Consider the following 144,179-nt stretch of genomic DNA (forward strand, 5'->3'; position numbering starts at 1 on the left):
TTGGTTTCCTCTTGTCAGTGGTGCAGGACGGAGGGCCTGACAAAGATAGCTGTCTATTCGTTCGGATGGAACGAAAAACCGAGGCGCGATGTACACACTTGGTAGTTGGAATTTGATATAAGAGTAGGCCGTAGCGCCGCTTTCCGGGCAAAATTTTCCTCATAGCACACTGAATGGTGTATACTCGTATTCATTAGCTCAGTCGGTGCAGAACAGTAGGGTGTAAAACACCATTTCATTTCATTTATATCGGGACATCTACGTTTTACATTTTGACCTCTTCTTTTAAACCCCCTGGTGCGGGGGGGGGGGGGGTTGGATGGCTGAATGGTTAGCACGTGCGTGCTGTATCATAAGGCCTGTCATTGAGTCAAGTTGTACCCGGTTGTACGGGACAAGGAGTAGTTTGGCCTGTCCATCCTCGTGGGTTTTCTCCGGGTCTCCGGTTTCCTCCCATTGCTAAAGACCCCTACGCGCAAGCGAATTATTGAAATAAAATTAAACCATATGTTGGTCACGAAATGACCTAGTTTGTGTCGAGTGGACGTTAAACCCCATCTCTCTCTCTCTCTCTCTCTCCGTTTTCAAAGAAATGTTATAGGCCTACTTAAAGCGGTCAAAATTCATGCTGAAGCTATCACAATCTAAAAGGATCTGAAGTTATGTGTGACTAACGGAAATCTTGTCACATCTTGGTTTGTCATTTCCTTCAACTGCCCTGGATGGTCGTAATTACAAATCTTGTCATAAAGGGGAAGCCTGGGAGAATTCTGATAAGGACTGAAAAGTGAAATTTGAGATAAATATAATAATTTTGATCAGTACAACACTAATGATATAGAATGGATTATATCCCGAGTTGGCGGTGTTTGTGAGTATAAGATAAATATATTTTAATACAAAATGGAATGGGTCTTGATGTCCTACATTTTTGCACCGAACTGACTATTGAAGAAGGTGTGCCTGTCATAAGAGAAACTGTCGCATACTCTTATATCGAATTCCAACTGTCGAGGGTTCTTTTAAGTGCACGCCCATCTGAACTACTCGACACATGCAAATCCCGGGGAACTCTCTGAGGGGCGAGCCAGAGTCTTCCGGTGCTTTTACAGAGGAATAAATATGGAGGTGTGAAAAGGCAGTGTAAACTTATTGCCATACCTTTTAGACCACCGGGCTAATGACACAAGCCATGAAATGTTCCTCTTACTAGCCAATGTGTACACACACTGGGCATCGTTTCTTCGTCCCATCTGAACGATCAGACGCTGTTGCTTGCGACGACTGAAAAAAGGAAGCCAAATTGGAAAATCACGAGTAACATTTTCTGCCAACACCGGGTTCATAAAACATTCTAGGCCAACACCGGGTACATAAAGCACCAACACCGGGTTCATAAAGTATTCTTAGCCAACACCGGGTTCATAAAGCATTTTTAGACAACACCGGGTACATAAAGCATTCCCAGCCAACACCGGGTTCATAAAGCGTTTTTAGACAAGCATTCGCAGATTTAAGTTAAGCATTTACTCAATTTTCAATCACTGTTAGTGAGAAATATCTTCGATCCAGAAACACAAAACTATATCTTAATTAAAATAAGGCGAAAAGTTTTGAGTAAATTCTTAACCTATAAGTCTGAGAATGCTTTGTGAACTCAAGCCAGCGCCTAATCCTTATCCACCCAGCCACCGAGTTTCCATTATGTGTGAATGATGTTAATAAAGTATTATTTTATACCTATTTTTACCTATTCATATATTTTTCTTCGACGTCCTACTGGGCCAATGAAGACGGACATACGCCGTTTATTACGAGTGCTGGTATATCCAGTGTACGTGAGTGATATAATAATATTCAGTACATAATAATGAATAAAGGAAATACAAAATACATATTACTATGACGATAAGAAATATAAAATGTCGACTAATATAACGTTTGCCCTGGGGCGCCACATACGAGGGCGCTGGCTAGCTCCGAGGAGATTCTTCTATTGATAGCTGAACACAAAATTTTAAACATTTGTTAAAAGTCGCATTTTCAGGACGGGCGGGGAGGGGGTATAGGAAATTGCTTGGAAATTCATCTCATTTTCCCGCCGTCGTGATTTAAGACTGTCGGTCGTCATTTGTTGAGAGCGTTTGAGTCCACTGCAAACTATACTATTTGGAAAGTGGAATCGCACTATACAAAGAGAACTGAAAATTTTGCAACTCGGCATCATCTGGTACAGACGAAGTCTGCCAGCTGGCGCCATCTTGATAAAATCATTTGATGGGGTTTTCATTAAATCTGTGAAAAATACATTAGACTCGCTAACCTGGGGGTCCCGTGTTCAATCCCTAGTCAACAAAACTCATCGGGATTTTCCCCCTTGTCATTGGTACAGGACGGAGGGCCTGGTAAGGAACAACGTAGGCTATAGTTGTTCGGGTGGTACGAAACCCGACGTCCCGTGTATACATTGACGTGAACGTAAAAAAACCCTTGGCAGTTGGAATTCGGTATAAGAGTAGGCCATGGCGCCGCTGTCCGGGCAAAATTTCCCTCATGGCACGGGTATGCCCGTCTTCATTATTCGAGTCGGAGCAGAACAGTAGGACGTTAAACCCCATTTAATTTTCATTTCTTTGAAATCCGATTGAGTCCGGAGAATATCTCAATTGTACATATTGATTCAATCGGTTTAAATGTATCCTTTTTACATTTATTCAGGGCCTATTTTAACGTGCCTACAGGCACGGAGGTTTTTCGAAATAAAAGATCCGTGCTTCGAGAATCATAAATCCGTGCTTTGAAAAGATGGTATGTATCCTTGTGAATCTGAAAAAATTGTATGAGAAAATTTAGCAAGTTTGCCATTAGTAATAATTGTGATCATCAGTCACTGCTTATGATTTCGTTTAAATTTCGTATTTTGTCTGTAAATATCTGAAAAATAATTCTGTTGATGACGCAAGTAGTCAGCTGCAGGTTGCAGTAACGGTTCGTCTGCTTTTGGATATTTCTTTGGACTGCCAATGATACTGTTACGCAGCTATAAATACAAATCTGTAAATAATGTTAGTTTGCCCGTTTTAGATGTTGAGGATCAAATGATCTTGATTGAATTCGGTTTTGGTGCAACTGTTTGGGTTATGACCGTACATACACAAAGCTTAACAAAGTTTGTGAGCTATCTAATGTGATAAATTGGGAACATGGGAGCGCGAATCCTATCGATAATCAGCATTCCACGACCTTCAGTTCCGGAGTTAAGCCCCTTTGAAAACTTTGTAGAAGCGATAGAGGCTATCGTTTTAACCGTGGGTTTTTTTCCAATTTGATGTTAAGCATTGGGGTCGTGAGACGACACACCTCATCGATATTCAGCGTTTGTGACCTTCCGTTATCGAGTTACCAAACTTTTCCAAAAACCTTGTGAACGCGATATAGACTACAGGTTCATATTCGATGTGAGACATGGAGAATGTGAGCCCTATCGATTTTCCAAGTTCCTTGCCCATCTCTTACAAAATCCCAGCGTATCGTGTATTACACTTCTGGGGAGCCTTTGTTTTACGACCAATTGTTCACGACTTCAGAAAGTTTATTCTGACATAGTAGAGTCGATAAAGGTGATGGAAGAAGCTAAATTGAGCCTATCAAGTTCTGAGTGGGAAAACGTTTCGGAAATTTTGTCGGAACCCAAAGGGGGGGAAGGGATACCCATCAAAAAAACTTCCATCTCCGGAAACCGTGCTTCGTCAATAAAACCTTAAAATAGGCCCTGCATTTATTACACTTACACAGTCAGTGGTATGGGATGGGAGGGGACTGGAATAACAATGCCCAGTCGTGCGGATGGGAGGGGGAGGAAGATCAATAGTTTAAACATTATTTGATTCAACAAACTCAATCGGATTGAACAAAGGGCAAGGGGCTACATGGCTGTAGGAGGCTAATCTCAGTTGGGGGTTGCCTGAAAAAAATGTCACCCAAATTTTCTGAATGAATCAATCATTAACTAAAATGAATTTTCCACAAAGCTGTGATGGTTGTTTATTTTGAACTAATTACACAAATATACAATTATATTTCCATGAGATATAGTCGCATTCTCCATTCTCTGAAGCTTGTGCCCGAAAAAGTGAAATACATTGCCCGAAAAATGGACGGTTCAGCGAATCTGGGAGGGCGGGTGTGCATATAAGCTCTCCCAAAACAGTATTTCTACTAATATATATGTAAACCTTTAGTTCAGATTAGATTTGGGGCTAAATTCGTAACCAATATTTGAATTGAAACAAAGCATCTATATATAATTTTTTCACTAAAATAGATATATGTCAAAACCCAAATAATACTGTAAGTGAGTGGCAATTGTAATGCAGAGAAAAAAAATCAACCGTTATAATGAAGATGTACATACGCCCGCCATACATTACGGTCTACTCTTTATTTCGAATTTAAAGTTCTTTTACATGCACGTCAACGTGTGCACGGAACCTCAGTTTTATATTCCATCCGAATAACTGGACGCTGCCCATCACAGCCCCAACCCCCTGTTATCTGCACCACTGACAAGGGGAAACAACGCTAGAAAGTGGAAAGTTTGGGGAACTGTCTAGGTCAACACAGGCATCAAACCCCAGACCCCCTGTTTAGTGAGCCACGGACAAGGGGAAACAATGCCCCCCCCCCTCTAACAATAATGTATGACGTACGCCCATCTTCATTATACGGGTTGGTACAGAACAGTAAGACATTAATCTCCATTTGATATTTTTCTCTTCATTACAATATTGTCACTCCCATTATAGTATTATTTAGTTTTGGCCATATCTATTTTAGTGAGAAAACTAAATATCTGTAGATGCTATATATATGTTTCAGGTTAAATATTTGTTAGACCTTTAGCTTCAAATTCTATCTGAAAAAAAAAGGTTGAACTTATATAGGCCCTTGTCTGTAGTTAAATTCTTTTACTGTTATCAATAACTAGCAGGATACCCGGCTTCGCTCGGGGGTCATAACTCCGAAACCGGAAGTGGTAGACTAACGCAACCTGGCCTATGTTACTCCCCGGTCCGAGCTACCCCTATACCCCAAATTTCAGACTCGGGGCAGATGTAGCCGCCAACCCCGAACAGACAGACTTCGCTCGGGGGTCGTAACTCCGAAACCGGATGTGGTAGACTAACGCCACCTGGCCTATGTTACTCCCCGGTCCGAGCTACCCATATACCCCAAATTTCAGACTCGGGGCAGACCTAGTGTAGCCGCCAACCCCGAACAGACCGGCTTCGCTCGGGGGGGGGGGTCATAACGCCGAAACCGGAAGTGGTAGACTAACGCCACCTGGCCTATGTTACTCCCCGGTCGGAGCTACCCATCTACCCCAAATTTCAGACTCGGTGCAGATGTAGCCGCCAACCCCGAACAGACAGACTTCGATCGGGGGTCATAACTCGGAAACCGGAAGTGGTAGACTAACGTCACCTGGCCTATGTTACTCCCCGGTCCGAGCTACCCCTATACCCCAAATTTCAGACTCGGGGCAGACCTAGTGTAACCGCCAACCCCGAACAGACCGGCTTCGCTCGGGGTTCGTAACTCCGAAACCGGAAGTGGTAGACTAACGCCACCTGGCCTATGTTACTCCCCGGTCGGAGCTACCCCTATACCCCAAATTTCAGACTCGGGGCAGACCTAGTGCAGCCGCCAACCCCGAACAGACCGGCTTTGCTCGGGGGTCATAAGGACACAGATCACCAAATATTCCTACGCCGTCACCCAAGAAACAAGGGCCTAAGCTATTTTTAGTCTTCCTCTCCCTTTTCCTTTTTCCCCCCTTTTGCATGGCGATTTTTGTTGACTTTTTGGTGTAGAATTGAGGAAAAGGGTTTGAAAATTTTCTGCCAGGTTTTGGTGAATATTCATAACTTTGATACAAGAGTTGAGAGGTTGGTTAGGTTGAAATGTAGGGCCTGAAATTGCATGTTTATTTGTCTCTACTTCCAGCTTGTGTATCTCAAGTTTTTCATGAAGAACCTCATACGTGCTTTTGGGCAAGTGGTTGCCACATGTTGCTCCATGTAGAAAGCGTTCTACCCAACGTTAGAGCCGGTCTAAGATACGAGAATTAACATTGGAGTCAATAGTAGCTTGATCTGTGTCCATAACTCCGAAACAGGAACTGGTAGACTAACGCCACCTGGTCTATGTTACTCCCCGGTCCGAGCTACCCCTATACTCCAAATTTCAGACTCGGGGCAGACCTAGTGTAGCCGCCAACCCCGAACAGACAGACAGACAGACAAACGACAGTCACAAATATAGATTGATATTTTCCATAAAGGGAGATAACTCCTTTTATCATAAATGGATTTCCAAAATTCTGTATGTTTCCTTGTCCATTATGTTTTCTGCATTTTGCTTTAAATCAAAATTTAACCAACAGCATATTCTTTGCATAGGATCAAGGCATCGGATGTTTATCACTAACTGGCTAGGTCCACTTCTTTTAGTAAAAGGGTAGATCAAATTGTCGATTATTAAAATTTGTGGTTTTCAATTAAATTTCATGCCGATGATGGGGGGTTTGGATGGCCGAATGGTTAGCACGTGCGTGCTGTACGTATCATAAGGCCTAGCTGTCATTGAGTCAACTGGTGTGGTTTAAATTCGATTTTTCCTGTTGTATGTGACTTAAGGAGTTGTGTCGCCTGTCCAACCTCGTGGGTTTTCTCCAGGTCCTCCGGTTTCCTCCCACTGCTTAAAGACCCTAGCTACGCGCAAGCGAATTATTGAAATAAAATTATACCATATGTTCGTCCCGAAATGACCTAGTTAATTGTGTCGAGTGGACGTTAAACCCCTCTCTCTCTCTCTTTCATGCCGATATTTTTCGGTTTAATTCAGGGACAGTAATACCCTACTTCTTCACTCTAGTAAAATTTTAAGTACCGTAGTAAAAATGTTGGCCCAATCAAAACAGGAAACATGGTTTTTAAAAAGAGTAAATGGTATTTCTCCGGTTTATTAGGCTAATAAATCCGGAGAAATACCATTTACTCATTAGGCTAATAAATCTGGAGAAATGGGCTACCATTTACTCAGTTTAAAAACCATAAGATGTTTCCTATTTTGATTGGGCCAACATTTTTACTATGGTACTTACAATTTTATTTTACTAGCATAGTGAAGAAGCAGGCTATACTTAATTAGTATTAGGCCTAGCCTACATTTCTTGCATTTTTGTCTGTTGCTTTAAAGCCATGGGGAATAACATTTTAATTACATATGTAACTCTTGACATATTTAAAAAAAATATAATGGCATTACTTTAACATGGGAAGAGGGGCTGGGCGGTATTTGTAGATTTGACAAATTTAGGTCCTATCGGCCAGTAATGAGTAACTTTCTGGATGCAGTTAATATTGCGCATGCGCTTTGTTCTTATCTATCACGATGCTGTGTGAGCATTGTTTTAGAAAGGCAAGACCGGTGTCAGAAAATTTGACAAATACTTGGAAAATATAGAGGAGATCTGATGATTGCAGCAGTATTACTAGAGAATTTTCTTACAGGTAGGAATTAAGCCATAAATCAGAGCTGTTTGTGGTACACTGTGAGACATTTTTAAACAATATATTGACGAAGACGAGCCTGGCTGATACAGCACAACACACACACTGATATGACATAAAAATCAGTTCAAGCTCATGGGTTTGTCGGCCGAGTGACTGTAAAGAAAGCGATCAAGGAAGGGTGTGAATACAATGTTTCTTGAGTTTGGAGGGAATGAGGGGTATTCATTCCTCACTAGCCCACTATGTAGTCCATTATAATAAATGATTATACAGGGTTCCGTTCCGTTGTCTTTTTCTGACTTGGTTGGTGAAGGGGAAATCAGACTGAGGGAGTAATTAGTAAGAAATGAATCCGTACACAAGTAATGAAGTATACGAACGATCTGTCAGTTTGTACTATTACTACTAATAAACTAAAGTGACAATCCTTCTTATTAAATAATCATTTCACGTGGTAGACTCCCTGAATGATTTTTAATCGTGGTTTTACGATTTATTAGTAGCATGTACCAACCAAATTTTATTTTTTGAGCAATTGCTTTGAAACATGGCATAAATAATTGCCCAAACTCAAACATTAGAATTTTAAAACCGTTTAAATTTTTAGAATCAGACTTATACTTTTTTAATATTGATATTTTTATTGATTTTGTTTTTTTTTGTCCAAAATCGAAATCTGGTCCAAAAAGTGGTAATTTATTTTTCAATGAATTAACATGAAACTTGGTAGAATAACAGTTTGTTAACTCCTTATTAAATTCACAATCATTCATATAACAAATAAGAACCCCTTTTTGCAGGAAACATTGGTTATCAATGAACAGGGTTAGGCTTAAATTTGAGATTGTTTGCTATTTCCCCTTCTTATACGCCCACATTAAATGTGGTCGTATATTGTCGTCGCCCCCGTCCGGCAGTCGTTCCGGCGTCCACAATTGCTTGTGGACGCTCTAGGGGCCAAAGTTAATATCCGATTGACTTATATACAGTGTTTAAGGCCATGAGACGAAGAAGCCTATTGATTTTCAGGGATTTCCGATAATTACTGCCAGAATTATGGTCCTTGATCACTTCAAAAAATCTTGTGGACGCTCTGGAGGCCAAAGTTAATATCCGATTGACTTTAAATTTATACACAGTGTTTAAGGTCATGAGACGAAGAAGCCTATTGATTTTCAGCGATTTCCGATAATTACTGCCAGAGTTATGGTCCTTGATCACTTCAAAAAATCTTGTGGACGCTCTAGAGACCAAAATTAATATCCGATTGACAGTGTTTAAGGTCATGAGACGAAGAAGCCTATTGATTTTCAGCGATTTCCGATAATTACTGCCAGAGTAATAGCCCTTGATCACTTCAAAAAATCTTGTGGACGCTCTAGAGGCCAAAGTTAATATCCGATTGAATTTAAATTTATACACAGTGTTTAAGGTCATGAGACAAAGAAGCCTATTGATTTACAGCGATTTCCAATAATTACTGCCAGAGTTATGGCCCTTGATCACTTCAAAAAATCTTGTGGATGCTCTAGAGGAGAAAGTTAATATCAGATTGACTTTAAATTTATACATAGTGTTTAAGACCTTGAGATGAACAAGTATATTGATTTTCAATGAATTTTTATACGCCCACATTGAAATGGGGTCGTATATTGTCGTCGCCCCCGTCCGGCGTCCACAATTGCTTGTGGACGCTCTAGAGGCTAAAGTTAATATCCGATTGACTTTAAATTTATATACAGTGTTTAAGGCCATGAGACGAAGAAGCCTATTGATTTTCAGCAATTTACGATAATTACTGCCAGAGTTATGGCCCTTGATCATTTTGAAAAATCTTGTGGACGCTCTAGAGTCTAAAGTTAATATCCGATTGACTTTAAATTTTATACCCAGTGTTTAAGGTCATGAGACGAAGAAGTCTATTCATTTTCAGTGATTTTCGATAATTACTGCCAGAGTTATGGCCCTTGATCACTTCAAAAAACCTTGTGGATGCTCTAAAGGCTAAAGTTAATATCTGATTGACTTTAAATTTATACACAGTGTTTGAGGTCATGAGGCGAATAATCCTATTGATTTTCAAAGATTTCTGATAATTACTGCCAAAGTTATGGCCCTTGATCACTTTGAAAAATCTTGTGGACGCTCTAGAGGCCAAAGTTAATATCCGATTGACTTCAGATTGATACACAGAGTTTTAAGATCTTGAGACGAACAAGTATATTGATTTTCAATGAATTTTTATGACTTGGAACAGCTAAATCCATGATGCAGTATTAAAAGTTTTGTATACAAAACGTTAGCATGGGGCAGAACTTTATAAAAACCAAACAAATTCTAATGGTTTTCTGAGTTGTTGCTCTTAATCAGATTTTAGTGTATTATAAATGTTTCATTACCGAAAAAAGTAAAAATATGCGACAACTCTTGTTGACTGCCCGGACGATTTAGCTGCTGTGGGCGTATGTTTCGTTGCCTGGCAACCTATCTAAAAATGTACGTTTATGAAACATGAAATTGTAAGAATGTAAGATACTTTTAATATGATTTATTTAAGGTTAACAATTTTTTTTAATAGAAAAAAAAAAGAAAGAACAAAAATGTACGTTTATGAAACATGAAATTGTAAGAATGTAAAATTTATTTCTAATGCTACTGATTTGTTATACCAGTACCTGAAAATAGATATAAAATAGTAAAATTACAACAAGGCTTTTAAGATTTCATCCTACGAAATATTCAATTCAATTCAATTCAATTTAATTCTAAATAAATAAATAAATAAAATAAATAAATAAATAAATAAATAAATAAATAAATAAATAAATAAATAAATGAATGAATGAATGAATGAATGAATGAATGAATATAAATAAATAAATAAATGAATATAAATAAATAAATAAATGAATATAAATAAATATATGAATAAATAAATAAATAAATGAATATAAATAAATAAATGAATATAAATAAATAAATAAATAAATAAATGAATATAAATAAATAAATAAATAAAATAAATAGATATTGGTTATTATTTATATAAAATAATAACAATACATGCATGGTATTATATAATAATAAATAAATAGATATTTTTTTATAAAATAATAACAATATATGGTATTATATAAAAATATTTGGAAGGTTTCAAACAATAATTGTTTTTTGTTAGCTGTTTCTTTTTGTTTATCAACTACATGTAGTTGGGGTAACAATTTTTGATATGACATGTAGTCTGGTCAGTTCTCACTGAACGCATGAGGCCTCTGCATCAGAAATACACTAAACAAACCAGTGCAAAGCCAGGATTAGATTTCATACCCACCGAATCAGTCCATACTACTAGTTTTACAATTTAAAAAAGACAGCCTACTCGCAATATCGCATGACATTATGTCATATGTATTTTCAGTGATAATAAATTTGCCTAACATTTGAATTTCACTTTAGTTTCTATGTGAATTATTCTTTGTTGATACAATAATATAATTCTGCTTTTAAAAAACGTGCGTTCATACTGTTTTATTTATGTCTGTCAATAATGCTGTTTCTTCGGGTCAGTTTCGGTCCATTTTCTACTGATCGAATAATATTGGCTAAAATTTAATCATTAATATATTATAAACATCGGTAGTTTTATTTTCTAAGTCATGTTGTAACCGATCTATGTAAAAAAAAGACAGATTAAGCACATTTTTACGGAATGAAAACCGATAGCTACAGCTAGATATTCAACTTCCGGTTTATTGCCATGTACCGTTATTTGCTGTATTTTTACTTAATTCTCAATTAAACGCATGATTACGTCCATGACAATTCAGTTTTTAATTTTTTATGAATAGAATATTCTCTAAAATGTCATAAAATCGTAAAATTCTTTTGGAATATTCCTACGTAAAGAAATGGAAAATATTTGAATTTTTTAAAATTCTAGAAAAAATCGTTCCACTCGCCTGATACGGGTCAAATTGTCATATTCCACAGGCCCAACATTCTCCCGAACATCTTCCGCCAAGTTACACCATCCGTCAATAAAAATAAAGGTACCGTCAAAAGTAATTCGATACCTACTTTTCCGCTTAAAATCATAACCAGTTTTTGAGCCAAATATTAAGCTTGGTACACGCTATTATTAGTCACTCGCATAAAAATTCTGGTGAATTATATTAATAAATAATGATAGATACCGGTAGGTCAATCTCTGTGTACACTTAAATGTTTTATTGTTCAACACAACAAAGTAGGCCTACTAAACTATGGATAGCAATCACTATATTACAGGCTTCAATAACTTTTCTCACAAGCATACCAAATTACAACTATTGTGTAATTTAGTCTTCTTAGAAAAGAGTAACATAACTGTAACTAAGCAGAAATTGGCTTGTTTACTAAATTTCAGTAAAATTCGGCTTATTTCGAAATACAACACTGATTTTGTCTTTATCGATAGACATCAAAATTTCAACAGATTGTTATCTTTACAACACAAACCAAAAAAAGAGTCCAAAGAAATCGACAAATTTTTCTTTTCAACCTAAGTCAAACCAGATCTAGCGATCTACAGCACTGTAGTCATTTTATATTGATGATAGCTTACGGTGAGACAAGGGTAGTCTACGATATCACCCTTGGTGGAAGTGGATGTAAAACTCCAGAAACGAACTAACGAACGAGCCAAGGGAAGGGTGCACCTGACCGCGTACTATTTTATGGTTTAACATAAGGTCTGTCATTAAGTCCGGTGACATGATTTTGATATCCTGCTTGTAGGGTCGTCTGTCTAACCTCGTGGATATTCTCTGGGTTCACCGGTTTTCCCTCACTACTGAGGAACCCTACATGCAAGTGAATTATTGAAATAAGAGTAGAACCATATGTTAGTCCTGAAATGACATGGTTTGTGTCAAGTGGAGTTAAACCCACTTCTCTCTCTCTCTCTCTCTCTCTCTCTCTCTGATATGGCTCACTGACCAACAGATCTGGGGCTCCGTACCAGCATAGGCGTACGAGCTAGGGGGGCTGCCGCCCCCCCATTTTGGGCACCAAATGCTGGGAAAATTTGGGCGCACAGTTGTATAAAAAAATATTGTGTTCTTGAATGTGTCCAATTTAACAGCAAATCTTTATCATTATGTAACATACTAAGAACCTAACTACATTTTTTGGGCACCAACCACCACCGCCCCCCCCCCCCCCCAAGTCAAAAATTTCCCTGTACGCCTATGGGTACCAGTGTTGGCCGAGAAGGTTTCCCAGAATTTTCCAAAGTGGTTTCCTATCAGTAACTAGTGCAGGACGGAGAGTCTGCTAGAGAACAGTGTCTAGTTGTTTGTATGGAACAAAAAATTCTTAGGTCCAGTGTTCATATTGGCGTGCAAGTAAAAGAACCCTTGAAATCCTGAAAAATAAATTCCTGTTATTGCACACTGTGTATACCTGTCTTGATTCTTGATTATCCCAGTTGGTGCAGAAAAGTAGGATGTTAAACCTCATTCATTCAATTCATTCATTCACCCTATATTTGGCAGGTGAGCTGTAAAGAGCTCTATGTAATTTGCAAATATATCAAAAATCACTCTCCTAAAAAAGTCTCCCCCAAAGTGAGGAATTGGTAATAAGGAGAATTATAATTATTTAAGGAGTGTGATTTCATTCGTTGCTAGAAAAAAGTCGACTACGGTACAAAATTAGGAGTCTATATGGCCACATGTTCCTGAAGCAACGACTGTGAGTTTTACAACATTTGGACATTGCTAGATTACTTCACATTTCCCAAACTTATAGCTACCTTATCTACGGACACGTGAACAGAAGCGTCCAATAAGAGGTTGTGACAAAGCGACCTCCACAGAAACCTTGACATTAAACGAACTTTGATTTTTGCAACTTGATAATATCACAGGTAGACATTTTAGCTTGAAAGCGCGAGACTTGGTATTCGCGACGATCGAGGAATCTAATATAGGCTCACAAGCTGAGCTTGTTCCCAATCGAAATTAGTACCGAAATAATAATTTGCAGGGTATAAAACATGAAGGCCTCACGTACGTAGTTAAATCGAGATCAAGCCTTCTATTGAAGATGGTATGGCTAGGACTTCATTCAAAGTAGTATACGTAGCTTACACCAGTCACCATTTGTCTATGAATCGATAGATCAAATTTTAAACAAAGGCAGATTGTTATCCCTCAAAACAAACCAATGGAGTCCCAAGAAATCAACAATTTTATTTTAGACCCAAGTCAATGGTATCTATAGAATAAAATATGGAAGTTATGGGAAACGATTTTCAGCTGAAATAGGTGCTTGCCCCCCCCCCCCCAAAAAAAAACAACCCAACTCTCCTCGATCCAGGTACAATGTCTTCATTTTTATTCGTCTTATTAATATTGCCCATCCTCATTAGCCTAATTGGTGCAGAAACATACATATACCAGGTTGAACTCAATTTCTATAGATTCAATGTGTTTGTAGCTTGACGTTATACTGTTATAGTTAGGTCCAAATATTAAAGCCACCTGCAGTTTTCTTCAAGGTCACGTGATGAAAACAGGGCTAGCCCTAATCCACAATCTCACCTAACTCGTGACCTTGACAAAATCTGCAGGTAGCCTTAATATTTAGACCTGATAACAATATAGCATGTTTAAACTCCATGTAAAACCTGGGCATGGTCTGTTTTCTTCAATCAATATATGCAATTGCTACCATACTTTAAATTTAATTTTTTATCCCAGAAATATTTTCTGTCTCAAATATTTTCTGGGACAAATACATGTAGTTAATGCGTGCACATTTGATCATAAGATCTGTCATTGAGTCAAGTGGCAAACGTTTGTTTCCCTTCTTCTAAGTGAGAAGGAGTAGGGTTGACTGTCCAATGTCATGGGTTTTCTCCGGACGCATTATAGTGAATTATTGAAATAAAATTGAACCATGTTAGTCCCGAAATGACCTAGTTTGTGTCAAGTGGAGTCTAAACCCCATCTCTCTCTCTCTCTCTCTCTCTGGAATAATATATGTCTTTACTCTCTCCTTTAGAAACAACTCTCTATACAGGGTATGAAATAAGCCTCTTACATGTATATGGTAACCTCAAAATAGGTTACGCTAATCTGCATCAAATTTGAACTGGTAACCTATAGGTTACGATGCCATATTTGTTTAGAGCCGACCCTCGAATTAGCCTAGGGGGATTTGGGGCCAATTAAAAGATTAGCCAGCTACCCCTAAGCTTATTAAATCAGCAGGGCCCATATCCCTAAGCGAATTAGTGGATTATTGTTAATCCTAAAACTCTCTACAAAATTGCAAATAACCAAATAAAATTTTTTTTTATACAAAAATGTACAGATTGTCGTGTTCTTTCCAATGATATAAAATTCAATTGTACAAACTAACAATTTCCGGTATATTACTATAAATAATATTGAAAAGTCAGTTCCACTAAAATTATGACTTTTCTCTGTCATAATAAACGTGAACATGTATCTCCTAAGATTTTATTTAAAAAAAAAGAACAGTGTTCAAAGTAAATATAAATATATAACTTTTAGAAAGAAATATCGCCCCAAATGACCGTCACTTCATCGCTATGTGACATTTCTGCCTTTGTTGGATATATGGTGGGAATTGTCGTCTTCTTTGCTTCATAGCATCGAAAATAAAAATATATAGTTGCAATGTAATATTCCTCTATGTAGCTTGTATTAAATCCTAAAAGTTTTGATTCAATTTAGCTTTCCAAACTCTATAGAATTATTATCCGTAAGTTTTGTGGTATCGTCTGTCTGGAAACGTATCCAAGATATGGCGGCCGACACGCTTGATCTCGGCTGCTTCGCATCATTCATAACGTCCCCCAAAAATAACAAATAGTTGATTTCTTCGACATTATCATGTTCTACGATATGCCTGGCAGTAAATCATAAAAAAATCTGATTCCATTTCACTTTCCATGTCATAAAATTATTAGCCGTGAGTGACAACGTGAAAATATTGGAATAATGCCAAAGTCATTGACACGGTGTGAATTTTCACCTCTGACCTATTACGTAAATACCGGAAGATCCATTGTTGAAAAGTATGTTTTTTATTTGATAATTTGCGAATATAACATTCCTTTTCATTGGGTGTTTTATTTTTATTACTCAATCACCATTAATTTAAGAAATAAAAACAATAGAAATCAGTTGATTGATCTGGCTCTTTCGTTCGCTAAAGAGGCAAATGAGTATGTCGTTGCCAGGTATGATGGGTCCGCGAGTTGATTTGCTACCGCCAAAATGACAGGTGCGAACTTAACGATCTTTCAGGCATTTATTTATAATTGTAAAATGTTTTAATGTAGTAGTGGAGGGAATATTTTAACTGAAACCTTTAGTTTATAAATTATAGCTCGGTGGTCGAGAACGGAAGTCCGTTCGCGTGTTTCCAGGTCATGGTAACCGATGCGTAACCTGAACGAGCGTTCGCGTGTTATTTCGTACCCTGCTATATCTATGTCCCGGTACATAGAGTACAGCCTTGGTTTACATAACCGTATATGTAATCAAACTTGTATGTTCAGCTGTCCAGGTAAGAATGTACAGTGTACCAATTCTACCTGTTATTATAGAGAATCTGTTACATTAAATAGGTGTAATATGATCTTATAATGTACCTCTTAGGGAATAAAACTAAGTCTATGTGAAGAAGTTATAAATCTTTATCCTACTCAGGTCCACTTATAAATCTAAATAGGTTATATTATGGATGGTGTGTAAATTAGTTGAGTGGTCTATTGAGTCAAATGGGTGGGGTTGCGATCCCAACAAGTACATGTACGTGACGAGAAGTAAGTAGGTTTTTCACTTGGGTCGTAAAGCTGTCCCATCTAGACTACACCTGCGCTCTCGCCCAAACAACCTTGTTGGGTTTACTATGGGTCCTTTGGTTCCTCCCACTGCTTAAGATTAAGAGCCCTACGCGCAAGTGAATAATTGAAATAGAATTATTTTTTATGTTAGTCCCAAAATGACCTAGTTTGTACTGAGTGGTTGTTAAACCACACTTATCTCACCATCTTTACACAAAACAATAGCTAAAATTTAAAAAAAATATTACTCAGGGCCTGAGAGTACATGTAGCCAGCCCTATGGCTTACAAAGTTATGAAATTCCCCCCCCCCCCCAGCTGGGCTAATGAAGACGGGCATATGCCATACATGTGCTATGGGGGAACTTTTGCCCGACCAGCGCCACTATGGCCTATTCTGATATTGAATTCCAACTGCCAAGGTGTCTTTTACGTGCATGCCGATGTATTCACAGGACCTCAGGTTTTCATCCCATCTGAACGATTAGACAGCTGTCCTTGTCAGGCTATCCATCCTGGCATCCTGCACCATTGACAAGGGGAAACCACGTTGGAAAATCCTGATGAAGTTTCTTGGCCAATGCAGGGATCCTACAAATTCATAATCTGGCTCTGGTTCTGTGTACATAACATTTCATGAATAAAACTGTTTCCTTTGGTGGGAAAGGCACTTCGAAACCGTTGAGGAAACATTTTTGGACTAATAATCCTTTTAGACTTCAGAGATTCCACTTTCAATTCAAAATCCCTCAAATGCCAATCAGAGAATTGAAAGATTTGTTTCTTTGATTCTATAAAAACAGAAAAAATTATTTACATATTTATTTAGTCATAATGACATGGAAAAATCAATTTATAAACACAAACTGCTTTTAAAGCCTCGGACAAAAATGCTGGAAATTGAATAAAAGGAATGAATCAAACACAGAACCTGATGTTTATTGATTTTTAACAGTGAAATGATAACACAAAATTCATCATATATTGTACAAAGTTGTGCCTTTTTTTGTTAAAAATGTATTATTTTTCTGGATAAAGACTTCTAGTTCTAGTGAAAACAGTAATTGAATTCCATAGTTCGGTTACTTTACTACACTGTAAATGCCACTTATTTAAACAATTTTCATTGTCTAAAATTGCAGACATTAAAGATACATTAGTTAAGAGTTTTATAAAGTTTTGGCCATTCTTGCTATAATAATTCAAAAATAAATGATAAAAAATGAAAATGTTGAAAATTTCAGTCAAATTACTTTCTTCTGAACGGAATTGTCACTGTTGGAAGTTTGGACTAGAAATAGGCATCAACTGTGTCTGCACTATCCAGGGCTCACACTGTCAATTACAATTTGCGATAAAAATATGCACGTGGCGATTAAAATTTGATTTTGGCGATAATATTTTGCCGTTCTGGCGATTCGTTTTGAGAACTGGTGGAAAAAAATCTTAAAATTCTAATCATATTTATCCTGAATTAACCATTATTAAGTGTCAATCACGTGGTGGCAGATTCTATAAATTAAATGATAATACATGTAATCAAAATGGCCGACAATTCCTTGTGGAGAGAATTAAATATTTTGATAGCTGAATTCGTTTACAGTGGCTTATACGGCATGTAAAAAATACAAGCATGTCTATAAGATATCATTATAAAATTTATTTCCAATTATATTATCACCACTGGTCGAAAACGTAAGAACGAGTTGAATAGAGACGATTCTTGAGCAAGAAAACAGATCGCCATTTGTATCATTACCGTCGCAAAAATGCTCTAAAAGTCAACAACGGGTATATTGTAAGCATCTTTTAATTAAAGAGACATTATGGGAGATTTGATAATGAGTTGGCAGTTCTCACTATAATAGTTAAAAACTAGATAATGTAAAGGCAATTTGCTGAAAATTTCATTCAAATTGATCCACTATGAACCAAGCGTTTGAAATTTCCACCTAGCCTCTATCATCAATACTAAAGTCAGTACGATAAACAGCATAGTCTTGAACTCTCGATTATCCATTTAATCGTTAAATCATGAAGGAAAGTTGTGCAGTAAATCGGCTCATAATCTGCTTAAGATCACAGGCTAGCGATGCCATCGAGGGTTGATTATGATCTGGATAGGTTAATTAATGTCTAATTAATAATTTAGATAACATTTCAGGCCTAAAGAAAGACCTGCAATAGACAGATTTAGCTCTTGCATTTTATGTTTAACAAATATAATTGAAATTTATACCATTATATCAGATTTTGATACCTTTCCGGTACTTGAAAATAATAGGCCCATTGTGCACGCAACACATAAATTTATAGAAAATTGGCAATCCATGGATGAGATTTGAAGTGTAATAAATACTGACAATATATTGTGCAGTACGGTGCAGTAATCTATTATGTAAAGACAGACTTTTAAAGTTGTTGTATATTGCCTAGTTGAGACATAAAATTGTTAGGCAGATAAAATATTCCAGTTGGCAGAAAAAAATATAAACATTTTTTTTATATAAAAATTACCGTCCATTTTGGCGGAAAAAAACTGAAAGCCAGTGTGAGCCCTGGCACTGTCTATGAGAATTGGCAATCGTTTGATTGACAAACGATAACTTATCCACATATTCTCGATTATCAAGTAACACGCTCAATGGATATGTATCACCATAGGTCTTTTGTCTGACGTGGAGAGCGAGCGATCCTAAAAAAAGATCGCCACATCCTACATACGACCCATGCATCTTTCCTTACTACATATTTCTGTAGCCTTGTGATCGTCTAGAATTTGCCTCTAGCTGTCTTTACTTCTGCTTCATGTTGTGTATTTACTTCTTACTGTTTTCTTAAGACGTTTGTCTTACCAGGAATAACAATGCAACAGTTCGCTTCTACATTTTATATAGCATAGCCGAATACATGTATACAAGCACAGATTACAATACTAGCTAAAACCATTTCTCCACCATAGCCAGCCTTGTGGCTGTCTAGGAACTCAGATGGAACCTCTCTGGAATCTAATGGAAGTCTGCTTGAAAGTTTCAAATAGATATCTTATATAGCACTCATGTATATCACGCATAACAAAGCGTGTTCATGGCCCGGAACTTGTGCAATTTCTGATATGATTGGTTAAGTTAAGCAAAATGATGCAATTAGAATAATTCCACTTATGTGTAATCTGGTGGTATTTTATTGACACATGTTTTGGCTAAATAACTCTTTTTATGTGTCAACTGTCAATTACAGACTAAGTTGATCTACTACGAACTATATATAATATATATGTGAATATGTGTGAAACTATTAATTTGCCAAATATATTAATTAATGAAATATAAAGTCATCTTATTTCTCTATTCTTTGTCTATAAATTTAAAAACAATGTCGCCACGACTATATTGCTACATATGATAGCCTCGCTTGAATGGCCTTTCATCACCAGTTTCCGGTAGTGACATCAGCGACTAACGGTAAATGTTAGCTTGGTCCACCATTTATTGATTTAATTTTAATTGGACGACTGTTTAAATCCAAACTCTATCCAAGCCATCAGTGGGTCTACAGAGTTGTTGTGTAAATAAAGGTCTAATTAATAATTTCTATAACATCTGAAGCCTAAATAAAGACTTGCAATAGACAGATTTAGCTCTTGCATAATGTATGTTTAATTTAGATACTCCAAAATAGTGGGGAAATAACCTTTAAAAGACATTTGGCTCTATTTTTTGGAACCTTGAAATTGAAGAAAATGGCTCTAAAAGCACACATTAAACATACATTATGCAAGAGCTAAATCTGTCTATTGCAGGTCTTTCTTTAGGCCTGAAATGTTATCTTAATTATTAATTAGACATTACTTAACTTATCCAGACCATATTCAACTCTTGATGCCATCGCTAGCCTGCGATATTTACTGGATTTGAATACATTTTGTGATGGATGATTTAACGTCAAAATGGATAATCGAGACTATGTTTTTTATTGTACCGACTTTAGTAATGATGATCGAAGCTAGGCCTAAAATTCAATCGCTGATCTCTTGGGTCAGAGTGGAGCAATTTGAAATTTTCAGCATATTCCATTTACATTATCTAGTTTTTAACTATTATAGTGAGATCTGTCAGCTCTTTATCTACAGTAGAATCTGCATTAAGCAGCCACCCAAGGGAATTTTCACAACTGACCGCTTAACGGGAGTGGCCTCTTAATAAAATCTTGTTGCTTTTTGTGCCGACATAAATTAAACATTACGCTTGGATGCATTGGAAGCGGTAAATTTGGCCGTCGCTGAATCTTGCGCCGAACGAAAATTCTTTACTCAAATCTCGGACATAACTTAACGGGAGTGGCCTCTTAATAAAATCTCGTTGCTTTTTGTGTCGACATAAATTAAATATTACGCTTGGATGCATTGGAAGCGGTAAATTTGGCCGTCGCTGAATCTTGCGCCGGACGAAAATTCTTTACTCAAATCTCGGACATAACTTCTGTAAACTTGTCATTTTGTACCAACCTTCGATACTACTGTCTACCATTGTGATGCATTCGATAATATTTATCCATTTTTGTGAAGAAAATCGATGAATTCATTTTATTTTATCAAAAAAGCACATGAACAAAAAACATCGCTAATTTTATCTCCTTTTTACAGGGGGTGTAACTCTGTATGTAATATTATAGGAGGCGCTAAGAGAGATACTAGATGATCGTGACAAAACTCGGTACTTTTATTTTATTCAATCAGTATCAAATAATGTGTCGTTACGCGTGAAAACAATGATCAGGTTAGTCGTTTAATAAAACAAAAGATTAATTAACAGATAATCCCGGGTTGATTGTTATGTTTACATTTCTTTTTACCTGATCAGTGGGCGTCCAGTTAATTAACTACTACTCACAGGATTAGCGGGGGTGTTACAAAGAACGACAAGATGGTATCATTCAACAATGGCCGTTGAATGGGCGATGTTTTGTTGAATTTATTAGTAAAATAGTGACCGCTGGCCGCGTTAGAGGAGTGACCGTTGAATAAAGAGATGAAACAACAGAATTTCTACGGGGGGAATTTATCGTGACCGCTTACAAGGAGATGTCGCTGAATAGGAGTGGCTGCTCATACAGATTCTACTGTAATCTCCCATAATTCCCCTTTAACATAAAATTGGTATCACATTCTATTTCTCTAGTAAAGTCTGTTAGTGTATATTGGGTGTAATGTCTGATGATCATAGAGGTATGGAATCTAAACTATTCTATTTTAATCATAGAAATATCAGTAACATCAGATATCATTTAACTACTGATGCCATAAAAACACTTATAAACTCTCTTGTAACTTCAAGCTTAGATAATTTTAATTTCCTGCTTGCTGGCTACAGGCACTACAGAGCTTAATTCGGTAATGAAACTCGGCTATAAAACAAAATGAACACATGTCTTCTATTTAAATCCAACACAATTGGTTACATACATGTAAGTTTTAAGTTTTCATATTAATTTTAAGGTTTTTCATTTCATATTTTAGTGTAGCCTACAAATGTACATGTATGTACATATAATGTACCATGTTATTTAAGTATAGACCTACATGTATAAATGATAATGGTACCATGTTATTTAAGTATAGGCCTACTTGTATAAATGATAATGGTACCATGTTATTTAAGTATAGGCATACTTGTATAAATGATAATGGCACCATGTTATTTAAGTATAGGCCTACATGTATAAATGATAATGGTACCATGTTATTTTAAGATACATTATGGGAGATAAGATAAAGAGATGGCAGTTCTCGCTATAATAGTTAAAAACTAGATAGTGTAAAGGTAATTTGCTGAACATTTCAGTCAAATTGATCCACTATGAGCCGAGAAAGAAGCCGGTGAAATTTTTGCATAGTCTTGGTTATCATTACTAAAATCATTAATATAAACAGCATAGTCTCGATTATCCACTTTTTCTGATTTAATTATCTTTGGCCGTTAGCGGCATATAGGAATCTTATCCAGCCTACATCGAAGGCTAGCCTTGACATCAAGAGTTTATAGATTCGATCTTCCCTTGGAGACCCAAGGCTTTGGCGAAGGCTTTTCTTATGACGGTTGTACCGGCACCACTGTCTATTAATGCATTGCCATACAAAGTTCTTCCATTAGGCGCTTTAAACCGGATTCGGACGACTGGTAACATTGCACGTTTGTCTAACACACTGCTGACTGGAGTATCTGAGTGTAAGAGTTTGTGATGATATCGTTGACAACCATTTTCATTACATCGTTGTTTGCTTCGGCACTTAAAGATATTGTGTCCTCTAGAAAGACAAGAGAAACATAAGCGTTCTGACGTGACATGCGTGAATTTGGCTTTATTATCTAAATTTCTGAACCTTTCACACTGTGACAGATAATGTTCCTTTTGACAAAAAGAACAATTCTTGGATGACGATCTTTGAACATTTTGAGCATGACTGGGTGCTGCATTGACAGATCGCTTATAAGGTAAGTAGGCAGCTTGACGGCATTAGTTTTCTTGACATCACCAAAATCAGGATCGAATTCGGCTCTAACTTTGGATCTAAGAAATGTGTCTATGTGCGAGACTGACGGAGTTTCACCTGATGTTCTGATTAAAGCAACTTTAGTCTTCCACTGATCAATCATGTAGTTTGGCATTCGTTCAACAATTTTCCTGAGATTGTCACTGGCATTGATATCAGAAAAATAATTCAGCTGAGTTAGACTGGCGATAGCATTGATTACATCAATTGAAAGTTCTTTCAGGGCATTTTTCTCAGTTATTTTTGGACCATTGGTGAGCTTGGTTACGTATGCTCTGGCTATTCGACTAGGTGAACCATATTCAGCTTTCAAAGTCTTTAAAGCAGTCGCGTACATACTTCCAGATGATCCCAAACCTGACAAAGTTTTGTTGACTCCAGCTGACAGATGACTCTTAAGTTGTCCCATCCTGACTTCATCTGTAAGATGTGGCTTATCATGTATGTGTGCTCTGAACCGTTGTATGAACTCTACATACTCAAGAGGATTACCATCAAAGATCTTGATTTTGAGAGCTGGAATATCGCGATTCGATTCCAATCTAAGAAGAGCATCGGCTATTGAGATTTCTTCTTTTCTTTGACTATGGACAGTTTCTTCAAACTCTTTCAACTCATCTATCCAACTATCAAATGATTTTTTCACCATAGGTTTCGACTGACAAGATAACGTCGGTGTATTCTGTTGACTAGACTCTAATGTTGACGTGTGTTCATCTGGCTGCAAGTGCAATATTGACATATGTTCGGCTGGCTGTATCGTGTTGGTGCGCTGAAATGACTGTGTTGTAGGCGTATGTGGGACGGACTGCAATGTATGCGCAGGTTGCTCTGCCTTTGACGTTTGCTCTGACTTTGACTTGGGTGTGGACGTTACACTCTGAATTGACTGATCACTTCTGGACAAAGTTTTTATGTGTTCTGAGAGCAGATCTTCAATAGCATAAAAGTCATTTGTGAGGTCTTCCTCCCACTGTTCTAATATTCCTTTCTCGGATTCATCACAATATTCTAAAATTTCACCATTAGCAAAGGAACATTTTTCATAGTCTTTCCTAATTTCTTTGAGCTCCCTCTTTAATTTTCTGGCATCTCCTTCACCTTTTCTGATGTAGGTTTGAATCCGTGTGATTGAACGCGTAAACTTTCCACGTAACTGTTTTCTGTGTTGACGAGCAGCATTGAGCTTTGACGAGCTTTCTTCCTGTGAATCAGAGTCTGAGTTTGGAAATGGAGTGTCATTTGGCAATGGAGTATCCATTCCTGTAGTATTGACGTTATTAATGACTGGCTCTGTCATATTAACCACCACGCAGGTAACACAAAGAGTTTGAACTTCGCCGAGACGTCGACTGTATTCTGCAGAAGCTGTTGTGACTACTCGCGTTGTAGCCTTCAAGGGCTCAATGATCTTCCGTTAATGACAACATATATTTAGACTTTAAGACATGTAGACGTTTATTCATATGACGACATATATTTAGGCTTCAGACATGTAGACGTTTATTCATATGATGACACATATTTAGACTTCAGAGACATTTCAGACGTTTATTCATATAGTTATTCATATTGTATCATATACCATTTATCATTCATATATGTCATTCACATATATCGTTCGTTCATTATATATCGTTCATATCGATCATATATTCGTTCATTCTGAAAGGACAAAAGTTAAGGACAATAAGGACTAGAACTGATAATGACAATTTATGACATAAATGTCCCTTTAAAGGATAAGACTATGACGAAATATGACAGTTGTATGCAATGTCCCTTTAAAGGATAAGACTATGACAATTAATGTTCCTCTAAAGGCCTAGACTAGAACAGCCATCCACTGACAAGTGGCTACATGACAAGGCAAAAGCATGGATCTTATAATACATGACAAATGTAAACAAATAGCAAATGACAACTTTGGTAAATACACAGAAAAGTCATTATTTCAGAGGCATTGAATATTAATCCCTAAAAGTCATTTCTGTATTTTATAACAGTCTGAAATAACATCGAAATGTATGGTCACTCGTTGAAACTGACACATAATTCTAAGAACACTGAATAACACGCAATACAATTGATCTAGAATAGTACCTGGAGAGTGGATCTATCTCGCCCTTGCAATGACTAAAGCTAGTCAATTAATTTAATACATTTTGACAATTAAAGACAGACTGAAAAGTTTGTGGACAACAATGGCGACATGACAGCTAGAAGCACGGTGAAAACCGGCTGGACGCTGATTGGTTGATAATAAGAGGCTCGAAATACAAATCGGGACTCGTCGGCACTTAACTAAAAATAAGACACAAAATGAATGTAAACGAAATAAGATTTCCGATCTATTCAGAACAACCGGTACTTGACTTGTATATTATTTAATTGATTAGAATAGATCAGTTTTACTCATTGGTTGTTTATATTGTTTTATTTACCTAATAATCAACTAGCTTGGTTCGCCATCCCGAAAGCGATTAGTTCGAGTTCAAATTCTTTATTCCTTTCAGCCAAAGACTCATCAGGTATAACATATAGTACAAACAAATAAATAAATCGATATGTACAAAAACAATATAGTTCACCGATGTTTTTGTAATAATGAACAATAGTATTGTTTGTTGATTAGCGTTATGATTTTAAACAAAATGGTAAGTTCACCAATGTTTTTATACGCCCACATTTTCATGTGGACGTATATTGTCGTCGCCCCTGTCCGTCCGTCCACAATTTGTTTGTGGACTCTCTACAGGTCACAGTTCTTGTCCGATTTTGACGAAACTTGAAATATAGCTTTATCTCAAAAACATCTCGGCTGCTTTCGATATTGGCATGTATCGGATCGAAACTTCATGGATTATGGCCCCTGTTTGTACGAAAAATCACGTTTTTAGCTTGTGGACCCTATAGAGATCACAATTTTTACCCGATTTTGTTGAAACTTGAAATGTAAGTTTATAACCCAAAGATCTCAGTTCCTTTCGATATTCGCGCATATCGGACTGTAACTTCCTGAATTATGGCCCCTGTTTGTACGGAAAATTGCGTTTTTAGCTTGTGGACCCTATAGAAGTCATAATTTTTATCCGATTTAAAAAAACGTATTATTATATCACCATTACACCCTAAGGACGACTGAGATCGAATTTCGTGAAAATCGGCCCAAAATTGACAGACAAAATGGACGCCGTTCGTTCTCAAATAGCGTAAAAATATGGTATATCAAGGTTGTGGACCCTATAGAGGTCACAATTTTTATCCGATTTTGTTGAAACTTGAAATGTAAGTTTATAACCCAAAGATCTCAGTTCCTTTTGATATTCGCGCATATCGGACTGTAACTTCCTGAATTATGGCCCCTGTTTGTACGAAAAATCGCGTTTTTAGCTTGTGGACCCTATAGAAGTCATAATTTTTATCCGATTTAAAAAAACGTATTAGTATATCACCGTTACACCCTAAGGACGATTGAGTTCGAATTTCGTGAAAATCGGCCCAAAATTGACAGACAAAATGGCCGCCGTTCGTTCTCAAATAGCTTAAAAATATGGTATATCAAGGTTGTGGACCCTATAGAGGTCACAATTTTTATCCGATTTTGTTGAAACTTGAAATGTAAGTTTATAACCCAAAGATCTCGGTTCCTTTTGATATTCGCGCATATCGGACTGTAACTTCCTGATTTATGGCCCCTGATTGTACGAAAAATCGCGTTTTTAGCTTGTGGACCCTATAGCGGTCATAATTTTTACCCGATATAAAAAAACGTATTATTATATCACCGTTACACCCTAGGGTCGACTGAGTTCGAATTTTGTGAAAATTGGCCCAAAATTGACAGACAAAATGGCCGCCGTTCGTTCTCAAATAGCGTAAAAATATGGTATATCAAGGTTGTGGACCCTATAGAGGTCACAATTTTTGTCCAATTTTAATGAAACTTGAAATGTAAGTTTATAACCCAAAGATCTCGGTTCCTTTCGATATTCGCGCATATTGTACCGTAACTTCCTGAATTATGGCCCATGATTGTACGAAAAATCGCGTTTTTAGCTTGTGGACCCTATAGAGGTCATAATTTTTATCCGATTTAAAAAAACGTATTATTATATCACCATTACACCCTAAGGACGACTGAGTTCGGATTTCGTGAAAATCGGCCCAAAATTGACAGACAAAAATGTCCGCCGTTCGTTCTCAAATAGCGTAAAAATATGGTATATCAAGGTTGTGGACCCTATAGAGGTCACAATTTTTATCCGATTTTGTTGAAACTTGAAATGTAATTATATAACCCAAAGATCTCGGTTCCTGTCGATATTCGCGCATATCGGACCTTAACTTCCTGAATTATGGTCCCTGATTGTACGAAAAATCGCGTTTTTAGCTTGTGGACCCTATATAGGTCATAATTTTTATCAGATTTAAAAAAAACGTATTATTATGTCACCGTTACACCCTAAGGACGACGGAGTTCGAATTTTGTGAAAATCTCGGTTCCTTTCGATATTCGCGCATATCGGACTGTAACTTCCTGATTTATGGCCCCTGATAGAGGTCACAATTTTGATCCGATTTTGATGAAACTTGAAATACATATTTATAACCCAAAGATCTTGGTTCCTTTCAATATTCGCACATATTGGATCATAACTTCCTGAATTATGGCCCTTGATTGTACGAAAAAATCACTTCTTTTTTTGAGCTTGTTCTCTGTCCATCTCTTGCAAAATGTGGGCGTATCTTGCATGGCAACCGCTTGTTGTAATAAAGTAGACCTGTATTGTTTGTTAATTGACTTTATTGATTTAAAAAATTGGCGATGGTTAATATTGGGTCAAAAATAATTCCTTAAATAGCGCCGGAGCCCCTTTTAGATAAATTGAATTCGCATAAAAACAACAAAGAGTGGCTACGTGCGATTTTATTCTTCGATCTTTGATTCACGGGACATTTCAGTTATTCAAACAAATCTGCACGAGAATGACAACATACAAGTTGACAGTTACCATTGATTTGGGGTTCATGTAGAATAGGCTCTTCTATCGAGCCTACAGTTATTCTTTTCTAAAATAAAATGAGTGCCTTGGATTTTTGTGTGGATTTGATAGCGGTTATACTTTACTAATATTCTCTGACATCGGAGACTTGTGTCGCGTTCATTTCATTTTTGCGGTAAGTATGAGCTTCTTATGTCTGATTTGAAAGCGCTTTTGACTCCTGTTGCAAGTTCTATTTGTCTTATTTCTATTTGGAAGACCGGTAACCTAAATACAATTAACGAAAATATTCAACATTCATAACATCGTGGCAGTATATCGTTTTGACATCGATTGTTTATGACAAATATAACCGTTAATTTTGCATGTAAAATTACACCGAGGCCTATCGTGTCCCGCGACTATCGTTGCACACGATAGCGACTGCTACACTGTACGTACTCGAGATAAGATTTTGTTTACATTTTAAACAATAGTGAAATTAACACAATAAATTAAACGAGAATTCAACAGTCCGTGCACGAAGTGCCGTCAGTCAGTGCCAATACGGCGATGATTTAATACAACCAGCAGTCAGTAAACCGGGTCCAGAATCTTTCCGGACAACTGGGCCGGTATTCATGATGAAAATACCGGACCGAGAGCTATTTTATCGGTAATGACCGACGGTCCGACGGCTTTCGCATGGACTGGTTGGCCCGTCCGTCGGTCCATTGTGGATGTGGACGCTCTAGAGGCTAAAGTAAATATCCAATTGACTTTAAATTTTTACACATGCTGAAATTGAAAACAATATCGAACGTAATATGGTTGGCAAATATTATTCCAAATACAAGCTAAACAACATTTGCAGTTTAGCTTATATTTGAAATAGTATTTCAATTTGCAAACCATGTCACGTTCGATGCTGTTTTCAATTTCAACACTCCGCCAAACCATTCAACCTGGCGAAGAGCGAGTCGTTGGTATCAACATAATGGTCCCAATCACACGGTAGCGACACCAAACAACGTCATAATGATAGTTGCTAAGTAGAAGTATCAAAATTCTAAATTTGTTCGACTTTCATGCTTAACATGTAAAGCGACAAAAAAGTAGACATTTTTCGTCTTAATAATAGAAGCAAGATGAAAAAGAATTAAAATTTACACTGAACAAAAAAAGAAGTTGGATTATACATTGTCTTAATTTAGAAATTACATGAATAGAAGTTAGAAATTACATGAACAGAAGTCTGCCAGAGTTATGGTCCTTGATCACTTTGAAATATCTTGTGAATGCTCTAGAGGCTGAAGTTAATATCCGATTGACTTTAAATTGATACACAGTGTTTAAGGTCTTGAGACGAACAAGTACAATGATTTTCAATTAAGTTTGATAACTGGAACATCTAAATCCATGATATAAAATGTTTCTTATAATAAACATTAGCATGGGTCAGAACTAAAAGCCAAACCAATTCTAATGATTTTCTGATAATTACTTAATGAGTTGTTGCTCTTAATCAGATTTTAGTGTATTATAAATGTTTCATTACCGACAATAGAAAAAAATATGTGACAACTCTTGTTGAATGCGCTGATGACTTACATGTAGCTGGTTTGGGCGTTTGTTTCGTTGCCTGGCAACCTATCTTTGATTATGGTGTGATATATACAAGGACAATATCCTACATTATATATGAGCAAAATAACAAATTGACATCAAATATGAAGATAAATTTCAAATGAAAAGATGCATGACGAGATGTTTGTTTTAGATATTTAAAACCGTAGTCATGTGTGTATTAACAATGGTTCAATGACTCATAGAAAGATTGCTTTTTGATATTGTATTATGCTATAGAGTGCAGATTGAATGTAAGCCAAACAAATTTAATTTTCAGTTCTTCCTGGTCTTAATAAAATAAATAACCCCATGAATCCTGTGAAAGATGTGATGTTTAAAATTTCAAAACATTGGAACTTAACGCTTTTAAGACGTTGGCTCGCTAACGAGGTTTTGTGTTTGATCCCTGCGTTAGCCGTGAAAGTTCATAGGGATATTCCGGCATGATCCCCCCTTGTCAGTGGTGCAGGAAAGAGGCCCTGGTTTGGGATGGCGTATAGTAATTCAGATGGGACAAGAAACCGAGGTCCCATGTTTTCACATTTCCCTCACAGGACACTGTGTGGCATATGCCCGTCTTCATTAGCCCAGTTCGGAGTACAACAGTAGAACGTTGAACCCTGTTTCATTTCATTTCGGGCAAATGACACTGGACACACATCTCTCGATGTCAATGCTAGCTTGTGATATTTATTGGATTATGATCTGATCTGATCTGCTGCTAAACTTTCATTCATAATTTAATCATTTTTTATTGTACCGACTTTAGTAATGATGATCGAGGCTAGGCCGAAATTTCAATCGCTTAATTCTCGGTTTATAGTGGATAATGTAAATTGCCTTTACATTATCTAGTTTTTAACTGTTATAGTGAGAACTGCCAACTCTTTATCTAATCTCCCATAATGTATCTTTAATTCATGTGTAGAGATGCGCTACCGTACGTGAAAGCTAATTATTGATATAAAATTGAACCATATGTTAGTTCAAAAATGTCTTAGCTTGTGTGTGTGTGTCTCTCTCTCTCACTCTCTCCAAAGTAATAATAAATTGCTAGTACATGTATTATTGCTGTAGGGCTATTAGTGATAATATGGATATGAATCTATATATGGTGTTTAATAAAACATGGTTTATTAATACAGTAATATGGATATGAATCTATATATGATGTTTAATAAAACATGGTTTATTAATACAGTGATAACCATGCTATCATATTTCCCTGGTTAATAACATTTGCCTGCAGAAACCCTATTTCATTTTATTTCATTTTGTATCCAATTTAGACACCAGAGAGAGAGAGAAAGAGAGAGAAATGGGGTTTAACGTCCACTCAACACAAACTAAGTCATTTCGAGACTAACATATGGTTCAGTTTTATTTCAATAATTCGCTGGCGCGTAGGGGTCTTTAGCAGTGGGAGGAAACAGGAGGACTTTAGAAACCCACGAGGTTGGACAGGCGACCCTACTCCTTGCCACGTACAACTGGGGAATCAAAACCATGCCAGTTGATTCAATGACAGACGCGCACATGCTTACCATTTGGCATAGTGCACTATGAGATTTTTATCCCCTGACAGTGGTGTTACGGCCTACTTTTATTTGGAACCTGTCAGTGGCGTTATGGCCTAGTGTTATTACTATTTTCCACTGCCATCATTAGCCAATGATATACATGGCGCCATGTAGGTTTTTTATACGCCCACATTTTCATGTGGAAGTATTATGCCGTCGACCCTGTCCGTCCGGACGTCCGTCCGTCTGTCCACAATTGTTTGTGGACACTCTACAGGTCACAATTCTTATCCGATTTTGACGAAACTTGAAATATAGGTTTATCTCCAAAATATCTCGGCTGCTTTCGATTTTGACATGTATCGGATCGAAACTTCATGGTTATGGCCCCTGTTTGTACGAAAAATCACGTTTTTAGCTTGTGGACACTATAGAGGTCGCAATTTTTATCCGATTTTGTTGAAACTTGAAATGTAAGTTTATAACTCAAAGATCTCGGTTCCTTTCGATATTTGCGCATATCGGACCGTAACTTCCTGAATTATGGCCTGATTGTACGAAAAATCATGTTTTTAGCTTATGGACCCATTAGAGGTCATAATTTTTATCCGATTTAAAAAAACGTATTATTATATTACCGTTCCACCCTAAGGACAGTTGAGTTTGAATTTTGTGAAAATTGTCAGTCAAAATGGCCGCCGTTCGTTCTCAATTAGCGTAAAAATATGGTATATCAAGGTTGTGGACCCTATAGAGGTCACAATTTTTATCCGATTTTGTTGAAACTTGAAATGTAAGTTTATAATCCAAAGATCTCGGTTCCTTTCGATATTCGTGCATATCGGACCGTAACTTCCTGAATTATGGCCCCTGATTGTACGAAAAATCGCTTTCTTTTTAGCTTGTTCTCTATCCATCTCTCAAAAATGTGGGCGTATCCTGCCTGGCAGCCGCTGGTTGTACCATCATTATGACTAGACAAGTGCAGTATTGACAATGGACAATACCCATAGTGAAGGGATAAATATATTCTCTAACTCACAAAAGCTGTCACTGATCATAGCTGATTACTACATGCATATCAATTAGCCTGAAAAAGCCTCAGGAACCATTAAGTTAAGGCCTATATTTAATACTACATGTAAACGTAAAACGATGTAAAACTAGCATCAAAATTGAGATTTAGGATAAAAAGTATAGCCCTAGGGGACGAATAGTCCTGATACAAATTTTCTGGGGACGAATTATCCTCAGGGACGAGTTGTCTGGAGATGAATTGTCCAGGGACAACATGTTCAAGGACGAATTGTCCTAGAGCCTGCACCTGAGACAGTATGTTTATTATCTAAAACAAAGACGGTGGTTATTATAGCGTATTGATCTGTTCCTTCTGCTAATTGTGCACATAATACATCTATCCATACATCATTCTTTGTTTAATCACAGGCATATAGGACATATTAACAGATCTAGAGTAGAATAAGCACGTGAAAATCAAATTATGTATTTATTTACAAAGTGTTTCATTAGACGTTCTTAAATCAGTGGAAATATTATACTTTCCAAATTGGTTTAATTTTGAGCCTTAGTTACTTGTGATAAATATTACATTAGGTTATCTTATTCTTAATAAACTGTCCAAATTGGTTATATTTAAACCTCACCACTGTCTGGTACAAGAGGTTATAATTTAAACCTCACCACTGTCTGGTACAAGAGGTTATAATTTAAACCTCACCACTGTCTGGTACAAGAGAGTGTCCTGGTTGATTATAATTTAAACCTCACCACTGTTTTGTACAACAGGAGGTCTAAGAGAGAGAGGGGGAGGGGGGTGTCCACTTGACACAAACTAGGTCATTTTGGGACTAACACATGGTTCAATTTTATTTCAATAATTCGCTTGCAAGTAGGGGTCTTTGGCAGTGGGAGGGAACCAGAGGACCCGGAGAAAAGCCCCGAGGTTGGACAGACGACCCTACTCTTTGTCGTTTACAACCGGGGAATCAAAACCATGCCAGCTGACTCCATGACAGACCCTTAGTATGATACAGTGTGCACGTGCTAACCCTTTGGCCATCCCCCTCCCCCCCCCCCCACCAAAGAATTAGAGGTTTATCTCCTGTAATTCAAAGTTGTCTGGTTATCTGAGATTGTACAGTACCATAATTATAAAAATACTCATATAACACATGGAATTTGTTCTATAAATAAGAACAGTAGATTTGTTTAATTTAAATTCCATGATTAACTTCAGCTTTCAGATCCAAGTGATAAGTTACTATTTTCAGATTTAACTTCAGCTTTCAGATCCGAATGATAAGTTACTATTTTCAGATTTAAATGTCAGTCTAAAAGGGCAGTTTGATGCCTCAGAGTAGAATAAAGAATGAACGGTTTATCTTTTATATCTGATGTGGTTCAGATGCTTCAAATAACGTAGTTTATCTTGGTCGTCCGAATGCAAAGGTCTGAGCACATTTGTCATTTCGCTATGTGTCTTTGAGAAGCAGTTTCTTCTATGCTGGCTTGGCAGTCTGAACTGGTTCACTAAAAATTGACGGCTTCAGGTACTGTGTTTCATTATAGTTACAGTTTCTGGAAATTTTCAATTTCAAGAGAGGTATGTACATGTAGGACCATGCTGATCTCGCCCTAACTGGTTCACTTACAAGTGCTGGCTTCGGGTGGTGTATTTCTTTATAGTTTCTGAAAATTTTCAAGTGAGGTGTGTGTACTATAATATTTAAAAAATAGATAATGTAAAGGGAATTTGCTGAAAATCTCAGTCAAATTGCTCCACTCTGAACCAAGATATTAGCGGTCATCATTACTAAAATCTGTACGATAAAAAATATAGTCTTGAATATCCATTTTTTGATTTAATCATATGAGCGTTGAGTAGCAGATCGTATTCAAATCCAGTGACAATCTGACACATAAGACGCGATCAAGAGTTGATTAAGGTCTTTTCATGCTAATAAATGTCTAATTAACAGTTTTTAAAATACAGATGTGACGTCACCCTTTGATGATGGAGTATCATTATTTCAAATAATCGTTTGGGCAATGTGCCAAGCGTAACTTTGTAAAATATTGATCTCGAGTGACTTATTTCATTGCAAAGCACTTGCAAGCGTCTGTATTTTAAGTTGTTTAATGGTCTCGAGCTTAAGACATTGCGTAATATATTGTAAAAATATTCGAGCCTCACGGTCCTCTTGTTGTTACAATATATTACTTAATGTCTCGCTCTCGACCATTAAACAATACTCCGGCGTGGTTCTCCCTTGTCAGTGATGCAGGACGGAGGGGCTGACAAGGAAAGCTGTCTAGTCGTTCGGATGGGACGAAAAACCGAGGTCCCGTGTACACATTGGCGTGCACGTAAAAGATCTCTTGGCAGTTGGAATTAGCTATAAGAGTAGGCCGTAGTGCCGCTGTCCGGGCAAAATTTCCCTCATAGCACACTGTATGGCGTATGCCCGTCTTCATTAGCCCAGGTTAGGAGCAGAACAGTAGGACGTTAAACCCCATTTCATTTCATTTCATTTCCATTAAACAATACATATAACATTTCAGGCTTAAAGATAGACCTGCAATAGACAGATCTAGCTCTGTATGTTTAACTAGGATTACACTGACTATTTCAGTTATTTATAGTTTGTAGAGGCATAAGCCAATTTTGAGGTGATCCCCGTTTGTGAAAAATTGATTGATTTGACTTGCTATAAGCTTACAACTAGAAACTAAAAGATGTATCTGTTTTAACTTGAATGTTGTACATATTTTGGGGGTGTTGGATGGCCGAATGGTTAGCATGTGCGTGCTGTATCATAAGGCCTGTCATTGAGTGAACTGGCATGGTTTCGAATACCCTGTTGTACGTGACAAGGAGTAGGGTCGCCTGTCCAACATCGTGGGTTTTCTGCGGGTCCTCCGCTTTCCTCCCACTGCTAAAGACCCCTACGCGCAAGCGAATTATTGAAATAAAATTAATTTACTATATGTCGAGTGGATGTTAAACCCCATTCCTCTCTCACTCTCTCTCTGTACATATTTTTGTTAGTGGTTTTAGGACAGAGTTTATGTTGGCCAATTTTACATATGATAGAGCTGGTAAAAAACATTCCAAATATAAGAGCACTGAAAAAGGGTACTGATACCCAAAACGTTATGATGATTAAAAAATCTCTTCTCTAACCTAAGTCTGTTGTAATGCTGTTGCACAGGGATCAGGCTCTCCCGTCACGTCGGTATTATGACCAGGTAGTATTTAACACAGCCATTCCCCCAATATTAAGGTAGTAGACTTACACCATAAATGGGCACCCAAGATGGATTATCTAAAGTGAGTTAACAATAGTCAGCTATGACAGATATAATAGACAATTAGTAGTAATGAGATAATCCATCTATAAACATTACATAATCAAGGCCCAAATAGTCAACTTAGTAAATGAATGAATGGATGTCACTAAAAATACTACCCCTTGTCAACTATGAAATATTATTAAGTTTAAATATATTTCATTACTATTTATATTGTTTATTGTTACCAAGTAACATTGTTACCAAGTATATACATGTAAGAGGAAAGATTGTAGATCATAGGTAGTTAACCACAGGCAGGCAGAGGACATACTGAAGGGCCGGTCTATGATAAGTTACATGTATTTCTTAGATGTTGTTCCTTATTAAGTTACCTAGCCTGTGGGTCAGACTATTGTATATATATTATTATTGTTAAGTATTGTTACTACAGAATATATAGAGGATATTTGTCGTTTTAGAGTGAATAACATATTTTATTTCATCGAGAAGCTACGCATTCGTGAAAATATAAACGTTTTCTTGCTTATAGAGATGAAATAAAATATGTTATTCACGACAAAACGACAAATGTTCTATTTATTTTATGATTTTAGGTAAAAACAACTAGCCAGTGGAATAACACTTTTATTTCACTGATAAAACGCGGTATTCCACTACTGATCATAAAATAAAAGATTATAAATACCAAGAAGAAATGAGTTATTGAATTATTGTATGTTCAATCTCACACCCCAAACTAGATTGAACATATAACCCATCGTCGAAGGTTGGACCATAAGCAGGTCCAAAACCCTGGATGATAGTATCATCTTTTTCATCCGTCTGTTCAGCTTTAGTTACTATTTTAATAGAGTGTTGGCAGTCCTCTTCCCATATCCAAATATAATTTTAATATAGAGATCTTTGCTAGAAATCGGGAAGTGACGCCAAGAAATTCAAGTCATTGTCGTTACTGGCTGTAGTAGAGAGCGATAAACACAGTCGATATATTCATACCAAAGCTCAAAAAACAGAAAAATCTGTGAATATTTCTAACAAAGGTTACAGTGTACATGGTATTATTAGCTGTTGTCCTCAACAGAAATCTTTTAAATACCGGTAATGTTTTTATTCACAAAATCAGGGAGTTGGATGGCCAAATGGTTAGCGCGTGCGCGCTGCATCATAAGTTCTGTCATTGAGTCAACTGGTGTGGTTTCCTACAACTGCTAAAGACCTTTACGCTCAAGTGAATTATTGAAATAAAATTGAACCATACATGTATGTTAGCCCTGAAATGACCTAGTTTGTGTCGAGTGGACGTTAAACCCCATTTCTCTCTCTCTTTATTCACAAAATCTGAATAGGATTGGGGAACAGACTTAGCCAATGTAAAACCCCTCTCTCTATAAATCTACTGTAATGGACATTTGACAAATTGCGATTAATGGGGTTTATTGTTCTACAGTGTACTTACTATGAAGGAAATTTTGCTCGGACATCGGCGTTATGGCCCACTTTTATATTGAACTCCAATTGCCAAGTGTTCTTTTACGTGCACGCCAATGTGTACACGGGACCTCGGTTTTCTGTCTGTCCAGTACCACTGACAACCGGGTTACCACGCCAGAAAGTCCCGATGAACTTTCTCCATGGTGTTAATGTCAATTGTTAGTTCATTCGGAATGTGGGTTAGGGTTATCCCTTTGTAATGTCATTTCAGACTATTTTCTTTTCTAAATTATAGAGCAGTAAAAACATTGTTTGCATACGTACACATCAGTGCACATCAGTATGGTACACATTAGTTCTGTTGACTGATTGTTTGATTACATAGTATTATATTTCTGATGACAGAGATAAAACAATGAATAACATGAATTAGTCATTGATCTAATTAAGTTTGTTTGATGTTCAAGTTGTCTGGGTTTTAATTTATTGATTCTCATGGTGTATTGATTTCACTGTTCAGTTTAGTCTCTGACGAAAGATGTTATAAGGACAGTGCCAGAATTTTGTATGCGGCTCCAATCGGACTAATGAAGATTGACTTTTTGTCATGCGTGTATTTTGATGAAAAGTTTTCCAGTGGCATACTGGGGCCTCCGAAATAGGATTCAGCCCAAACTTAGGACACTTATTTTATCTCACATGTATAATTAGGATTATGGGTTAGGGTTATCTGTTTGTAGTTTCTAATTTGGTGTGTATTGTTTGCTGTTTGTTTGAATAGACATACAGACGTACTTTGTATTCATTTATTATTTAAATAGTATAGATTTACAAATTCTGTTAAGACAACTTAAGTGTGGAATGCCTCAACTAATGGCTGTTTGTTTTATTACCTATAAGTATAACCTACTATATCATGTATGGTTATTGTTTTCTTATATGATTATAAGTTCTGTTCAATCCCTACATTGGCCAAGAAAGTTCATCAGGATTTGCCGGTGCGGTTTCCCCTTGTAAGTGGTGCAGGATTCAGGACCTGACAATGACACTGTCTAGTCATTCGGATGGGTCGAAAAACCGAGGTTCCAGCCAGGTATACATTAGCGTACCCGTAAAAGATCCCTTGTTAGTTACAATTCAATATAGGAGTAGGCCAGTGGTTCTCAACCTTTCTTGCCAACGGCCCACCTTGGAACACATGAAAAAATAGTGACACACCTGGCTAAATATATAATATATGAAAAATATTTGAATTTAACAAAATAAAAACATACAACCATAGACAGAGACTAGTCATAGAATGATTCAAAGTAAATAAGGAAATACACAGCTATGAACTTATCAATAGACACCAGTGAATACTCAATTGGGATCACATGGTTTTTCGCATTTTCTTAGTGTGTCGTTCAAAATTTTCGCGGCACACTTAGGAAGATCTCGCGGCACACTGGTTGAGAATCACTGGAATAGGCCATAGTGCTGCTGCCAGGGCAAATATATACATGTAGATGGGACAAGTTAATCTCAAAAGTGGAGTAATCCCAAACAAAACTATAACCCGGGAATCATTTAATCTTGTGTATTAAGCATTACATGTAATTTCTTTCATATTCATTCAATATCAAAAATTTGTTTGAAAATTTGTAAAAATCATTTAAAATCACCCCAAATCATCTAATTTGTACTTGTGTCCAGTTTAAAGATGACCGATTAATTTTAATAATGAGTGTTCAATTTACAAGTACATGTATTTAATTTCTTGACTACTGTTAAAAAATTAATCATTATACATCAATAATCAATTGGGTTCTTTGATTTTGAACAGTGATCGAGAAACTAATTGCTTCCTAATTGGAAGCTCATTATCAAAATTGAATGGTCAGCTTTAATTGGACACAAGTACAAATTAGATGATTTTAAATGATTTGTACAAATTTTTAACAAGGATTAGATACTGAATGAATGTTAAAGAATTTAATGCTAAATACACAAGATTAAATGATAGCCCGGTTACAGTGCAAGTTGTTAAAGAAACCAATGCAGTTGGGTTTAATCATACTTACACTCTACAACATCATTCGCATGTGGGCTATTTAAAGTTGGAATTCAACTCCATAACCTCAAAACCTGACCAATTGATTTTTACTCCTACCGACACCTGCTACATATTTGGGGGATCAAACCTTTTGTACTTGATGACCATATTATTTTGTCATTAGCTCCTGGACTATTATAAGACAAATTATATCACAAATTTGTCACGTTCAAGCGGGGAATTAAAACCACGCCACTTGACTCAATGACATGATCCAACACGCACACATATTCGTCCCCCATCCCCCCACCTTTAAGAAAGATTAATATGTTTCTTTAATACTTCTAGGTAATTGCACTTTTCATCTAGTGAAAAACCTGTTTATATAGTGACCTTGATGTGAAAAACCTGTTTACGTAAGGGGTGGTGGTGGTGGAGAGGAAATTCAATCTCTGGTAGATTATTAAATCATCAAAGGATTATTTGGAGTGAAAATCGTCGTACAGGTCTGTACCACATTGTTGTTGTTACGTTATCTCTAGGAAAGTACATGTCTTCCTCTATAATCAGAGATAACATTGAATGTAGGTGTTGGGTAAATATTATATCCTGCTTTTTGATTGCATCCTGCTTTTTGGTGGATTATTGAAATGGGTTTGTGTACCTGTGTATATGTCACATCCTTAAGGTAGATTGTTCATACTTGATGTAAGTGTTTATTAGGTAAGTATCTTGTTTAAGTTCAATGATGAACATTTTCTGATAAGGCTAAGCAATTTGATTGATTGATGTTTTGGTTGTAATTAAGGGAGATTGATGAAAGCTGGTCAAGTGTATAGATTCATGATATCAATCCTCCAACTAAGTTTCATGATGAACATTTTCTGGCCAAATTAAAGATGCATTATGGCTTGATTTCCCCTGGAAAAAGTTTCGACCTAAACCCCCCTAAAATATGCTAATACAGCTTTTTTAGGATCAGTTTTTAGTTTTCAGTGTTTTGCAATACAAAGGAAAATGAAAACGTCCGTTCTCATATTTATAATACAGTTAAAATTGTCAGGTACTAATTCATGTTACATGGCTCATATTTATAATACATAGCTAGCATCAGTTAAAATTATCAGGTACTAATTCATGTTACATGGCTTATATTTATAATACAGTTAAAATTGTCAGGTACTAATTCATGTTACATGGCTCATATTTATAATACATAGCTGGCATCAGTTAAAATTGTCAGGTACTAATTCATGTTAGTGTCTGACATTTTGTCAGATCTGACTAATGTAAAATCATTATTTCCAGGACAGAATATTGGCCTTTGGACAAATTACATCAACCTAATCCAATATAATAGGTTGTATCTTTAGATGTATGTGATCAATCTGTTTCACCACAGAGGTACATGTATTACAAAAATCTTCTAATTACTCTGTAAAAGAATGCATTGTTTACATACATGTAAGACGATGCCGGTCCAGACAGAATGGTGCATTTTACTCATTTTTCATACTTATTTACACTAAATAGAGAATATTTTTTACCTACACATACTTCAAACACCTTTATTTATTTTTTCTAATGCTTAAAAAAAATGTTTTGGAATTTAATTCACAGATGAAAAAAAGTTAATATCGCAAGCTCATTAAGCCACACCAATGTCATCCTATCAGTGATTGTAGCGGCCTAGCAAATTTATACACCTACTTCCACAATTTTTGGGGGGTTGGATGGCTGAGTCGACTGGCGTGGTTTTGAATCCCCGGTTGTACATGGCAAGGAGTAGGGTCGCCTGTCCAACCTCGTGGGTTTTCTCCGGGTCCTCCGGTTTCCTCCCACTGCTAAAGACCCCTACGCGCAAGCGAATTATGTAAATAAAATTAATCCATATGTTAGTCCCGAAATGACCTAGTTTGTGTCGAGTGGACGTTAAACCCCATTTCTCTCTCTCTCTCTCCACAATTTTTAGTGAACATTTTTAATTACATTTATGGACCTTGCTTCACTTTGTAGACCTTTGTGAACCCTCTTAATGACAAAAGTTATCCTAAGATCCGTATGGAATTTATATGCATTATCAAAATATAGTCTTATTCATTTATTGTATAGAGCACATGACAAAGTATGCCTATTAAAGTAACGATGCTTGATTTGAATTTTTCAGAAAATATCAAATTTCTCGCGGCTTAATCCATGCTAATAATCAGATTAATTATTCAACATTTAATTAAGCAAACAAAAACCATAATACTAATCTCTTGGCATGGATTCAATCAGATTTGCGCACTGTCTCATAAGGTCTATCATTGAGTCGACTGGCATGGTTTTGATTTCCCGGTTGTATGTGACGAGTAGGGTCGCCTGTCCAGCCTCGTGGGTTTTCTCTGGGTCCTTCGGTTTCCTCCTACTGCTAAAGACCCCTACGTGCGAGCAAATTAATGAAATAAAATTGAACCATATGTTAGTCCCAAAATGATCTAGTTTGTATCGAGTGGACATTAAGCCTCATTTCTCTCTCTCTCTAATAACTAAACAGAATTTGATCCATATTGGACTGATATTGGTATTAGATTCAACTTGGTATTAGATATAATGCAAAATGTAACTGGATGTTACAATTATTTTCACCATGTAGAAATCTCAGATCACCCACGGCTAAAGGTCCCTACGCACAAGCAAATTATTGAAACAGATTTAAACTATATGTTAGTCCTGAAGTGACCTAGTTTGTGTTGATTGGATGTTACCCCCCCCCCCCTCTCTCTCTCTCTCTCTCTCTCTCTCTTCTGATCACCTTTTATTAAAACCCTGTAGAGTAAAACTTGTTTTAATCATGGCACAGATTAGATATTGACCCTAAAAAAAAAATGCTGTATTAAACATTGGTATTCAATATATTTTATACAATTTATTTTCTATATGGAACAGACAGCTTTATAATCAACATAAAATGAATAATCCACTTAAAATTGCTGTTTTCATTAGATTTAATACTTAATTGACCATCTGTCGATGTCAGTTATTTTACGACTATATAAATATAATTATAGATAACACCCCGAACTGATTTACACTAAATTTACGATCGGCAGGTAATGTACTTGGACAAGTTTCTGACTTATAGTATTACTACAAAGTTTGTTAATTTTCTGAATTCTGCACGTCGGAAGTGGTATTCGGTGTCCTAGAAATATTAAACATTATACAATTTAATAAGACTACACTTAAAGATACATTATGTAAGATTTAGATAAACAGCTGACAGTTTGCGTTATAATAGTTCAACAATAGATAATGATAAGGGAATATATTGAAAATTTCAGTCAAATTACTTTATTCTGATCAAAGTTATGAGCGTGTGGGTTTGGTGGGTTTTTTTCTGATTTATTAACTGTGAATCTTTCAAATAAGTATAAAATGAATTAATTAAATTAGTATTATTAAAGATACATTATGGGAGATTTTTATAAGGAGTTAGCCATTCTTGCTATAACAGTTCAAAAATAGATGATGAAAGAAGAATATATTGAAAATTTCAGTCAAATTACTTTATTCTGAACATAGTTATCACCAGTGTAATTTTTGACTAGAAATGGGATTGAATTTTATCTTCACCGATTCTTAGTATGGCCGATCGTTTGATTGACAGGCGTTAACTCCACCTACATAATCTCTGCTGTCTTTTGTCTGCTGTCATCATATCCGAATTTGTGTTTTACCTTTTTGGATTTTTATAACAATTGGACAAAATGAGTGAGAGGGTAAATTTTCATTCTTACTTGTATTTTGGGCATGCATTAAATCAATTGTATATAGGACATAATATTATAATACACAATTATGATAAATCTATAGGTATACACCAGTGGCGTCGTGCCTATTGGGGAAATAAAAAAAAATTTTTATTGATATTATTAAGACAGAAGATCTGTCCGTCTGTATTACTCATCACACGGTCTCCAGGAATTGTATAATTTGTCATAATCTGTGTTTAGTTTATTGCACTTTAAATAGTTTAGACGTCATTTGTTAAGGCATCGCTCAACAGCGGCCTCGCTTCATACACTCTATCATTTAGCCTCGATCCGGGAGTATGACGTCAACGTAACGGTTAATCTCTGCTCACGACGTCATTTAAAATTAAATCAGTCAACGAAATCCCGTTTATATCCAAGCTGAATGCAAGCCATCCGTGGATCTACAGAGTTGATTTTGTGCTTGTTGTGTAAATAAAGATCTGCAAAAATCAGATTTAGCTCTTGCATAATGTATGTTTAATATTTCATGAGACTAAGAGATTAAAAAATAAATTCATTCAGTTGTTATTGACATCAAATAACGAATATTGAACATTCAGTTCGAGAAGCTTTGACAAACTATGTGGATGTTTGTGTATTCATGCTAGCAATTCGGTATAAACAAAATGTTTTCAGACACTGGATAATGTTTCTATTGTATACTTTGACATTGAACAACTAATTCTGAAAATTCAGTAACAAAAGGTTTTCAGACACTGGATAATGTTTCTATTGTATGTTAAAATTGGTAGACTTTAACATCAAATAATGAAGAATACTGAAAATTTAGTTTGAATAGCTTAGTAATTCAGTACATATAAACAAAATATTTTTCTGACACTGAATAATGTCTCTATTGTGTATGTTGACTAGGGGGTCATGGTGGCTAAGTGGATAAGATGCTGGCTGGCTAGCCTGGAGGTCGGGTGTTCGTTCCCTGCATTGGCCGAGAAAGTTCTTCCAGATTTTGCGGCGTGGTTCTCCCTTGTCAGTGATGCAGGATGAAGGGCCTGACAAGGACAGTTGTCTAGTCGTTCGGATGGGACGAAAAACCAAGGTCCCGTGTAAACATTGGCGTGCACATAAAAGATCTCTTGACGGTTGGAATTCGATAAGAGCAGGTCGTAGTGCCGCTACCCGGGCAAAATTTCGCTCATAGCACACTGTCATAATTAGTCCAGTTCGGAGAACAGTAGGACCTTAAACACCATTTCATTTCATTACATCTCTCTCTCTCTATCTCTCTCTCTCTAATAGCTTAGCATATAAACACAATATTTTTCTGACACTTAATATTATTTCTATTGTGTATGTCGACTAGACTTTGTGTGTGGTAAGGTCGTGTTTTGAATGTGCCGTGTGTGTGATTTTGTGATGTTTAATCGTCAAATGTTGACGTTAATTTCGATGATTTGTGTGGAGATTAATCAACAAGTCGAAGTTACATAGAGAGAGAGTAATGAAGGCTGTAGCGCGATCGGTAATCAATAATCTTCTGTCAGTAAACCCTTTTATATCCTGGCTTTATTTTGGATCATGGAAAGTCTGACTGATGGGTCACGCTCGTTGTTTTATAGGCTATGTAATATTGAACTACTTGTAGGTCAGTTTTATCTTGAAGATGAATGATTGAATGATAAGTTAATAATAAATAAAATGAAAGTAGAAACCTTATCAATTCTTTAAATGACATCTTCAAGTATACCTATTAAGGTGAATTAAGAAATTAATTTGCAAACACAAAAATGATTAAATTTGTTGAATCCAAGAGATTTTTAATTAGTAAAAGCAACAAGCACCAATAGTTTGATATGTGTACCAAGTTAAATAAAACAGTATCATGAATGGTTTCCAACTGTCAAGGGTTCTTTTTTGTGCACGCCAATGTATACACAACGACTATATGATGTCCCTTACCGGCCCCTACATGGAAAATTGTGATGAACTTTCATGGCCAACATCGGGGTTAAACACAGGACAGATGCCTTATCTCCAGGTGGGAGGTCACGGTGGCAAAGTGGGTAAGACGCTGGCTCTGGCTGTTCGATCCCTGCATTGGCAGAGAACGTTCGTCCAGATTTTCCGGCAGGCTTCCTCCTTGTCAGTGACACAAGATGGAGGCCCTGACAAGGACAGCTGTCTAGTCATTCAGATGGGACGAAAAAGCGAGGTCCTGTGTACACATTGGTGTGCACGTAAAAGATCCCTTGACAGTTGGAGTTCGATATAAGAGTAGGCCTTAGTGTCGCTGTCCCGGCAAAATTTTCCTCATTGCACACTGTATGTTGTATGCCCATCTTCATTAGCCCAGTTCGGAGCAGAAAAGTAGGACGTTAAACCCCATTTCATTTATCTCCAGGCTTGTATAAATATATGTTGTGTGGTATTTTGTACCTGAAAAAAATCTGTGACCGGTGCCTTATGTTGTGTAATAATAAATAATTTGTACCTGAGATAATCTGTGACAGGTGCCTTGTGTCTAAGTTTTTGATATATACATGTATATATGTTCTGTGATAAATTGTACTTATGTCCAGGCTTATATGTGTATGTTGTTTGATAATTTGTACTTGTCAAAATCTTATGTACAGTCTTGGTAGTCAAAATGTTAATGTCCAGGCTTGGCAGTTAAATAGGATGTAAAAAAATAAAAAGAACTTTCCTGTTTACAGTGGCATACACATTAACAGGCTTTGACATAAGACACCTGTCGCAGACATATAAACAAGCCTTGACATAAGACACCTGTCGCAGATATTGTCAGGTACAAATTATCACATAACCTATAATATATATAACAGGGCATATGATAAGTGGTATCGTATAGCAGTTTGCTAACAATAACAACAGAATTTTTAGGATGAATTGGCACCACTAGGATCCAATAATTGCTAATCAATGTTATCATATGCCCTGATATATAATATATGTTATGTGATAATTTGATTGTGACAGGTACCTCATGTTCCAGGGGGTTGGATGGCCGAATGGTTTGTGCATGCGCGTTGTATCATATTCATAAGGTCTGTCATTGAGTCAACTGGTGTGGTTTCGATTCCCTGATTGTACATGTCCAACCTCGTGGGTTTTCTCCGGGTCCTCTGCTTTCATGCAAGTGAATTACTGAAATAAAATTGAACCACATGTTAGTCCAGAAATGACCTAGTTTGTGTCAGTGGAATGATAACAAGAAGATTACATACTGGTGCATGAACAAGAAGTTTGTTGATCTGTCTCACGAAAATACGTTTATACACGTATGATATGATATACATGTATGGTAACTGATATGGATCAATGACATTAGAGGACAGAGATCCTTACAGATATACTGACAGGATTAATCAAATTAATTCAATTGTATGCACTGTGTGTACGACTGTACGCCTCTGTGAATGGAGTATTAGCGCTATATAAATCTACATATTATTATTATTATTATGACATACACTGATACACCACTTACTACTAATAATAAGGGCCTCCCTAATCTGAAGCGGGTCACAGTGGCCAAGTGGGTGGGTAAGACGCTGGCTCCCTAACCTGGAAGTCTGGTGTTCGATCCCTGCATTGACCGAGAAAGTTCATCCAGATTTTCAGGCAGAACGAAGAGCCTGTCAAAGATAGCTGTTTAGTCCTTCGGATGGGACGAAAAACTAAGGTCCCGTGAACACATTGGCGTGCATGTAAAAGATACATTGACAGTTGGAATTCGATATAAGAGTAGGCAGTAGTACCGCTGTCCTGGCAAAATTTCCCTCATAGCACCCAGTATGACGTATGCCCGTCTTCACTAGCCCAGTTCGGAGCAGAACAGTAGGACGTTAAACCACATTTCATTTCGTCATTCTGATTAGGGAGGCCGTAATAATAACACTTTATAAATACAAGGGATACACCTTGTAAGATAAACCTTGATAATAAAATGTTATTTATGAAAACCCAGGTAGGTAAATTTAACATCTTATCTCATAATTCATGGCTGGTTAACCTTTTAACTGACATAGTTTTGACTCAAGATTATTCTGTGAGTATAACCTACCCTTATGACGTTTAGGTTACATGTATAAGTTCTAAATACATATTGATTGATATGATGGATTATTTGAGGAGATCATGGTCCAAATGTTTATTTTGTATACGATAAGGGTAGATCGACTGTAGAGACTGAAGTATGATGTAACATAGTTTTTGTCAATGATTGAAGTGTGAAATGTGATTAGGTTGGGAATAGTTGAAAGGAAATATTCCAAAATTTTGAAAGTAAATTTTAAAGATTCTAGTTTATGAGTTGAAATGGCGATATACAAAATAATTTAATAAATATGTATTAATCGTGTACCCTAGACGTCATCAATAAAAATATTTATGACTATCGTTTGTCTGTTCAGGGTTGGCGGCTACACTAGGTGTGTGTTCTTGGTGTTTAACGTCTGCTTCCACATAAGTGATATCGCAGACAAGACATAGGAGAACCGAAGCTGATTCCTGTTTTTTAGAATATGATTTTGCAATCTTTCCATTTGGCCTTAGGCCATGGATTTGGTTTAGTGGGAAGTTCTTCCCGCTACACTAGGGCTGTCCCGAGGCTGAAATTTGGTGTCTAGGGGCAGATTGGATCGGGGAGAAACAGGTTAGGTGGCTTCCGGTTTCTGAGTTACGGGCACAACCCGAGCAGCGCCGGATTATCCACTAGTTTTATGTACTGTTGTACTGTTGTCGATCATTTATTTACTCCATGAAGGCAAAACCCATTAGGCTGACCTTAAAAATATCTTTGTTTCACCAAACCCGACCCACAATCGAGGCGAAGGGTCGGGGTTTTTTTCAGATTTTTTTTAAGAGCTAATTTGACAGCTTGATAATTTTCCGGGTGCAAACATTCGTCTTCTTTTATTGGCAAACAAATCAATTCAATGACATCGGGATTTTTCGTGATGCACGACTGGCACACGAATTGCCACAAACTGACGTTTGAAACTCCCTCAACACGTTTTATAACGATCGTGCGGATTGTGCCTTCATTTTTCTCGAAAACGGATATTGAAAATATCCGTTTTCGAGAAAAATAGAGGCAGAATCATTTCGTGGGAATGGATGTGCTTTCGTCTGCAACCATTTTGTTGAGAAGCAACACCTATGATGCTTTCGTCTTGATCAACCAGTTTCAGTAATGAATCAAACCATAGCCATTGTAAAGGGAAATAACTCTCGTGATATATTTCAGGTTGACACACAAAATAAAATAAAAAGATCGCGGAAAAGTGCAATAAAATAATTCAAGTCGGGGGTGGTTTTAGTTAGTCGGTCGCGTTAGGCGAAACAAAGATATTTTTAAGGTCAGCCTTACCATACTAAATTCTCTTTTTGTTACACATATGGGGGGTTGGATGGCCGAATTGTTAGCAAATGCGCACTGTATCATAAAGCCTGTCATTGAGTCATCTAGTGTGGTTTCGAATCCCCGGTTGTACGTGACAAGGAGTAGGGTCACCTGTCCAACCTCGTGGGTTTTCTCCGGGCCCTCCGGTTTCCTCCCACTGCTAAAGACACCTACGCGCAAGTGAATTATTGAAATAAAAAATTAATATGTTAGTCCCGAAATGACCTAGTTTGTGTCAAGTGGATGTTAAACCCCATTCTCTCTCTCTCTCTCTCTCTCTCTCTCTCTCTCTCTCTCTCTCTCTCTCTCTCTGTTACACATCTGAATAAAAATGAAGGAGGCCTGCGTATTTTTTAAATTATTTGTGGGCGTTGCGACGTCTGACCTATGGTAACTTCACAATTAATTTTATATTATTTTTCAAACTCTGTTCCACGTACATTTGTGTATGATCTTTTAATCGACATCTGAAGCTAAAATTCAAGCTATAGTTTGGGCACATATCTCGCACGGTTTTCAAGATCCTATTAAATTTTGAAATCAGCTTAAAAATGGTAAATTTTCATCATAAATCTACAAAATTCTCAGTCTTGCCTGATCCGAATTAAATAATTTTGGGCATGCATGCAAATAGTTAAGCTAGTTCTCTGTAAAATGATAGGAGCATCTTTTCATGGGGCCAATAATAATGCCCAAATTCCTGAAAATCAAAATATTTTACAGATCATTATGTAATCTGGCCTGAAATAACATCTATTTCATATGCAGTGGACTCGGTGGGGATTAAGTGGGTAAGACGTGAGAAACTCAAATATGCTGCTCCCTGTGGGTGTTTGTATGCAATAAACTTACTTACTTACTTTACTTAATAACAAAATTATAGGTACATGTGAGTTTATAAAGGTGAAATTTATGATCATGTCACAGTGGACTGGGGCTATAAATCAGTCATAAAACCTCTCCTAGTCTATTTTTAAATACTCAAAGAATTTACACTAATATAGAAAAGATTATTTAAAGATGCTTTCCCAGAAAAGTATTTATCGGGTGGTTATTTCCAATAAAAATATGGCAATTTTGGTATATGGAAAGTAGAAATATCAAATCTTACTAGAAAAATACTGGATTCCCTTAAAAACAACCATGGAACGCATACAGGACAAAAATGTAAGGGTTTCCCTAATCGGCAGCCCGACGATTAGGAATGTCTGCTCCGGTCACGTCAAAGGTTGCACACGAAGATTGAGCGCTTCATGTTGATAAACTTTATGAAGAGTTAGACCTTCATCACTTTCTGAGATAAAAATCACGGAAAAAGACGTGGGCAGTGGATAATCCGAGAATTTAATTAGGCTTTGATATTTATGATAAATGGATGTGATTGGCCACAAGTAAAATGTCAGGAGATTTTTGTAAAAATGTCAGGAGAATTAAGGTCAAAAGAGGGAGACTTTAATCACGCGTTAAAATTACCCACCCACCATGAATAAAAGACAAATTAATTTACATATTTTATATATTTTAATATCATTTTAATATGCATGTAGGCCTACATTAATAAATTTAAAAACTTTTGATTAGCAGTTTTGGTCATTTGAGGTGCAGTTACATATATATACTCAATATTAATTAAATGTAACAGTTTACCTTTAATTTGCCTTGATAGCCCATTTATATTACGGTAGCTATGGTTATTAAATTTTGGTGGTTATTGTCATTTTGGAAAATATTATTCATATTTTGTGCATAACTTGCAAGTTACTGATATCGCACGGTATGAATTGTATTGTGGATGATATTTTCAACACCATTCATGTACGACCCTTTACGTGTGCTAAACAAATTCCACTGCAGACGACATAATGTTGATGTCACGTGGTCTGAATTACCTTGCTGTCCACATTGGTAACATAACCGTAATGAGTTTAAAATCACACATTACAAATTAAAAATGTATATAAAAAAAGCCCTATTAATTCATCCTGTTCTGAACATTCACAATACTATTTAATTATGTTTTATTGTGCAGAAATTGCCATGAATACGAGACTGATGTAAGCGAATAATACTATCATTGTGTCATCTGGAGAATATCTTCTCTAAGGGTTAGGGTTAGGGTTAGCGTTAGGTTTATAAATTACATGTCAAACGTACAAATTGAAGCTGTAACAGCGGTGGATTGTGGCTAAAACTATTCTGAAGGGTTAGGGTTAGAATTGTGGGTATAAACACTGACAGATATTCTACAGATCGGTCAAGATCCAGTAGCGTGCAATGTAGCGGTAGCTTCCAGGGCCCGTAGCTTCCGACTAATTACGTAATATATGTCAAACTTAGAGCATTGTGTTGGTCATTGTAGAATTTATTTAACATCGAAAATCATGAATATTACGACCAGGACTTTATTTATTTCGTATAAAAACAATAATTATCGTGTTATTTAAATGGTATTGTTCCAAATACGAAAACATTGAAAATGTATTCAGGCCGTGTTACTAATTATAGTAACGCCGTGTTACTAATTATAGTAACAACATTCAACACAACATTTAACAAAAAAAAGTCTGTCTCGTTTTATTTCGATGCTATTTGATTACAATTTTGACTCCCAAGAAATAAAATTACAAGAATTGAAAAAGCGGGAGTATTTGTCTCCTGATCGGGAGCTCGGGAGATCAGGGGTGAAATCGGGAGACTCCCGCGAATTGCGGGAGGTATCACATGTATGGCGATTAAAGATAACAGCGTCTTGTGTATCCACACCCGTTTCGTAAACAGTGTTTTGAGAAGGATTTGAAGCAAAATTTTGATACATTAATTAGTTTGAATATGTTTTTAGTCCAAATATATCATCAAATTACCCAGTTTGTACACCAGAACATATCTTTAATATCTCCAATGTTAATTAAGGCAAATCATCAGTGGTCTCACTAATCGTTTATAAGCAGCTTGCGTTTGATCATGTTGTTTTCATACTTTGATCTTGTTGTTGTCAGGCATGGTTACTGATTTGTTGTTATTGCCAGTCTATAAAATAATTGCCCTACAAATTTGTTATTGATTTTTTGATGGGGGGGTTGGATGGCCGAATGGTTAGCACGTGCGCGCTGTATCATATGGTCTGTCATTGAGTAAACCGGTGGGGTTTCGATTCCCCGGTTGTTCGTGACAAGGAGTAGGGTCGCCTGTCCAACCTCGTGGGTTTCCTCCAGTTTCCTCCCACTACTAACAACCCCGATGCATAAGCGAATTATTGAAATAAAATTGAACTATGTGTTAGTCCCGAAATTACCTAGTTTGTGTTAAGTGGATGTTAAACCCCATTTTTCTCTCTCTCTCTCTCTCTCTCTCTCTCTCTCTCTCTCTCTCTCCTTTTTGATATACAAGGACTTTTTATTTTATGTTTTTACGGATACTCAACCCATTAAGTGTAAATCAACCTGTCCATAATATCACTCAGTAACTAGCAGGATACCTGGCTTCGCTCGGGGGTCATAACTCCGAAACGGGAAGTGGTAGACTGATGCCACCTGGCCTATGTTACTCCCCGGTCCAAGCTACCCCTATACCCCAAATTTCAGACTCAGGGCAGACCTAGTGTAGCCGCCAACCCCGAACAGACAGACAGACAAACAGACAGACAAACGACAGTCACAAATATTAGTATAGATTGTTCTTGGCCAATATGTGTTATGTTATAGTTTAATACATTATCATATGAATGGCATGTATAAAATATAATGATGATTCATAAAGATTAGGTCTGCATAACATTTTGAATTGAATAGCTTGAAAAAAAAAATCTAGATACAAAAGACGCTGGGAAACATAGTGTGCTTATTTTCACTACGAGCTGTTTGGGTAAAAGTGATGGTGGCATTAAGGACCACAAGGAAGATAACGGATATCTTGTTTTACTAAAAGGCAACTGGAATCAGAGAACAAGGTGTGACCATCTTGTAAGTGTTACAGTTACAGACGCCAACATATTGGTGTAGGTGAGGATCTTCTTACCCTTACCATGGAGGTCACAATTTTTGTCCAATTTTGATGCAACTTTAGATTTATGTTTATATCACAAAGATATCGGTTCATTTCATTAATCACGCATGAGGATGAAATCAGGGCTCGACACTGCCGACGGCCTCGGTGGTGATGGCCCTCGAATTTTTAGAATTTGGCCGCAGCTTCGTGGCTCGATTTTTAACTATCTTCAGCCATGTATGGTCGCCGATTAGTGCTGGGTATCGAGAGTTATTTTTACTATCGATAATCGGTATCGAAACAATCTTATTTTCACGGTCGTAATGAAGACTGGATTACGTGTTTTAAAGTCAAACCATACGATGTTGTGATACTCCGATAGATGTTTTTGTTCGTCTAATTAATAATAAACTGTCTCATATTATGTATAAATTGTTCTTTATTTTTAAATAATGTAGGTTTGGTTATGAATGACGAAATACCATTGATAGGCCTATGTATGTGCAGGAACCAAAATAAAATGAGCATGAGTCGATTCAAAACATACATTGCGTACGTGAGCGCGACAAATACCAACATGGTGGACAAATCGTTGTCGATTCGTGTGCAAAAACTAAAGAAAATGTAATAGTCTAAAGAGCTTGTTATCACGAATGCGTAAATTGTTTATTATTATTAAAAAAATACAGCCTTGATTCCGAAAGAAGAAATACAAACGTTTTTGTCATCCATCTGAAACTGCCACACCGGTACTCGATAGTGCTTTTTGGCATATCTTATCGATACTATGGATATTTTACCCAGGTCTACCGATGATATAGTAATACTTTCAACTCTCAATATGGCTACATGCCAATTTTTTAAATATTTTTTAGAATAAAAAATCGTACTAAAAACGGTACGATAAGAATTTTCTCCCTTAAAAAAGGATGCATTATTTTTGTGAAAGTAATAAAAATATTGAACGTGATGTGATAGGCAGGCCTGTAACAACATTTTGACTGAGAAACAAGATCTACAATAAACAGATTTACATATGATCGACATATTAAAACCTTCTAAATAAGCTGATAATATCATAATTCATCACTTAAAAATTGGCCTTGGATTTTCAATTTTTGGCCCTGGATCAAGGTTGCACATTGGCCTATCGTAGGCCAAAGATGGCCTTCGATCGAAAAAACGAATTTCGAGCCCTGGATGAGATTGATTTAAGCCGCACTGGCGCACCAGGCATGATAATCTTCAAAATTCAACGAAGTCACACTCTAAGTCAATTCCAAACTTTTTGTTTTTGTTGGTATTTTGATTTTGTTTTCTTAACTTAAAAGGTTAGATAATCAATCTTAAAGATACATTATGGGAGATAAGATAAAGAGCTGGCAGTTCTCACTATAATAGTTAAAAACTAGATAATGTAAAGAATATGCTGAAAATTTCAGTCAAATTGATCCACTCTGAACCAAGATTTTAGCAATTGAATTTTGGGTCTAGCCTCTATCATCATTACTAAAGTTGGTACGATAAAAAACATAGTCTCGTTCGATTATCCATTTCATGATTAAATTATGAATGAAAGTTTAGCAGCAAATCAGATCATACATGTAGTCCAATAAATATCGCAAGCTAGCATTGACATCGAGAGTTGATTATGGTCTGGATAAGTTAATGTATAATTAATAATTTAGATAAAATTCCAGGTCAAAGAAAGACATGCAATTGGCAGATTTGGCTCTTGCATATTGGCGTACATTAAGCCGTGAGAAATTTTGTATTTTAGCGAAAAATGTCAATAATACATCATTACTTTAAGGGAACATGCATATTTTTTTTTCTAAAGTAAACCCCCAATTACACAAAGTGATATTGACGAATGACAAGCTCCATTAGTGACAAGTTGATTAGTCAAGTGATCATTAATCAATAACACCCCACTGCCCACTTAATCAATCAATTTCGTCTGTAGGTATGCAGGTTAGCCACGGTGGCTTGCTAGCCTGGAGGTCGGATGTTCGATCCCTGCATTGGCCGAGAAAGTTTATCAGGATTTTCCGACGTGGTTTCCCTTGTCAGTGGTGCAGAACGGAGGGCCTGACAAGGACAGCTGTCTAGTCCTTCGGATGATATGAAAAAACTGAGGTCCCGTGTATATATTGGAATGCACGTAAAAGATCCCTTGGCAGTTGGAATTCAATATAAGAGTAGGCGTATGCACGTCTTCATTAGCCCAGTATAGGAGCAGAACAGTAGGACGTTAAACCCATTTCATTTCATTTCATTTGTATGCAGGTTAACTGATGTTTTAGATAATCTCTCTGATCTTGTTGGACACAAACAAGCGATCTTAAACATATTTGAGAGAGAGAAACATATTTGAGAGAGAGAGAGAGAGAAACATATTTGAGAGAGAGAGAGAGAGAGAAATATATTTGAGAGAGAATTTAACCTCCAGTCCATGCAAACTAGGTCATTTCTCTCTCTCTACCTTTATACCCCCCCCCCCCCCATTCGATTTTGGATTCATTTCAAATGAATTTCTAGATGAATAAACACCCCAGGAGATTTGTTAAATCTGTCTAGACCTGGTGGTGTAGCCTCGCCATTAGTAAAATTAGATCTATAAGATCATTTTTGACCTTCTGGTGTGGACAAGCCCTCAGTACCATCATAATAGATAAATCTTGACCTTGTGGTGTAGACACGTCCTTAGTACCATCATATGTATTAGATCAATCTTGATCTGGTGTAGACACACCCTCAGTAACATTAGATCTATTAAAACAGACTTGACCCATGACACTGTGTAAAAGTATTAGATGGGCGGGTATTGAGGTCAATTGTCTGTTTGTTTTTAACAAGGGTATGTTAAATCTGATAGTTGGGGTTTAGTTTAACATGGATTAGACCAATTGTGTCTTATTGAATTATTATAGGGATTCAACTTTCATTTTAACATTTTTCTCAGATACTTTTTTCATGGAGTGGTCCCTGATGCACGAGTCCTTTAGATCTTACAGTCTGTCAAGGAGTTGGGTCTCCTGTCCAACCTTATTGGTTTTCTCCCGGTTCTCCAGTTTCCTCCCACTGTTAAAGACCCATGTATAAAGAGAAAGAGAGAAATGGGGTTTAACGCCCACTCGACACAAACTAGGCCATTTCGGGACTAACATGGTTTAATTTTATTTACATAATTCGCTTGCGCGTAGAGGTCTTTAGCAGTGGGAGGAAACCGGAGGCCCCGGAGAAAACCCACGAGGTTGGACAGGTGACCCTACTCCCTGCCACGTACAACCGGGGATTCAAAACCACGCCAGTCGACTCAATGACAGGCTTTATGATACAGCGCGCACACTCTAACCATTCAGCCATCCACCCCCCCACCCCCATGTATAAAAGGGAATTATTGAAATACAATTGAACCACATGTTAGTCTAGAAATGACAGGGTTTGATTCGAGTGATCATTAACCCCGGTTTCTTTCTCACAAGGAGCCACGGTGGCTAAGTGAGTAAGACAGTGGCTCGCTCCCAGCATTGGTTGACAAAGTTCATCAGGATTTTATGACATGGTTCCCCTTGTCAGTGGTGCAAGACAGAGGGCCCCTGTATACATTGGCATGCACGTCAAAGATCCCTTGGCAGTTAGAATTTGATATAAGAGTAGGCCATAGTGCCGCTCCCCAGGCAAAACTTTCCTCATAGCACACTGTATGTTGTATGCCCGTCTTCATTAGCCCAGTATTAGGAGCACAAAAGTAGGATGTTAAACCCCACGAACCCTGAATTTGACACTGTGTGGGGATCAAACACACCTGTGAGTAGATAACTACAGTATGGCTAGACTATCAACTTGTGGGTTATCAGATCTGTATGGCTAACCACTGTGTCAATAATTCTTATTTGTACCTGGAAACTTTGTGATCAATATGTTCATTGGACTGATTTAATTTGTTACCTGAGGGCTTTGTAATCGATGTGTACTGAGAAGGTGATTATACCTGATTGATACCTGGAAGCTTTGTGATTAAACTTGTTATGACTGTAGGTAGAAAACAGAGGTAAAAGTTGACCTTTACAGCCAGCACTCATGGTGTTATGTCGTTAACAATTAATCTTGTTAATCTGTATAATACCTACTTAGAGACTACTTACAAGGCAATCTACATAATTAGCTTGAATTATATAGACAGTGAAGGGCATAACCATACCTACACATAGTAGCAGTTATTTGGGTTCAGTATTAGTAATCAGCAGCTTTCTTGCTTATTGGGAGTCACGTTGGCTAAGTGGGTAAGACGCTGGCTCGCTAGCCTGAAGGTCGCATGTTCAATCTCTGCATTGGCAGAGAAAGTTTATTGTGATTTTCTGACGTGGTTTCCCCTTGTCAGTATTGCCATTATGAAAACTTCTAGATGTTACATTGTACTGTAGAAATGTTAACTGGCCAAGTAGAAATACTGACTGTATACTTAAATGATGTAAAAATAAAAGTTGTTTTTTGTTAATGTGAAATTTTTTGTGAATATGAGATGATTATCTGCTTAAACTTGAAAGAAAATCAGATTTAATGTATATTACTTACTTATATACACATGTTAAATACAGTGGTAAAGGGCTTATATATAACCTGTATTATGCCTACAGGTAGATCTATTGTTGTATATACCTGTACATGTACAGTCTACTTATATGTACCTGTAACACCGGTAATTACCTGACTCCTACCTGTGTTGTATATAGTAAGAGAACCTCGGTGGCTGAATGAGTAAGGTGCGTGTATGGTGGCTGCTGGCTGGATGGCTAAGCTTGATTTTGTCCTAGAAGTTGTTCTTGTAAGGAGTGCAGGACAAAGGACATTTTATATTTTTGTTTTAGGTCTGAACTTCTTTTCAATCAATTTGCTCCACATTCTTCCTCCAAGTACAAGTGTTTGGTTTTTGCAAGTTCGACCTTTTGACAATGTTCTGGACATTTTAACACTTATATTTTGCTTTTGTTATTTGACATCATTTATGAAATAATCTGAAATTTTATTTCCATTTTTTTTTTAAATTCCAGGTTAAAATCTGAGAGAACTGTGAAAGATGAGTCAACGAATAAAACATGTTCTCACCATCTTTGTGTTGGTCGTGTGTATGCTGGTGATGTGTGTATTGACGGGAGCTCTGCGTGTAGGATCCGGATCCTCAATGCCAGATCTAGATCCGTTCAAAGAGTATGGCTATTTTGTTACGGGTATTCTCTACACTCTGAGACTATTGACGCTTATACCGTTACCATTGACCGTCTGTAACATTCTTGGTATTGTCTGTTTCAACTGTTATCCGAGCACTCCTGTATTGAGAACATCGCTATTGTTCGGCCCTTTTGTGTGTTTTCGTGTCGTCACTAAAGGCACATATCCCGAACTAGTTAAGCGAAACATCCAAAGAAATATAGACACTTGTATGAAACTAGGTTTAACTAATTTTGTGTTTGAGGTCGTCACTGACAGTGCTATAGGAGTTTCAAAATCGGCGCAAGTGCGAGAGCTTGTAGTGCCTGATAAGTATCGCACTAAAAATGAAACGCTTTACAAAGCGCGTGCATTACAATATTGTTTAGAAGAAGGAGTAAATATATTGAGTGATAATGATTGGATAATACATTTAGATGAAGAAACATTAATTACCGAAAGCAGTTTAATTGGTGTGATTAATTTTATAAATGACGGTCAATATGAATTTGGTCAAGGTGTCATTACCTACGCTAACGAGGAAATTGTTTGTTGGATAACAACATTAGCAGATTCTATACGTGTGGGTATCGATTATGGCATACTGCGGTTTACTATGAATGTTTTGCACCGTCCCGTATTCAGTTGGAAGGGTTCATTTATCGTGGCGAATGCAGGAGCTGAGCGAAAGATCACCTACGATTTTGGACACGAAGGCAGCATTGCTGAAGATTGTTTTTTCGCATTGACCGCGTGGAAGGAAGGATTTAAATTTGGTTTTGTGGAGGGAGAGATGTGGGAAAAAAGTACATTTTCTGTGATGGATTACATTCGTCAGAGAAAGAGGTGGGTGCAAGGAATCAGCAAAGTAATACTAAGTAAAAGCATCCCTTTTCAGTATAAAGGAGGGATCAATTTGATGATGATTGCGTGGGTTGTGATGCCCTTCACAGTTCCAAACATAGTTCTAGCGCCCTTATTTCCACTTCCCCTGTTCGGCTTTATAAATACAGTAATAAGCTTGATGGGAGGAGCAATGATTTTCCTGTTTACATTTGGAGCCCTGAAATCGTTCTCACATCGACGGCATATCTTGTTTAACTTTGCGTTGTGTGTTATGATACTGTGTATTATGCCAGTTGCCATGATAATGGAGGCTATTGGGGTCGTTTGGGCTTTTATGTCCAGTAAGAACAGTGGATTTCATGTGGTTAAAAAGGACGTTCATGAGACGCCATTGCTCAGTCATGTATGAGAAGACCAGCCATTTATTTTTAGTTTTAAGTTATTGTTTCCTTTATAATACTGTAACATTCCACATTTACAAGAAATACACCGAATTTTAGTGGAGTTTTAAATTTAGATATAGTTTTTAAAAAAAGTGATGGGCGTAGCTCAGTAATATTCTCATTGACCAGTATAGACAGGGGTCATGTTTCTTTTTTAAGAGAAATACCACCGATTCGGACCCTTTCTGACATTTTTAAATTCAGCTTGTGCTAATTGTTGCGCCCACATTTTATGTCGTCACTTCTGCCCATTGGTTCATGTGACCACAATTCCTGTACACTCCACAGGTCAAAATGTCTTGAGATTCTTGTCTGGAATGGTTTGTCTTATAGTAGAAGTGTTGTTTCAGCTTGCTGGAACTGTTTGGCCTGTAGTGTACTAAATTTTAATCATCAGAACCTTGTGAACACTCTACAGAACCATGTATTTTGTTACTTGTTGGCATTGTTTAGCTAGTTATCAGGTCACATATCAATTGTGTGGAGTTATTGCCCCTGTCAAACATTGTAAATACTTACATTCACATGTATAAGTCAGTTTTTCTGATTTTCTTCTTTTTTTTTATTGAATTTCGCAATCATACACGTATATACATGTATCTATTTAATGTATTGCATCCGACATCGAAACCATCAAAGCACTCTACATGTACTTGTGAGATTTATTAGGATTGTTTGGCTAGTTGTAAAGAGGAACCCTATCAGAATTGGGTCACTCACTCCATGACTGTTAAAAGTGTTAGAATGTTAGTCAAAATGAAAATCTTGTTACTTCATCTTTTGGATTACGGATTTAGACCATAATCCTGAAATGCTAGATGAAGAATTCTGTAACATAAGTTAATGAATTTAAAGCTGTGGATTACAGACCAGATGCAACCTAAGATCACCACATAGAAGAAAATATTCCCGATGGGCAAAAAGAAGAGGAATTGATCCTAGTCGGGCCCCTCCAATTTTGTCTTTGGTTCCTCAGGGTCTTGATGTTGGCTTCATAATCGTCTTTTTTTCTTAAAATATCAAAATTTTAAAATAACTAGCCAAGATTTCATTTTTTAAAAAAAAAGAAGCAGAACTTTCAATTTTATGATTGATCCCAAAGAACTCAGATTCAAATTGATGTGGGCCTCACTGTCAGATTTTTTTTTCCTGCTTGTAGAATCTTAGAAGTGTTGCCAAATTACGTTAAGCTTATATAGGTCCTTTTTCAGTTGTCAAAGACCGTCGCAAAATTGCAATACAGATTACTCGTGGAACTGGGTGGGTCGGTTGGACGACCCCGCAGATAGAAAATGATAAATTAAATACATGTATCAGTGGGGTGGGGTGGGGTGGGGAGGCTGGAGATGTCTTGTGATCGCGATTTATCTATGGGTTATTATTCGTTTTGACGCAAGTTCGGAAATTTTGCGACGGCCTCAACATACCTATAGCTGTAATTACAGGGTTTTTTTGTTTTTTGTTTTTTGTTTTTTGCTTCATGCAGAATCTTAGAAATAATGTTTTTATTTTATTTATTTTATACATACATATATCTATATAGAGCTCTGTCACTACATGGACAAACCATTGACTAGTGACATTACATTCTATTATATGACTATTCTAAATACTCAGTATTGCAGCTCTATTGATTTAGACCAAACCAAAGTTATTTATAGTTCTTCCTGATCCAATCTGATTAAAATTCAGATCTATATTTCGTTTCGTTTTTTTTATACTTTCGATGGCCTACACTACATGAAGATCTGACAAGTTATAGCGATAGGTCACGTCACGGGTCAAAAGACCGACTTATGACCCTATGATGTCAGACATTTGATTAACCAATCAGCATTGATGTTACTAGTGGATTACCCACAGTTCCTTGAAAAACACACCTAAAGCTCGCCGTAACAGACCGTTTCATTGGCTTATCCCTGACAGCATTCAGAACACGAGTTAAATAACAACTCTTCCAGATCCAAGTGTAGTAAAGACAAGTAAAACGAAATTTTGAACTATAAAAACGAAACGAAATAGAATCTGTGTTTCAACCAGATTGTTCCTGATCTTCATACATGTACATTACAATTTATTTTCAGCATGTATGTAAGGGGGGGGGGGGGGGTGGATGACTGAATGGTTAGCGTGCGCGCGTTGTATCATAAAGTCTGTCATTGAGTCAGCTGGCGTGGTTTCGAATCCGCGGTTGTACGTAACAAGGAGTAGGGTCGCCTGTCCAACCTCGTGGGTTTTATCTGGGTCCTCCGGTTTCCTCCCACTGCTAAAAACCCCTATGCACAAGCAAATTATGTAAATAAAATTAAACCATATGTTAGTCTCGAAATGTCATAGTTTGTGTCGAGTGGACGTTAAACCCCATTTCTCTCTCTCTCGCTCGCATGTATGTAAATTGACCAGAACTCTTAAAAATTGTTGATTTTATTGGATTTTATTTGTTGATTTGTTTTGTGGGATGACCATCTGTCTGCGTCAAAAGGGGAGGTTGAATGACCGAAGGGTTAGCGTGTGCACGTTGTATCATAAGGTCTGTCATTGATTCAGCTGGTATGGTTTCGATTCCCCGGTTTTATGCGAATTATTGAAATAAAATTGAACCAGAACCTAGTTTGTGTCGAGTGGACGTTAAACCTCATTTCTCTCTCTTTCAGTGTCAAAAATTGTATGACTATATTGATCAAGCTAACATTGTGGTGGTACATGTATGATGGATTGTATGTTCCACTGTCGACACAGAATATCATTAGTTAAACAGTGATGCAGGACGGAGGGCTTGATAACGACAGTTGTCTAGTCCTTCGGATGATACAAAAACCGAGGTCCCGTGTATACAATGGAATGCACGTAAAAGATCCCTTGGCAGTTGGAATTCGATATAAGAGTAGGCGATAGTGCCCTGCCCGGGCAAAATTTCCCTCATAGCACACTGTGTGGCGTATGCCCGTCTTCATTAGCCCAGCATAGGAGCAGAACAGTAGGATGTTAAACCTCATTTCATTTCCTTTAAGTTAAACAAGAGCATTAAGCTCCTTTAAATAAGTCAAAAAGTTTTAAGCTCCTTTTAAGTAATTGGAAGATGTTTAGCCCCTTTAAATAAATCGAAAACAATTTAAGTTCCTTTAAGTTAAACAAATAAAGATTAACTCCTTTAAGTAAATTGAAGAGATTTTAGCTCCTTAAGGAAAATCAAATAGGTTTCAACTCCCTTAAGAAAATTGAAGAGGTTTTAGCTCTTTTAAGTTAATTGAGCAGGTTTTAGCTGCTTAAAGTAAACTAATGGGGTTATAGTTTCTTTAAATAAAGAGATTTTAGCTCTTTAAGTAAATCAAATACGTTTTAGCTCCTTTAAGTAACTTGAAAAGGTTTTAGCTCCTTTAAGTAAATCAAAGTATTTTTAGCACCTTTAATTATTCAAAGAGGTTATGTCCTTTAAATAAATCAAAAGAGTTTTTAGCTCCTTTTAAGTAAATCAAGGCTGGTTTTAGGTCCTGTAAGTAAATCAAAGAGGATTTGCTCCTTCAAGGAAATCAAAAACTTTGTAAGCAATTATTAAAAGATCTTGAAATTGTGAAGTTATAAACAGAATTTTTAACCCCAGGAATGCGTAAATCCTAAAATGTAGTTTAAGAGGGGGGTTGGATGGCCGAATGGTTAGCACATGTGCGCTGTATCTACGGTATATCATTGAGTCAACTGGCATGGTTTCGAATCCCTGGTTGTACGTGACAAGGAGTAGGGTCGCCTGTTCTCCGGGTCCTCCGGTTTCATCCCACTGCTAAAGACCCCTCCCTACGTGCAAGCGAATTATTGAAATAAAATTAAACCATATGTTAGTCCCGAAATGACTGTGTCGAGTGGACGTTAAACCCCATTTATCTCTCTCTATCTTTAAGATATATTTAACAATTTCCAAATTGCATATTTATCAACAACCATAGGTTAGTTGTACTTGACAATATGACAGCCCACAAAACCAATCAATATAATCAAATACCAATGAAATCAACAATTTTGGTCCCCAATTACATGTAAGGAGACCTACCAGTAGTCGTCTCTTAATTTAAGGAGACCAAGTAATCTTAAATCAAAGTTAGTTGTCCCTGACAAGATGTGATAATACATATAGTCTTTCTCGTTGCAACTTAGTGCTGCGGTAGTCGTGCTGCAATTAGAACTGAAATCTAGACTAGAATTTCCTGGGTTCCAAATTCAAATCCTGAAACGAACCAAGAAGAATCTCATACCCATTTCCCACCTCTACTAGGGTTAGAGCTTCCGAAAACCAAGGTCCACACTGTACATGTACTATACATGTACACAAATATGATTCATCAAGTCTTTCAATTACATGAATATTTATGCTGTAAATGATTGAAACAATGCTGTTCTTCCAAATTCTTCTTCCTAGTTAGAGTATTACACACATGACCATAGAAGAAAAAGAAACGAATGTGTATTAGTTTCTCATTGACTGCCTTCTTTAACTCAAGTATTTTTGTTGTTCTAACATTTAAGTATAGTATTGGACTGAATATTCATTAAGATTCATAAATAATTATTGTGAAAATGATCTAAGAGTTCAGTCAATATTGATTAAGATCCATAATTATTACGAAAATATGATCTAAGAATTCAGTCAATATATCCATGTTTATTATGAAAATGATCTAAGAATTCAGTCATTATTGATTAAGATCCATAATTATTACGAAAATATGATCTAAGAGTTTGGTCAATGGAGATATATACTATCTTCAGATTTTCCCTGTCTGCATGATGGGCCTTTAAAGTTTACTTCTGTATAATTGAACATCAAATCTATTAATTTCCCAATGAGGCCCATATTGTGATAATGTGAAACATAGATATTCTAGTTGGTAAATATTCTCAGAAGATAGTTAGGGCTTTAAAGATGCATTATGTAAGAGCTAAATGTCCCTATTGTACATGTATGTCTTTTTTTTCCCCATGCTTCAAATGGCATATATAATATAATTTAGACATTTATTCACATGACAAGCCAACTATCAACTGTCTAGATCATCAGATGGCTAGGATATATAGTGGATTAGACCACCCATCCCATTTAATCACTTATAGTTAGATTGAAAAAAATCAAGAATCTGTTGTTCATAACATTACTCAGAATAAAGTAATTTTAACCTGTTAAGCGTGACGTTTTTAAAACGTTAACTACCCCCTATTGTGTAATTAATTTGACGAAGTGACGAAGAACTATGTACTATGTTCTAAGAATAGGTTGGGGAAAATACCTCCAAGGCGTCATGGCAGTTGTCCAGGACGTTATATAACGACCTACTCACTTAATGGGTTAATGATATTTTCCATATATTCATTATTCATTGTTTATTTATAAACTAATATAGTGAGAACGAACAGCTCTTTATCTAAATCTTACATAATGCATCTGTAATAAGTATGACATATTGTGCTTTGACAATGCATTCTGTTTTGTGTTTTAGTTGATGTATTTTGAGCTCTATAATATTTTGTGTATTTTGGGCTAAGACCACACCAATATATAATTTTCTGTTCTTACCAGTAAAAATTTTCTGTCTTATTTCTTTAGGAGAAAAGACCTATTAAAAAACCAAAAGCATTTAGGTCAAAGTTTTGAAATTTGAAGCAAAACCAATCTGATTTAAAATTTTGTTTTACTTGTTTTGACTACGCTAGGATCTGGAAGAGTTGCTATATAACCTGTGTTCTGGTTGATGTGAGGTATAAGCTAATGAAACGGTCTGTTACAGCGATTTCTTGGCATGCCATGTTCGAAACGGTGGGTAAACCACTAGAAACGTCAACACTGATTGATTAAAGCGATAATTTCATGTTTTCTAAGAAATTCAAAACATAATTATTTCTATGTCTTTTGCTCATTAGGTTATCAACTCACTATTATACGACCATGGGCATTATTTCCCACCCTTAAAAATCAATGACACAGGAAATAATAACACAATTACCTCCCTTGTTTTCCTATTGCCTCCATGCATTAGCTACCTTCAAACGTTGGAATTTGAAGTTGAAAATGATATTTTTGCCAATTTCTCAGCTGGCAATAGTGACTTACAGGATTAATAGGATTATTCTTTAACAAGGTAGGATGGTTTATGGATACCATCTATTTTAAGGCTTTATTTTAATAAATTTTAAAAATATAACTTAAAAATATGAAATTGCAGCTTTAAGCAATGTCTGACATCATAGTCAAAAGCAGCTCGTGTGACCCCTGACGTGACCTCCCACTACAACCAGACAGACTTTCATGTAGTGTAGGCCATCAAAAGTATAAGAAAACAAAACGGCTAAAGACCCTTACGCGCAATCAAATTATTGAAATAAAATTAAACCATATGTTGGTCCCGAAATGACCTAGTTTGTGTCGAGTGGACGTTAAACCCCATTTCTATCTCTCTCTCTCTCACTTGATTCAAGTGACCATTTCTTTATCAAGACCAGTAACAATCTGATTAAAATACAGATCTATATTTCGTTGTAGTGAAAGGTCGATCAGACCTATGGCTGTTGACCTATGACATCATATATTTGATTAACCAATCAACATTAATGTTACTAGTGGATTAACCAAAGTTCTGTGCAAAAGACGCCTAAAGCTCGCCGTAACAGACCGCTTCGCTGGCTAATCTCTCACACCATTCAGAACATGTCAATGACAACAAGTCTTCCAAATCTTAGTGTAGTAAAGACAAGTAAAACAAAATTTTGAACTATAAAAAAAACGAAACGAAATAGGATCTGATTGGACCAGGAAGAACAGAAAATCGAATTGTTGTGGCCTAAAGTATTAATTTTACATTTTATCATTAAAGTGTTTTATTATTTATATATAATTGTTGTTAAATTTGTTGAGTTTCGCTCCCGATGTTAGCCGATAAAGTTCCTCAAGATTGTTCTGTACGGTTTCCCCTGGGTCATTTGTGCAGAAAAGTAGGACGTTAAAGTTTAACGGTTAAACCCCATTGCATTTGTTACATGTGGGTGAAGAATATAATATGGCCATCGATTTGATTTGAAGGTAGACTAGTAATTTTTTGTCCCACGCCTTTCGAAGAACGCAGGGGACTATTAAAATGGGTTCGTCTGTCTATCCATCCGTCTGTCCGTCACACTTTTTGGGACACAATAACTCTCTTTCTAATTGAGCTAGAATGTTCAACCTTGGTGTAGGTGTTTATTAGGTCAATGCCTTGATGGAGTTCGAAGATGAACTTTTTCGGCTTAGGGTAAGCAGAGATAAGCAATTTAATTGGTTGATGCTTTGGGACACGATAACTTTAGTTCTAATTAAGTGAGAGTGATGAAACTTGGTGTATAGTTTCATAACATCAATACCTTGACTAAGTTTGATAATGAGCATTTTCTGCTCAGGGTAAGCACATCGACAAGCAATTTGATTGGTCGAGACTTTGGAACACAATAACTCTCATTTTAATTGAGTTAGAATGTTCACACTTGGCATAGATGTCTATTAATTGAATGCCATGATGGAGTTCGAAGATGAGAATTTTCTGCTTAAGGTAAGCAGAGATAAGCAATTTGATTGGTTGATATATATGAGACACAAATAACTTTAGTTCTAATTAAGTGAGAGTGAGGACACTAGGTGTATAGCTTTATTACATCAATACCTTGACTAAGTTCCATAATAGTCAGTTTCTGATCCCTTGAACGGTGGTACTTATCTTTAAAAAAAAGCATACTAAACAGGTATTATGTGGTCTTTCTTTGGGCCTTAAATGTTATATAAATGATTAATTAGACATTTATTAACATGACAAGACCCATAATCAACTCTCCATGTCATCAGATGGCTCCGATTTTAAGTAGATTAGAATGGTTGGGCCATTTAATGATTTAATTTAAAAATGGAGACAGGAAAGGTTTGAATGACCAGTATGGAGGTTACGATCAATGCACACATATTTTGAATTATATTTTCAATATCTTCATTTTGCATTTAATCATCTATTTTTGAAATATTATCGCGAGAATGGTCAGCTCTTTATCTAAAATATTACATAATGCCCCTCTAAGTGAATTATGGAATCTCATATGAAATACCCAGTCGGAGCAGAACAGTAGGACGTTAAACCCCATTTCATTTCATCTCGTGAACTATATTTGTTGGTTTACCATCATCAACAAATCAAATTGCTTGTCTCTGCTTAGCCTAAGCTTGTCAATGATCTCAGTCTCCAGTAACGGAACGTCTATGGCAAGTTTCACCATTTTACTCCAATTAAAAGCAGGATTATTGTGTTCACAAAGAGTGAGAGACAGTCGGACAAAAAACCTATCACCAAATGAACATCGACCCAAATAAGAAGCTGGGTTATTATGTTCCAAAATGTAATTCAAACTAAATCTGATATTACCATTGGGGGAGAGTGTGATGGAAAAGGAGTTACCCCGATCTCCTACTTAAACCATTGAGGCTCTATACACCTAAGTTGTCTGCGATATCACCTCGGTGGAAGCGGACGTAAAAAACAACTATACACATAATTTTAGGATTGCAAGGTCTTTGTCTTTAATCAGCAGTTTTAGACCACATGTGTGGTTACAAAGATTAAGATAGTCGGAATGTCAAAAAAATGTTTTAGACCAAGGAATGACATGAATTTAATATTGAAGTCAAGGATTACAAGTCGGGGTCCTGACGTGATTGCAACAAACAAGTTATCCCCCTTGTCTTCAAAGTTAATCATTTTAAGTTTTTTTGTTGCAATTTCCAGCTCCAGGATGAACTTAATTTCTTTGTTCAATCTATGGAACAGAGTATACACTGAATACTTTACTCTTTTTCGGTTCATCCCCAAAAGTCGTAACGCTGTATACATATTGTTGAACATTTGACTAATGTAAATTGTTAGCGAAATTGTGAGGTCATTCAAACTGGTGATGAGAACAGACAGAGTTGTTCCCCTTTATTCACCATACTTGGAGTTGACTGTACCAGACTCTTATATATAGAATGTAATTCGAATACGCTCTTAGCTTAGCAAATATTTGCTGTGGCTCAGTTTGATACGGTACTCCAGTTAAATTATTTAAAACATATTTTGTTTTCATTGGTTGTGAACTAGGTGTAGTACACTCGCTCGTCGGAGCGAAATTCATATTTGGAGCCAGCGTAGCGGAAATGGGGTTTCGGTAGGCCTACAATGTTTTTAAACTTAAAAACACATAATTTTGCTAATTATTGGGTGTGGAGTCCGACGGCCCCGATACCCAAACTGCTTGATACCACAATAATGTGAGGCCATTTAAATGTTGTATTATTGCCTTTCACCAAGTGATTTCGATTTCTTTATATTGAATATTTTCCGCGATTTCAGGGGCGTACAGTCCCTATAAAGACCAGGGGATGCGAAACTTCAGCCATCATGGTGCCTCCATCAATCTGGGAGATTTGGAAACAACATTCGTCCGGCTAAGGCCAGTTTCCTCGCTGCAATATAAGTTATTTGTAGTGGTGATAATTGTCTTATTCATCGTACATACTGCGAGCCTTTGTGCAAGTAAAGTAACTTAAATTGCAAAATTAACTCAATATCATCCAAAGTCTTTGACATTGATAACACAAATTATTTGTCAATTTAAATCAATATTGATGTTTTGATCATACCGGGAAAAGATGGGCTTCTGATATCCAATATTTAAGACAAAATAAACATTTTACTATTGGTACACGAATCGTGTAGCGTAATGCGTTTCAGCGCCATTTGTAACAAGGGACTCGAAGAACGAGGCTACACATATTCCACAAGTCATGTCAAACGGTAACGTCACATTTTTATCTGGAGAGCATGCGCAATGAATACTATCGGTGTAGACTGGAATAACCAGGCGCTAGACATTTCCATTCGATTGGGACTTCTGGCGTATTTCGTGGAATATAACTGGTTTGAAATTAGAGTATAAACGGAAACGACTGAATGTAAATTAGTTTATATACACCCATATTGCATTTTACCAACATTTTCCAATGCAAGTTAGCAACACAACGAATTATTATGAATTGGCACAGGATTTTAATAGCCCCGGTCTCTCAAACAGAAATGGACTCATAAAGATAAGATGTTTATTGCATCAAAACATCCATTATGGACAGCATGCATACATATACACTTAGACATAGTCATATACAATTAATAATACATATTACATAGACAACTCAATACATTCATACAAACAGTATACTACATGTATATCTAAGGGGTTTCAGTTAGATGTAGTTGCCACCAAATTTGATTTAGCTCTCTTATTGCAAGCCAAAAACACACATAGAGCCACTGCCTTGGCAATCAATTTTGGTGGGTTAAAGAGATTAATAAAATTGTAGGAAATCTTTGGATTTGCTGAGAGGTGGGTATAAATGGGCTTGGCGTATTTCTTCATACTTGCTACAGTAGAGCAAAAAATGTTGCTCGTTTTTGATCGAGTTTAAATCGCAAAATTTGCATAGACACTATCAACAGGAATTTTTTTGTATCAGCTCCTCTCTATTTCTAGGTGATGCGTACTGAGTCTAAGTGTGGTCATAGATTTCTTATGGTTTCTATTTTTAACCGAATATATGAAACATAATAACAAACTCCCCTTACAAAATAAAGTATGAACATAAAATGTACATATGTAGTGATAACCCTTAGTAGTTCCCATACCCAAAGAGTTTTTAGTTATTTTATTAGCGGGGTGTACTGTATGGCAAGCTCGAGCTAGAGGAAGCAACTGCACTGCAGGTAACCATGGTTTATAGTCTTTGAGGTTAGTGCTAAATGATAAGGCCAATAGTAGTGGGAGGAAACCGGAGGACCCGGAGAAAATCCACGAGGTTCATGGACAGGCGACCCTACTCCTTGTCACGTACAACTGGGGATTCGAAACCACGCCAGTTGACTCAATGATAGGCTTTATGATACAGCGCGCACGTGCTAACCATTCGGCTATCCAACCCCCCTTAAAAAAAGAGATACAATATGCAGATAAGTCTTTACAGAATGAAAGGTTAATCCCACTCGGCAAACCTCGGCAGATTCCATTACTCTACATCTAGCCTCGGCTCTATGACGGTAAGTGATATGTACCTACGCAGCTACGCCTATGCAATTGCGATGCGGCACCGGTTTACTTATTAGGAAAACTTACCGCTTTTAAAAAAGAAGTTATCAAAATTGCGTCTTCGAATCGTGTGTAGAATTTTCAGTGCAAAGTTGCCCTTGATTGGAGAAAATCGGATAAACTTGAAAAAAAATAGCTTCAGACTTTGAAATATTTGTATGATAAAACATTCTTCAAAGGCGTCATCATGGGCAACGCCATTGGTAATCCGGGAACTTGAAAGTAGTTCCAATGGCGGAGTTCATCATACAACCGAGGCTATATGTAGGGTACTGGAATCTGCTGAGGCTTGCCGAGTGAAGTTAATCCCTAAACATCTACAAGTTATGCTATGTATAGTTCAATATATTTCCCATTCACGGGTAGAGTTTTTTTTTTAAATGCAATGTTAATGTTACACAAACATCAACAAAACGCTTCAGATGTGTACGATAAGTTCGTAATATGGATTTAGCCCACCCCTGTCTTTTGATGCGGATAGCCGCTTGTAATCTTAGAATGGCCACCCCATCTGAAAGTAAAAACATTGAAGAGACATATGACAGAGAAGTTCTTGTGCGTAAAAACCATAGCTGATAACTGGACAAAATTTCATAAAGCCTGGCTCGTGAAGCCTTTAAGGCTTTACACGGCGTCTGTGGCTTTGTTGTGGCATGTAATTACATACCTAGCTTTAAAGGACAATATTGGTGTCAGTCATTATAAAATATGTGATAGAGCTCGTTAAATACATCCCAAATATAATTTTAACACAGAGATCATTGCTACGTGAGATGTGTAACAAGCACGGGAAGTGACGTTAAACATGAGTTGTCCTTCTATATAACTGACTGAAGTAACGAGCGGTAACAGACAAACGATCGAATTTCATTTCACTGATAATTCCGCTGAAGATGAAAAGTTGTTATATGAGACGATGAGAGGATATCTGACATTCAAATAAAGAATTGGCTGTCAGTAGATAAAAGATAACGAATTAGAAAAAGTCCGTGCATTACCATGTTTTTATTAAGAACAGAATGAATAAAAACGGGGGAATGCACGGGATTTTTCTACTTTTTCTCGTGTCCCTTATCAAGTGACAGCCAATTCTATTTTTGAATTGTGAGATACATTGATGACGTCACACGCAAAATCCATACAGGTACGCGATACGTACCAAGAATTTACGCTTGCCAAAAGTCTCTAGTGTCTGTTGCGACAAGAACAGTCTTATTGGGCCACATGTGCCCCCATCGCATCGCGGATAACACGACAGCTAGATATTCTGTGATGTTTATATGTTCCTTGGTAATAAATAAATAGGAAGTGAATATTACAGTTGATATAAAAGTAATCTCCTTTATGAATTCCTGCCCCGCCATGTGTCGAGGCTTCTGTCTGTAAACCGGTAACCGGCTTTAAGTCGAGTAAGTGCAGGGGGCTGTACCACACATAATTTACACAAAAACAAATATATGGACAAGAAGAGACAATAAGCAGAAAATCACAAACAAACGAACAATTCAAATACAGTGAATGGATCCGGGTGTTAGCCGTAAGCGTCCACTGCGCTGTAGGCTAGGCCCGGGCATGTATAGTGACACAGACTTCACTCATTTGAAACAATCAGAAATATAACAGTGCCATTGAATACATTCATGAAGTCTAGCAACCAATTAATGTCTATGAAGAATTAAGGCTTGAGATATTACAAATTTTGAGTTTCGCTTTTTGATGGAAGAGATGATGTCTATGGCGGCGCAAAAATGTTCGATCTCGCTTAATCATCTAATGAGTCCAGTTCAGTTTACCACACAGTGACTGTATCTGTTTCACACTTGCTCGTTTGCGGCCTAAAGAGTTTGACAACGCATTGTAGAAGTCTACTCGTTTCTGACTAAATCGTCAGGTTAAATCTTGAGTATTTTGCCAGTTAATATTAAAGCACAACTCCCTCAATGTTATCAAGAACAAAGTAAGACCACGATTACATTCTGAAAACGAGTCCGCGATGACCAAAAAATCATCGAGATACGCAATACAAGTAACATGATGGCTGCATTTCATAATAGTACAAACAGCGGAGCCCCAAGCCAGAAAAATGATGGGGCTCCACGCATGCCCGAAAGGTAGGCCTAACTTTCGATCAAAAAGATGTTGGTTTATTTCCTCCAGAGAAAGTCCACTGAAAACCTGTCATAGGAAAATCAGACCTGTGACACTTCACTCTTTAAGTCCACCTTCGCAAGATAGTCATCCGGTTTGATGAATTTTAAGGCATGTCGGAGATCCATATATTCACAACTTGTATTTGAGGTATAGGAATTGAGGGGTCGTGAATAATGCGGGTATCGCCGTTACCTTTCGGAATAGCCCCTAATAACACACAATAGTAGGCCGGATGTCGTTAATATAGTAATTCCCATTCTCAAAAGGTTTAATTGACAAGCAAATATTACAATGGAGCATGAGTTTACAGTCAAGATTGTAACATGAGTTGTAATTGAAGTTTCTCCAGATTTTACCACCCTCCGGAAGGAAAGGTCCTTTAAATCTACGCCCACTGGGTTTCCAATTATTAAAAGCTTTCCGAGTGTTGGGCACGGTAGAAAATAGTCTCTAGAAAAGCAAAAGACCTGTATCGCGAAAAACCCGAGAACGGAGGGCCTGACAAGGACAGCTGTCTAATCCTTCGGATGATACGAAAAACCGAGGTCTCGTGTATACATTGGAATGCACGTAAAAGATCCCTTGGCAGTTGGAATTCGATATAAGAGTAGGCGATAGTGCCGCTGCCCGGGCAAAATTTCCCTCATCATAGCACACTGTAGGCCTATGGCGTATGCCCGTCTTCATTAGCCCAGTATAGGAGCAGAACAGTAGGACGTTAACCCCCATTTCATTTCACTTCATTCCATTTGTCACTACGCCTAGGTCTACTGTCATTTTTTGACATGACTGTAATCAGAAGAAATTTAAGAAAAGTTCTAAGCAGGCCTTGCACATGGCGAGTTGCAAGCAATACGAGAAATCGTGGTGGCGTTGAGTTGAGAACGAGGATTGGCGGCAGCAAGAAACAATGACGTAATGTGCGGTTACAGGTCAAATTCCACTAAAACATTATTTACAAGTAAATATATAATATTTTATGCGTTGCGACCAATTTGTGTCAATTTCTAGTTCCCAATATTATCGATTTATCTCCTTTAAACAATATGAACAGTGTCCGGTTTTTCTGTTATACCTTTGTCAACGATATGAAATCCTGTTTGCGATTGAGAAAATACCGCCCAGTATGTTGCAGACATTTCCAAAATACCTACGATTAATACAACAGGACACATAATTAGGCATAAAAACAGATAAAAGCACCAACCCGGACGGCGGTTTGAGAAGGATTTCATACTACCAAAAACAAATAAAAAATATATCACTGCGCTTTGACTGGACCCCACTATGACATGAATGGTTGGATGGAGAGGGATTCTAGCACACAGGCCTAAGAGTATTATTGGTAGGCTTAGCTGGGATACGGTTAACACACCCATTGTCCATCTGTATGGAAATTTGATATTAGGGCTGAGAAATACGCGACTAATTCCTAACACCCACCGCCTTCTCTGTCGAATATAATCCATGATTGAAAAAGTACTTTTCTCCCACATCTCGCCTTCGATAAAGTTAAATCTGTATCCCTTTTCCCACGCTTTCATGCCGAAATAACAATCTTCGGTAATACTGCCTTCGGGTCCAAAATCAAAAGAGACGCTTCTTTCTGCACCGGCATTGGCGACAATGAATGATCCCTTCCAATTGCACATTGGGCGATGTAATATTCCTAGCGAAAACCGCAGCATGCCATAATCAACCCCGACGCGAACAGAATCTGCTAATGTTGCTATCCAACAAACAATTTCCTCGTTAGCGTAGGTAATGACACCTTGACCAAATTCATATTGACCGTCATTTATAAAATTAATCACACCAATTAAACTGCTTTCGGTAATTAATGTTTCTTCATCTAAATGTATTATCCAATCATTATCACTCAATATATTTACTCCTTCTTCTAAACAATACTGTAATGCACGCGCTTTATATCGAGATCCATGTTTGGTTTGATAACTGTCAGGAACAACAACTTCCCGCACGTTCAGACCCTCTTTTATTCCAATTAATTTATCGGTGACCACTTCAAATACATAATTAGAAAGTCCGAATTCCGTACATTGTTTTATATTCCTCTGTATGTTCGTTTTAACGAGTTGTGGATACGTCCCTCGAGTCACAACACGGAAACACATACATCTCTCAAGTGCAGAATTTCTAAGGGATTGTTTTAGGACTGGTTTATCCGGAAAGTTGTTGAAACATATCAACCCTGCTATATTTACACAGGTAAAAATCCAGGTATTCAACCACAGGACGTGAAATATGCACAATAATGAAATTACAAACCAGCCATGTTCTTGATTTGGGTTGAATGCCTGTCTACTGTGGATTATTTGATATGCCAATGTGGCGATGCAGGTGAACAAAACACAGATGCTGAGAAAATGTTTGATATAACGATGCATGGCAGCTTTTGTCCAAAAATCTGTAAAATTTATAAAAAAAAACAAAAAAAACAACAGTTACGAATATAAACCATAGGTACGGTTAAAATTGAATCTACGGCGTCAGTCGTCGGTGGTTGGAGGGGCAAAGCCGGGGCAAAGTCCAAGGTTAAGGGGGCAAAGGCACAAGCTTGAAATAGGGATAGTACAGTAAGGGGGGGGGGGCCTCCCCCAGACAATTTTGAAAAACAGGCTGCCGGAAATGCAGTATTTTAGGCACTGATCGTTGAGGTAAAGTGTCAAACCAACAGACTTACGAAGCCCACTCACGAGCGCCAAAGAAGGGGTTGTTAAGGAGGGTATGGGGGACATCCCCCAGAAGATTTTGAAAAATAGACTGCCGGAAATGCTGTCTGACAGTATTCAGTCAGGTATCGATCGTCGAGATAAATTGGGTACGGCAGAGGCGGTGGGTTGGATGGGATGGGGTCTGGCGGGAGATTGTGAAGGTAGTACAGTAGTATGCACACAGATCAGCAGTGAATATTCGCTAGGCCTCTACAATCACTGATAAGGATGACATCGATGCGACTTAAAAGTTACAATTTCATATTTTCTAAGAAAGTCAAAACATAATTATTTCTATGTCTTTTGCTCAATAGGTTGTCAATTCACTATTATACGATCATAGGTTATCTTTCTCACACTTAAAAATCTTCACACCGGAAATAATAGATTAACACAATCACCTCCCTTGTTTTCCTATTCCCCACATTGAAATAGCTATCTTCAAACGTTTGAATTTGAAGTTGAAAATGATATTTTTGCCAATTTCTCAACTGGCAATAGTGAATTATAGGATTAATAGGCTTATTCTTTAACAAGGTAGGACTGTTTATAGATACCATCTATTTTAGAGCTTTATTTTAATACATTTTAAAAATATAATAACAGACCGCTTTATGGATGACATTCACTAGGTTTATTAACTGCAACGTGTCAATGAGGATACTCTCACCGTTATCAAGCAATGATACAATCAACATGTTACAGAAGGTTATACACAAACAGATAACAATAAACTAATTAACAAAATAAGGCCGAAGCCATTCAAAGTCATACCTAAGTAAACTATTATTAATCAATGAGAAGTAATGTACAAATCCATGCTAAAACAACAACTGATCATAATGAAACCCTTAATTTCCATATTGCAAATACAGATTACAAAATTTTAAAAAATAAAGATTAAATTATTTAAAAACAACCTATGAATGAGAAATCATGTTATTGTTGATACCATTAATCACCCTCTCCATTAGGCAACAAGATGTAACCAATCACAATTATTATAACAAAATATATCATAGGTTGTTTTTAAATAATTTAATCTTTATTTTTTAAAATTTTGTGATCTTTATTTGCAATATGGAAATTAGGGGTTTGATTATGATCAGTTGTTGTTTTAGCATGGATTTGTACATTACTTCCCCCCTTTAAGGGTTTCTCATTGATTAATAATAGTTTACTTAGGTATGACTTTGAATGGCTTCGGCCTTATTTTGTTAATTAGTTCATTGTTATTTGTTTGTATATAACCTTCTGTAACATGTTGATTGTATCATTGCTTGATAACGGTGAGAGTATCCTCATTGAAACGTTGCAGTTAATAAACCTAGTGAATGTCATCCATAAAGCTGTCTGTTATTATATATCACTTTCACTAAATGCCTTTCAAAGATATTTTAAAAATAGAACTTAAAAATATGAAATTGTAACTTTAATGAGTCACAAATATTAACTTTTTTCCTCCAACAAATTAAATTCTAAAACAATTTTTCAATGTATTAGAAAAATAAATAAAGACGTCTAAAGTATTATTAGGTAAAATTATTTACTATTTAGTGTAAATGGATATTAAAATGAGTAAAAGGCACCATTCTACCCGATCCAGTGACGTCTTATGTAAACAATGCACGCGCCATTGAGCCAATGATTGACACCGCGTGATATAACGTCACGTGTTGAAAGCAGCCATCTTTTACAGAGATATTAGAATACTTTGGTAATACCCTGTAAAACAGATTGGGTAGTATGGTGTGGAACAATGATGATGACGAATAGAAATGAAATGGGGTTTAACGTCCTATTTTTCTGCACCATTGTGGCTAATGGGGACAAGCGTGCGTCATACAGGGTTCTATTAGGGGAATTTTGCACGGACAGCGGCACTACGACTACTCTTTTATCGAATTCCAACTTCAAGGGATCTTTTACGTGATTTTTCGTCCCATCCAAACGACCGGACACTGCCCTTGCCACCCCCCCCCCCTTCCTGCACCACCGACAAAGGGAAATCGCACCGAATACAGCTTTAAGCAACTATTAAACGGTGTGGAATGGAAGTTATTTTAATGTCTCATTACCATAATACTTCTGATATTTTTCGACGAACATGTTGCTTGTTGCATTAGTGTTTATCGCAGACAAGTTGTCTTATTTTCATTTTTATTATCTTGCAGGGGTCTTTTCACGGGGTTTGGAAGGCCACACATGCCGCACACGCTTACACCAGCCAGGGATCGAAATCTCAACCGCAAGCCAGAGGTGACCGGCCAGCTAAAGATAGAAGTGTGACACTCCAGACCATTAGTCCCCCCCCCTCCCCATTTCCCCCTCAACAAACATGATTATGACATGTTTTTTTTTTTTATTCTGACGAAGAGTCATAATTCTATGGAATACATTCACTACTAAACTTATACAATTACTAAATGCCACTGAAACAGTTCAACAAAGAGCATGTGGAAGCGCCGCTGTCCGGGCAAAAACTCTCATATAGCGCGCACTTTATTAGACCGGGCCCTAAGTTCATAACAGTAATGCGTCTAACCCCATTTCATGTGATTCAATTTTATGGGATTTTGTTTCATTAAACTTTAATTTACATGTTCAACATGTATTTATACTTTGAAATTCATGTAACTATCGATCGAAAACAATTTTATTATCACCATTTTTACTAGGACAAAAATTATTGATTACTACTCTTAACAATGTTACTACGCGACAGGTGTTTCCATTTTATTTGTTTCTGATATACACGGCAAAGTCAATATCTAACAGTGCATGTTAGTAGGATATTTTTTAGTTTCAGTAATTTGGTAAACGGTCGATGTTTGAATCTCAAGATGTAGGTAAAGTAAAGAAATCAGAAAGACTTTCCCATGGGCATACTAACCAGGGGGGGGGGGGGGATGTGTGTGTGGGGAGTGGGAGTGGGGGTGCAGCTGCCCATAAACTTTAGGGCAATGTGACTTTTCGGCCAGACGGGTAAAGTGAAAACACAAATTATTTCATCTAGTTGCGGAGTAGGGGGATTCCTACACGGTAAGCTCCGCCCATTCGCCTCTTGCAGACGACCGCCGTATTTCAGGTTCTGCCCCCTAACATTCATCGAGCTCGTACGCCATATTCATTGGTCCCAGTCAAAATATAAGTCCTCCACCAGCTCATGCATCAAAACATAGGTCTTCCATCAAGCTGAAGGCCTCCCATCAAACTGAAGGCCTTCTATCAAAACGCAGGTCCTCCGTCCCCCGAAAAATAGGCCCATAGGTCTTCCCACAAAACATTGGTCCTCCTCCATCAAAACATAGGCCTTCAAAAACATATGCCCTGCATCAAAACATCGCCCCCTCTACCCACCTATCGCGAGATGTGAACAGGGCTGGGGCACGTGATTAGGTGTTAGGGTTAGGGTTAGGTTTAGCATTCCGTTCGTTTCCGCTGACTCATATTATTTTATATTTGCTTTATTGTAATGTTGATCTATTAAACTTATAGATTGTAGATTGACTACCAACATGGCGATCCTGGCGGCAGCTGGTCCAACTCTGGGTATAATCGAAAGTACAGGGGAACCCGTCTTTGTTTTGGAGAGGGAGAGAAAGAGGGGGGGGGGTTAACGTCCACTCGACAAAACTAGGTCGTTTCAGGGCTAACACATGGTTCAATTTTATTTCAATAATTCTCATGCGCGTAGGGGTCTTTAGCAGTGGGAGGAAACCGGGGGTCCCGGAGAAAAACTACGAGGTTGGACAGGCGACCCTACTCCTTGTCACGTACAACCCGAGGATTCGAAACCACGCCAGTTGACTCAATGAAAGACCTTATGACAGCGCGCACATGACAAACCCGCGGACAAGACATTCAATATAGACAGACATTGCAATAAACAACAAACGTATATATCAAATCAATGGCGATTGTGGTTGACCAGGCTTCCTTTTACTTAAGCCGCCGTCAGGTCAGACCGGGCGGCGTCCTTAATGCGCTGATTAGACCGTACGGCGACCAGCAAATGCACAAGGTCGCCGGCATACGTGAACACAAAGCGAGAAAATGTCCCAAATATTACAAACTTGAAAAAAAAAGTCGCCTTCTCACAGCTTCCCAGGTCAGATCGCAGAACCTTGGCGTTTGTTTTGGCGACCACGGAGACCACAGCACGATATCTGGAGTTTCCATCACGCTTTTACCACGTTAATGACGATCTTGGCGCGCTCTGGGACCATTTTCCATCGCCGTAGCAGCGCAGTAAGGACGCCACCCCGGTCTGACGGGGGTATTAGCGTTTGGGTTAAGGATAAGATCTTGGGACTCACATCAACCATGAATGCTAAATCAAGTGAATGGATCCGGGGATCAACTGTAAGTGTCCATCCACTGTGGTGGCTGATTGGTATAATGTCAGGATGTTATGATGTCGCGCATCATAAGGCAACAACCCGACTTCACGACATTTATCAATCAGCCACCATAGTGTATAGTCCCGGGCCTGTTGTATTGCTAGAAGTAATATTATGTCGAAGTCGTGATACACTGATAAAAGTATTAAATTTTATCCAAAAAAAAAAAATGTAAATTGGTTCTGTATATTATATCATAGCGGTTGGTTATTTAGGAAACTGGAAGGTCAAAAAACACGAAATTAGAAAAGTCTAAGTCAAATATACTTACGATTTAAAACAGCGTGCTAATCTATTTGTATTCCAGATTGTGTTTTTAAAGAGAGTGTAACACGTGCTGAATGAAGAATAGAAATATTGAACTGTATTTCTGTGTGAATACATTCCAACAGATGCTTCATCAACGATGTGCGATGATTGCATTATATTAAAATTTCACTTTATATTTATTATATTTAAAGATGCATTCCCACGAAAGTATTTGGTGTAATTGAGAGAGAGAGGGTGGGGGGTAACGTCCACTCCACACAAACTAGGTCATTTTGGAACCTATAGCTTGATATAGATAGATAACTTAATAACATACAGCCTAACAAAAACAGCTGTCTAGTCGTTCGGATGGGACGAAAAACCGGGGTCCCGTGCACAAATTGGCGTGCACGTAAAAGATCCATTGGTAATTGGAATTCGATAAAAGAGTAGGCCGGAGCACCGACACTCGGGCAAAATTTCCCTCATGGTGTAGCATACTGTATGGTGTAAGCACGTCTTCATTAGCCCAGTCGGAGCAGAGCAGTAGGACGTTAAACCGCATTTCATTTCATAATAACATACAGAGGTATTTATATCTACAATATTACAAAGAGAGAGAAGGGGAGGGGGGGGGGTAAAGACCACTAGACAGAAGTAGGTTATATCGAGACTAGTCTATGGTTCAATTTTATTTCAATAATTCGCAGCGTAAGGGTCTTTAGTGGGGGGGGGGGGGCGTTGGACCTGGAGAAAATCCACAAGGCTGGACAGGCGACCCCACTCCTTGTCACGTACAAGCGAGAAATCGTGCAAAAAGAAACTCGGTTTGTCGTCCTATCCGAACCACTAGACACTGCCCTTGTCAGCCCCTGTGTCCTGCACCATGGACAAGAGGTAACCCACGCCGGAAAATCCCGAGGAACTTTTTCGGCCAACACGAGCAAGTGTCTTACCCACTGAGCCACAGCGGCTACCCACAAAGTTGATCGAAGTTAGGGTAATATATTGATGTTTATAAATTGATCACCAAAGCTTATTATAATTACACACAAGAGTTGAATAAGTCTTTGACAATGCACCAAAGTTATTTCGTGTGGTGCCGCCATCCTGCACTTACTCACTACACTTTATTTATTTTTATTCCTAAATTGCTCATTTTAAGGGGGGGGGGGCGCTGGATCGTTAGCCATGAGGTATCGGCGAAAGTTCCTCGAAGTTTTCCGCGACGTGTTTTCCTTTTGTCAGTGGTAGCGGAAGGAGCCAGACAGGAACAGTATCTAGTCGTCAGGATGGTACCAAAACCCGATGTCCTGTGTCGGGCTATTTCATTACAGTTTCATTTTGTGATTGATAACAGAGTTTGTATAGATGATGCTATAAAGATATATAAGATATGTTTTCCAGGGGTTTATATGAAATTAAAGGAGCTAAATCTCTAATATTTGGGACCTAGAAATTGACACAAATGGGTCGGAAGCCATATAATAATGTAATGTGAATGTATATAAACTGATTTACATTCAATCGTTTCCGTTTTTGCTCTTATTTCAAATCAGTCATGTTCGGCGAAATACGCCAGAAGTCTCAATCGAATGGCAATCTCTAGCCTCTGGTTATTCCATTCTACACCAATAGTATTTATTGCACATGCTCTCCAGATAAGAATAAGACGTCACCGATTGACACGACTTGTGGAATATAGCTTCGTTCTTCGAGCCCCATGTTACAAATCACACTGAAACGTCATGGTAAAATGTTTATTTTGTCTTAAATATTGGATATCAGAAGCCCATCATTTCCCGGTAAGATCACAACATCAATGTTGAGGTAAATTGACAAATAATTCGTGTTTTCAACGTCGACGAATTTGGAGACGTAGCAAGGGCTGCTGGTTTATTAAACAGAACATTGAAACTCTACGTCAAGTCGGAATATTGTGTCACATACCCTCCTGGAAAGTCCTGGTGCCAACCAGACCCGTAGCTAAGGGCAGGGGCGGGGGTGTGACGGTGCAAGGGGAGGTGATAAGTCTCCCCTCAGATACATTTTGAACCCCACTCCCACTCCCTAACATGGAGATGCCCACAGCCAAAGAATATTAGTATTTTGACAGCGTACTTAGAAACTTTTTGCCCGTCGATTAATGTTTTAAATAATTTTACTACCTACAGTAGTACAACTTATTTATAATCCAGAATCTGACTAAGAAATGTTTAGTGGGTGCCGAAGTGAGTATTTTGAACTTGGGTGGACACTCACCACATGGTATGTTATTCCACTATGACGTCATCAAATATTGCCACCGACAGTAAAATTATATCAATTTTATCCTACCTGCTCTAGTTTTCTGCCAACTTTATGAAATAAAGGCCAGAATGAAGCTGTTTATGTGAACTTATTTTTGAAGAACATATTTTTGGTAAAAAAATTTTTATTGATTAACAAGAAAACACATACCACATTTTTAAGTGCAAACATGAAAATATTTTTTTTAGCACATTTACAATGTTACGACAATAAAAATACTTTAATAACACTCAAAAAAGAAGCTTGGTCTTTTTATGTAAAGAATTATCTGTGCACACAAATTTATGATGTCAAGCATAGTTACCGCAAGATGTGATGTCACAATACATAGTTACCACAAGATGTGATGTCACAATAGGCTACATAGTATTACCACAAGATGGAGAATCTTCTGACTGTGAAGAAATACACCGAGTGGAATCTCTCACCTGGATTCAAAATGAAATTAGCAAACATATACCTAGCGTCAATAAAACCTATATATTTATATGTATCACGATAATAATGGTTACCTTTATAATATACTCTTAAAAAAAAGTAGGGGATATTGAAATGCAATTAGGCCTACCTATGCAGGTTGTGATATGATAAATAGTCATGGACACTTGACATGCTTTGAGAGTATGTTCACAGATGAAGAACTTATCGCCCCAACAGAACCACTGAGCTGCACATGCGACACGCAATAGCGCCATACATGTGGGAGGGGTTCATTGTCAATTTAACACTTCAAGAAAGTGTTGATGAAAACTGCCGCATGCTGGTTTATCTATCCATGTTTGCTTTCCTATCGGTTCTTGCATAAGATGTACTGTTTAGCGTATCTTTGCTTTAGTTTGTTACGATTAATTTGATCGGGAGACGTGTTCGTCGACGTCAACGTCAACCGACAACACTGCAAAAATTGGCCGTGGCACTGCAAGAGCAAGAGGAGTGGGTCAGATTGCCCCAAATCGTGATTGGATGGTTGATTAGGAGCATGCCGCGACGAATTGCTGAATGTCTGATGATTGGTGTAGCAATTACTCATTATTAAGACAAAAATCAAAAACGTCCATTTTCAATTTTGACGGTTATCTCTTTGCGGGTGAAATGGGGCCGTCAGATAAGCCGCCCATATGAACTGTTTGTGTTCATGTGTAGGCAATTGGCCTGTTATTAACATACACTGGATACCTCTAATAAAAACAGCAGTGCATTTCCGCAGTTTTGTATTGTTTCTGAATAGCCCCTACTTTTTTTGAAGAGTATAGAAACATTTTAAGACATGTTATTACCGTAAACATACTAAAATATCGCAAACTGGGCACACAGAAAAGGATACGCTCCCTTTGCATCAAACAGTATTCAAACCAGCTTTGGTGGCAAAATGTTTTTTTTATTTCACAGAATCAAGGGATGAATAAACTACTAGACTGCAAAATTTCATAAGCCGCCTATGTTGCATTGTATTCAGGGCGCCTATTTCACACAAAATCTTATTTTATATCCAAGTGGACCTTCCATCTACATGCATAATGAAAATACGCATTTAAACAACATTTAAATATTGTCTACCACCTGTAGTTCTCAATTTCGATTAAAGGGAAACGTTCTTGTTGCTGTAAAATACTCGATCAATATACCAAGTGTTAATTTATATGATAATTTAACACCATATCTTTCTGCATGAAATGTCAATAAATTGTTTTTTGAATAAAATGGAAAATACTTTATTTCTATTTTGTAACTGTAAAATAATAAACGAATTATTATTTTAAATAGCGAGAGAGAGAGAGGGGGGGAGAAATGGGGCTTAACGTCCACTCAACACAAACTAGGTCATTTCGGGACTAACATATGGTTTAATTTTATTTCAATAATTCACTTGCGCGTAGGGAGGGGTCTTTATCAGTTGGGGGAAACCGGAGGACCCGGTATTTTATATAGAGTATTTCTACTGATGATTAAAGTAATCAAGTAATGCAAAAAATTTGCAAAACGTTTTAACATCCTATCTTTCCTCTCCCTTTTTTAGGGATGGGCTGAACAGGACTATGGTAGCTTCAGGGGTCCCAAAACTAGTTAATGTTCTTGCGTAATTTGGGGTCCCCTTTTAATCATGAATTTACGTCGTTTTTGATTAATTGCTATGGTTGCCGCAAGTTAAATATGTGCAGAAGCTAGAAACACCAAGATATAGTCTATTATTTACAGTCAGTTTTTTTCTAAAGAAATTTGGCGCCTATTCGAAGAGAACACCACCAGACCCCCGCCCCCAGGGGTATCATTAGGACCGACATAACCACGGGTTCATTTTTGCCTGTTTTTTTGTCTAGTTTCCATTGCTGATGAAAAACAGTATGGTCGTGGCAATCACAAGAACTTGTGAAATTAATTTTGAACCCCGTATTGAACCCAAGGAGTCTGACCTTCTATCCAGTCTGGTTGGACATGGTGTATGCATATATATACGGATAGAAGGTCAGACTCCTGTGATTGAACTCAGTAACTCTGAAAACCTTATTTTTCAAGGGATATCCAAAAGAACAAAAATCGCCATATTGGATTCTATTTTCATTGTCGTTTTAAATGTACCCGATCTGGACTAATCATAATAAGTTTTGTGGATAGAAATTGAACTCTGCAACCTCAAAACCCTTAGCCTATAAGACATAATGTATATGTCATATCTAACGGAAGTAAAAATTTTAATGACGATTAATTAAAATTCCGACGTTTGGGATTTCATTTCTGCCATCATGGATTCTTGAATTTTATTTTTGAGATCAGAATTGAACCCGGCAACACCGAAAACCATATAAATGACATAATATCCAATAGAAAAAAAAATGACGATTAGGCCTAACTTAAAATCAGCCATTTTGGATTCCATTTTGTCTGCCATTTTGAATTGCTGCTGTATTGGATTTTCAAAATTTATCGTTAAATTCAGACACAACTCACGAAATAGCTGGCATGAAAAATACATTTTTTGAGGGTTTTTTTTTTGGTGGGGGGGGGGCTGTTTGGTCAAATTTGTTATTTCAGCACATTTCGCCTCTATCACCATTTGTGTTTGAAGAATTTAAAGAAAGAGTTATTCTCCCACCACTAAAACACACTGATTACAAAATAACGCTCTCTGAAACTTGTTGAAGACCTCCATGAATTATGTTAATTACGTCATTTCGCCATGGCCGAATTTGAGTATGGTGTTGTCTCGTATACGTATCATTGAACCAAACTTTACTGATTTCTTTTGCAATTCATTTGGGGTAAATCGTTATCCCTCCTCGCCTACGCATACAGGGCAAGCGAATATTCACCGCGGATCAGTGTGGGCTAATATATGCAAAGCCGTACTGTATTAGCAGAGCCATATCCTGCTGTTCATTTTGTAAATGTATTTTTATCAAAGACTCTGATGAAACTTGTAAAAATCCCTTTTGAATGTTATCAACGAATTTCTTATTGTTATACCATTGTAATTAATTTTAAAGTGTTATTTATATATATATATATATATATATATATATATATATATATTAGAGCTTTTTTCGTCTTGTCATTTAAAAATTGGGAATTGAGTTTTCGTGAAAAATTAATAAAAGTTTAATAATAAATATATTTTTCACTTAATAGTTCACAAAGACAGCTTCGTTCTGACCTTTATTTCATAGATCATTGACAAAAACTATACCAGGTGGGATAAAATTGATGACGTCGTAGGGAATAACCATAACCAAGTGGTGAGTGTCCACCAAAGTCCAAAATACTGACTAAGTCACCTACTAAACATTACTTAAAATTCTTCCTACTCAAACTTTCCTACAGAACCATAGTCAGATCCAAGACTAATAGGCCTAACACAACGTACAGTTATGTTTCAATTCCTACCCTCCACGCTCGTCCCAAAATTTTCAGCGGGAGCACCCCCTCCCCTCCCGCCGCGCCCCGCCCCGCACCGCACCGCTCTTCTCTGCAGTACCTATTGAACTCTGGCTACGGGCCTGATGCCACACAAACTTTTCGGTTGTTACCTTTCTTCGACTTCGGCTTGTGAAACCCCCTAAAGGCTATAATATATAAGCCTTGCTAAAGACCGAAATTGCAGATTTTTGATTTTCATATTCACATAATATGACCTTTAACAAATGAAATTTCTCCTCTCCTCTAGAACAGCATTAAATTGAATTCTAAAATATTTCATCCATTAATATTAAAGTTGTCACCCTCTTAAAATTGTTGCTTTTCAAATGAAATCCCAACACTAATAAGCTATCCTGACGTATTAATGACATGCAATATTTAGTCGGAATAGTTGTCTCCCCTATGTTTCCGCTTCAGACTATTGAGATAATATTTATTTTTAATATTTTATATCAACAATTATAATTACGAGAACTAGTTGATGTAAGTATTTTTTGGTTCCTTTGGGTTGTTACCAAGGGTATTGCCATCAAAATATGTACATTTTTAAATTTCAAAAATGAAGTTTTTCAGCAGTCTAAATTCTCGTTGAAATTGACGGGTCTGGGCGGATACCGGATGCGTGTCAAAAAAGAGGCGTACCCCCGACATTTTGATGTTGGGTATTTACATGATATGCTCATACTCTTGCTTAATCATTTACAACCTCTGCATGTTCAAAAGTGTATTTTTATGATTGTTTCAAGGTATTACACTATCTGTTTAGTTTTATCATATAGAATTATGTCTGGTTTGAACTGAACAATAGTCTATGTCTCAAATGTCTGCTTCGAATTCGCTGTACGCACTGTAGGTAGCTTATTTCGTTGGCTAATATACATGTAGCAGGGCCTATCACATGACCCATATAACCGTTTCTTCCTTATATAGCGATGGGTCAAAATGTTTTCTTTAGAATTAGGTTTTAATCGCTGTAGATGTATTTGTTCCATTTTGTGTCCATGCAGCACGGTGCTTAAAGTTAAACCATGGTGTTGATGAGAACACCTGCCACTGATCCTCCTCAGGTGGAACTGTTGTAAAGAAATACTGACAGTATTATTTTGCCAGTTCAACCTGCAAAGGAAAGGTGCACAGTGAGTGTCACAGTCTGAAAAATATATCCAGTAATAATGAAAACAGTTGACTAGTTTGAGGGGAGGGGGTCATGTCTCCCCTTTACCCCTAAATTATCTCTAACTACCAGTAGGCCTAATGTTCATAAATTGGACAAAAAAAATAAAATTAATCTTTTCTAATGCCAAAACATCCCCCAAAAACCCCAGACCCAAGGTTGCATAAATTTTTTTTTTTTAATTTTTAAAAATTATAGCATAGCAATTAGCATTAGGCCCACCAAACATATGAATGCTTAAATATTTAAAATTAACTCACTTCCTGTTGAGTGCACAGTGAGGGCATGCTAGCTGTACTCACAATCACGTTTATATCCCAGTGTGCAGGGCCCAGAAGAATTTTAATATTTTTAAGCCTGTTACCCACTTAGTTACAACTAGCGCCTGGCGCGGCTGTCAGTTGCAGTATTGCATAGTCAGTGGATTTGAATGCCCCCCCCTCCACAAAGATGTGCACGTAAAAGAATCCTTGACAGTTGGAATTCAAGGACGAGTACAAGTAGGTGGAAACACTGCTGTCAGAGCAAAACTCTCCTCCCTAGCAATAGCAACATGGCCATAGAAAAAGAACCATATGTTAGTCTCAGAGAGAGAGAGAGAGAGGGGGTTTAAGGTCCACTCGACACAAACTAGATCATTTCGGGACTAACATATGGTATAATTTTATTTCAATAATTCGCTTGCGCATAGGGGTCTTTAGCAGTGGGAGGAAACCGGAGGACTCAGAGAAAACCCACGAGGTTGGACAGGCGACCCTACTCCTTGTCACAATGACAGACTTTATGATACAGCGCACATGCTAACCATTCAGCCATCCAACCCCCCTGTTAGTCTCAGACTCACAGTAATGGAAGTATTGTGTTGACAGGATGTTACACTCAATCTGTTTCACAGAGATAATGCGAAAGCCTTCTTCTAACTCTGTGTAAGATGACTGCCGTTTAAAAGTTCAAATCTGCTTGTGACGTCACATCATTAGCTTCGATATACTATTTTATGTACCCATTTACACTAAATAGGAAATATTTTTTATTCAGATATACTACAAACACCTTTATTTATTTTTCTAATACTTCCCAAAAAAATTTCTAGAATTTAATTTGCAGAAGGAAAATAGTTAATATGAGCTAATTAACTGGCACTAATGTCTTCCCTCTCAGAGATTGTAGTGGCCTAGCGAATATTCACTTTGCATTATACTGTTCTTTTCTTTGCCTTTTGTAATTATATTGCTCACAGCATCTAGTCGTTCAGATTTACGAAAAGCCGAGGTGCCATGTGCACTTTTTCATAGTGTACTCGCCAATTACCCAGTGTTAAAAGGGCACAAGGGCAAATCTGTCACCCCTGGAAAGTCCACAACCTAATAATTTTTGTTTTTGAAGGCTTTTTAGTCTTCCATTTGCTTTAAAGTTTTCATAAATAGAATTAATGTGAAAAATTGATCTTCTTTTTTCAGATTGTGTAAGAATATTTGATCATGGAACCTCCTGATGAAGGTAATGCCCCAACGACAACAAGTCAAGGTTTTTGTAGGTCAACCCAGAATATGGTAACTTCCTATCCAGTCCAACACCACTCCCAACCATACAGGGATGACTATAGCATGAATTACCCCGTAAACTATTCCAGACAAGCCCTTCAATCATCAGCACATTATTTTCCTGAAAAATACCTGATGGAAAGAAAGACGTCACAAACAACAGCGCCACAGCTACTTAAAACAAAAATTCTCACCCAGCACGAAGTCGATCAAGAAGTTTTAACTTCAAGACAACAGATGCATAACATATCTTCTCACACTCGGTTAGATTTCCAAAATTCTCTTGTAAATTCGAGAAGTGCTGAAAGTGGTGAAGTAGATTTACCGATGCAACGTAATGAAAGATTGTATGGCATTCCAGGTACGGAGATACCACCCCTGCCCCTGTTTCCTGGACAATACAAGAGACCAGCATCAGCTGTACCTAAAGGATTTTCAACTACAGAAAATACACCTGTGAATTCCGTCAGTCAACTGAATAAAGAACCACGTAATTTTCCGACGAAAGATATAGTATTGACGCAACAAACTGAACTCAACACAAACAGGAAATTAATCGTCGATTACACAGAAAAGCCTTCAGTGATAAACACTGCAGAAACATTAAAACCACAAAAGACTGACAGTTCATTGGTTCTCTCTGAAAACCTGACTTCAAATACGCCATCAACATCATCCATTGTAAATGCCACAGAAGCTGTTAACAGATTTACCACTCCAGCTTTTCCTGATTCACAACCATCCGCAAACAAAATGGTGGATGGATCAACACAAACCTCCAATGAATTCAACATAAATGATTTAGCAGCAAAAAAGAAACCAAATTTCCAAGATGCTGGTGTGCAGGCATCCGTCCACCAGTCTAATTCAGAGTGCCAGACGACAGCAGCGGTCCCATTCCAAGTATTGCCATTGCCAGACGAGGATTCTTATGACCTCAAAGAAGACATTAAGCCTCCCATCTTGAATTCTAGCAGCACTTTGACTAGCAGGTGGGATTCAGATGCCGAGGAAATTCAGCCGTCACTCAGCACACGAAGCAGACTGAGAGTCGTTCTCAAGCGTCTGGCTGTTCCAGAAGTAACTTTCAATTCCCCATATGTGGAAGAAGACGAAGAAGATGAAGAAGAAGATAATGCAGCAATGTCTGAAGAATGGCAAGAAGAACCGTCTCCTCCACCAAGAAAACGGACAAAGGCTACGACTGGTTTAAAGAAACGTCGTGCCACACTCTCACAGAAATCTCTACGATTACGAAAACCATTTAAATGTGAATATTGTCATAAAAGATTCATCAAGCAGACGTCTCTAGACACTCACGACCAGTACCATTGTACAAAGAAAGCAAGAAGACTTGCTGCGAGATTGAAGCCAAAACCGATAGAATCAGAAGAACTGAGAGCCTTGCGATCGAGGAAACCGTATAAATGTCCATTTTGTCATAAGCGTTTTATAAAGGACTCGTCACTAGAGTGTCACAAGTTAAACAGCTGTACAAAGAAGAAAAGGGGTGGGGACTTTATATGTACCGAATGCGGTGACCATTTTACGATGTTTAGCCTCTACAAAAAACATGTAACCACTCACAATACCGAACTTTTCAAATGCAGCTGTGGACAACATTTTCAGAGTGAGTTTAACCTGACGTGTCACATCCAGTCGGCTCCGAATGATGGTTTAAAACACGGAGAAGAGTTACGACGACTTCCGTACACAGACGAACAAAAGGCTCTTCATATCAAAAAGCCCTTCAAATGTCCGTTCTGTCATAAAAGATTTATCAAAGAATCCTCGCTGGAAAACCACACGCTCAACAGTTGCACCAAAAACAGACGCGGAACTGATTTTATCTGCCCTGAATGTGGCGACCATTTTCCTCTCTTCACTACCTACAAGAAACATTTGAAACAACACAGCGGAGAGTTTTACAAATGTACGTGTGGGGAAAAATTTGTAAATTATTGCAATCTGAAGAGTCACACGGAGACACCGCATCCAGAAGATAATTTCACGCACGAAGAAGTTCATCCGTACGCTTGTAAAATTTGTCAGAAAACTTTCATCCATCAAGGTCGTTTCAAGCGACATATGATCACACATGAAAATAATTCTAAAATAGCGTGTTCGTTGTGCGGGAAGGAGTACGAGAAAAGTTACATGGAGATCCACGAGAGGACGCATTCGGGGGTGAAACCTTTCAACTGTGATTATCCCGAATGTAATACCGCATACAAATCAAAAAAACTTCTTCAGAGACATCAGCGCGTCCACGAAGATAAATATCAGTTGCCTTGTATACATTGTGATAAAGTTTTTACACAACCCAGTCGTTTGAAGGACCATCTCCGCGTTCATACTGGCGAAAAACCGTACATTTGCGAGATTTGTGGGTATGGATTCAGTCGTACAAACCATCTCAACAGACACAAACTTGTTCATGCTAAACAGGAGTTGTTGAAAGAGCAAGAATTACTGAAAGAGCAAGAGTATTCAGATAAGGCTGAATTTTCGAAGCAGTCAGAATTTTCAAATAGGTCAGAATATTCAAAACAAGCAGATTATCCAAATAAGTCAGAATTTCCAAATAGGCCAGAATATTCCAAACAGCCAGAATTTCCACATAGGCCAGAATATTCAAAACAGCCAGAATTTCCAAATAGGCCAGAATTTCCAAATAGGCCAGAATATTCATACCCACCACTGGATTCTGTTCGTCAGTTATTTGTTTTGTAATAAGAAAGTTACATGTAGTTCATCAAAACTTGAATATTCCTCATATAGAGTTAAGCTTTAAATTATGAATACTTTTTTTTAAAAAAAAATTTATATTAAAACTATGATTAGGTGGTGTGGATTCATTGTCTACGATATCACCTTTGGTGGAAGTGAACGTAAAACTCCAGGAACAAACAAACGTGTGGATTCAGTCAGACAGTGATTATTGAGTTAAGGGTTGTTACCAGTAGTTTCTTTTATTTGCGGGAATTTCAAATTTTGAAATTCATTGTTATTTTTTTTTTGGAAATTCATTATTATTTTCTTTTTGGAAATTCATTGTTATTTTCTTTTGCGAAATTCATTGTTATTATCTTTTTGGAAATTCATTGTTATTTTCTTTTATTTAATAGAATTTGTTGTGAAGTTTTGTTGTTACTTTCTTTGTGTGAGTGAATTTCCAGTGACGTTTTGTTATTATTTCCTTTTATCTAAGGGAATAAACAGTGAAAGCTAGACAAATCTGGATGATTATAGTGTTGTTGATTTTTGTCCCAACTCAACTTTGGGAGAGTAAAATGTTGTTTGAAAAGTGTAATTGAGAGATGAATTGGACATTGTTTTTAAAGCCCTTAGCAGCACCGCCTTGTTTTCAGAAGTGTAATTTGTTTCAAGACTTTTTATCAGTTAGGACACAAACCGATTGACAATTGTTTGAGAGGAGTTATCTGCTCTTGCATTGCCTGAATGTGGATGTCTCTTCTTTCTTATTATATTGAAAGGAATGACCGCTTAAAGATACATTGTGTAAGAGCTAAATCTGCCTCAAATGTTATATTAATTATTAATTAGTCCTTTTTATTTTTATACGCCCACATTGAAATGTGGTCGTATATTGTCGTCGCCCCCATCCGTCCGTCCGTCCGGCGTCCACAATTGCTTGTGGACGCTCTAGAGGCTAAAGTTCATATCCGATTTCCGATAATTACTGCCAGAGTTATGGCCCTTGATCACTTTGAAAAATCTTGTGGACGCTCTAGAGGAGAAAGTTAATATCCGATTGACTTTAAATTTATACACAGTGTTAAGGACATGAGACGAAGAAGCCTGTTGATTTTCAGCGATTTCCGATAATTACTGCCAGAGTTATGGCCCTTGATCACTTCAAAAATTCTTGTGGACGCTCTAGAGGCCAAAGTTAATATCCGATTGACTTTAAATTTATACACAGTGTTTAAGGTCATGAGACGAAGAAGCCTATTGATTTTCAGCAATTTCCGATAATTACTGCCAGAGTTATGGCCCTTGATCACTTCAAAAAATCTTTTGGACACTCTAGAGGCCAAAGTTATCATCCAATTGACTTTAAATTTATACACAGTGTTTAAGGTCATGAGACGAAGAAGCCTATTGATTTTCAGAGGTTTCTGATAATTACTGCCAGAGTTATGGCCCTTGATCACTTCAAAAAATCTTGTGGACACTCTAGAGGCGAAAGTTAATATCCGATTGACTTTAAATTTATACACAGTGTTTAAGGTCATGAGACGAAGAAGTCTATTCATGGCCCTTGATCACTTAAAAAAACCTTGTGGATGCTCTAAAGGCCAAAGTTAATATCCGATTGACTTCAGATTGATACACAGAGTTTATGATCTTGAGACAAACAAGTATATTGATTTTCAATGAATTTGGAACAGCTAAATCCATGATACAGTATTAAAAGTTTTGTATACAAAACGTTAGCATGGGGCAGAACTTTATAAAAACCAAACAAATTCTAATGGTTTTCTGAGTTGTTGCTCTTAATCAGATTTTAGTGTATTATAAATGTTTCATTACCGAAAAAAGTAAAAATATGCGACAACTCTTGTTGACTGCCAGGACGATTTAGCTGCTTTGGGCGTATGTTTCGTTGCCTGGCAACCTATCTTTTTACACGACAAGCTCTAGACCATAAGATGGTTGTGATTTTGATTGGACTGAAACACGATCGCCATTTAGTAATTTGATTTAAAAATGGATAATCAAGACTTTGTTTATTATCGTAACAACGGTACCAAAGAAATTCTTCAAACAGTTATAATTTCGATCAGAATAAAGTAATTTTACTGAAATTTTTAATATATTCCTTTTTCATTATCTATTTTTAAACTATTATTCCGAGAACTGTCAACTCTTTATCTAAATCTTACATAATGTATCTTTAACAAGCGCTAATGTTTTAAATTTTTGATCGTTAAATGCCTAGCAAGTGTTGTGATGGGATTTTCAGCACTTGTATTTTAATGCCTTGCTTTCTTTAAGCTAGAATTTATTATCTATATATGATGTATCACTGGGGTCTATTAAATGGATAATGCTCCAAGCTGTGACATGGCCTTGCTTATAAATGATGTAATAATAATTGAAAAACACAATACAATTTAAATGGGAAACAATCACTGGTTTGTACATAAATATCATAACGTTTCAACAAGTGTTCCCCTATCGTTTTCAAGCACCTTTGTTGAAACGTTGTGCTATATGTGTATATAAACCAGTGATTGTTTTCCATATAAATTGAGTTGTGTTCTTTTCTTAAGGATTCTAATAATATTTAAATTTTTGTATATCTTTTTATTCTATCATTTTTTATCTGATCCCCAGTAACTACAAAAACATGCAAAAAACAGTGGACTAATGTGTTTAACCAGCTCTATCACATATGTGATAATGACTGGCACCAATATTGTCCCTTAAAATATCTACATTGTATTGATAAATCAAATAGCAACTTTTCAGATCAGAAATGGCTATGACACTTAGACATTTTTCAGAGTATTCTGCAGCATTTAGCCTAGTTTCCATTAGGTTTTCTCAACAAATTTGGTACAATTGTTTTGGGAGAGATAGGAAGAAATAGGGGTTAACGTCCACTTGACACATACTAGGTCGTTTCGGGACTAACATATGGTTCAATTTTATTTCAATAATTCACTTGCGCGTAGGGGTCTTTAGCAGTGGGAGGAAACCGAAGAACCTGGAGAAAACCTATGAGGTTGGATAGGCGACACTACATAGAACCAGGGAATCGAAACCACGCCAGTTGACTCAATGACAGACTTTATGATGCTGCGTGCACGCGCTAACCATATTGGGGAAAATGTGTAAATTGTAAAATGTGTAAATAGTAATTGCGCAAACTACAGACGGAGTGATTCAAATGTAATAGCCTTAAATCACTACGCTGTCAGTCATTACCATAATCAGTTTGATTAAAACACAGATCTTATTTCTTTTTTTAGAGTTAAAAATTTCTTTTTACTTGTCCTCACAACAATAGGGAGAGAGAGAGAGAGAAATGGGGTTTAACGTCCACTCGACACAAACTAGGTCATTTCGGGACTAACATATGGTTTAATTTTATTTACATAATTCGCTTGCGCGTAGGGGTCTTTAGCAGTGGGAGGAAACCGGAGGACCCGGAGAAAACCCACGAGGTTGGACAGGCGACCCTACTCCTTGCCACGTACAACCGGGGATTCGAAACCACGCCAGTCGACTCAATGACAGACTTTATGATACAGCGCGCGCCACAACAATAGGATCTGGAAGAGTTGTTATACAACTCACATTCTGGTTGATGTGAAGGATAAGCCAATAAAACAGTCTGTTACAGGGAGTTCTTGGCATGTCGTGTACAGAACTGTGGATAAACCACTAGATACGTCAACGCTGATTGATTAATCAATATCTGACATCATAGGGACAAAAGCTGTTTGTATGGCCCCTGACACGACCTTCCACTACAACCGGTCCGATCTTCATGTAGTGGAGGCCATCGAAAGTTTAAAAACCAAATATAGATCTGTATTTGAATCAGATTGTACTACCCCATTACCCCACATTTGTATTATCCCTAACACTACATTGAAATCCCCAACCCCAAAAGTTGATTCTGGAACTATTGGCAAATATAATTTCTGCCGCGGATGTAGTGAGGCAAGGTCAGTCCTCTACTCTGTCCAATCTGTGATTATGAACTTTTTATCTTTTGTAATTGATGTAAAGCCAAAAACAAAGCCTACTGTGAAATGTGTATTAATTTTTGTAAATATTGTGACATGCATAATGTAATCATTCCTTTTTGTACTTCATTAAAGGGAATAATCAAGTTTTATCGTTATTTTGGGGGAATATCTTACACACAGGGGATTTACCATCCTAGGTATCCCCAGTTAGGGGGGGGGGGGGAGAGAGAGAGACATGAGTTTAACATCCACTTGAATTAGCCTGGGTCATTCCGGTACTAACATACAATACAATTTTATTTTGATAATTTGCTTGCATGTAGGGGTTATTAGGAGTGGCAGGAAACTGGAGGACCAGGAGAAAACCCAGGAGATTGGACATGCAACCATACTCCTTGTTGTGTACAAGCTGGAAACCATGCCACTTGACAGATCTTATGATCCAAATCGCATGCCACCCACCCAAAATGAAATTAATTTGGGTTCTGCTCCGATTGGACCAATGAAGACAGGAATATGCCATTCAGTGTGCTATGAGGGAAATTTTGCCCAGACAGTGGTGCTTCGGCCTACATTTATAGCAAATTCCAACTGCCAGGGATCTTTTACATGCATGCCAATGTATACAGGTCCCAATTCCGAATGGCTCATCTTGGAACTCAACATACGTATTCCTTATACGTATGGATTATCGTTAAACTTGGTATACTTATTCCTTATACCCTAAGGACAGCAACTATTGATTTTGGTGCATGCCCTGACCCCCAGGAATGTGGACGTATATTGCAGCGGTACCGATGCTCTTGTGCACTGTGGTTCCCCCGTGTCAGTGGTACCGAATGAAGGGCCTGGAAAGCAATAGTGTCTAGTTGTACAGATGGGGCAAAAAAGCATACACTTGATGAAGAGTAATAGGAAATGCTGCTGTTTCTCATCATACATGTACATGTATACAATTACAATGTACTGTATGGCACAGCCTGGCTGGTGCTGGAATTCCAGAATAATATGAACATTGTGGTAGGGGATAAAGCAAGCAAGTACCTGTCACATCCATTGTCAGGCACAAATTATCAGACAACATATATATAAGAAGCCCGGACATTTGGCACCTGTCACAAACATTGTCAGACACAAATTCAGGATTTGTCAGACCCAGACAATCCCTGTGTGATAATTTGTCTCTGACAATGTCTGTGACAGGTGTCTTTTGTCAGGGCTTGGTGGATAAAGTCAGCAAATTCAATTTCAGATAGTTTCTTAGTGTCTTGTAGTAGTATTACTGAATGAACATACATTGTACATGTAAACAAAGTACAAATGATATCTGGATAAATAAAGTTGAATTTTTTTCAACAGAAAAATGAATGAAACTTTAAGATGCATTAAGACCCAAATCTATCTATTCCAGATTTTTATTTGGGCTTTAAATGTTATATAAACTATTATTTAGATATATATATTCACATGATAAGCCTATAATCAACTCTCAAGCCATCAGATGATGGAGATTCAAATGGATTAGAGCAGCTGCAAGATTCAAAATTTAATGATAAAATGGATAATCAAGACTTTGGCACAATTGTCAAGTACCGCTGCAACGATAATGAACAATCTGCATCAGATCTTGTCAAACTTTCCAACACTCATAACTTCACCCAGAATAAAGTCATTTGAATGAACTTTTCAATACATTCATTTTTTCATTATCTATTTTTGATCTACATGTAATATACATGTAGCAAGAACAACCAGCTCCTTATTTATAGGGGGGTTGGTTAGAATGTGCATGCTGTATCATAACGTCTATCATTGAGTCAACTGGCATGGTTTCGAATCCCCGGTTGTACGTGACAAGGAGTAGAGTCGCTTGTCCAACTTCGTGGGTTTTCTCCGGGTCCTTCGGTTTCCTCCCACTGCTAAAGACCCCTAAGCGCAAGCGAATTATGGAAATAAAATTGAACCATATGTTAGTCCCGAAATGACCTAGTTTGTGTCACGTGGACGTAAACCCCATTTGTCTCTCTCTCTCCTTATTTATATCTTACATAACGATCTTTAACAATACATATAAAATTTTAGTCAAGGCTTGTTATAACTTCAACTGTGACAACATCCTCTTTCATAGCAACATCTTTCGAATCATGATCTTTCAAAGGAATACCGGTATCTTCTTTCAAAACAAAATCTTTTTTCAAAACAACATCTTTCAAAACAACTTCCTCATCCTCTTTCAAAACAATTTTCGCATCTTTCAAAACAAATTCCTCATCCTCTTTCAAAACAACGTCCTCATCCTCATTCAAAACATTCTCGTTCAAAACATAATTCTCATTCAAAACAACATTCTCGTTCAAAACAACATTCTCGTTCAAACTATTCTCATTCAAAATAATATCCTCTTTCATAACAACATCCTCTTTGAAAATAATTTGACTGCCGTCTTCATCCCATGTGTCGGAACACAGAAGCGACATTCCGTCTTCCAAGTGTATTTTTCTTATATGCGTTTTAAAAGCCGCGAGAGTGTTAAACACTTTGTCACATGGTTCACAGCTATAAGGTTTAAGTCCTGTGTGTATTCGCATATGAAGCGCCAGATTATCCTGTCTGAAGAACGCTTTTTCACAGATGGTGCATGCATAAGGTCTGATATTTTTGTGTTTATTCATATGAACCGTAAATTTTCCCTTCTGTGAAAATGTTTTATCGCAACCGACTTCTTGGCACTTGAAACGTTTAACAGGCAGATGTGTCCATCTGTGATTAATCACACAACTCTTTCTCGTCGAGGCGTAATCGCACTGATCGCATTTATAGGGTTTTACACCCTGGTGCATCATCTGGTGGCAGATTAAGTTCCTTTTTATTTTGAATCTCTGTCCACACTCTTCACAAGCATGCGGTTTTACTTCGGTGTGCACTTGCTGGTGGTCTTTTAAACGCTTCTCGCTTTTAAACGTCCAGTCGCATTTGGTACACGGGAAAGGTCTTTCGTCTGAGTGGATTATGACGTGGGAAGCTAGGATTGATTTCATGGTGAATGACTGGCCACATACCGTGCATTGATAAGGTCTAACACCAGTATGTGTTCGCATGTGATTTTTCAAAGTGCATTTATGTTTAAACTTTAGTCCACATATTTCGCAAAAAAATTCTGTTATCCTTTCTGGGGTTTCCTCCCCCATATTTTTGGATTCGGTATTTGTTGTATGTTTAGATGCCTCCACTTTTTTACCCGACTTTGTCTTCTTAACGCCTTTCATTTTCTTCTTCTTGCCCCCTTTTTTAGAACTTTTTGTGGAGGATTTGGAATCAACAGTTGAATTAGTGGAACTATTGAATTCCTCTAATATTGTAGCGACCGCTTCAGCTTCTTCACCATTCTGGTTTGTGTCCATGCCATTTCTACCGTGCGTCGTATCTCTACCATTCTCATTGTTTACATCTTCTGAACTCACCAGTTTTTCCTCACCATTTTCATCATCGTGTGAAGTTTCCTTTTCAGGTTCCCATTCGTCATCAAGATCATCCTCAAACTCATCTGATATTTCCGGGTCCTCATCAACAATTGTGTCTGCATATTTGGACGGTCTTTTTATTTTTCTCGACGGTCGTTTTGGCTGATTAGATGTTCCATCGTCATTTTCTTCTACAGGAATGATTGGGTCGCTTAACAAATCTATTGCTAACTGAGCATCAAGTTCCATGTCAGGATCATCATCATAATTATAAATTCCAGTTCGTCTTTGGACAGGTACAACTGACTTTTTTTTTCCTCTGGAATAGAAAACTTTTTTAGGATTGTGAACTTTCTTCGAAATGACAATTTCGTCGTCAGCTAAATTCTTTTTCACTATTATAGTATCTTCGGTAACACCCTCGTCATTTTCAGGGGCTGTCCTCCTAAAGTAACATGTCACGTATTTTTTTACGGCCTTCATGGCAGCCAAGTCTGCTTCATGACTCTTGTCAAACCGGGACATTCTTTTCGACCTTCTTTGATTTGCAGATTTTGTTTCTGACATTCTTGCCAATTCTGTTTACCCAAATGATTTTGTTAAACAATGGCGGAAGTAACATTAGAGATAAATTATATTTTCTAATCGGTATTTTGATGCCAATCGCACATAAAACAAAGCAAAAAAGTTAATATTTTGAATTCTTCAGTGTGCGTGTCCCCCACTAATCCGGAAACTGAACATATTGCAAGGGGGGTAACTCTGAAGATAGTAGCAGATTATTACTTTTTGCATGTCATATTTTACTTGTACCGTTTATAAATTTCCCAATGCTGGCAATACTGTAACAATTATGATATAATAAGAAAAGAAAAAAAAAAAATGAAAATTATTTAAAACGAATAGGTTAAAAGAAAAACTAATTTAATTTCTCACAAAAATTATTTGTTCACTTATATGTAGCCTACGCACAACATGGAACTGAAACAAGCATTTTATAAAGTTAGAACACTTGGTAAACTAGAGTAAGAGAGTAATATCGGGAATCGCGCTAGTCGAGCACTGCAGTCAAATAATTTACGGATTTGTCATGCTCAGTCATCAAATGTCAGAAATGGCGGCTGCAGACAACAATTTGTGTCCCATAGTCATTCGGATGGCACGAAAAAAACCACGATCTATGAGGCATATTTTGTGACTGGCTGTCAATACATGTAAATAAATACTTAGGACATTTATTTATTATTATGTTACAAGGACCATGCTTACAAGTGGACATTGGCATTTGACTCTGTTATAGTTTCAGTCTCTGAATGGCCATCCTGCAATATGAAATTACTCAATACACCGATTTACCCCCACCTAAGGCTATTTTGACGTCCTATTCTTCATCGTAAATATTCTTTGTTCGCCAGACGGAATCATTTCCCTCAAAATCTGACACAAATTTATAATAATCCAACAATATTTTCAAGTCGAATTTAGCGATCCAAAAACATGAAAATAATATGTACGAATTGGTCTGTGATTAGAAGACAGCACTTGTGCATCTTGCCGTCTTTTGTTAATGTTTTTAAATAGTGAAATTCCGCTTGAAAAAAGAATTTGGATGGGGTAGGGGGGCGGCTATGAAATGAAAAAGAATTATAAACTTCAAATGGTAGAATAAAGTATTTTAATATCAACTAATGTTACAATTATCTACTATATGTACATGTATATTAGTTCAATTAAAAGTACCAATTTCTAATTTTATATAGGAAAATAACGTGATTTAATACAAAGTGTAAACATATCCATTATGAAGGGAGTAAACAGTTCTTTGAAGCAACTGAAACCATGACGTCTCGTCGCAATGTCTAACACCCACAGAGTAAACTCATAGATTTAAATAAAGACTGTAAAAGTTCCTTTATACATGTATTTATATGGGACCCTATTTATACTACATGTATGTAATATAGTATGGGTTATATACATGTAATTTATAACTTCCTCATTCAAGATTATGAACTGTACAGAGGAAGGAAATCCACTCTTCACAAGTAGGCAGCTCTAGAACTAAGAACAGTAATTCCTTCTACATTTCTTTTGACAGCAGTTCATATTACTGACATTGTACACTGTACCTGTAGTCCACAATTCAGATATAACCTACACAATTTACTCCTCGACTCGTCATGAACAATCACTGGACTAAACCTTCATCCATTTTAATAATAAAGAAAAATATGGAAATAGAACATTGACTCCCTTCATTAATAATCTTGACAAAAAAGTTAATATTGATCAAATTGTTTTATTTTTTTTCACACCACGACTCCTGCGATTTAGGAAAAGTTTGTCATGACTTGGACAGAAACCATATTAGGTTTCATCGGAACTTCGTCCCAGGTATTAGTTTCACGAGTCAATGATATCCGCCCGTCAATATGCACGGTCTTTACGTGGGCTTTAAAATGTGGGAGGGAACTGAAGATTTTTCGACAAGGTTCGCAGCTATAGGATTTTACAGCTGTATGCTGACGCATATGGATCTTCAGATTATCTTGTCGAAAAAACTCTTTGTCACAGGTGGTGCATGCATAAGGTTTAATATTTCGGTGCTGATTCATATGAACAATAAATTTACCCTTCTGTGAAAATGTTTTATCGCAACCAGCCTCTTTGCAACTGAAACGTTTAACAGGCAGATGTGTCCATTTATGATTAATCACACAACTCTTTCTCGTCGAGGCGTAATCGCACTGATCGCATTTATAGGGTTTTACACCCTGGTGCATCATCTGGTGGCAGATTAAGTTCCTTTTTATTTTGAATCTCTGTCCACACTGTTCACAAGCGTGTGGTTTCACTGGGGTATGCACGCGCATGTGGTCTCTCAACCGCTTTTCACTTTTAAATGTCCAATTGCATTGGGTACACGGGAAAGGTCGTTCTGCGGAGTGGATTATGACATGAGAAGCTAGGATTGATTTCATGGTGAACGACTGGCCACATTGTGAGCACTGAAATGGCCTTTCTCCTGTATGCGTTCGAATATGATTACCCAACAGATAGTTATTCTTAAAGTGCTTGTGACATACTCTACATACGCATTCTTCTTTCTTTTCTTTTGCCTTTTCTTTCGGAGTTAATGTGACATTTAGTTTAGAACTTTTCTCATTTTTATCGGTCTTCAAAATCTGTTTTGTTTCCTTCTTTTTGCGACCTTTTCTGGCAGGCATAGGATCAGCAGCTGAATCTTCACTCTTCTGACTGGTTTCTGTATTTTCCTCAGCCCCATTTTCTTTGGTGACATCTTCTGTATCAGAACTTGCATGTTCTTCATTAACTATTTCCTTACGATATGAAGATTTTGGATCACTATCTTCTACTACATCTTTTGGATCACTATCTTCTGCATATTTTGATGGTCTTTTGATGTTTCTTGCTGGACGTTTAGGCCTACTTCTTCCAGTTGTTTCTTCTTCGTCATCATCTGCTTCTTGAAGATCCACGTTGTAGTCAGCAACTGATCGTTTTAAAGAGGCATCTTTCTTTGGAGTTGGACCTCTTTTTTTCCTTCTCAAAACTTTCTTGGTAGGATTGTTAGCTTTCTTTGTGATCTTCTTTTCTGTGTCAGGTAAATTCTTTTTAAGTACTATTTTAGCAGCTTTGCTAGTGTTTTGATCGTTGTCACGAGCTGTATTTTTCTCATTATTTATGTCTTTCTTCGCAGCCAAGCCAAGGCCCGCCAAGAAATGACTCCGCTCAGTGTCTAACCGCGATTTCTGATTTGTCGATCTTGTTGACGTTGCCATTCTTGCGAACGATGGATTTTCTTACAGTCTACCTGCGGAGAGTTTTGTAACAACCCGCAATGGAAGAAATATATAAGGTATTAAATAATTTGCTACACCAATGTTTTCTGAAGCCAACAAACTAATTTTCTTTTTGTCAGTTTGTCGTATTGAGCGTTTCAATTCCTCAAATAAGCGGAAACACAAATCTTTCAAAAGGGAGGTAACTGGAAGAGGATTGGTTGCATGTCAGCGTTTATCCTAACAATAACCTCGTCAGAAATACACTTATCATCGCGTGTGATTCTGTTCTTTTGCATTATTAATAAAAGTTACGATAGTTTATGATTAGATCTAATATCGTTACACAATATGGCAATCCATTCGACCACATTTCAGGACTATAATATGGATTGGTACAACTTTATTTTGAGAGGGGTTCACTAGTCCGCCGCTATAAGAAATATTATAAATATTGGTATTAATAAACCTAACCCTAACCCAACCCTAAGCCTAATTAGTAATAAAAGATATCGGTGGACTAATGAACCCTAATCCTAATAATAGATATCGGTGGACTAATAAACCCGCGGACTAGTGAACCCACGTACTAGTGAGCATCCCCCCTTCAGTTCAATAATTGGCAAAAGCGCTTCGAAATTTATAACACATTGTTTTGTAACATTTTTATATGTTCGCCAGTTTCTTTGTTTACTGTAATTTGGTAAGCGTATTTTGAACAAGTACATACCAGTTTTGTTTCATTTCGAAAGAGAAAATTATTCGACATATTAGGTTGTTTTTTTGTTTTTTGTTGTTGTTTTCTTTTCCTTTTTTTTTTGGGGGGGGGGTGTTTTTTAAATTTTAGATTGCATAATTATAGTACGTTCTGGCGATGGGGTTCATCTTGGACGACGATAGGCTAATGCATATGAAATATTGGGATCTGGTTATTTATTTAGGGTGCCTGCCACCAGGGGCGGATCCAGGAATTTTTGCAGGGGGGGGGGGTGTCATGTTCCTGAGACACCCCTCCCCCCTCTGGATCCGCCCCTGGCCACTCCATGGATAATATTAAATTTGCTGAGGTATATAGGTCTACTGCTCCTATGGTCATTGCCCGAGATAATTGTAAATTTAATGATTTATTCAAAACGGTATGAAAGGGACGAGGGTGCAGAGAGGGGAATTGATATATTCAGAAAATTTCTATATTTAATTATCTGTACTGATAAAAAGGACATTTTTTGAATTTGGCGATCTGTATAATAAATAATATACGAAGCTAACAATTCAGAAAATTTCTGAATTTGTCGATCGGTATAATATATAGGCCTATGCACACATCTCACAATTCAGAAAATTTTCTTTTTATCAGTACAGATAATTAAATATAGAAATTTTCTGAATTTATAATTGCCCCACGGAGAGCAATACAAGTTTGCAACTTTCATTTTAATTTAATTATAGGTACCTAACCACTTAGGATAGTTGTTGATTGTTCTGAAGCACTGCTCATCTTGTTCGTAGGCGCAAAGCTCTTCGAAAAAAGCCCAAGCCCCGACAATTAAAGCATGATCCTCATGCATGGAAGTTACCGTGCTTGTTTCTTGGGAAATTGGCGTCTCAATTTGGCTGCGATGAAGTCATGCTGGGTTTCTCGCCCATTTAGTATGCTTGTCCATGTTGGGCCATGAACAGGTACGATTATTATGTCAACCAATGCCCGGCAAATTTATAAGCTTGTCACCCAATGACGGACCATCGAATACATGTAGTACGATCGTCACTCAATAAAACAGAAGATATATAGTTCTAAACGGTGAAATGAAACGGGGGGGGGGGGGGGGGGGTAACGTCCTAATTTTCTGCCGATTAGTGAAAGGGTTTCTTGACCCCAAAATATATAACTGTTTTTAACGATCATTTCTGAATTCTTTTTAAAAAATTCTGGCAATGTAAACAGACTATTTCTTCACATTTTGATATTTCTTTTCAATAGATGGTGAAAAAAACCTGTCTACTTGATCCTTTAAAGATAAGCCATTCAATTATTTTTCTTTAGAACATTAATATTGCACACCTTCTATATTTCAAAAAACAATGTTTTATTGGCAACATATAACAATTAAATTTACCTTGGACCATGATTTATCTGAATTTGAAGTTGTATTAAAACTATAATGTAACTGAATTTCATAAAATAAGTAAATAAACAAATCTACAATATATGGTGTCTAACACCAGCCATTTATCATATCGCTGCCTTCTACCCGTAGATATGTGCAAGTGAAAATGTACAGTATCCTTGAATTGGCTTAATTTCACCAGCTGAAAAAGAACTGGAAATCACTCTCCTAAAAGAGCTATCCATTTCCACTGATCTTTTTTACAATGTTATATCTGAAGGAGCTTTGCTATACTTGAAGCTGTGCTACATTTGACAGAGCTTTACTCTATTTTAATGATCTCTGTTACTCTTAAAGTAGCTTTGCTATATACATGTATGTGCAGGGGATTTGCTACATTTGAAGCAGCTTTGTTATACACATCACTTAAAGGAAATGAAATGGGGTTCAATGTCCTTCTCTGCTCCCACTGGGTTAATTAAGAGAGAGAGAGAGGAATGGGGTTTAACGTCCACTCGACACAAACTAGGTCATTTCGGGACATGGTTTAATTTTTTTATTTCAATAATTCGCATGCACGTAGGGGTCTTTAGCAGTGGGAGGAAACCTGAGGACCCGGAGAAAACCCCCGAGGTTGGACAGGCGACCCTACTCCTTGTCACGTACAACCGGGGGATCGAAACCCTGCCAGTTCGCACGTGCTAACCATTCAGACATCCCCCCCCCCCCCCCCCCCCCGGGTTAATTAAGATGGGCATACGCCATACAGTGTGTTAGGAGGGAAATTTTTTGCCTGGACAGCAGCTCTACAGCCTACTCTTATATCGAATTCAAACTGCCAAGGGATCTTTTACGTGCACATGGGACTTCGGTTTTCCATCCAATCCAAACAACTAGATATACTTGAGGGCTATACTCGATGAAGCTTTGTTATATTTGAGGGAGCTTTGTTATACTTGAAGGAGCTTTGTTATGTTTGTTATATTTGAAAGAGCTTTGCTACATTTGAAGTAGATTTATTATATTTGCAGAAGCTTTGCTATACCGGTACTTAAAGGATCTTTGCTATACTTGAAGGGGCTTTGCTATATTTGACAGAGCTTTGCTATATTTTAAGGAGCTTTGCTCTATTTTAAGGAGCCTTGCTATTCTTGAAGCGGCTTTGCTATAGTATATGCAGGAGATTTGCTACATTTGAAGCAGCTTTGCTTGAAGGATCTTTGCTATACTTAAGCATGAAGAAACTTAAAGCTTGAAGCAGCTTTGCTTTACTTGATGCATTTTTTCTAAATTTGATTTCAGGCGACCCCAGGAAAGCGAGAACTATTAGTATAAGCAACATTCTTTCGTTTCAACCACTGTATTGTTTAGGCTAAAGGCAAAAATAAGAATTCACTATTATAACATCTACTACAAAACACAGAGGGTCATTCCATGTAAAGTGCCTCCTTTCACCCAAATGTATCAGCTGTCCTGGTTGGTCGAGATATTTTTATTCTGTCTCAGCATGCATTGTAGGCCGAAATTCCTCCTTTCACCCAATTGTCACCATTTTTGGAATTGAGAGAATTCAATTCCAGGACACTCAATCAAGTCTCCCCTATATAAAATTTGTCATAACCTGAACAGAAACCATATTGGCTTTCATGGGAACTTCATCCCAAGTATTAGTTGTAACCGTGGAAACCCCACCTTCAATGTGAATATTTTTTATATGGGTTCTAAAACCTTGAACAGAACTAAACACTTTCTGACACGGAACACAACTATAGGGTTTAATCCCCGTGTGTGAACGCATGTGAACTTTTAGATTATCTTGTCTGCCGAAAGCTTTATCGCAGACAGTACATGGGTATGGTTTAATATTATTGTGATTGTTTGTATGGATAATGAATTTAGCTTTCGATGCAAACGTCTTATCGCAACCAGTTTCCTGACAACTGAAACGTTTAATGTCTTTATGAGTCCATTGATGATTAATTACGCAACTTTTTCGTACAGCGGAATAATCGCACTGATCACATTTATATGGTTTTACCCCCTTGTGTATCAGCTGATGACAAACCAAATTTCTCTTGATTTTAAATTTTTGTCCACATTCGTCACAAGAAAAAGGTTGCTCTTGGCTGTGTACCCGCTGGTGATCTCTCAAACGCTTTTCACTTTTAAACGCCCACTCGCATTTAGTACACGCGAAAGGTCTATCTGAAGAATGGATTATTAAATGAGCTGTCAAGTTTGATTTCAAAGCGAAGGATCGGCCACATACTGTGCATTTATATGGTCTTTCGCCCGTATGTATTCTCATATGATTAACCAATTGACATCTATTCTTAAAATGTTGCTTGCATTCAGCACACACAATGTCTTCTTTCTTCAATTTTTCTGGCTTACACTTGCCTTCTAGAACATCAATATATTTGTCCATGTTTTCCCGTTTTACATTAATCTTTTTATTACCGGTATTCTTTTTGATTCTCTTTTTATTATCAGTAACGGTAGGCCTATTTCTTTTGTTACCCACATTTGATTCTTCAGATAATTCACAATTCTTCATGGAATTGGTATCTTCATTACCATCATGCTCACCAACTTCTGTGTCTTTAGAACTTTCTTTTCCAGGTTTCCATTCATCATCGAGGTCATCTATACATTCATCTGAATTTTCTTGTTCATCTTCTAGTTCTACTACAGTGTCAGTGTCTACATACATAGATGTTTTTTTGATCTTTCTCGACCGTCGGTTGCTCTTGTCAGTTCTGCTATTATTTGCTTTTTCCTCTTCTACCCGTAAGTCTTCTTTAGGATCCACACCTGGGTCGTCAATATCATCTGGCTGTTTAGCATTAACAGATTTTTTTGGAACTGCTTTCTTTCGACCTCTCTTTCTACCCGTGGATTCTATTTCCGAAATAGGTCTATGTTCTTTCTGTGAGATTGTTATTTCGTCTGCTGCAAAATTCTTTTCAAGCAATACATTATCTTCGCTAACATATTTATCAGTTTTGTCTGTGTTTGTTTTCTTGTAGGAACAGGTCACGTTTTTTCGTGAAGATTTTATGTTTCTGGTCGAGTCCATACTTTTCGTCTTTTGCTTTGCAGATCTGGTTGTTGCCATTTTAGTAAAATACTCTTTTCTAGTCGGAGAAATGAAACAGTGGCCGAAACTGTAAACGTGGCGTTTTATATTCTTCTAATTCAATGGCTAGATCTCCAAAACAGTTGAAAAATTAAACATTGTCGGCGTTTCATGCAGGGTGGGAATAATCCGGAAATTCACAGGTTTGTGAAGGGAGATAACTCCAGCATCGATTGATCCATCTCACTTGATGCACGCTACGCTATTCTGATTTATTATATAATATCGATAACTTATTATTTTGAAAGGTGAAAAAACAAAATCAATACATTGCAATTTTTTCCCCAATAGTTACAGGTTATTTTATATTTATACGTATAGTCATGAACTGAGCATTCCTTTACTGTCACAATCAAGATTTTTTTCCAAAGAAAATTTAGGTCTTAGCAAGATCTACATGTAGTTCCTATAGGAACTATCTTTGAGCGAACTATGTCCGACATGGTCCTATCAGAGACAGTTCCTAAAGGAACTAAGCAAGATCATATTTTTGTTTATTGTAAACAAGAATTCAAATTAATAAATATCTGGGAAGCTATGCAATATATAAACAGCTAAAACTGCTCTCCTTGAAAAAGGTTTCATACATGTATGTAGTTTCATTTTAGAGCCATATTTCAACTTCAACAGGTAAATATAGCCAGACAAATCCAAAACAGAAAACTTCACAAAATAAAAGATGCATTCCAAATCATTGAAAAATCAATATGGCTTTTTTTCTGCTTAGCTAAATTAGGACATCTACACCAAGTTTGAGTATTCTACCTCAATAAGAAGCGTATAGTTATTTGTGTATCAAAAGGCCTGACAAACAGACAAAAATCCACTTAGCCAAAAATTCACATCATAGAAGCTATTACCGGTACCTAAATTAACATCTAAATCAAGTTTAAACATTCTAGTTGAAAAATAAGCAAAGTTATTGTGTTTCAAAAAGGTGTAATAAGAAGCAGATATGAAGGAATCCATATGGAATATTGTACGTAGCTCCCTATTATGCCAAACAGAAATGTGAACGAAAAACCAAGAGATGACGCATGGGATCAAAGCCAGTGGTGGCACCAAAGGGGGGAGGGGCATTTGCCCTCCCATAAATCTGGCCTGCCTCTCCAACAATTTTAAAAAATAAAAAAAAATATATGTTTCGGTAATCAATACCTTCTAAGGTGATTAAATCCCACATTCCCACTCAGTCCTGTTGTAGTGTCCCGGTGATTTCTTACCGAACCCATCCTGCTGTAAACCTACTATAAACAATAACATGTGAACCACTTGGGCACAGGTTCAACACTGCAAGATTATTCAATCACCTCCCTCTTCGTTTGGATAAACTAATGATTTGGTGAAAGGTAGTACCTTTCAGCTCTATTTATCTCGATGACCAGTGTATCAAATACTGCCAAACTCATGCATTTCCAGCATTCTATTTCTCCGTTCGTTTGACACTTTCCTTTTAGCTCTATCTACATGTATCTCGACGATCAGTGCCTGAAATACTGTCAGACTGCATTTCCGGCAGTGTATTTTTCATATTTTCGAGGGTAACAAGTCCATTCATTTGACACTTTCCTCTCTGGTCGGATAAACTAGTGATCAGGCAGCAGGCGGTATCTGGTCAGCTCTATTTATCTCCACGGTCAGTGCCTAACATACTGCCAGATTGCATTTCCGGTCAGAGAACTATTTTAAATTATTAATTTCGTCATGGAGAATCTTATCTGCTTTAAAATAGCCAAGTCTTTAACTCAGTATCATCCACAGTCTTCGACATTGCAAACACAACTTATTGCTCAATTTAAATCAACATTTGATGTTGTTATCTTACCGTTAAAAGATGGGCTTCTGATATCCAAATTAAGACAAAATGAAAATTTTAAACTTGGCACACAAATGCTTTTGAGCGCCATTTGCAATGAAGTGACTCGATGAACATGGCTTAACATATCCCACAAGGGAAAACTACCTGAGTAGACTGGAATAACCAAAGACTGCCATTCAATTTGCACTCTTTGCATATTTCGCCAAACATAACTGATTAAAAATTACAGTAAAAACAGAAATGATTGAATGTAAATCAGTTTATATGCATTCATATTACATTATTATATGCGTTGCAACCCATTTCTAGGTGCCTAAGAATAGCGATTTAGCTCCTTTTTAATATCATAACTCTATTCGCATCATTGAAATTTGTTTGACACCAAATATTTCAACAACTACATGCATTAATTGAAATATTTTTTAAAATTTCATCAGGAACAAGAATGCCCAGTGCCATGCATGTACCTTAATTACAATAATCGGACTTGGATACATTAAGAAATCCCTCACTGTCCCAGGAAAAGTGACTTTTCAATGTCACTTGTTCACAAATATTTTCACACTGCCCTGTGGATTTAACCCCCACCCCCTAATAGGAACATACACAACCAACAGATTAGTGGGAGAATTAGTTAGAAGGGGTTATGCCCTCTCCATGCCACCCCTTCAGGATTAATTTTATATGTTAAAACTTTATACTCCCCATCGCTTTCAGCATCCTGCATTCTCCACTGCAACAACTGCACGTATTGTATGTACATGTATGAACATATTAAACACAATCTTAAATTAAAACACAGATCCTATTTCGTTTCTTGGATCAGGAAGAGTTGTTATATAACAGGCGTTCTAGGTGATGTGAGGAATTAGCCAATGAAACGTTCTGTTATGGCGAGTTCTTGGCGTGCTATGCACGAAACTGTGGGTAAACCCCAAGAAATGTCAATGCTGATTGATTAATCAATGTCTGATGTCATAGGGTCAAAAGTCGCTCATATGATCCCTGACTCCACCTCCCAGTACAACTGGTCAGATCTTCATATAGTGTAGCTCATCGAAAGTATAACAAAACGAAATGAAATATAGATCTGTATTTTAATTAAATTATTAATAAACATAGATTGTATCATAAAAAATAAAAAGCAGATTATTAAGCCATTTCCACAACAGTATTATCTAAGTCTGTAGTCTGTTATCTAAGTCTGTTATCTAAGTCTGTAGTCTGTTATCTAAGTCTGTAGTCTGTTATCTAAGTCTGTAGTCTGTTATGTAAGTCTGTAGTCTGTTATCTAAGTCTGTAGTCTGTTTTGTAAGTCTGTAGTCTGTTATCTAAGTCTGTAGTCTGTTATCTAAGTCTGTTATTGTTTACAAGTCTTTGTGTTTAATTTGTTTATTCAGGTTACTTGTTTTATTGTCAATCTGATTATCTTCTCCTGGGGAACCTGGTTGACAAACATCGCCTCTTTTATCTCCACATTTTGGAAAGGCTGATTGACCAAGCTTATTTTTATTATAGGAATTTACGTCGTTTAACTTGTCTAATACACCATGATGTAATTTTTGATGATTTTGCAAACCTACTTTTTGAGCGTAGGTTTTGGGACATAAATCGCATTTATATGGTTTATCGGATAAATGAGTTCGCTTATGGGACTGAAGGCTTCCATTTTGACTGAAACCTTTTCCACACTCCTTACAGAGAAATGGTTTTTCCCCACTGTGCGTTCTCATGTGACATTGTAGACTGCCATTTTGTGAAAATCGCTTATAACACACGCTACACTGATAGGGTCGCTCTCCGCTATGGACTCGTGAATGCTGATGCAGCGAGTTCAGTTGAGTGAATGATTTATCACATGTTTCACATTTATATGGTTTGAGTCCTGTGTGAATACGCATATGTTGTTGAAGACCTCCGATCTGACTGAATGATTTGCTACAGAACTCACATGTGTGGGGTTTGTAACCGACGTGAATTCGCATATGAAGGCTTATACTGCCTTTATTTTTAAACACTTGATCACATAAATTACAAAATGCGCCTGAGTCTTTGTTGGAATTTTTGTCAGAAGTTTTCCGATGTTCTCTGTTTTTCTGATTTGAACTTTCATCAATCAATTCAGTGCTTGACCCAGATTCTTCATAGTTATCCATGTCCTCTTTTTTCAAGGAAAATTTTCCATCTTCTGTGCATATGTCTGGTAATTTTGGAATGCTGATTTCCTCCATCTGTGTTCACTTGATAGTTTGTGTCCTTTTTTCACTGCCTGGAAAAATAATGAATAAATTGTCTATGGAAAAATATAAATATGATATTATGTGACCTTTTTGACTGCCTGGAAAAATAATTAATAAAAGGCAAGGATAAAAAATAAATAAATAAATCAATTTACATCTCACTGGCCTTTTAAAGGGACAATAACACTCTTGCTGGCTTGACAGCTCCAGAAAATAAAAAAAATAGCCTTATTCTAAGTACTAGATGTGTTAGTGTCTTACCTGTTGTGTAAATTATCCATTAAATCCTATTTTACTTGTCCAGAGGGTTCAAAAATATTTTTAAATCCAAGTCACATTTGAAAAGCTTTACGTCAGGCTTTTCAAATTGTTTAGTTGAATTTTTCCAATTTGTTAAATTAGGTGTGTTAAAGGCTCAATACCACTCTTGTTGTAACTGAATAATATGTCCCAATTTTTATTCTGGTCAACAAAATGTACTATTTTAGAATATTTCAATTAATTGATGATAAAAATTTCATCTTAACGTACACCTTATTTAAAAATTTTGAAAAATTCAACATAATGGTTTGAAGCGTCTAACGTAAACCTTTTCAAATGAAACTTCGATTTAAAAATATTTTCGAACCCTCTGGACAAGTAAAATAGGATGTAATGGATAATTTACACAACAGGTAGGGTAGGATACTTAAACATCTAGTACTTAGATAGAGATATTATTTATTTTCTGGAGCTTTCAAGCCAGCAAGAGTGTTATTGTCCCTTTAAGATGAAATTTGTATCATCAATTAATTGGAATATTGTAAAACAGTACAATTTGTTGACCAGAATAAAGATTGGGACATATTATTCAGTTAAAACAAGAGTGGTATTGAGCCTTTAAATTGTTTCAATGACATTTAATAAATGGAATAATTATTATTTTATTGAGTAGATAAAATGGGTGATGCCGACCAGTTATCCCTGTTTATTAGCAGTGACTAGTTTCGTTCGTATTTTGTCTACGATATCACCCTTGGTGGAAGTGGACGTAAAACTCCAGTCTCCAGGAACGAACGATCGTTCGTATTGAACTCTGGCTTAAATGCATTACAGTCCAGAGCTGTACACTAGTCTTACTTAGCTTTTATTAAGTATGCTACTTACATATAACGGTAAATATCCCTGAACAATTTGTTCATTGCATTGTTCTTTAATAATGAGATCAGACTCGCAGTCCGATCGATGCCGATGGCAAAACTTAAAAGTAAACAAACCCGAATAACAGCCAACTGAGCCTTTGTTGGTGATAATTTAAATTCTCGCAGTTGGACGGTTAGAGTGAGCCTGCTGTTGCAATTCATTTCATAAGTGGTTTGCTTCGTTCAGTTCTTTAATTTTTGAGAATATATAAATGTAACTGAAATATAATATATTTATTGATTACCTTACGCTTGCCGGAAACAAATTTTTAAAGGGAAACAACTCCAATTTTCCAAGGCTGTAATCGGGTGTCAACCTTTAGTATCTTCGGGCGTTAACAATATCACTATTTATGAACCTTACGGTTAGGAAAAAAGAGATATATAAAAGTCTCTATTTATATGGTTCTTTTTTGTCTAAAATATTTTCATATTTATAAAATGGTTTGTTTTTCTGTTAAAATCTAACTAGGTATTTTTTTTTTTTTTACTGCTGCAGGAGTCCCAGGATTATATTATAAGATAAAAAAATAGCAAATTTTATTGAAGACTCATAGAAACACTCGCATTAGGACAGTCACAAGTAAGTACCGGTATATAGAAAACATAAGCTTGGAACGCAAGCTTGGAGCTTCGGTATAAACATGTATGAAACTATTCAAAATAGTTTCAATGTGAAATGACAATGGACCCGATACACACAATTAAGGAGATTGGACGAGGTATAGCTATGTGTGGCATATCTATATAGGAGGCTTGCTCAAAACATCAAAGCATTTTTTCAACGAAAGAGTCTGGTGGGAATTGGTAGAACACGAAGCTCGGATTGTAGCTCTGTTACAAGGAAAAGACACCTACAGTTCATGGGATCTTGACATCAACATTCGATGAGAATGACTTTTCACTTTTTCGAATGACTTTTTCGGATCGGGAAGCCTCGAGACCATCTTGAAACACCGCGGTGGCATAAATATCAGCAAGACGCTATTCAACATTCACGGCTGTCATGTTATCCGTATAATGATGTTAAAGCTGATCTCGATGGTTTTGATGTTCGTTTCATTGACTTTGGGATGTCCACATTTAGATGAGGTTTGGAGTTTACTGCCATCTCTGAATACATGTCTAAGTACCAATTCTGGCCCGCAAAGTTCTTGAAAACTGGTTAAGTGTACCATTTACAGAGGCGGGGGGGGGGGGGTGCATACATCGATATCAAGGAATTCCGATATCGTTCAAATCACGCCCAGAGACTGTAAGTGCATGTCTTACATACATTATGCAAAAGTTAAATCTGCCTATTACAGGTCTTTCTTTAGGCCTGAAATGTTATCTAAATTATTAATTAGACATTAATTAACCTATCCAGACCATAATCAACCCTCGATGGCATCGCTAGGCTGCGATGTTTATTGTATTTGGTTCCGATTTGTTGCTGAACTTTCATTCATGATTTAATCATGAAATGGATAATAGAGACTATGTTTTTTTATCGTACCGACTTTAGTAATGATTTAATCATGAAATCGATAATAGAGACTATGTTTTTTATCGTACCGACTTTAGTGATCGAGGCTAGACCGAAAATTCAATGGCTAAATTATCGGTTCAGAGTGGATCAATTTGACTGAAATTTTCAGCAAATCACCTTTTTAGCATCTATTATAGTGAGAACTGCCAGCTCTTTATCTAATTTCCCATAATGCATCTTGTGTATTTTATTGTTGATATAATAAATACAATAAATGTGTTTTATTAACTAATTGTTGTTCTTTACATTTATTTTAACAGTGTAATTTGATACACGCCACATTGTTAAAATATTCCCACTGCTTTCAATACTGCCTATCAATCATCACTGTGTTACGCATAGGATCACCAATCAGCCATTATTCACACAGAACTTTTTATTGGGAGATGACTGGATCGTGAGTCAGAAAATGAAATGAAATGGGGTTTAACGCCCAACATTTCTGCACCAACGGGGATAATGAAGACGGACATACGCCATTTGTGCTATGACGTCAATTTTGCCATGGCAGTGGTGATCCCCCAAGAGCTGAAAGTTATTCTATGTGCATGCCAACATGTACATGGGACCTAGGGTTTCCGTGGCAAATATAACAGTAATAGTATTTTTATATATAAGAAAAAATGAATAAATATCATTTGAAAGTATTTTCATACTCGGAAGGATTAGGTTAAGAGCTTTTCAAAAATAATTGTGCTTTTCTCGATTTAAACGTGAAAGAGATTATACGTGTAATATGACATCAAGACGCGAATCCTGTAATATCCACGATTGGAATAAAAACTGAAGCGAGAAGGCCTTGTATCTTTGTATTTAAAGGGCGCATGGCTCTCTTTTAACAAATATTTTTATTTCAAATCAATTATGTTCGGCGAAATACGTGAACAGTTCAAATTGAACGGAAGTCGTTTAGGCCTGCTGGGTGCATTCTACACATTTTTAAAATTATTATTTTGTCGTTTGTGAATCAGCCATTACTAATTACTTCTACATTGTGTTGTAGGGTATATTTTTATTTGTTCATTACAAAATAGCACCCGAAACCACAGGGTACACGACTCGTGTATTGATTTAAAATTTTAATTGTGTCTTAAATATTGCACATCGGGACCCTATAGTTTCACGGCAAGATAACAGCACCAATATTGATTGAAGTTGATTAATTTTGACTTCCAATTCGTGTTTTTATTTTCGAATATTATGGAAAATATTAAGTTAGAGAATTAGCTCCTTTAAAAACATACTCAACACCAATAAGACACTAGTAATAGGTAAAAGAAATGAAATAGGGTTTTACTGTAATAACTGGCACAGGTACATGGGGACAGACACGCCCGTATATGGTGCACCTATGTGATTTTTTCAAAATATTTTGATGATTTTCTGAGGTTTCTTCTTAATATTTTTCAAATTTTTTAATCTGCTTTATTTTTCTTCCTATTTTGGTGCTAAATAATATAATATTTACTATCAAACATGTCCGTATTAAAAATCATACCTATATGATTTAGAACCAAATAAGAAGAAAAATAAAGAAGATTAAAAATTTTGAAAAATATGAAGAAAAAGAAAAAAAATCCAAAATGTTGAAAAAATCACATAGGTAAGAAGGACGTCCCTGTTCTCATGTTCCTGTGATAACTGGAGGTCAGACTGTATAAATGAAATGAAATGAGGTTTAACACCCTACAATCTTCCTGGTACAAACAATAAACCATTATTCCTATTATAATTGACAGATCCGGGAATGACGGACCCCTTAATATTTCATTAAAAACGAAACCAATAGCAATACCTATATACATGTATATACTTATATATATATATATATATATATATATATATATATACTAATAATTCCTTCGAAGATCAAAAGTTGTTGTGTGAGACTGTGAAAGGATATCTGACAATTCATAAAAAGAATTGACTGTCACTAGATAAGAGAACATGAAAGAAAAATGTTTATATAAGTATAGAATGAATAAACACACGTGAATTTACGGACTGTTTCTATTTCTCGTTATACGCCCAAAACACAGCTGTTTTAATTCTGACAAAAGTTTCATATTAAAATAGCTAAACGCTAAACCTCAAACTCAGAAACATCCCTTATTCAAAATTACAAACACGAATTAAAATTTAATACTGTTCCATTTCAGTCAATAGCTTACTGTGAAAAACTGGATGCCTAATATCCAATAAGTATTTAAAAAGGCCTGATTCACAAATTGCAAACTAACTATAATAAAATCGTGTAGAATGGATTAACAAGGAACAACGTTTGAACTGTTCACATATTTACCAAACATAACTGATTAAAAAATTATAATAAAATTTCAAACATTGAATAGAAATCACTTAATATACAGTAAAATGTGCTTTTAGACCCACCATCTTCGTCTATGCTAAAGTTTCCAAGAATAGAGCTATATGCCCTTAAATCTTATATCATTTTCAAGTTGGTAGAGGTGGAAAAAACACAAGCCAAGAGTGAGCTTGGTGTTCAACCCACACATATTAAGTTAATCAAGGTTTTGGTGTTCAACCGACACATATTAATTAAGTTAATCAAGGTTTTGGTGTAGTGAAACTATACACACAAGTTTCACCAATCTGGCTCAATTAAAATTGATTTTATTGTGTACCAAATCATCGACTCAATAAAATTGTTTATCTATGCTTAGCCTAAGCATCAAGCTATTCGACTGCTAAACACCTAACATTATAGTCCAATTTAAAACATTGTGTCCATAAAAGCCCATACATGTATATTAAAGATATTTATGTAATAGCTAAATCTGCCTATTCCAGATATTTCTATGGGCATTACATGTTATATAAATCATTAATTAGACATTTATTAACGTCCCAAGACCGTTATTAACTCTCGATGTTATCGGATGCTCGAGATTCTCAATGGATTTAATAACAATTGGCAGGTAGTGATTTGGTTTTAAAAAAAATGATAATCGAGACTCCGCTCTTCTCAAAAAAGCCCTAACGGCGCTAAGTTGATTGAATTTTCAAGACATTCACTTTTCATTATCTAGGTTTTTTTTTTAACTATTATAGCGAGGCCTGCCAGCTCTTTATCTACCTAGTTTTTAAGAGCTTTTGACGCGTTCAGTCTGTATGTCTTTCTTTCATCAAATAATTTCACGTGTGTTTCTGAACGGCACTTAAACGCACCGAAAAGTTGTTTGTTTTCTTTTATAAACTTGATTATTTCCTTCTTGCCTGAAAGAAAGAAATAATTTTGATTTATTTAAAGGTCCGGTTGCAACATACTGTCAATTATTTTTTAGGCAATAATTATTTCAAAAGAGTGCTTAAAAGTGAAAATTCACTACTTTCACTTATCATTTTCCATAAATACATGTTAACTGCGTAGCCTAGGAAATTCTTGTACTTGCAACCAATTCATATGTCTAATCTTCAATCCAGATAAACAAGAGCTTGATCCATTTTGAATTTTTTAAAAATTTTGATCATAAAACTGTGATGTAGCAGATTGAATTGAACCACTGTCATTGGGGTACGTTTAACCCCTGGTTCAATGTACCCAAGTGCATATAGTCTAATTTGATAATTTGTAATGTCTTTGAAAATAAAAACAATAGATTTAGAATATCAGCTGATCCAACTCTGTTACAGAAGGCCTATCGTATAGCCTAAAAGGAATTAGGCTAAAACGAACGATCAAAGCCTACCTGATTGCTTGTCAAGTGATTGGATTCATGGATAGGCCTACATACATGTAGCACTACTTTCCTTTGTGATGCAGGCTTTAAGCTGGAAATAAATAATAAAAACAATACAACTCCAGCTGACTGGAGTTAGATTTATCAAAAGAAAAGTGCCAAAAGTAAACACGACTTTAAAATTGTAGTCTAGATCCAACACACAAACAATGAATAGTGCTGGTCTTAACACCCAACCCTGCGTGACGTCCATATCTGAACTTAAAGTTATTTCAAGTCTAAGTGAGCCCCATTGGCATTAGATCTAGGCCTACCATTCTAGCTAAAATAAATCGCGCATAAGACTAATCCATACTCAATTATACTCATTTGATTTAGTTTATTTACTTAAAATTCTTTCGGTATTCGAAATAATAATAATTTTACTTACCATCCGTTTTCCATACTGTAGTCGATGGTGCCATTTTCCACAACCAAAAATGAAAACCAAAAGTCCCGAAAGTTCCCGGGTAGAGAGGAGGTTGACACCAAGTTGACACCAAAGCCGTATATAGATAAAGTTGCGACAACTGTGAAGCCAGGAATTTCATATGACGTCATGCTAATATGGCACATTTATATTTACTATCATGCTACATATCAGTAGAAAGCAAGTCCATGGTTCTTTTCAAATATATAAATAATTTACTGGCACATTTATATTTACTTGCCTTGAAAAGTGAAAAGGGTGTGTGTGTGTGTTTGGGGGGGGGGGGTATTTGAAATAAAAATGCAGGGCTTAAATTCCGTATATCTATACTGAAAAGTAAAGTTAATCCTCTCTTGAAATGTATTTATTATATTTTCGGCGGAATGCATATATACTTTTTTAAATTAAAATTGATACAAGTTTGGTAGCCTTCACTGGTTGAATTAAAGAGAGTGGTGGGGTGGGGCGAGTGTTTAATGTCAAAATACGTGTCTTAATAGGAAATTCCAGTTATTGTGTCATACATCACCGGAAAGTAGGTTTCTATGGCTCTTTGAATCTACTTGTTATTTTCTGACCCCTTTGAATATTTGCGCCCCATCTCCAATGAAAACAATCATGTTGCTCTGATTCTGTTCTCAAACAGAATCAAACCTATATCGTACCTGAGATTTGTTAGCATGTTTCACACAACCCAACATTGATCAGCACCGGGATTAAGGGTATCATTGATTTTAACGCTTATTGGGAATACGCCACGGAAACTACAATAGAAACGTATTTACAAAAACATTCTAAAGAGTGAAAACTGACATATTTCAAGCTTTACTGTATTTAAAGAAATAATTTAAATCAGCTGGCTGAAACCCCGTCTCCGCTATTTGTTCAATCATTCTTTAGGTATAGTGCCAGTTTCCACCGAAAATGATATCGCAAACACATGTTCAATCTATAAAAGCATACATTCCTACATATGTTTCTTTAGTCAAGTGAAGCAAAAAAAAAAAAAAAAAAAATCATAACTATGCGAGGGTGGGGTAGTAAATTCGTGGTAACAAGTCTGAATAGGCTTATGGGACAAAAGAGAAAGTTCACCTTGATGTTGACAAATACGTAAGACGATATGAACACCAACTAAAAAGATATATAATGTGATTCAGCTGCAAGGTGATATATGCGTATTATGCAGCATAGATAATTAAAATCTCTATTCAAGTTAAACCAACTGTATCTATTTATATTTAAGTCTTACGTCGAGCTGAATAAATTTTATGATTTATTGTCATTACAACATCTATTGGTGGCTAACAGCGTGTAACTTAAAACTAACATTGGATTTTTATTATTGCCAATGATAATATGTACCTTGAATTTTCTACACGAAGTCTATCGCATCCATGTATTTAAAGCGCGTTTACAATATATTCATTTAAGACAAAACTTTGTTATTTCGGGATTGATATATCGTAAAATTCATCTTATTTTAATAACTACATCCAAACTACAGTGTAAACACGGTTTGGAGGCTGTATCTGAACTACGGGGTACATCGAACTACAGAGTACATTATGGTTTAGAGACACTATCTAATATCCAACAGGAAAAATTAACGATTAATTTCATATCTGCCATTTTGTTGCTGCCATTTTGTATTTTCAAAATTTATCTTCAAATTCGGAGACATCGAAAACCATATAAAAGCCAAAGCAAAAGTCATATCTTATGTATCTTACGTATTATACCAAATTTATGTTTTTTTTTGTTAAATGGCATTATATTACCAAATTCGGCAGCCATTTTAAAAGAAATGCCCGGCACCATATGGAAAATACATTTCTTTAATTGATGTTTGTCAAATTCGATTTTTCCACACAACCACTCTGTGTTTGAGGAATTTAAAAAGTGATCATTTATAATCCCACGAGTAAATAGTAAAACACACTGATTGCGAGATATCGCTCTCAGAACATTCCCTGATTTTGAGTATGATTTTGTTTGATATATTAATCACTGAACCAAACTGCATTGGTTTCTTTTGCATTTTTTTAGGCTAAAACGTTATCCCTCAACGCCTAATACTGGAAGAAAAAAATAAAACGTTTTGGTATGTAAACCTGTATGACGCCATGACGTCATAGCTTTTATGGCGTCATAATTGGGACCCAAAATGGCGCCTGGAAATGAGTTGTTGTAACTTTCCCTATATAGGGCTTTGGTTGTAACAAATCTCAGGCACGATATACTCTTCAAAAAAAGTAGGGGATATTAAAATGCAAATACCTATGCAGGTTGTAATATGATAAATAGTCATGGACACTAGACATGCTTTGGGAGTATGTTCACAGATGAAGAACTTATCGCCCCAACAGAACCACTGAGCGGCACATGCGACACGCAATAGCGCCATACACGTGGGTTCATCGTCAAATTTGACTATTGAAGGAAGGGTTGATGAAAACTGCCGCGTGCTGGTTAATCTATCCATCTTTGCTTTCCATGTCGGTTCTTGCATAAGATTTAATGTTTAGCGTATCTTTGCTTTAGTGTGTTACGTTTAATTTGATCGGGAGATGTGTTCGTCGACGTCAACGTCAACCGACAACACTGCAAGAATTAGCCGTCGCACTGCAAGAGGAGTGGGTCAGATTGCCTTAAATCGTGACTGGACGGTTGATTAGGAGCATGCCACGACGAATTGCTGAATGCCTGAGGATCGGTGGAGCAATTACTCATTATTAAGACACAAATCAAAAACGTTCATTTTCACTTTTGACGATGTATCTATTTGCGAGTGTAATGGGACCTTCAGGTAATCCGCCCATATGAAATGTTTATATTCATGTGTAGGGAATTGGCCTGTTATTAACATACACTGGTTACCTCTAATAAAAACAGCAGTGCATTTCCGAAGTTTTGTATTGTTTCTGAATATCCCCTACTTTTTTTGAAGAGTATATATTTGATACTAGTTGAGCATCAGAACAACATGATTATTTCATTGGAAATGGGGCGCAAATACCCAAAGGTGTCGGACAAACTCTCCTTCCTTGGGCCCCTTTAATGTATGTCTACCTGTGGAATAACATGTACATTATTTATATCTGTTAAATTTGTGAGGTTTATATATTAGATTAATATTATTATTTACTCAAAAGACACCAGGAAGTTGCGTAGAGCGATATCTCGTCTCACATGTCACTGATGAAACATATGCCCGAAACACATGTTACGCTAGACACCTTTTATTTAAATTACGCTGATTTTAAGTTACACTGATTTTAAATGTTTTATCTAGTCAGTTTAAAGAAATTTCCATTTTCGAAAAATTGATGATACAATTAATGATCGATGACCGAATCCGGAATGGCTCCACACCAAAAAATCATGGAATTTCAGGCATTTGTTTTGCCGGCTAGTAGGCAAAAAGGTTTTATCTCCCAAATTACTATATAATTTAAATTTTAATTTTTCACTTTACCCGCCTTCACAAAAAATCTGATTTTTAAAAGCGTATGCAAGTTAAATATATTTAATAGCGCTTTTATCTGGTTGATCTTTCATTTTATTTTCTTATGAATTGGACTATATTCTTATAACAATAATGTGCGCTTTTTGTTGTATAATAATAATAATAGTTTGTTCAGCTATACTTTTCGTTTAAAAAATGTATATTTTATCTCTTTTTCGCGGAATTCTATAAAATATCCATCTACATCCCTGTCGGGTGCAGTCAACTTCGACACAACAGTATGATAGGACATAAAATAGAAAGTGAGTAGGTACAAATACTTGGGACCCAAGATGGCGTCTTTGTAGACTTGATGTCATATTTTCACGACGTCATATGAAATTTCTGGCTTCACAGTAATGTTGTCGCAACTTTATCTATACGGCTTTGGTCCTGTATAGGGAAAGTTACAACTCATTTACAGGCGCCTTTTTGGGTCCCAACTATGACGCCATACAAACTATGACGTCATGGCGTCATATAGCTTTACTTAACAAAACGTTTTATTTTTTTCTTGGTATAACGTTTTACGGGCTACAATTTATCCTAAACAAATTGCAAAAGAAATCAATGCAGTTTGGTTCAGTGAGAAATATGTCAGACAAAATCATACTCAAAATCGGCTATGGCAAAATGACATGATTAACATAATATAATTTGACGTTCTTCAGGAATTATCGGAGAACGATATCTCGTAATCGGTGTCTTTCAGTGGTGGAAGGATAAATAATTTCTTTTTAAATTCCTCAAACACAGAGTGGTTATGCAAGCGAAATGTGCTGAAAAATCGAACGTGACACACACCATTTCATTTGGTGGCGCGCATTTCTTTCTAAATGACTGCCAAATTTGATAATATAATACCACTTAAAAAGAAAAAGAAAACAAAACATTAATTTGGTAATAAAGGGGCAGCGATAATCTTCAAAATAAATTTAGAGAATTCTTGGAGGTAGAAATTCAAAGTAGCCGGCAAAATGGTTGAATTTTAATTCATCGTCTTTTTTTTTCGGTGGGTATAGCTTGTAATATGTCGTATATATGGGTTTGGTGGTTGTTGGGTTCTATTTAAAATAAAACCAACTCTTTGTGAATGGTCCAGAAGGTGTAAATATCAAACGACAGTCAAAATAGAAACGAAAATTGTGGATATTGCTTGTAATAAAGTTTTTACGGTTACTGAATTCAATATTGGGTTCAAAACCATGGTGTACCCTTTAGTTAGATGTACCCTGTAGTTCAGATAGAGTCTATAATCCATAATCTACCCTGTCTATAGTCTCTAAAACATGATGTACCCTGTAGTTCAGATAGAGTCTCTAAACCATGTTTACACTGTAGTTAGGATAATCCATAGTCTTGTAAATAGGAGGTCGATCGTCAAATGAATATGAATTGTACGATATGTTCATCGCGAAATGACATAGTTTCTCTTAAATGAATACATTATTAACATGCTTAAAATACCTGGATGCAATAGACTTGATGTAAAAAATTCTGGGTACACACTCATAGATGTTTTTATGACAATAATTCTATTCATATACTTTAGTCAGCTCGACGTAACACTTAAAAAATATATAGACACAGTTGGTTTAACATGAATGTAGATATTAATCATCTACATTGCATATACATGTATGTACCTTTCGGTAGAATCATATTATTAAAATATCTTATTTCATAGAGTCGTACGTAGGTTTTCCTTTTAACCTTTGAAGTTTCTTGTTTCACTTGACTAAACAAAACATTTTGTAGAAATGAATGCTTTTATAGATTGAACAAAAAGCCGATAAATGTTGAGATGTGTGGAACATGCTCGAGGCAATTTGTAACAAATTTCAGACACACTATATCTTTGATACTGGTTGAGCATCAGAACAACTTCATTCTTTTCATTGGAAATGGGGCGCAAATGCCCAAAGGAGTCGGACAAACTCAAAACTAACTGCGTCCCCTTCACTGGGCCCCTTCAACGTCTGTCTACCTGTGGAATAACATGTGTTTGTGTGTTAAATTTGTGCGGTTTATATATTCGACAAATTAATATTATTATTTACACATAGGCGGGGAGTGATAACGTCTTACCTCAAACAAACAGAAAGTTTCGGGGAGCGATATCTCGTATCACATGACATTGATGAAACATATGCCTCAAACACATGTCGCGCATAGAGCAGAGTGGCGCTAGACACCTTTTATTTAAATTACACTGAATTTAAGTTACACTAATTTTAAATGTTTTATCCATCAGCCAATTTAAACGAATTTTAATTTTCGAAAGATTGATGATACAATTATTGACACACAATCCGGAATGGCTCCAGGCCATAAAATCATAGAATTTCAGGCGCTTATTTTTCCGGCTAGAAGGCAAAATGGTTTTATCTCCCAAATTATTATTTATATTTTTATTTTCCACTTTACCCGCCTGCACAAAAAATCTGATTTTTAAAAGCGTATGCAAGTTAAAATATTTAATAGCGCTTTTATCTGATGTATCTTTCATTTCATTTTCTTATTAATTAGGCTATATAACAATAATGTACGCTTTGTGTTGTATAATAACAATAATAGTACGTTTAGCTATACTTTTGTTTAAATAATGTATGTTTTATCTCCTATAGACTCTTTTTCGCGGAATTCTATGACATATCTATCCACATCCCTGTCGGGGCAGGCAACTTTGACACAACAGTATGATAGAACATAAAATAGATAGTGAGTAGGTACAATTACTTGGGACCCAAGATGGCGTCTTTGTACACTTGACGTCATATTTTCATGACGTCATATGGAATTTCTGACTTCACAGTTGTCGCAACTCTATCTGTACACGGCTTTTGTTGACACCTGCTGTTTACGTCAACGAAACATTGACGTCATCGAGACGTTGACGTAACATACTCGTGAATGTTTCAATATTAATGACCTCTCACGTCGAAACGAGAATTTTGACAGTAACAAAATGACAAAATATTATTTTCGAAATTAATAAAAAAAATACGAAACAAATTTGTTATCAAAATTAAAAGCAATGTTTCCTGAATGAAAAAATAAAATAAAAATATAGACATTCATATGTTTTTAGAAAACTGTTTAGGGTTAAAGCCTGTCTGCCTAATGCCCATAATAATAGATAAATAAATATACGCAGGTCAAAACTTAAGAGTAAAAATTAAATTTTATCAATTTTCTTTCTTTAAATCCAGATACCCCAAATTACTGTGAGAGGCAACTAAAACCTATTCCAACTACAGAAATGTGATTTCTCACTTTTTAGCATGTAAAATTCATCAGTTAAAATATTAGGCAGACCGGTATTTGTCTGCCTAATCCACCGGTCTGCTTATTGGCTATATATATGTGTTTATGGTCCGCTTAATGCCCAGGTTATATATATATATATATATATATATATATATATATATATATATAACACCGATTTGCTTCTACATGTTTCAATATATTGAAACATGTAGAAGCAAATCGGTGTTATTTTTATATACTATGATATATGATACTGTACATTAGAATAACAACTCACTACAGCTATATATATATATATATATATATATATATATATTGTATACAAGTATATATAAGGCATTGCGTACCTGTTGCCAGTGAACATTTTCATTGAATAGAGGGCATACAGGGCCCTTTTCACCTATTATAGAATTATTCTGAATTCGATTGGGTATCAAAGAGCCAATCCAAATATCCAATCTAACAATAATATATTTTTCCCGAACACGGAAATATCCGCTTTGCCATGATTGGTCAGCTGATATTTTACCTATTACTATATAAGTATGAAATTTCACCATCCTTTCCATATGCACTGTTTTAAACATTTTTGACATTAAAAGTATAACTTTAGAAGTTAGCAGTAGCTGATCTCAAGTTATCAAGATGTCACCACCAATGTTCGACCTTCAAACTAAAAACAATAACCAAGATGTAAAGGTGAGTTCAGTAAAAATAACAAATTGCTTCGAATATTACATGACGTATTGTTTTATTTTATTTTTCTTTTCTTCAAATTATTTCTTTTTTCTTCAAGATATTATTTTTTTTTCTGTTTAAATTATTATCTATTTTTTTTTCTCTTTAAATTATTGTTTTTGTTTCCCGCCGAATTCCCAAAACAATAAGAAGAAATTATTTTATTCAAATTTACATACAAATTATTCAAGATATTATTTTTTTTCTCTTTCAATTATTATTTTTTTTTTCTCTTTAAATTTTTATTTTTTTCTCTTTAAATTATTGATTTTGTTTCCCGCCGAATTCTCAAAAGTAATAAGAAGAAATTATTTTATTCAAATTATATTATTATAGTTGCATGTTATTACAAAATATTAATATTGCACTGTCTTCATTAAAGCGCTTCCTTTGCATAAGGAAACAAGAAACGATCCTGTGTATGTCTGCTCCATGTTATTATTATTTATTGTATTAGTAAACCGATAATATATCTTACTTAAAATCACTGGGTTTGTTTTTTTCTTCTATATTTAGGTGATGTTTCCTTCATCAAATTTCGTTCAACAACCTACAGTGAAGACAAACAACAAAAAATATTATGTAATTGCTGTATCGGTTATTAGCGCTGCTGTGGTTATAACCCTTGGCGCCATCGGCTCTGTGGCACTTTACCATCATATGAACAAACCAGAGGTAAAAACAAAATTTAACAAAGATAATTATAAGAACGTCTTCGTCTTTGCCAAAAGTTTCTAAGGATAAATGATGATAATTTAAAGGTCCATTATGTAAGAGCTAAATCTGCCTATTGCTGACCTTCCTTTTGGCCTCAGATGTTATATAAATTATTAATTAGATACTTATTCACATGACAGGCCCAGGACCAACTCGCTAGAACATCGGATGGTTGTGATTTTAAATGGATTTATACACAATCGCCATTTAAAGATACATTATGGGAGATTCGATAACGAGTTGACAGTAGTGCTCACTATAATAGTTAAAAACTAGATAATGTAAAGGCAATTTGCTGAAAATTTCATTTTAAAATGTTTGTGATTTTCTTGCTACAAGTGTAAATTTTGAAAACGGGCCTTCGGTAAAATTTCAAAACGCTGGTTATGACTAAACAATGTAATATTTTTCAGGAATACGATACAGAAACCCTTTATAATGGATACCATATTCCTGAACATGCTCGTGTAGATTATGTAAATAAAATAACTTATGTTAATACTACACAGTATGGTGAAGTGTTGGCTGGCAACAATCTACATGACTATAATAGGGTAAGTCCTACTCTTGGCCATTTAGCAGACTTGGAGGGAAACCAGAGAACCCACATAAAACCAGCTCATGGTATCGAAACTACGACATTTGAATCTATGTCAGACCATTCCCTAAACTTATGTGATAAAAAGGTCATGCTGTATTTTGATAAACTGTAAGAATGTGTTTGGTTTTTTTTAAAATTTCACAAAGGGCCTGACAAGGACAGCTGTCGAGTCGTTCGGATGGGACGAAAACCCGAGGCCCTGTGTATACATTGGCTGCACGTAAAAGATCCCTTGGCAGTTGGAATTCGATATAAGAGTAGGCTTTCAGGACAACCCCCCCCCCCCATAGCACACTTTAAGGCGTATGCCCGTCTGTATTAGTCCAGTCAGAGCAGAACAGTAGGACGTTAAACCCCATTTCATTTCATTTCTTTTTTAATTTCAGAAATTGTTAGTATTTAAAGATGTGGCTAATAAAGTTTGTTATATTGATAAACTGGAAGGAACATTTGAAGAAGGTGTAGCTTTACTTGCTCAAAAGGTAAAATATGTTTTATTTTCATATCATTCAGTAACCAAAGTCAAATAATCGACCAAATATCGATTTTAATCGAAGTCAATTGAATATCGATTTTCATTGAAGTAAATTGAATATCGATTTTAATCGAAATCAATTTATTATGGATTTTAGTCGAAGTCAATTGATTATCGATTATATCTTGCAGGTTATGGTTTAATTGATTTGTGTTAGAAAACCTTAACTTGAGCAGGAAGTCAATGCATAATAATATTCATGTTTATTTTCTTCTCTACAGACAAGAAGCACCCCAACACCATCCAAACGAGTACATACCAGTAATGAACCAATCGATGAATATATTTTAAGAAAATTTGCTGGAGATACTATTGCAGACCATTGTAGAGATATTCCAGCATATTGGCTTATTGATGAAGTCGACGGAGGTAACTATAACTTATAAGCAATAATTGCAGGGAAAAGCAAACAGGCGCAGGTATAGTAGTAGTTCACTTCGGAAAGTTCGCTGAATGGACGAAGTCCTCTGATCACCCTAGATAACAAACCTCATCTCCCAACCCTCCGTGTTTCGAGATAAGAGTTGGCCCTATTAACTTCAACGTAGCAAATGTGGGAGCAATTCGCATCCGGCATTAGCAAACAACATTGACAATATTTTTCATCAAAAACAACGATTGATTATTGTTATTTATAATATTTCTACTACACCCAACTCCAATTAAGCATACAATCTTACCTGAAACGGGTACAAATCCCTTCTTTTTAAATCAAAGCGACAGTAGACATTTTAAATTTACGTCTGTAACACATAAAGGCATGGCCTCGTGTGCAATAGCCAATCAAAGTACTAATCTGATCCGAGTTGCGCAGTAGTAATACGCCGTAATTATGAACGTCCGAATCAATTTTGATAAAAACAACGCTTGATTGTCAATATTTGCTGATAAATTAATGTTGTTTCAGTAGATTGGACTGCGTATGTGTAATAAGTACTAATAGTATAAAATTAACTTATTTTTAAGATGGTACATGCATTAATAAAGAAATTGAGTTTGCCACTTGCAACTAAAGGCATCCAATCGTAGCTAAAAACAAGCACATCAGTATTTCTCAGCGTTTTTAGTGAACATAGTGAGATTAATCTGCCTATTGCAGGCCTTTCTTTAGGCCTTAAATGTTATATAAACTATTAATTAGACATTATTAACATGACAATACCATAATGAACTCTCGATGTCATCGGATACCTCCGATATTAAGTAGATTAGAACGATTCTGCCATATTTTAATTTAATCTAAAAATGGTGGTTACAATTAACGCACAAATCTTGTCAAAACTTCAAAGGCTAATATTTTCGCTCGCAATAAAGAAATTTGAATGAAATTTTCAGTATATTCATTTTAAATTATCTATTTTCGATCTATTATAGCAAGAATGGCAAGCTTTTTTTTTATCTGAATCTTACATTATGTATCTTTAAGTTGCAATATAAAATAATACCACTCTACTCTGACTTCAGTTTGAAAACCTTACATCTCTTTTTTCAGCGTAATCTTTCTTTGTTCGCCAAAGAGAATTATTTCTTGCGACATCTCACCCAAATTGATAATAATCTAATAATATTTTAAAATAGAATTTTGCGATTCAAAGACATATACAAAAGGCCGTAATGGCGGGCCAATTCAAACTTGTCGCGAGAAAAATAGAAGGTAAGAACGTTGGGTGTAGTGTACTATTTTCCTTAATTTCATAATACGGACGCACATAGGAACGGTTTGAGGACTTTGTCCATTCAGAGATCATTACGAAAAGAACTATAGTAATGCCTGTACAATGCACAAATGGTAGATTTCCACCCAATTTATTATGTAACTTTGTATTTATAATAATAATAACCGTTTTATATAGCGCTGAATATTCAGTCCGACGGACTACTCTGTGGGGCTTTATTTTGTTATATGCTGTTATATACGAATAAAACATGATGGAAGTTCATTTCTTTCAACACCTGTTTACATCTGGGGGGTTGGATGGCCGAATGGTTAGCACGTGTACGCTGTATCATAAGGTCTGTCATTGAGTCAACGGGCGTGGTTTCGATTCCCTGGTTGTACGTGACAAGGAGTAGGGTCGCCTGTCCAACCTCGTGGGTTTTCTCTGGGTCCTCCGGTTTCCTCCCACTGCTAAAGACCCCTACACGCAAGAGAATTATTGAAATAAAATGGAACCATGTGTTAGTCCCGAAATGACCTAGTTTGTGTCGAGTGGACGTTAAACCCCATTTCTCTCGCTTTCTGTGTGTTTACATCTTTCAAATGCATGGTACGTAATTTTATTGATTTGAGGGGAGCTAACTCTTGAAATTAACAAGGACCTTTTATAACAAAGACCTTTTAGTAATGAATAAAACCTGATATCAATATGAAAGTATCCAAACATCCAAATTTATGACGTAGTTGTATTTGTATCGTATAAGTAAACGCATGCCCTATCACAAATAACTGTCGATTATATTTGTTGTTTTTTTTGGGTTTTTTACAGTTGATGTGGAGCCAAGTAAAGAAATGAAAGTAATGGCGTGTCATCGGGTTATCATAATCGTCCGCGTCGTCGTCGTTGCACAATAATATCCTTGGTCTCCTAAACATTATCCTTATGTCAAATTATTCAGTTTTGTCCAACCCTCTAAACTTATTTTATCTGAAAGTCTTATATTTCTTTTGAATCAAATTGATTCAATAACCCCACTTTGTCTGTCGTTGGGGTGTGGGCGGGGGTGCCGAATGAGTAGCACTTGCACACTGTATCCAACCTCGTGGGTTTTCTCCGGATCCTCCGGTTTACTTCCACTGCCAAAGACCCCAACGCGCAAGCGAATTATTGAAATAAAATTGAACCATGTGTTAGTCCCGAAATGACCTAGTTTCTGTCCAGTGGACGTTCACCCCCCCCCCTTTCTCTCTCTCTCTCTCTCTCTCTCTCTAGTCTGTTGTTGATATATTCATCGTCTTTCCCTTTACTTTTCTCGAAGGATATAATATTTTTGGAAACAAATAGTGCATATTATGTTCTGTGTACATAAACCTGTGTTTGTAAATATAATAAATGTGTTTTATTAACTAAGTAATTTGATATAAACCATATAGTTAGTTATATGGAATACTCCCACTAATTTATATCTCTTCGGGTTTACGAAACATAATACGCCGAATCTGTCAAGATGTTAAAACGCACAAAAACACCATAATCCTGTTTATAAAACAAAAGATATAAAATCTGGGAGGGTGAATGGCCGAATGGTTAGCGTGTACGCGCTGCATCATAAGGTCTGTCATTGAGTCAACTGGCGTGGTTTCGCCTGTCCAACCTCGTGGGTTTTCTCCGGGTCCTCCGGTTTCGTCCCACTGCTAATGACCCCTACACGCAAGCGAATTATTGAAATAAAATTGAACCATGTGTTAGTCCCGAAATGACCTAGTTTGTGTCGAGTGGACGTTAAATCCCATTTCTCTCTCATTGAGTCAACTGGCGTGGTTTCGATTCCCTGGTTGTACGTGACAAGGAGTAGGGTCTCCTGTCCAACCTTGCCTGTGAAATCGCGTGAGGTTTCTCTGGGTCCTCCGGTTTCGTCCCACTGCTAAAGACCCCAACGTGCAAGCGAATTATTGAAATGAAATTGAACCATATGTTAGACTCGAAATGACCTAGTTAAACCCCATTTTTCCCACTCTCCCAGTTGATATCTAATTCGGCATTAAAACTTACCACGAGACCAGTTTGGGCCAATAGCAAAAAAAAAAATGACTGTTTTGTGGCGGGATAAAAGCAGAGAGAAATGGGAATTAACGTCCACTTGACACAACACAAACTTTCAGGATAAAACAACGTACAATTCTATTTCAATAATTCCCTTTCGCCTAAGGGTCGTTAGCAGTGGTAGAAAACCACCCAATGACAGACCATATGATCTAAAGCACACGCGTTAAAAGCACTCGGTTATCCGAATTCAGATAAATTTTCCAAAGAAATAAAATCGGGCATATTACTTATTACACTGTTTCATAACATTACCCCAAAATCCATGACAATTTCTCGGGGAACAAAGTTTGACGATGATTTCTGGATGTCTGGAACAATTTATGGCAGTTATTATGGTAGGTCTGTATAGTAGGTCGGTGTTGGCCGAGAAAGTTCATCGGGTTTTCCGGCGTGGTCTCTCCTTGTCATTGGCGCAGGACAGAGGAGAGAGAGAGAGAAGTGGGGTTTAACGTCCACTCAACACAAACTAGGTCATTTCGGGACAAACACACGGTTCAATTTTATTTCAATAATTCGCTTGCGCGTAGGGGTCTTTAGCAGTGGGAGGAAACTGGAGGACCCGGAGAAAACCCACGAGGTTTGACAGGCGACCCTACTCCTTGCCACATACAACCGGGGAATCGAAACCCCGCCAGTTGACCCAATGACAGACCGTATGTAGGACAGTGGGCCTGACAAGGACATCTGTCTAGTCGTTCGGATGCGACGAAAAACCGATGTCCCGTGTAAACATTGGCGTGTACGTAAAAGATCCGCTGGCAGTTGGAATTTGATATAAGCGTAGCCCCCCACCCTTTGATGCAACGTTTCGGGCATTATTCACGTATCAGGGGAGACAACTACCTTGGATTAAATGGCTGCAGACCACCATTAATTTCCCCATTGACTTCAATGTTAATTCTGGCCTCTTTGCCCACCTCCAACTTTTCCCCAAATTTTCGTTGGGCCAAATGCTTTTTACTACAGACAGATTTGTATGAGGTTGATAACCAAAGTTTTGAGATACACAAACTTGAAGAAGCATACTAAAAACATGTAACTAGTACATATCACCGTAGCCAACCTGATAACCCCGTTATCCTTCCGCCTCAAAATCATGAATATTTGCCAAAACCTGGCAGAAAATGTTAATTCAAACCATCTTCGTCCGTTATAGACCGAAAAATCAACAAAAATGGGCATGCAAAAGGGGAGAAAAGAGACAGAAAGAGAATTGCTATAAATAGGCGAACTACAATTTGTGGGTATCGAGATGGTGAAATTTAATGGTGGTCTTCCTCCGAATGATGCGTCTCACTTCTTCGTCAGTAACTCTCCAGTTTTGCAAGTTTTGCAGATTGGTTGAGATTTCATTTGAACATATGCAGCCAAGCCCCCCCCCCCCTTCCTTTAATCCAGCCCTGCAAACCCCAAACAAAAAATAAAAGAATTAAAGACTGAGAGTTATACATGTTTTATTGTATCCTTTCATACAGCCTGACAAGCATGCATCCTGTATCACATTCTTACATATAACAAATAGGTCGACCACGATAAAAACAAACACAGAAGCTACAGCATAAAGCACGTGCATAGATAGAATTAACAATTTTATATTACATTTCAAAGCCCAGATGGAAGACATTAGAACAAAGGGTATTGGCTATAATACGGAGATCCGTGTATCCGAATTACGTAGTTGGGTGTTTTTTCTAGTTTCATCTCTTGCATTAAAACTAGATTACATTTTCGTTCCGTTTAATTTCCTAACCTTAAAATATCAAACGAAACGAAATTTAAATCTGGTTTTCTCTGAACCGGCCGTTCTAACACCCAACGTAGAATTTCTACAACCATGTTTATTTCATACAACCCGGGAAGAGAAGCGAAACATATTTTGTCATCACCGTACACGCTATTATTATTCAGTTCACAATTTTTGACTTAAAACATCACTGTCTTCCTCGACAGCCAAAGAGATGTTTGACTAAAAAGCTATGTACTGAGACCCAACGACTAGACTTTGTATAGCTTCTTGGGTTACAATGCTCCACTATAGTCAAAGTCACTGTAACACATAAGCTATTTTTAAAATAATTTCGTAGACTGAAATTAATTTCTTTATTAACTGCAAGCTTCTGTTATCCTCCCTCACATGGATGTGTGAAATGGCTATTTATATGAAATAAAAAGTTCCAGTCTAGAATTATCTTTGCTCATGATTGATCATTCTTGAAAAAAAAACCAGTATGTCACTGGTTGTCTTTCTAGAATTTTAATCTAATGAACACGACCCCCTCCCTTTTCACCCTGTATTAGACTATATCAAAATCCCAGGGCATGCTCTAGAAAACTGAAAATAACAAATTTTAAGTCTTGTTATCTTCTTATTGGCCCAGAATTAAAAACCAAGGCACATACGTTAGCTCTTGGCCAATAAAAAGAGGGTTGACTGAAAACATGCCAGACTCGGTTTAGGAGAAATGGGCCAATGAGAGCTCAGGCCTAATAATCTATGTCAACTAAGTATCGATTCTATGTTAAAATTTCAAATGGCTTTATGGCCATCGAATACGACAATAGAAACGTATAAATGTAAGAAAATATATTTAGTTGTTTATTTGTAGTAATACTGTGTGTAAAAATGGAAGACTAGATGAAATACCAATCTGACTAAACTATCTTTCTCTATTTCATTTCGTTTTTGTTGTTTTATTCTACTTTCGAAATTCGAACTGTAAAATGACAAAACTTAACATAATCGGAGGACTCATTTCTATTTTATTTCGTTGGTTTTTTTTTCTACTTTCGAAATTCGAACTATATCACAACAAGATGAAATAGAACCTGTATCAATTACGTTTCCATTTTCTACTTTCGAAATTCGAACCAAAATAGGATCTCTGTCTCTATCTCAATTTCGAAATGTGAATTGTAAAATGAAATGAAATAGGATCTGGCTTTATTTCATTACGTTTTCGAAACTTGAACTATACAATAACGAAACGAAATCAGATTGGCGTTTTAATCAGATTGGTTAAACAAAGAAACAAAGTCAGGAGAATCACAGCTTCACAAAACGGTTAATAATAATGCTGATGCCTAACACTCCAAAACTGTTAACGTAGACTTTTCAAGGCTACGGACTTTTCATTGAGTAAGAATGAACATCCTATAATAACACATCTTGATTCTAGGCCAATAAAATGGCAAGATACTTAAAATATTTTACCTTTCCGAGATTCAGGCACCTGCATTATTTGATAAACTGAGATATGTTCTGCAAACACGATCCATAATATTAACTTTCTTATACATTCATACATTCAACCATGGTATTAATATTTTTAGAAAACCAAAATAACCAAATTGTGCTAAAAAATGTAGTAGAAAAATGTTAATTCTTCTAATAATATACCGTTAGTAAAATAACATTGGTTTATGTGTACACTATGGCCATAGGCATTATCCAGATATAAAGTCTAAGCTATAATACGCATAGGTTTTAAAAGCAATGTTCGTAAAATACTATTCCTTTTACGTTAAAATATATTATTTACAATTGAAAAATTATTACAATTTTTCAGATTACGATTCTCTCCTTCTCAATTATAGCATTTCAAGTACCGTATTTAATCCTCTGCCAATTCATCTTGTGAAAATCAACTAGTTAAAAAAGACAATTTTGCTTTTTTGGGGATTCTGATATTTAAAAGAAAGTTTTTAGCACGGGTTTTGCTTCATTATGTATTGGTTTCGACAGCCTCTGCTTGGGCTGGTTCGGAAGCAACAGATGCCTTGGAAGGTGCTTTTTCTATCGGTTCTTCAAGACCATTGACTGCTTCTCCTGTGCCTTCGGCTGATCCATCTTTTGGTCCCGCGACTTCGTCAACTTTCGGTTGAGAGGTCTCATTTTCTTGTGACACATTACCATTTTCTTGTGGGATCTCGGCTGCAATTGAATCCGGTGCCTGTTCTGGCACAGATTCTTGCTTTGTTTCCTGTGATGCTTTTTCTGGTACAGATTCCGGCGCGGACTGTTCAGTTGCAGATTCTTGAGTGGCTTGGTCTGATGTGGATTCCTGTGGTGTTTGCTCTTGTGATGCGGATTCTAGTGGTGCTTGTTCTGGGTTGGATTCTTGTTGTGTCGATGTAGATTCTTTTGGGGCTTGTTCAGGTGTGGATTCCTGTGGGACTTGTTCTGGCGCCGATTCTTGTGGGGCTTGCTCCGGTTCAGATTCTTTTGGGATTTGTTCTGGTTCAGATTCTTTTGGGGCTTGCTCTTCCGTAGGTTCCTGTGGCGTCTGTTCTGGTGTAGATTCCTGTGGGACTTGTTCTGGTTCAGATTCTTTTGAGTCTTTTTCTGCTGTGGGGTCTTGTGGGACTGGTTCTGGTGCGGATTCCTGTGGGGCTTGTTCTGGTGTGGATTCCTGTGGTGCTTGCTCTGGTTCAGATTCTTTTGGTGTGGGGTCTTGTGGGACTGGTTCTGGTGCGGATTCCTGTGGGACTGGTTCTGGTGCCGATTCCTGTGGGGCTTGTTCTGGTGTGGATTCCTGTGGAGCTTGTTCTGGTTCAGATTCTTTTGGTGTGGGGTCTTGTGGGACTGGTTCTGGTGCGGATGGTGCGGATTCCTGTGGGACTGGTTCTGGTGCGGATTCCTGTGGGGCTTGTTCTGGTGTGGATTCCTGTGGCACTTGTTCTGGTTCAGATTCTTTTGGCGTAGGGTCTTGTGGGACTGGTTCTGGTGCGGATTCCTGTGGGGCCTGTTCTGGTGTGGATTCCTGTGGCGCTTGTTCTGGTTCAGATTCTTTTTGGGCTTGTTCTGGTGTGGCTTCTTGTGGTGATTCTTCCGGAGCGGATTCTTGTTGTGTCTGTTCAGGTGTGGCTTCTGTTTTGGGTTGTTGAGGAACCTGTTCGGATTCTGGTACCGGTACAGATTCCTCTTGCGCTTGCTCCTGTGCGGACTCTTGTGGGGTTTGGTCTGGTTCCGATTCAGTTTCCACCTTGGATACTGGTTGTTCTTGAGTAGGTTCCTGTTGTGCTTCTTCTGGAGCGGATTCTCCCGAAGGTGCTTGTTCCTCTACAGATTTCTGTGTTGCTTCGTCTTTGGGCTGTTCAACCTGGGCCGCCTCCTCAACAGGAGATTCCTGTTCAGCATTATTTGTTGAGTCTAATACTTTTGGTTCTTCGGCCAATTCCGATTCAGGTTTTGATTCTTCAGATTGGACTGGATCAGGGGTTATCTCTGATGTGGTGTCTTTGGTTGATGCCTCTTCTACGGGTGCCGAGACTGGCGTTTCAGCAGATTCCTGGACAGATGCATCAGTATCTGCTGGTGTTTCAACTGGTTTATCAGCTGGGGATTCTGCCGGTTTGTCAACTGGGGTCTCCGATGGTGTTTCTACTGAGGCCTCAACAGGCGTTTCTACGGGAGCTGCTGCCTCTGTAACTGGTTGTGATTCTAGTGTTTCAGCTGGGGTTTCAGCTGTTTCTACAGGAGCCTCGGAAGGGGTTTCAGCTGGGGTTTCTACAGGGGCCTCGACAGGTGTTTCTACTGGGGTTTCGGCTGGTATTTCTACTGGGACCTTGGCTTCGACAGGTGTTTCTACTGGGGCCTCTGCTGCTGTTTCTACTGGGACCCCTGCTGGGGTTTCTACTGGAGCATCGGCCTCGACAGGTGTTTGTACTGTAGCCTCGGCCTCGACAGGTGTTTCTACTGGTACCTGAGCTGGTGTTTCTGCTGGAGCTTCGACAGGTGTCTCAGATGGGATCTCGCCTGGTGATTCAGCTGCAGTTTCCGCTGGTGTTTCTACTGGAGCCTCGACCTCGATGGGCGTTTGTACTGCCGCCTCGGCCTCGGCAGGTGTTTCTACTGGGGCCTCAGCTGCGGTTTCTACTGGAGCTTCGGCAGGTGTTTCAGATTGGGTCTCGGTTGGTGATTCTACCGGAGTTTCCGCTAGTGTTTCAACAGGAGTTTCCGCTGGTGTTTCAACAGGAGTCTCTGCTGGTGTTTCTACTGGAGCCTCTGCAGGTGAGTCCGATGAAGCCTCTGCTGGCGTTTCTACTGGCGCTTCGGCAGGTGTTTCAGATGGGGTTTCTGCTGGGGCCTCGGTCTTGACAGGTGTTTCCACTTGAGCCTCGGTATCGACAGGGGTTTCCGACGAGGTCTCTGCTGGTGTTTCTGCTGGTGTTTCTGCTGGGGCCTCGGCCTTGACAGGTGTTTCTATTGGTGTCTCGGCATCGGTAGGTGTTTCTACTACAGCCTCGGCCTGCGCAAGGGTTTCTACTGGAGCAGCAACATCGGCAGGTGTTTCTACTGGGGCCTCGGCTGGTGTTTCTACAGAGCCCTCGGTTCCTGTTTCAGCAACAGGTTCTACGGGTGCGTCGACGGGTATTTCAGCTGGCGTCTCGGTTGGGGCTTCAGTAGGTGATTCAGAGGGCGTTTCTGCTTTGCTAGCTACTTGATCAGCTTCTGGAACAGATTCTACTGCATCATGAACCTCGGCATCTTCGTTTGCATTTGTAATATCGGACTGAGCATCTACTATAGTCTGAGACACGGCACCTTCAGTTGAATCTTGGAATTCTAATGTTTTCGTTGATAGTGCTGTATCCAAGGGTTGTTGAACAGCAGCCATTACTACTTCAGCTTCTACCGCTTCTAATTTTATGGATTCGTCGGGTTGCGGTTCGTTCGAGATGAGATCAGGAGGAGTGCTAAGTTTTCCTTCCACTGGCTCGGGTGGTGGAATGGCTGAACTGGAAGTTGGTGCTGAAGACACAACAATCTTCTCGTTGATAGGTAAGGGTTCTGGCTCTGGAAAGACAAAAGTGAAGCATAACATTAAAGTGAATGTTTAATAAGATTAATATATTACATGATACAATATTTGACCCCCACTATTATACGCTCACCAGCAGCATCCCTGTCATCCATGGAGGGGGGTAAACAGAATTCTGGATACTGTGGACAAGCCCAGTACAATGTTAAGAGGTTCGAAGCACTGGGGTATAGTGGTGTCGGGGTGGGGTGGGGGGTCTAAAGAATCTTGAATAACTATTATATTATTACATCATTGTCATTGCCAACGATTCAATGAATGTAGTGCTAAACAATGTCCCACTCAGAGAACAGGAGTTCTGTATGGACCGGTTGGTACAAAAATAATTTTTGTTTAGACGTAATTTGACTAACCAGTTATACCATCCATACAGTCAATGTGGAATAGCGCTATACAAATATGCACATTATTATATTCCAATTAAATTGTGTGTAGACTTGGAGACAAGTCTGTCGAGTCATTCGCTTAAATGTTCAAATTCTTCCGACGTTTTCAATGCCTGGATTATTTTTATAATTAGGCGAGGTCAAAGGTCAATTTCACAAGCACGTTAATACAATATAGACCAAGGACCGAACATGACATCATCGCCGGCACCTTGGAATTGTCCAAGTTTCATATCGGTCTTACTTGCATTAGTGAAATCCTTGGCTGTTTTCGAAGAATAACGCTTGGGGACTAGTTCCTGGCCCAATAGGATAAACACTGATATGCAACCAATCCCCTTCCAGTTACCTCCCTTTGTAAAGATTTGTGTTTCCGCTTACTATTCATAATTATTATTTTCCTGGTGGGCGTGATGGTGTCCCTTTAAATTATATAACGAACTACACGCACTGTTGTTAAGAGTATGTGGGTTCTGTTTTATCAAGGTTACTATAAATGTTAGATCAATGTGAAAACTATAATCTTTACTCGACGAGGATATGAACACCCGCATTCATGACCTTAGATCAATGACTATAGAAATAACACGGTAAACCGAATGCATGCTAAACCACAGATATGATGACGTATGTCTAAATCTGATATAGCTTTGACGTCATAACTTAGGTATGACGTTAGATATCAATGGCAGCCAGTTTTTTGGTATGCGGAATATGTATGTAAAGTGCGTATCTATTGCGTTCCGGCATTAACAGAATTTCTAGAACGGTTAAGACAAGTGTTTAGTACACTCTGACATAATAAATTATATATAGAATCAGATCAGACATTTTTATTGCAAAATGGCCGCGTGCCCGACTAAACATTGATACACACCTAGTAGGTCCTACTTGATAACCTGGGTTTTTTTTAGAAGTAACTATTAACACAAGTGGTAAATTAAAGATGGGATTGTTTACAACATGTTTGGCAACATTAGAAATACTTTAGGTGTGATAAACATAATGTTGGTATAACAGTAAAACGTAGATCCGTCAAACCACATTCGGTTTCAACGAGCCGCGGTAGCTCAGTGACTCACTGACCAGAAGGTCCCTAGTTAGGTCCATCTGTTGGCCGAAAAAGTACCCCGGGGATCTTTCTGTGTCGATTCCATTCATCGGTGGTGGAATACAGAGCATCTGGCAAGAAACCGTGTTTGGTCGTTCGGATGGGACGAAAACAGATGTGTGTACGTAAAGGAACCCTTAGCAATTAAAATTGAACGAAGAGTAAGCGGAAGCACCGCTGTTTGCGTATACTTTGCGTATATATTTGTCTTCAATAGCCCAGTTGGCACAGAACAGCGGGGAGTTAAACCCCATTTCATTTTATTTTCATTTCGTACCTTAGTTACACAAGAATTAAACATTTGAATGAGTAATAAATAAGGTGACGTTCTATTATTACCTGCATATAAATAGATAATAATAATAGACAACACGTCATGTAGCTCGTGAAACACCAGTCACGAGTATCAAAAGCAAGCCAACTCCATCAATAAATACGATAATAAACAAACAGTCGGTGGTAGATCAGCTTGACATTTACACATTACAGACAAGGTTAAGATAAAAACTGGCCAGAAATACACGTAGCTCGATATTCTTATACTCTCTATATCTAGACTACAACAGGAACGGTGTGTGTGTGTTGGGAGGGGGGGGGGCGTTATTCCCGACACCCCGGATGATCCATTCACTTGATTTGATGATTCCCCGGTTGTACGTGCCAAGGAGTAGGGTCGCCTGTCCTACATCTTGGGTTTTCTCCGGGTCGCCCCACTGCTAAAGACCCCTACGCGAAAAAGAATTATTGAAATAAAATTGAACAATATGTTAGTCCCGAAATTACCCAGGGCCCAGAGAATGGGTACTGGTAACACCCCATCACTCATTGCCATTTTGATGTAGTGCGCCGTGACGACTCGCAAGAGCACTCGATGCTACTCCACAGGGATAGTTTATTTAAAACTTTAATATGATTGTACAACGATGATGATGATAATCTGTAATAGATTGAACAATCCAAATATATCTTTAGTATATAAATTTAAAGAATATTGATGATGATGATGATGATGATGATGATGATGACTTCGATAATGATGAAGCAGATGATGATAATGATAATGACGACGTCGACAATGATGAAGCAGATGGTGATGATGATGACGACGACGATAATGATGAAGAAGAAAATGAGATAATAATGACGGTACCAATAGATAACCATAACAACACGTGGGACCAATATTTTGTGGACAAGAAAGGAAACCCTCGTCTAGAACTAATAAATAAACAAAATGACGAAATGAAGGCAATGAGATTGACATTTATTTTGTCCATCCAAGATTTCATCACTATTCAAGTGCACGGAAGATGGCTGACGGAAATGAGGAGTTACCGTTTCTATGAACTGGTATAATTATTAACACATTTATACATCCTATATACATTATATATATATATACATATACAATAACTATCAAGTTAGTTGTATACTAGTCAGTCAAATGATTTAACACACCTATCATATACACAATCACAAGTCATCTCAAAATCCTAATCATTAGGGAAGTGGTATAAGGTGTTCGCGAAAGAGCATGTGCCCGTGGCAGGACTTGCATACATATTATATACTAGTTGTATAAATCAATCAAATAGTTTAACACATACACATGAAATAAACAAGTTAACTCAATATGAAAACCATTAGGAAAGTGGCATAAGATGCTCTTGAAATAGCACGCGCCCTTGACAAACAAAACTTGCATAAGCTTAAACACGTTATACTAGTCAGTCAACCAGTTTAACACATACATGAAATACACAACCACAAGTCATCTCAACATTCCAATCATTAGGGAAGTGGTACAAGATGTTCGTGAAAGACAATGCATACTCACACATCAGATAACAACCTGCTTTAATGTAATGCAACGTATTCGTACTTCTATTGATAAAGTTAAATCCTTCTTACCGAACAAATAATGGTAGATATAGCTCAACAACGACCCCATTTTTCACGCCGGCCAACCTTGTCAACTTTGTTTTAGTTCAGTAATTATGAACCCGGTAACACTCACGTAATAATTGTCAATACGCTAGAAAAATACAAGCTTCGAGTTCGGCACGAGTCACCCTAGACAGCAAGGAAAATAAATATTTGACTTGCAGTTCTGTCGAACACGAGCCGTTCCTCTCTAACCCGGGTATGCAACAACAGGGGGGATAATCCTAGCTAATCAACGTATCGATAATAAATATTCCTCTATAAAATTACCCCACTTAAATCAATCGGGGAAACACGATTATTACTCATTAAAAAAAATTCATCCACGACCTACTTATTCAGGGTATCGCGTACAGTTGTTAAAACGCAACTCAGAGATGTTTTCAAATATACGGCTCGTTTCCAAGAATGCAATACATTTCTAAACAGTTACAGAAGAAATTTGAAAGTTATTTCTTATTTCCTTGAGTATAATCCAAGATATGTCAGGTCATATGTGTTTAACTGGGCTAATGAAAACGCGCATGCGTCATGCAGTTTGCTATGAGGAAAGTTTTGCGGTTGTTTCGGCCTACTTTTCATTGAATTACAACTGTCAAGGGTTGACCAGTCAATCTGAGTCTACCCTACTTGTACTTGCACACTTTCCTCATAATGCGATACATTAAAATAAAATATCCCCGACATTTAATTTGCAAGATGCTAATTGTAGGCTGGTTGGGGAGGTTCGGGAATTCCCCGAGTCCAAATTGATCGCTTTATATAAATGAGTATTTTGGGAGAGAGAGAAATGTGGTTTAACGACTACTCGACACAAACTAGGTCATTTCGGGAATAACATATGGTTTAATTTTATTTTAATAATTCGCTTGCGCGTTGGGGTATTTAGCAGTGGGAGGAAACCGGAGGACCCGGAGAAAACCCACGAGATTGGCCAGTTGACTCAATCACATGCCTTATGATATAGCGCGCACATGCCAACCATTCGGCCATCCAACCCCCCTGAGTATTTTGGAGAATAAGAACCCTAACCCTAACGTCTTTTAGAAGACTGAACTTGGACCCAATTTACTTTTTACCCCTCTTAAATTTAAAAGGGTCAGGGTTTGTATTCCCTAACTATCGTTTATATAAAGCGGCCATTTTAGACTCCGGAAATCCCAGAACCTCCCCAGTCCCCAACCGGCCTACATTAGCATCTCCCATTTAATTTACACGTAGCATTGACTCTAGAATGTCAACCATTCGAACCAATTCAAATTATCGTTATACATTTTTTAACACGGCTCTGGGCAGCAATGATAATGAGCCCCAAGTTTGGGCTTCTGAAATCCCCGTCCAAACTATCGCCGTATTTAGTTACACTATTCGTGATCGGAACACCTGACACCACATGTATTTTGTGAAACTAAACCTACATCAAGATACCTACTTGCCGGTTCATCCCGCACACAGAATATAGGACAAACTTTCCACATTGTTGATCTAAAACAGTTGTCCGTGCTTTCATCATAAAATAAACACTTCTAGCAGTAGATAAACATTTCAATTTGCAGCACACTGACATACAACCAAGGCAGCACACAAAACGGGTATCAAATAAGTAGAACGCGACCATAGGCAACCTGATTCGCTATACTGAGAGGTTAATTCACGGGACAATGAAATACAAAGCTTCATTTTAATTCTTGGGCAATTTAAAAGAAAAATATCGACCGCTCTATTAAACTGTAAGGTTTCTATATACTTATATTAAATTTATTTAAATTTAAACAACAGACAACCAGCTGTTGTCAAAAACTAAATATTTTATGTTAGTTAACTCTAATATCAGGAGAGAGAGAGAGAGATAGAGAGAGAGAGGGAGAGAGAGAGAGAGAGGGGTTTAAAATCCACTCGACACAAACTAGTTCATTTCGGGACTAACATATTGTTCAATGTTATTTCAATAATTCGCTTCCGGGTAGGGGTCATTAGCAATGGGAGGAAACCGGAGGACCCGGACAAAACCTACGAGGTTGGATAGGCGACGCCACTCCTTGTCACGTACAACCGGGGAATCGAAACCACGCCAGTTGACTTAAGGACGAGCACCCGCAAACTATTCAGCCCCCACCCCCACCCCCACCAAATCTAATATCTGGACTTGGATCGAAGATATTGCCTTCATCAACTGTATATACCATTAAACAACCCGCTATAATCACCTTACCGCTTTCTACTTTAACATAGAGAACAATCTCCTTTAATCTGAGAGCAAAAAGTGAAATGCCATGGCTCACTACTCAGGATGTCCTGGGTCCAATCCCAATGTTGGCCGAGATTTTCCTGTTGATTGCTCCTTGTCAGTGGTGTAG

The 144,179-nt window shown here is 37.1% G+C and overlaps 8 protein-coding genes across 12 annotated transcripts; 3 read left to right on the forward strand and 5 right to left on the reverse strand.

Annotated features, from left to right (window-relative positions):
* The first annotated feature begins 7,442 nt into the window (after positions 1-7,442).
* LOC126829879 (beta-1,4-mannosyltransferase egh) lies at positions 7,443-65,468 on the forward strand. 3 transcript variants are annotated; one of them, XM_050560045.2, is made up of 3 exons: positions 7,443-7,574; positions 39,276-39,433; positions 57,152-65,468. In XM_050560045.2, exon 3 carries the CDS (start codon positions 57,178-57,180, stop codon positions 58,561-58,563), a length of 1,386 nt encoding a protein of 461 aa, XP_050416002.1. In that variant the 5' UTR covers positions 7,443-7,574; positions 39,276-39,433; positions 57,152-57,177; the 3' UTR covers positions 58,564-65,468. The 3 variants fall into 3 exon arrangements, with proteins under 3 accessions (XP_050416002.1, XP_050416004.1, XP_050416003.1); XM_050560047.2 differs by lacking the exon at positions 39,276-39,433 and having other exon boundaries at positions 7,458-7,574; XM_050560046.2 differs by lacking the exons at positions 7,443-7,574; positions 39,276-39,433 and adding an exon at positions 56,795-56,968.
* Positions 65,469-71,869: 6,401 nt separating this feature from the next.
* On the reverse strand, positions 71,870-79,377 carry LOC126829880 (beta-1,4-mannosyltransferase egh). The gene is made up of 2 exons (XM_050560048.1): positions 79,330-79,377; positions 71,870-74,348 (listed from the first exon to the last, which is right to left on the reverse strand). Exon 2 carries the CDS (start codon positions 74,326-74,328, stop codon positions 72,958-72,960), a length of 1,371 nt encoding a protein of 456 aa, XP_050416005.1. The 5' UTR covers positions 74,329-74,348; positions 79,330-79,377; the 3' UTR covers positions 71,870-72,957.
* Positions 79,378-85,935: 6,558 nt separating this feature from the next.
* On the forward strand, positions 85,936-95,119 carry LOC126829871 (zinc finger protein 425). 3 transcript variants are annotated; one of them, XM_050560034.1, is made up of 2 exons: positions 85,936-86,012; positions 88,164-95,119. In XM_050560034.1, exon 2 carries the CDS (start codon positions 88,185-88,187, stop codon positions 90,978-90,980), a length of 2,796 nt encoding a protein of 931 aa, XP_050415991.1. In that variant the 5' UTR covers positions 85,936-86,012; positions 88,164-88,184; the 3' UTR covers positions 90,981-95,119. The 3 variants fall into 3 exon arrangements, with proteins under 3 accessions (XP_050415991.1, XP_050415990.1, XP_050415992.1); XM_050560033.2 differs by lacking the exon at positions 85,936-86,012 and adding an exon at positions 86,154-86,275; XM_050560035.2 differs by lacking the exon at positions 85,936-86,012 and adding an exon at positions 86,649-86,665.
* Positions 95,120-96,508: 1,389 nt separating this feature from the next.
* On the reverse strand, positions 96,509-99,155 carry LOC126829874 (zinc finger protein 260). The gene has a single exon (XM_050560039.2). The coding sequence runs from the start codon at positions 99,001-99,003 to the stop codon at positions 97,054-97,056; it is 1,950 nt and encodes a 649-aa protein (XP_050415996.1). The 5' UTR covers positions 99,004-99,155; the 3' UTR covers positions 96,509-97,053.
* A 948-nt stretch (positions 99,156-100,103) lies between these two features.
* On the reverse strand, positions 100,104-102,420 carry LOC126829878 (zinc finger protein 771). Its single transcript, XM_050560044.2, has one exon. The coding sequence runs from the start codon at positions 102,237-102,239 to the stop codon at positions 100,767-100,769; it is 1,473 nt and encodes a 490-aa protein (XP_050416001.1). The 5' UTR covers positions 102,240-102,420; the 3' UTR covers positions 100,104-100,766.
* A 3,268-nt stretch (positions 102,421-105,688) lies between these two features.
* Positions 105,689-107,638, reverse strand: LOC126829877 (zinc finger protein 37). The gene has a single exon (XM_050560042.2). The coding sequence runs from the start codon at positions 107,463-107,465 to the stop codon at positions 105,948-105,950; it is 1,518 nt and encodes a 505-aa protein (XP_050415999.1). The 5' UTR covers positions 107,466-107,638; the 3' UTR covers positions 105,689-105,947.
* Positions 107,639-127,903: 20,265 nt separating this feature from the next.
* Positions 127,904-136,072, reverse strand: LOC126830569 (uncharacterized; the record flags this gene model as incomplete). The annotated part of the gene is made up of 2 exons (XM_050560969.2): positions 127,904-127,968; positions 136,021-136,072. Coding segments are annotated over 2 exons (117 nt in total), but the record flags the coding sequence as incomplete, so codon positions are not given.
* A 492-nt stretch (positions 136,073-136,564) lies between these two features.
* Positions 136,565-138,089, forward strand: LOC126830568 (fibroin heavy chain-like; the record flags this gene model as incomplete). The annotated part of the gene is made up of 2 exons (XM_056102819.1): positions 136,565-137,258; positions 137,673-138,089. Coding segments are annotated over 2 exons (1,026 nt in total), but the record flags the coding sequence as incomplete, so codon positions are not given.
* Positions 138,090-144,179: the final 6,090 nt, after the last annotated feature.

This window comes from Patella vulgata, chromosome 8 (genome assembly GCF_932274485.2).
Source record: "Patella vulgata chromosome 8, xgPatVulg1.2, whole genome shotgun sequence".
In the NCBI taxonomy this organism is placed as follows: Eukaryota; Metazoa; Mollusca; class Gastropoda; family Patellidae; genus Patella; species Patella vulgata.

Coding starts and splice junctions, on each gene's coding strand:
- LOC126829879 (XM_050560045.2), top strand. CDS start 57,178: ATGAGTCAACGAATAAAACATGTTCTCACCATCTTTGTGTTGGTCGTG.
- LOC126829880 (XM_050560048.1), bottom strand. CDS start 74,328: ATGCATCGTTATATCAAACATTTTCTCAGCATCTGTGTTTTGTTCACC.
- LOC126829871 (XM_050560034.1), top strand. CDS start 88,185: ATGGAACCTCCTGATGAAGGTAATGCCCCAACGACAACAAGTCAAGGT.
- LOC126829874 (XM_050560039.2), bottom strand. CDS start 99,003: ATGTCAGAAACAAAATCTGCAAATCAAAGAAGGTCGAAAAGAATGTCC.
- LOC126829878 (XM_050560044.2), bottom strand. CDS start 102,239: ATGGCAACGTCAACAAGATCGACAAATCAGAAATCGCGGTTAGACACT.
- LOC126829877 (XM_050560042.2), bottom strand. CDS start 107,465: ATGGCAACAACCAGATCTGCAAAGCAAAAGACGAAAAGTATGGACTCG.